This window comes from Camarhynchus parvulus, chromosome 3 (assembly GCF_901933205.1).
Source record: "Camarhynchus parvulus chromosome 3, STF_HiC, whole genome shotgun sequence".
NCBI classification, from domain to species: Eukaryota; Metazoa; Chordata; class Aves; order Passeriformes; family Thraupidae; genus Camarhynchus; species Camarhynchus parvulus.
Genome location: NC_044573.1, coordinates 56,520,839 through 56,644,615, shown reverse-complemented (window position 1 = coordinate 56,644,615; position 123,777 = coordinate 56,520,839). Strand labels below are relative to the sequence as shown.

Sequence of the window (123,777 nt, the reverse complement as noted above, 5' to 3'; positions counted from 1 at the left end):
CTCTATTGACACCAAAGTCCAGGTCAGCTTCAGTCAGTGGGAGACTCACTGCACCTTTTGTGCCAAACTGCCCTTATCCCACAATGCTGGCTTATTTATTTTTTCATCTAAGGACAATCAGGTCAGAAACCAATTGAATAAGAGAAAAATATTCTGGAGTTCTTGTAACTGTAGAACAGTCTTTTTTCCATGCTTGTCTTAAGAAAACAGAGGTGAGAATATACTTTGAAACCCTGATGCATTGTGCTTCACAGCAAATAATTGGACAGACCTGCAAGAGCCTCACACAGCTGACATCCTGAGGGTCTTTCAGCCCTAGGAAGGCTAGAGATAAAAGCAATTCCTGACAAAACAAACAAACAAATAAAAGGCATCCTGTCAGAAAAAAAAAAAACATTTTATTGAGTAGCTTGAAAATAAATTGCAGAAATATAAGTTGATGCCGGTGCTTCAAAGACATACTGATATTCATGAGAGCAGACTTGTCTCCACAATGAAAGAGCCAGTAGCCATGTGTGTGCTGACCCCCAAAGGTACCTTCCAGCCCTTTTAGCTCCTTACCCAGCACCAGTCTCCCAGCTGAAGCCACACACTGGCCATCAAACCATGCAGTGCACAGAAAAGGAGGAGCAAAAAGGCCTTTTCCACCCTCTGCACAGATCCCTGCTCGTGTGCTTTTGGTTTTCAGCGTAAGAAGGGAGCAGTGCTTGCAGTAGCCCCCTCCCAGTTGTTTTGTGTTCTCACATCCATCCCCCCTGTGCGGTTTGGGGCCAGGAGAGCCGGCCCCGAGGCTGTTTGTGAGCAGTTCCCCCAGGCAGGACCCCGGGGCCAGGCAGGGATCACGGGGAAGGGGAAGTCTGCGGGAGCCCCTGCCCGTGCCTGGGCTGCCACCTCAAACCGCTTGCGCAAGGTGCCAGAGCCCTGCGGGACCCGGCCTGCGACCTGGGAACAGGGACAGGCCTGCCTTGAGGCATGCCACACTGCTTAGGCAATGTGCTACAGCTTTTAAAGAGAAAAAAGGGAAAAAGGAAGGCCAGGCTTACAACAGGACTTCAAGGCAAAACTCCTGCCTTGTACGGCTCCGGTGGTAGCTGCACAGATCATGGCTGAGTTTAAACAGTCCATTATCCTGTGGAAGCTCAGCCTGCAGGTGCCCAGAAAAAGGGGTGGGCTTTTTTTCCCCTACATCATCACTTGCTTTAAAATCCATTTTAAACATGTATAACTATTATAATAATCGCCTTCTTGATGGACACACTTAGACCTAATACAGAGGAAAATGTTTCTTTTCCCTGTTTCTCATTTCACTGAAAATGCAGAACACTCAGTAGATTCAGGCCAGTTTGTTTCTGCATGCATGTAGTGCCCAGCACGGGTGAAGGAAGAGGCTTTCTTCGGATGCTAGACCCAGGAAGCTGATTATTTTCCCTCCACCAAGAGTGGCTGCATTTCCCTTGCAGCAAGTGCCACCTCTCACACACCTTTCTCACACAAATGTCCCCTGCTCTCCTCACTGTCTGAAACACACATTTTTCAGAGGCCCAAGAAGAATCCCATCTCTCTGGCAGTTCCATCCTGAGCCAGTCAGGCAAGAGCTGTCCCGAGACAGGTCTGTGTAAATGGTCTTGGTGACAGCCACCTGTCCTAGCAGTGGCCCTTTGCACGGGAGTGTGGCCATCCTGGGCACATTCAAACCTAGAGTAACCTACCTAAGTGAAAGGAAAGCAGGTTCAGTCAAGTTCTCATTTAATGGAGAGTAGATATTTGGCTCAAATTCCTATTAACCTTTTTATCCTCTGTAATTATAACTTAATAATGTTGTCAGTGGGAATTCTTTTGATTTCTGAAAAGAATTTAAATTATCATTTCAGCATGTGCCACTAATTAAAAATGAAGAGGCAAAGGAGCCAGGGCAAAAACAAAAGAAAAGTATCTGAGTGTGAGGTGTTTCCCAGCTAATTCCCTGTCATTCTTCATCATTCTATGCAGGGAATCCTGGGGCTTCGGCTCCCACAGGTATGACCCATGTGACAGCGGTAAGCCAAAACTGAAAAAGGGCCAGAGCTTGAATTGGTTTGGGAAAAAATATTAGAGCTTGAATGAAAGAGCAAGACTTTGTAGTTAGGAGCCAAAATAAATCTGCTGAAGGTAAAGCAGAGAGCAAGCACAGCATTGAATATTCCATAGCATAAAGTGATCCTTCATAAAAGCCAGGTTTTCTTTCTCTGTATTTGTGATCTTGATCCTTATCCGTGCCAGCTAAGTCAATGACAATCAGCCCTCCCTCAAGCCCACACAGGCAGGCACATTGGCAAAGGATGTTTCTGTGGCATTGTGATGGGAGCATCATAATCATAACCTCCTCTTACTCCTGCCACATTTAATTGTATTTCTACCTCATTCCTGATCTGAGACAGGTGTGATAGCAAAGCACAAAACAAAAGGCTTGTTCCTAGAAATCCATTAAAAATGTGTTGGGGGGTTATTTATTGTTTTGTTTTGGCAATTTTTTGTTTTGAGGTTTTTGGTGGGGTTTTTTGGGTTGTTGATTTGTGTTTAATGAGCGTGTTAAAAATATTTCCGTTCAGGAAAGAATGGTTTTGAGGCACTGGTCTGCATTTTGCCTGTGTCCTTGTTTCCTAGCATGGGTGGAGTCAGTCATGAGAGCAGACATGGCTCAGGAGCAATGGTGGAGTTCTGCCTGGGTGGCCAAGGAAAGACACTGGTCACATCCTTCAATCTCCAGTCTAATGTCTTAATTCAAAAGGAAGTCATGCTTCCTGACCAAGTGCACTTGTTCCCTTTGTTTGCCTCTTTTCTTTGAACTTGACTTTGATGTCTCAGCGGTTTTCACTGAAGACCCTGCTACCAGCACAAACTTGTTTGTGACTTTTTTTGCTCTCAGTGACTGCTGAAGGTGAGATAATGAAGATATACCAGAGAGGTCCAGATTCTGCCTTCAGCTGTATTTGCAAGTTGGCAGTGGTTAAACAGCTCATTGTTAAGGGCTGCAAAATGTATCCACTCTGCTATTATTTTTCCATAAATAATTGGTGACTGGGTTGTTGAATTTGTTTTTGTTTTTTATAATCCCTCTTGATACATGACATTTCTAGAAGGCATTTTTCCTATCCATTTGAGTATCAGAATGATTGCTGAATTTTTAATTGCTTTGTAAAACAGCCTCCACTTCTCAGACTGAGCAAATCCACATTTACAGCCTATCTCGACTCACAGCCAAGGAAATTTCATTTCATGGAGAAAACAACTTTTACCCCTTGATTCAATCCCTACCCATCACACAGCTCCAAGACACGCTCTGTGCACACATCTGTCAGAGAAGCGAAGAAGATGAAGAAGAAAGTTTCAGGAAGCTCTCCCCAGGCAGGTTTCTACACTAACCATAGCGACCACCTCTGCATCTCCCGGTTCCTGCCAGCCCAGCTGCAAGCCTGCCGTGGCCCTCCCGACACAGAGAGCCCCCAGAGAGCCTTGAAGGGGTGCCTGCAGGTGTGCTTTCCTGCCCGCTGCCTCTCTCGTGCTTCAGTAACTCTCTCATCAGTGTACATCAGCACAGGACTTATCAGAAGGTGCAGGGAGGCTATCACTTTTTCAGTGGTGGGTTTTCTATATCTGTGTTCCTACCAGCTCAAGGCAGAGACCTCTGAGGTGCTGGCTCAGCCTTCCTGTACAGATAAAGGTGCTGCTAGCCTGTGCTGCTGGCTGGGAAAGGGAAATCTGCAAGAGGTTAGAGCTCCTGCCTGCTCAGCTAAGCCTTCTTGCACCAAAGAAATATGGTTTGCTGCAGTCATAAGCCTAAAATACCTTTCAGTTAAATAATAAATAAAAGAAATTATACTTTGCTTTTCTTTTCTGCTCTGCTCATACTGGCCATCCCCTCTGCACCACTGCCCACTTCATCTCTGTTTCATCAAGGCACATGCCCCTCATGGGGTTCAGGCCCAAACACTGCTCCAAAAGGATTGATAAAAGTCTGTGATCTCCACAACAGCAGAGAACCCAGGACTTGGCCAGGAATAAAGACATGGATCATTTCCCTGCCCGTGGCTGATGTGTTCCTGCCATTCCCACTCAGCAGAGGTGCCACATACTCACAATGGTTTCCTTGGTACCCCCAGGTTCAGGATCATCTCCACTGAAAAGCGAGCTCTGATTGTATCTCAAGTAACATCCTCCAGTCAGGGAGGTACACAAAAGCCTTTCGCTGGAGGTGATATGCTCCTGGCTGGAATAGGGCCCACCAGGAATAGGGATCACCAGACCATGTTACACTCAGCTTTGTCACCCTCTCAGCAGCTTCCCACCTCCCCAGGAAGGGGATGGGTTCTCCTGCTGCCCCATGAAGGTCCCACAGTGGCAGCCCAGATGCAGAAACTCACAGGCTCCCCTTCTGAGCTATCACTGACACAGAAACACCCTTAACTTTCTTTAATCAAAGAGGTTGTAGTAATCCTTTTCTTGTCAACCTCTGATTTGTGGCCACATCCTTTAACAGAAAACCCATAACAAGTAGAAATGCAGTTTGTATGGTGATAAGCTACAGAACTAATGTGACAGTCCCTCCTCCATCGCTGCTGTGAAACCCAGAGCTCTCTACACCTACAAACCTTCACTGCAGCCAGCTGGAGTAGCTACTGTGGGATCTCAGAGCCAGACCCGGTGTGGTCAGGGGGGACTGAACCTGACACACACCTACACCATGATTTTGCCACAGAAATCACAAAGCATCAAGTATGATGATTAAAATAAGATGCTGATTATTCCAGCAGTCCCCCCTCCTTTTTGTCACTACCAAGTTTTGCTGTGCTGTCTGTCCAACATCCAAAAAATACTTATTACCATCCTCTCTGGCAGTTCATCAATTGAGCAACTTGGTTTTTATGTGACAGATTGAGCACAGTGAATATGCAAATTTATTTGATACCTTCATTTGCCTTCCTGTGAGTGATACAGGCTCTTCTTCTGTCATCTTTAACATCCATAACTAACTTTTTCAAAGGATTTCCAATTACAGAAATCCACTTTTGTCTAGAGCACAGGAACTTTTCCAGAAGGCTCCAGAATGTCCCAAAGGCAGCCCTGTACTTTCTTGAAGACCATGCTGAGGGTGCTACAGCTTCAGCCTTGCTCCACCAAAGCAGGTTTCCACATCCTAATCCAAACTTTGTAGTAAAACCAGGCACTGTGAGAGAAGAGCCCAGCTGCTACATGTGTAGGTTTAGACTGAGCAGATTTCTCTGGAGTGAATACACAGGCTGGCCAAGGACACCAAAGTTCTGGAGCAATGTTGAAGTGTTGCAGTGATGAGGATGTTTTGAGAACCAAGCAACAGAGTGTGCCACCCTTGCAGTTTCCATGCCCTTGAATCTGCTCAGGAAGTTTGTGTTCATAAGACAGCTGCTGCAAGTCAGCAAAGGACTTCCCTGGGAGTGGTGATTTCCCCTTACCTCTACTCACATTAGGTAAGTGCATGCAAATCTCTGTCATTATTGTATCCATTATATATATATTGTGTATTTTGTTAGAAATAAAGGAAGGATATTTTACTGAGCAGGCCCAAATCCCAACCAGCAGTCTGAATCTATGTATCATGTGCTTGCTTTATGTAGACTTGTTCACCAGAACAAAAACTCACAAAGGACGGAACTCAGACAAACATCAGACTCCAGACTCAGAAAAAGAGAAAACCATCCAAACAAGAGATTGCTGTGAGAACATCTTCTGTGATGAGAACTGAAACTGCAAGTCACTGGTTTTCATTGAAAGCAATGCAACCAGGAGTCTGAAATCAGTCATGTCCCCCAACTGATGAGTCGTCTAAAATCTGCCACCTTCCAGATCACACAGATCCTGAGATTTCTCAGCTTCCTCATTCGTGATCACGGCTTTCTGTAAAAGGGTATTTCATGATTAAAATGAAATTAATAATAGTAATCATGCCGACACTATGGAAAAAATCATACACAGAAGTTGTCTGACATGTTTGGGGTTTTATCCCCCCGGTTAATTTTTCAATTTATGCTGCAAGTGATTTAATACAAAACCTTTCATCTTAGAAGTAAGGTTGTCAGAAGTTGGTTCAGATACATCGTGGTTTAGAGTGGACTGGACTTGATTTCACAACTGTATTTTAACCTAATTCTTCCATGCCTGCTGCAAGAGTTTCCAGCTAAGTCAATGGGAGTAATCATGTGAATAACACACGCAGGTTTTGGCCTGAAAATCTCTACCACCCTCATTTGTGGGTCAAGGTTGTTCTGCCTGGGGAAAAGCACAATGCAGTGCCAACAGTGAATGGCCTTTACATGGTCCATTTCCAAGAGATAAAATGATACCACCAAACCACCAGGGCTGTATGCACATAATGAAAAGTGACAGTGCACTCATTTGTGAAGGATATAAGACAGCCATGGTAGTTAGGGCAACATTTGCATAATCACATTAACTTTAAGGACCTACTTTAAAATTGACCTAACAATGGTTGCCATTGTTTAAAGCCACAGCTGTCCATGCTGATCGGACAACATGCTTGGTCAACTTGTGTCGCAGCCATCTTCTTCAGGAGGACTTAAAAAGTTTGACTGAAAAAATCAGAGGCTCCAGGACATCCTGTGAATGTCTGGCCTCCCACCGTGGTTTGAGTATCAGAGAATCCACAGGTCTCAGGGCTGCACAACTGCTGCATTCTCATTGGGTTTGGTGTAATCTATGACACAGCTTTATTTTTCAGAATTGTTCATCAAGGTTGTGTGGGAAAAGACACACCGATTACTTATTGGCTGCTAAAAATATTGCAAAACATGAATAGTCTGAGCCCTGATTATTTTAGGCTTGACCAAGTTACTGCTTAAGGCTGTTAAAAAATCAGAACTTGTACTCCAGACATGACACTTCAGTCAGATGTTTCTCCTACACACACAGGAAGACTGAACCATTTGCATCTTCATACACCTTGCACAATCAGCCCCCACCACAAAATTGCTGATATTCAGTCAAAAATGTACCTGGTGAATGTTCTTCAGTAGAAAAACATTATCACCACATATCAGGGTAGTTGGTCATGTACATGGTTCTGATGAAAACCCCTACTCTTCTTAGCTAAGATTTTTTTGTACTGATTTTAGAAAGGCAGCCTTGTCCACTTTGAAAAATATGTTTATTTTAAACTATTTTCAGGATTCTCAGACAATGGAGGTGGTACTGGACTAGCTGGAGGGAACGCAGAGTTTCAGTTACAGTGTGTCTTCTTTGAATAACACTAACCACAGGTAGGAGAATGACTAGAGCCCGCACTCTAGAATGGAAAACAAATAAAGAGAAATGTCGAAGAAAAAAAAAAAGTTGTAGCAATAACAGTTCAGCCCTTTCTGAGAATGAGGTTGAGGAAAACTCGTTTTTCCTTGCCCTGGTAGGCCTAGTTAGCATAGCATGAGCCTGTGAACTTTAACTGACTTTTTGGTTTGCATTGCATATACTGTGATTAAAAACCCATTTAGGCTCCCCACTGTCATTTGGTCTCAAACCATAATAACGTTTAAATATTCTTATATTGGTTTTAATTAAGAAACTCTCCTGGCTTTACACTGTGGATCAGGGACTCAAAATTTTAGGCAGGAGTGTAATTTGTGACTCTTATTCCTATGAGGATTCCTATAAACTTGACCCAGTCTTGCCCTGTGAGCCTTTCATTCAGCACAGGAGCACCGGGGGCTCACCTCCTTTTGGCAGCTCCCCTCCTGGACAGGACACGCCACCTCTCTGAGGGTGAGGGGCTGCACTGGGCCATCCACCACCCTGCTCTGTGCTGCAGGGGTGGATGCAATGTCACACTGGGCTCAGCTGAGCTGCCTTGGTCCCTCCTGCTGCTCAGCCTGATGCAGGGCAAGGACGAGGCTGCCCAACACCAGCGCAAAGGGGAGCGGGGCAAGGTGGGTGTAAAGGCAGGCTGGGAGCAATGGGAATTACTGGCTAGGAGCCAGATGTAAATATGTGCATGAGTGTGTGCACACACATAAATGTGACTGTGTAATTAAGATTAGTATTGTAATGAATATACAGAAAAGTGGGGAGTGAGGGGAGGGTGAATTAATTGCATGTCAAACCTCAGTTCTGACTCCCCTAACTTTGAAGTACTGCACTCCCAAGCCTTAATGATCTTTTAATTTATACTTTAAATGATAATTTTTACCTTTTGATTATTCAGAAGATGGGCAACATTTGACACTAATAGTTTACATTTAAGAAAAATAATTGAAAAGATGCAAATGCCTTCACTGAACAGATATGCAGAATGCCCTTCTGTGTTAAGCACAGGTAAAGTGAACAAGCATATTAATATAGGCAAAGCTTCACTAACCACACTTATTTATATTTTAGGCAATTACTTCATCATGAAGATCAGCATTTATTCCTCATATTCATATCTGATCATATTAAGGCTACTGGAATAGTTCAATAGCATTGCAAGAGAACTGCAGCTAGAGCATAGAGAGGAATGAGATCTCTGAAACCTCTTCAGAAACACCTATGCTGTTTCAGCACTTCTATACTGTTTCAGCACTTCAGAAACTTGAGTGCTTTGGGACTGAAAGAAAATACAGCTTCATATCACTTAGACACACCTACCTTTGCCACACGAAGGAAAGCCTCAGAGGTGAGTACTGTTAAAAAAAGTAATGGTTGTGCACTACTGTCTTCTGAAAGTCAAAACAAACCTTTGGCAGGGAAAGTGATATGACACCTTCATTTGATCTTATTTTAGGATTCAAAAAGCTGTGACAGTCCCTTTATGTTAAGTCAATGTCAAGATCCATTATGTAATTTCCACTTTTGAAAATCAGCATTGTGGCATTCATAAATTCCTAAGGATTTGGTTATTACTGAACACAGTTTTGTTGCAGTACAGTAACTAGGCATTTCATTACACAAAGTCTTGTGTAAGTTTCTGCAGGGATCCAAGACTGAATGATCAGGTTTCATTTCTCAGTGTGGCAAGGATGACATTAGCAGCTCTGGGATTTCTGCCTAGAAAAAATCTTAGTATTTCATAGGAGAGACTAAAATGTGTAAAGCACAAAGGACTGAACTAGGGAATCCATTAATGTGCTCAGTAGGTGGAGTATCAAAACCCTCCTGATCATCAGACATGTCCAGGACCACCTGCCTGCCAAGAACATATCTGCATTAACACTACAAAACACATGCCTTTGGATGCCATTCCCAGCCCCTCCCCACATGCAAGCCCAGTCAACTTGGGCTAAACCCAAAACTTTGCCAAGGGAAAGGCTAACAGCAAGTGAACATAGCATCCAACTCAGGCCTTCTCCACTGACTGGGACCATCCAAAGTTTGTGCATCCAAAAAGGAAGAAAAAAGTTCTCTTCAGGAAATCACACTTACCTTTCAGGCTCATTTACATTTGAGGTAAAAACGTGCTCACTTGTTCAAGCAATGAGCATTCACTTTCCTGTTACCACTGTTTGCTGACAGATTCAGTATTTCAGGTTTCAGCTCCACCATGTCTGTATTGGAGAACAATTTGAAATAACTTGAAAATTATGTCAAATGTGAGCTCACAACAGCATAAAATTGCCTATTTACAAATAGCACTGCTGGTAAAATCGCAGACTCTAAACATAACCTTAAAGTCATCCTCTGTAAGACAAAATTAACTATTACTAATGCATCTGGATGTAAAATGAGGAATATGAATAGGATTGTAACTGCTTTATGTAACTGTCCCTATGAAAGAGAAGCAGTGAATCATTTATCTTAATGATGCCAATATTCTGCCACACATAAAACTTCACAGTGTAGATAGAAAGTTCAGAAACTCATTCAAGCACCAAGCAAATTCTCATCAGCTATCAGGAAAAGTAACTCATTTACTACAGAGTCAGACAAGGTTTACAAGGAGAGCAATATTTTTATTAGACTACCTGATACAGCTTCTTAGATCAATGGCTGAGCTAATGCAAAGATATTACAGGCTTTGATTTTCTCTGCAGCAGAAGGCATAACCTCACTTGCACCCTTGGGCAAGCACAGGTACAGGAGCATTCCCTAATTGCATGACACACGTGGGACAAAGTGCTGTCCCATGACTGCACATGGAAGTGGTGGTGCACAACCAGCGCTGGCAGGAGCTGCCACGACAAGTCGGGGGGCACTGACAAGGCACGTCAGAAAGACCAAACAGCGCAGGGGCACAGGAGCACGCTGTGCCTGTACCAAAGCAGGTAAGCTCCTCCATCCAGCCACTGTCCTCCTGTGCCTCACACACACCACAGTGGTGGTTCCTGCTGCTGTAGGACAGGCGAGAGCTACCTGCAAACCAGGTCAGTATTTTCTGCTCTGGTGGAGGAGAGGCCAAGACGTTCTTTTTGGGGTACTGCATGCCTTGACATGTGAGATTTAGTTAATCTTTCTTAATACCAAGTGTTATTTTGTAACCAGCTACCCATGTTATACACATAAATATACACTGTTTAAAGACAGATTAGCATTAGAAGGTCATAGGCAGCTCAAAATAAAATTACACAAACCCGACCCAGCTACCTCCTCCAAAGTCCCCATACACTTCATTGCAATATGCATGTGGGTTAATTTCGGCTGCTGTAACACCCTGATCTCCATTTAGCAACTTCTGGCTTTTCTCCTTTTTTTTTATGGCACTTTGAAGGCGTGGGCTTGTAGAGAAGTGATGTAAAACAACAACCCAGGAAAACAACCTAAATTACACATCTGTTCATATCACTTAAAAAAGAGGGGAAAAATGAGATGTCTTTTCCTTCTGATAGTATTTTCAAAACCCACACAAACAGTACGTAACTCTTTAACTTTTCCAATGGATATTTTGGGGGTTTCCCCCTGTACAAAGCCCTTTCATAGAACTGTTATCCTGCAAGTCTTATGTTCCACTCACATTTAAATACCTCAGATCTTACTACTGCCCTTTACCTGCTGTTTGTTTCTATCACAGCACCAATCAGAAATGTCAAGGAGAGCCTGACTGGAAGACACTGCGAGGCACAACCCCAGAAAGTTCCTATTGTGTCAAGCAAAACTTGCTGCTAGGAGAATTATTTAATAGTAAAATATTGTTGTAAGGATAGATCTCAGACCTTCCAAGAGTCCATGTGTTTTCTGTAGCTCTGCAGTGAAGGCACCTTCACAGGCAGGTGGGACTACTCATTTTCATCATACAAGGGCATATTATGGCATAAATCTACACAGTTTCTGTGAGAACTTCTTTCATAGGCACACATCAAGTTACACAGCCAGAGCTCCCAAGGAATCTTTTGCCTTTCTTTTGCTTACTGGAGGAGCTGCAATAGCTCCTCTATCGAGGAACTGCAGCAGTGATATTGCAGGGTGTGTACTATACAGTGGTGGCTCATTCCCCCAGTTATGGTCAATCAGTTTGGGATTCCTTCCATGCTTTCACTGTCTCTTCCAAATTAAAGAAAAAAAAAAAAAAAAATAAAGGGGGTGAGAAAGATAGGAGGGAGGCAAAAAGGGGAAAATTTCTCAGCCTGTTTCTTTCACATGGAGACCACGTGCAGCCTGCTTCCTGCTTTGCCATGTTCTGTGGCAATCACTTTGATCCCTGGGGAGGTGAGACGGAAGTTGGTCTTCACCATTTAATTTTTTTATAGATAGCAAAGTCCATCCTTCCACCTGCATCCAAAGCATTGAGGCAGCTGGCAGAACAAAGCAGGAGAGAAAAATAGTTGACCAGAATCTATCTGAAATTGCCAGCATACAGGTGCACTCTTGTTTTTCATCTCAGTTGCAGCGGTCCCCAGTGACTGTCAATGTTTTACTGAGGCTAATTAACCCTTTTTTGCCTAGAAAGGATCAGAGACAGAAAACAACCAATCAAAAACCCCAAAAGCTATCCGAACTAGAACAAAATTACATGAGTAGAGAAATGCAAGAATCATATCTAGTTTAGAACTATGCTACAAATAAAAAGGCTGATATGCAAGTAAAAAAACCCCAGCAAATCTGTGGGGAAAATTTGCATCTTTGGATTGCTGAGACAGCTCCAAGGTTAGCATGTTACTTCTAACACCTGAACTTGGTGGTAAACATAAACAGAGAAATCACTCAAGAAGCACCGTCAAGAGTAAAGGAGCAATTGTTAAGCAAGGAATAGTAAAACTGAACAATAAACTTGGATAAGCACTGTAGACGGGAAGTCAGCAAATCTAAACAACTGAAATAAAAGATAAGACTTCGAGGATAGATAAGAATTCCCAAAGCTGCAGTTTGGCTGAGCCGTCCACATTAAACATTCCTTCAGATCCTCAAGGAGAAGTGGCAAAGGAGCCTTGTGAGCAAATTCAAGTGCAAAAGGCAGGACTGTTCCCTGTAATGTGGTGCCTCGTGCTCCTTCTCTGGCTGGTTGTTCAAGTCCTAAACTACAGGCTTCCACTGCTACCCTGAGGTGATGATCCCATTATCTCAAAGATTTTTCCATTTACATGTAGCCCAAGTTTTGCTTCTCATTTTCATCTGATTCCTGCTATTTATACCTCCTTCCATTAAAAAGAAAATGTCCATCGTTACCATTTGAGTAGTATACATATTGGCCTCCTTTTCACTCTCTAGCTAAGCAGCTGTCATCAGCAAGAGTGTATTTACTTCTCTGACAGCCTCTGGGGAATCCACCTGTCAGTGAAGGGTCTCTCCAGCCCTCCAGGACCAGGCTCACTGCAGTGGCTGCAGAGAGGGAAAGGTCCTTTTTTCTTGCTTCCATCACTTGATGCCTTAAAATGCCCCTCTCAAAATGCACTGGGCTTTTCTTTTTCTCCCTTCTCCAATCACATGCTGAATGCATGTCTAACCTCACTAGCAGGGCAGTTTCTCACCTTGCAGAAAGTTTATTTGGTCCAGGTTATTTTTTCCCCCACCATCAGTTTCTTTTCCATAGCCACTTGAATCAGAACTAACTGTCCCTCTGATTTGTCACAAATTCTGACAGCTGCCTACCCACCACTGAAAGCTGAGTGATGGCAGGACAGAGAAGTCAAACAGGCAACATCTGGGCTTGTTTTTACCTTCAGTCTTTGGTGTCTCAGCTTTCAGGGTGGCGAGCTGGTAAGGATGCTCTGCAGCTGCTCTTCAGCTGTGACAAAACCCAGAGTTAGCTCTGCCAAAGCCTCTGTAGCTGTAAATAAGGCAGTTTTGGTAAACAGAGAATAATGCATAGGTCTGGGAGGAAAGAGGGGAAAGTGGGGGACAAATGCTCAGTTGTGCCGGTACAGCAGGAGTTCAGCGCCGGTGTCAGAGCTACCGAGCCCTTCCTGATTCACCTCAAACAGGCCAGCTCGAAACACCTCGCCAGGAGTTGGGGATTTGAGCTGCAGTCACATTCCGGGCCCTCAGCGAAGCCGCCCACTCTGCCCCAGGAGCAGCGCCAGGGAAAGCGATGCCTGCAGACCCGAGAGCTCCAGGGCTGCCCCGGGGCTGGAGCCGCTGGAAAGCCGGGCTGTGATGCAATCCTTTGGCAATCACCGGCTGCGCTGCAGCAACACTTGCCTGGCTGTGCCTTCCATAGCCCTCGCTTTGGGGAATGAATGCCATGTGCAGACTCAGTGAAAGGGAAAACATTTCCCTTGCCAGGAGACTGCCGCAGCAAGTCTTGCATATTCTGTTGGCTGTAAAAATATAAAACACTGTTTGGTGATGGAGATACCCACTTTCTTCAGACCTCTCAGTTCTTCACAAAATGTTTTCTCAAAGTCTTACCTGAATCTTCCTTGCTGCAGTTCAAGCCTACTCCTTCTTTTTCAGTCAGCAAGATCATGGAGAATAGCTTGATGTTTTGTTCTTTGCAGCAATGTTCATAGTATCAACACATAATTTCCCTCTAATGAAATGGAATGGGATTTAGAAATATCAGCCATTAGGAGCCTTCAGCTGAAAGGGAGATGAAGTGTGACAAAACCTTAAGTGTAGTATTTCAGGATTTAACTGGATTCACACTGTTAAATGGAAATTCCACAGCAAATGGAATTCTAGGCTTGCAAAGCAACTTCCTCCCATTTATAAATGGTATCACTTTGCATATATTTGAATGGTCAAACATCTATTTAGTCCCTGGAATTATTTGTTCTTTCATTAATGGAGACTAGATGAAAGCTGCAGATAACAGCTAATACTGATTGAACATAAAGTAAAACCCTTTTTATTGTACAGGATCTGCAGCCCAAGCACCATGGCAATAATCTAATGATGCCAAAACTTGGATGCCCTTCAAATGCTCCAGAACAATGGGTGCTGCCAGCACAACCCGCACGAGGCACCAGCGGCTGAGGAGCCAGGCTCTGAAGTTGCACTTTAACTCTGCAGCCGTGGCAGCGCCCGGGGGCACCCTGGCAGGGCTGCCCTGCACAGAGCTGGGCAAGGGGCCAGCGCTGCTCAGGCCCAGCTCCTGGGGCTCCTTCTGCTTTAGATCCTCTGGAGTCCAGCTGCCAGAACTCAGGAGGAGGTAAATCTGAGTCCTCATCGGGCTGTTCCAGAGCAGGGAAGCCCAGCAGCTCCCATGGACTCCAGCAAGACTTGCCCAGCAATGAAGCTGCAGTGAAACATCTCTGTTTGCAGAACTTCCACATTTTAAAGTTGACAGGGGTTCAGTCTGGGTAAGGGGTGTGAGATGAAAGTTGCTCCTCCAGCGCTTTGGAGCCTTCTCAGGGACAAGCATGCAGCCCACTGTGGACAATTAAATGCACTGATTGTGTGCACTCAGATGTGCACCAGCAACTCCTTTAGAAAAATTGTCCAGCTTCCGTCATTTGACACCAAACCCCAAATTATTTGAATGGCTGGTGGGATTATTCAATGCGTGTGCCATAAAATCCACATGTACTCTATGTAGCATGAAACTAAAACACTGATGGAGAAAATATATTTATACTAGCAAGCAATAAGTGATTTCTCAGATTTGGAGTAGACCTGGTGCTTTCAGAGAGTTTGTGGGAATGGGAAAATGTAGGGAAAATAACAGAACCAAAACATGGTAACACGGTGTAGTTAATTTCCTATTATTTCCCTCCTGTCCACCAAATGGTTGCATTCCAGACTATCTGATTTCCTGAACAGAAATCTTGTTAATTCTGCATTGTGGAGAAAGAGACCCCAGAAATAAAAATGAAAAAATGTGAGGACATTGCAGACCATTCACCAACTGAGATCACAAAAGAAGAGAAATGGACAGGGAAAAGACCAGGTTCTTCAACAGTGAGGCATTTCCAGCTGTACCACAGTATTTGTTTTAGTGTAAACATATGGCTCAGTGAATTAATAAAATGAAGGTGCAGAGGTCAGGACCCACCAGAAATACCTCTACCTGCTGTCATCATATAAGTCTGCATATTTTTCAGTAGCCTAAGTGGTCACACCTTTTATTAATCCCATTTCAAAGTAAAGATACTTCCACTCCTTAATGAGAGTGCTTACAATTGAGATAAATACTGGATTTGCAGCATGACCCTCCTATCTATGGATAGGACATAATTATCTCATGTTCTGTAAAATAAGCAGGGTCTCCTCAACTACTTTTTAATACATTTCTGTTTTGTTATCAAATCAAGACAGCATTATATGTGCTGGGCAGGCATTCCTGTTTGTAGAGGACAGAATCTTGGGTCCTTTCTTTGCCAGCTTATCCAGCATTTATCTTTTCTCTCTGTTTTGATGGTAATTATCACTTTTGAATGCAAGAAACCTGAGGGGAGAAGTAACCTCTCTTTCCTTGCCATGGAACATACTTCAAGGCTTTCAGTTTTTCTGGCCAGAGTCCCATCCCAGATTTCTGGAGCTCCAGTGGAGCTTGCTCTACCATTATAGCTGCCAGCAGAGTGTATTGTAATAAGTTATAGTGTCCAACTACGTCTGAGTAATCCACCTTTACAAACAAAGGCATTTTCCATAGCTTTTTGTTCTCATGCCTGAAGGTGCCAGCCCCAAAATGAAATAATCTAAAGTCCCTTTCAAGCCATAAGACTGAAAAAACATGATCTTACAGAAGTACTTAAAAAATCCCCAAATCCTCAAAACTTAGTCCCACCATAAATACAGACTACCTTTCAGCTACTGAGTCATAGGCATGTGACAGCTAAACTTTTTAAGGGCTCTGCTTGAGGACTGGATATTGTCAAGACAGTCTTACACAGATTAACTCTCAGGCTGTCCACAGGAGAAATATTAGTATCTTCAGCTAAAGACAGGGAAATTGAGGTGGAGGTTCAATTTACTCAAGGTCATGCCATAAATCACTGGAGAAGCACAATAAAAACTGAATAGCCATGGGCTCACGAGTTCTGGAGAAGGATTCGGGGTCGGGAGTTTTGCTCCAGCTAGAGATTTATGACAGAGGAGATAATGAATAAAAAATTTTCACTGCAATTTTCTTCTCAAAGAATGCTTGTTATGCACCAACACTGATCTAAGTGAGTCATACAGATGCTATTTTAGAGGAAGAAAAAGACAACTAATAATAGTACACATAACAAAGAGAAAGAAAGGAAATATATGATCATATAATTTAAATGGACGCAGAAATACTTTTTTTTTCTCCATCACACTGCTGTAACTTTTCCATGAGAGAGAAAAAATAATAGATGAGTTTTGTAATGAAATCACATGGGCATAGATTGTGCCGAACAGAGCTACCTCACTCGTTGCTTTCTTTAAAAACCTTAAGCACCCCTATTGTGTCTCCCAATCCCTACCTCTTCTACACTAAAAATTCCAATCCCTTGCACATTTTTTGTAGGTTTCTAAATCTCTTGTCATGCCCACTGCTGTTCCCTGAACCGTATTCAGCTTGTCTGCCAGCTCCAGCATGCAGTGCCCAAAACTAAAGCAAAGTATTCCTGCTGAAGTTTCACCAGCATAACTTGGGAAAAAGTAATAATCTGATCTTACACACTTCACCTCTGCTAATATCACTCAGGTGACCCTTTCTTCCAAACAGACATAGTGTGTTGATGATTCACTTAGCTTGTCTTTGATCCTGTCACCTTTCACATTTCTCTGCAATTAAACTGAAAAGCCACTTTGTATTTTTGTCTGTGGTTCCTTCTTCCTCTAGCACAAATCTTACTAGCTCCAATTTTACTGATTTGCACCACTACTTCCATTTTCCAACATGATTTTTAATTCATGTCCTACAAACAGCCTGCAAACTCCTGGTGTCACGCACACATTTTATAAATACATCATCCAGCTCATTAATGGAAATAGTGAATAGGAGTTACAGAGAACTGACATCAGGGACCTCACTTGCAATATTCCCTGGTATGATAACTAAACTTGGATAACTCTTTTTTGAATGCAGCTTTCCTTTTTTAATTAGTTATGCATCAAATCCTTGTGATAGTTGACCATATATTCGCCCCCACATATTTTTTTGGTAATAAAAAGCATCATATAAGACATTATCAAAAATCTTACTGAAATCAAAAGTCATGTCACTTATCATGCACTCTTATTCACTTAGACCATTTTAACTGCCCAATGAGTGAGTTGATTTGAATATACAACATCAGTATTTTTCATAAACAGATTTTTCCCCAAAATAGTCTTTAAATAAGCACAGAATTTTTTTGTGAAAAACTGTCAACATTTTCAATATTTCCTATGACAATGTAATCCTATTCTTTTCAAAATTTGTAAAATCACTGCTGGTATTTTTTAGTAAATACTGATAAAATATAGCTAATGAATTAGGTCTTTGAGTATTTAGACACAAGTTTTAGATTAAAGTTAACTAATCTAATTTCAGTTGAAACTCACAAAACCAGCTGTAAATTAAACTCAGCAAGGTGGAAACAAATAATCATTTCAACATCTTTTGATAGAGTGTTTTCTTGGTTTTCAGACAGCACTAAGATCCCAGACCACAGCTTTTAATTTAACTTTCCAAAGCATTTCCAAATGCTTTTCTTCCTAGAGCAGACACTTTAGCACCTTAGGACAGAAGAAGCAAAAACTGCTTCTACTCACACCTTTCTAGTCAAAAATGTTGTAACTTTAGTGGCAATCAGCAGCCAACCTGCCTACACAAAAAAGACAATCTTCAAAAGGGCCGAAGTAAAACAAGGCAGCTATATCAATATTTGCACAGACTTTTCCAGGAGTGAGTAAGTTCTTTGAGCCACAGGAGGCACAAGGAGTGAGTCACCCCAGGGATGGACAGCAGGCTGTCCGTCAGGGAGATAAGCGGCGCTGGGTGCCCGGGTGGCTGGCACACTGCCACCCATCCCATTTCTCCATTTCAGCTGGAGTTTTACACAGGAGGCAGGAGGCCAGCAGGGAACTGAGGGCGGCTGGGAGGGAGAATGGGAGCAGCACCACAAATTGCATGTCCTTCCAGGAGTCCTTAATCCCGTGTGACATGTGCCACTGCTCACAAATCTGCAGAGAGCCAGGCCTGTTTTCCACACTGCTGCACTGTGCAGAGAGACTGCCAGTGCCCTGCTCAAGCACTTCTCTGCTGGCATTGCACACATTCAAATGGCAGCAAATTCTCTTTTCCTCTCTCTGGCTGAGTTCTTATTCAATACAGGATTCAATCTGACCCTGTGAGATGTATTAATGACAAGAAACTCCAATTCAAACCAGAACTCTGCAAGTGAGGTTAACCAGCATTCAGCTACTGTTGCAGGCACAAACACATGCATCTTCAACTTGGAAGCTGTGCTAGCCCATTGCTAGGTCCTAAGAAAGCAAGTATCTGAACTGAGCTAATTCTAGTTCTAGGAAAGTACGGCAACGCTCTGGAAAAACATACCAACGGTTCAAATGAACTAGGAATAGATTTCTTCAATTATACAAATTTCCAATGTTTTACCACACATTCAAAAAAAAAAAAAAAAAGAAAAAAGGAACAAAACCACTTAAACAAAATATATAACCCAAAACATTCACAGATGTTACAGCACTGATCTTAGTGTGGGAAACTGGTGGAGTTCAAACAACTCAATGAAGAAACCTCAGCCTCCAAAAAGACCAAACCTTGACAGCATTTGACCAATGTCAGCCCCAATGTGCTGAACTAGTCAGTTTTTCCTCTCCTTGCAGAACGTGTCCTTAGAAAAAGCAACCTGAGCTAAATATTAGGTTTATCACCTTCGGTGGCGGCCTTGTGTGGACATTTAGGCTGGAAGATATTTGAGTCTTACAGCTTTCTTCTTCTAGTTATCATGGCTCGGGAGAAATCTTTGTTGATAGTGATGTTGGTAATGGCTGTCAGCATTACTTGTTCTGTGTCGCCTTCCGTTTCACTGGCATGAAAAAAACAATCAGTGCTAAGCATTGTTAAAAATATCAACTCTCCTGATGAAGCCAACTGAATCCAGCTGTTGCTAGAGGGTAGCACAAACCATCAGGAAATTTTATCTTAGACCATGCCTACACAAATCTTTTCCTCCAACACAGAACCTGGCCAATGAGCAGAACCTGACCAATGAGCAGAGCCTCAGAATTATCAGACAATTTTTTTCCTTGTGAATTCAGGCTACTCAGGGATCTAACTGGAGGCAGCCAAGTCTCTAACTCTTGTCCCACAAACTGATATCAAAAACGCTGCCTCAAGTAAGTCTTAGCAAGAGCCAGGTGCCCAGGTTCCCAACCATGACTTCAAAACCCATTCTACTGTGGTGACAAAGAGTACAAAGGGCAAAACGCCAGAGACACTGAACTCAAAGAGCTGCCACTGAGGGCTTTTTCTGCTTTCAGAGAAAATCTAACCCTGACTGAAAGAACAGCAAGGAAAGACAACTGCAGCTACCACTTCAACCGAGTGTGAAGCAAAAGTGCTGCCTAGAGACTCCACCCTCCTTCCCAGTGCTGGCTCAGTGATTGGCACTCTTCCCTGGGGAGCAGGCAGCCCGAGCCCTGGCCCTGCTCAGTACCAGCCCCTGAGGAGGGTGCCCTGGGTGCCCTTGCTGACCCTAAAGGCAGCTCACCTCCTTCTCATCCAAGCCTTTGGATACAGGCAACAAATTAGAACCTTTGGGGTCTAAACTGGGAGTCCTGATTTCGGGATGTTTCCCAAGGAGAACAGGGCCTGCAAGGTCCAATGAAGCTGTATCCTTGGGAACCAAGCCAGTGCAGGGTCACGTGTTCCTCCACACCTTCTGTGTGCCTGTGCACACCCAGAGTGCATCACCAAGGAAAGCCACCCTGGGATGCTCGTGGCTCTGTAGCTCTGTCTCAGTTAACAAAGAGCCACTTTCAGTCACCCTCCAATGCAACCCGGACCTGCTCAGCTCTGCTCATGCTGTTGCTTAAGGAGCAGGGATGTCAGGAGCGCTTGGCCACACTGCAGAGCACATTTACTGCCCCTTCTGCCCTTTCCCTGATGTCACTTTTTTTATTATGACATTATACTAAAAAACAGTGGGGATTAACCAACCCCGTATAAGCTTATTATAGGCTTATGCAGCCTGCTAAAGCTTGGCTTTGGATGGCATTTATCTTAATGAACCTCAGGCTGATGTCACTATTACACCCATGATTGTATATCCCCATCAAGCTCTAAAATGAATGCAGAACATAACATGAAGTTGCTTTATACAGTGTCTATACAAAGATGTCAAAATCCTGATGACATACACTGAAAAAAAAGTAAGCTGATGAAGCAATGGCAAAATAAAAACGTTGAGATGAAACTAAAGGAATAATTATAGTCCATAAAAAACCAGCCTTGCCAAGTGAGTAACACTTGGTGATGATAACTACTTGCATGTACTCTGCATGGCTCACCTGCACCAATGGATATGCAAAGGCTTAACTTGTGCTCTTTGAAACATGCTGTGCAAGCAAGGGAGCAAACCAGCCTATTCTACTTACCAAAAATTTGGGAGGAGAGAAAGAGGATTTTCTTCAAATGATACAGTTGCACAGTGCTGAATTAGCTATGTTTAGCTGTGGATTAATAGCAGGATGTTCAACATTGAAGATAACCTCCAGAAAAAGATGAAATTTAGTATTTATTTTACCTGAGAACTGAGGCAATGAACTTAGGATAAGCAGCTGAATGCAAGGACAACCTGTTCTAGTCACCTCTGTAGGAACTAGAGACATTAAAAAATTGGTTTGTGATAAATCTGTACTATTTCTCTTTGCAACTCACAGGCAATTTCATTGGAACTCTTTCACTGTTATTTAATGAAACCAAGAGTCTTAAACACAGGCAGTAAAACAAATACGGACTGATCAAGAAGAAAGTTAAACCATCACTGAGTGTCTCAGCTCCTCTTATTAACTTCATCACCAAAAGACATGGCTAGTCCTGAGCTGACTCAGAAAATGTGTGAAAAGAGGTCCCTCAGTTGAACATGTCCACAGAACTTCATTAACTCTCCTTCTGATCCCAGAACAGTAGGATCTAAGCCAATATATTCTGCAACAATTTCCTTCCCAGCTAGTGCAGGCAGAGGTACTGAGTCTGCCATGTGCACTCCAGGATGTTGGTGAATGTGAATCTGGTGAAAAATTTCTACATAACAGAAAAATAATGGTAACACTGGGCTACCTTTTTTTCTTTTTTCCTTTAATACCTGCATTTTATGTGACTACAGAGTTTTCAAACAGCTATATCATAACAGTCTGTCGCAAGCGCATTGGGTGTTTCAGTTTGCCAGACCTGTCATAATAAATTAATTACAGGATGTTGCAGAAGTGGCTGAGTTCCAGCAGCATCTTGCACAGTTTAATATAGACCTATTTCCCCATTTCGATGTATTTGTGGTTAGATAAATCCTCAGAAAATTTACAGCTGCTACACACTAGTTTATTACACTCCCTGCCTTTGCAGGAGATATAAATGCAAGAAAAATTTGAAGTCTACTCAGAGCATAGATTTTACTGATATTGCTTTACCGGTGTGGAAACATTTTTTCCGCTAAAAGTGGCATCTGCAGCTTGTGCTGATTGTTTGCATTTGAGCATTACACAGGACTTGTAAACTTGCTTGTCACAGCCAAACACAGTGAAAATTCATTTGGCTTGACAAAGTCCTCACAAACACTCAGGTGGACGAAGTTTCATATGAAATGCTGAGCTGACATCTTCATCTATGACTACAAGAGAGAAAATATTTTCCCAGCCTTTAAAGTTAGTATACACAAGTTGCAGCCATGATGTTTTGGCTCAAAGCCTGTTCCTTGCTGATTTTGCTGGAGCTTTGAGTATTGGGGTCCATCTACTCTGAGCAGCTTGCAGGACTGGCACTCTACATAAACATCCCAGTGCTGGTAAACAAACCCTTCTGAAGGGAAGGGCAGCGAGCAACCTGCACACAACAGATGAACACAAGACAAAACTCTTGTCAAAATCACTATGAGCAGAACTCATCTACATGTAAGAAAGGGATCCTATGACATTAAACGTTTGAAAGAGCAGCTTGATTCTTGAAGTTCCAATCTCTGCTGCAGCTGTCTTGCACCAGATGAAGAGGCTGGAGAGGACTGAATCAAGGCAGAGGTGCCTATCGCAATAGACAACTATAAAGGTGCCTCCTGAAAACCTGTACCAGAAATCAGGGAATGAAAGCTTCATCTCTCCTAACAGCTCTGCAAGTCATAGACTACATGGAACTCTGCAGGCTGCAGTCAGAGTTACAACACCAGAGAGCTAAGAGTTACTGGGGGGACACAGAATGTTGTTCATGGGTTCTGAGAGTTCATCCTGAAAGTTTCTGTAAATGGCACAAAACAAATGTTTTAAAAAGTGAAGTGGTTAAATATCTGAATTTCTAAAGTCTAAAAAACATGACTGAAGCAACCAAAGCTCTGCTATAACACATCTACATGCTATCTTCTGTTCCTTCTTCTGAAGTTCCAATTTCTAATTGCCACATTTTTGCAAGTCTCCCCCAAGCAGCAGCTTTCTTCTGAAGTTGCTTATTTCCCCCTCTCAGACCTCCTCTTGTTTCTATTCCCTACATGCAGCAGTTTTGTTCCTAAAGCATGTATACCAAACTCCAAGCAATAAACCCCCTTGACTGAACTAACACAGTATATTTTTACAAGAGCAGGTAGACTTAAAATAAGTCAATTTGTTTGCAATATTCTGTATGGACACTGGACAGAATTCTAAGGGAAAAACCCTGGAGTACCAATTTTTACATTAATCTTCCTGGCCTCCCTCCACTAGCCAGAAAATATTTCTATCCTCTCCCAGTTTCCACATCCATAAAATAGGTTGCACTGTATACATACTAATTTCATACATGCTGGAACAGGATCATTAAAAAACCCCATCACTCTTTGTGTTTACCAAACAAGTGTTTTTGCTCTAGTCTGTTCCCGCCTTCAACGAAGTATTTCCTATTCACCTGAGTAATTAGAGCAGAAGGATGTAGTGAATGAAGTGCCTCATTATCAAGTTTGCATCCACGGTCCCTGCAGAATGACTACCATGCCGGCTATTTTTCATAGCTGTCTGCTTTTGCTTGCAGTGGGCCATTGTTAACCCTAAATGATCCTGACATTCAATTCTCTGTCAGACAATTGCGTCCAGCCGGCAGATTTAGTTCACTAGTCAACAGAGACTTTCGGTTGTCATGTTCCTCTGTGTTCTCATTAGCCCTTGTTTGACTGTGATCCATCCCCTACTGCCTTCTGAATTAAGTGATGCTACAAATACACTTATTATGTTTTATGATGTCTGCTCCTCAAATTATTTTAAGGAAAAAACGAAATGCAATTTGATGGCTATTGAGAAACACAGGGAAAACACGGCTGCATATTTTCTTCTGCGTTGCTGATTTACACACAGTTCTCAATATCTCTGCCCTATCATAAAAACATACTAGCCACTCTACGGTGTAACCACACACACAAAACCTACGAACACCAGAACAATGAAAGACCCACAATGCTGCTATTGCCAGACAGCTAGAAATGTCTAATATTCACACTTTTTAAAGCAACATTTTATCTGGTTTGTTCCAGTAATGAACTTGTGTCACCATCTAAGGAAGTCTCACAGAGACTTTTATAACTCTTGCATTTTAATTCACACATCATGGCTCAGGAAGCAATTTTGCAGGACACTGTAATGCTTCATCTAATGAAAAAGGAAAATTTTCAGTAGGTAATCTGAATCCTTCTGGAATTCTTTTCTTCCACTGAAATTTAAGTCCTCTATGTACTTAAACAATATTCAGTAAATATACATGATATTCACTGTAAAGTGATTTTAGAAAATATGTGGATTGCATTAACATAGAAACAAGAAGCATTATATAAAGTTTTTTAATTAAAAACTTCCTTTTAAACCATTAAAGCGTTTAAAAGTTTTATCCTTTTTTTGTAAATTTAAAATCCCAAACCAGTATCTGAAGAATAAAAACTCTACTGATACCAAAAAGCAGTTCTTCTAAAAATGAATGCATCAACCATATTTTTGAACAAAAGGTAAAAACTGTCTTTGCCATTGTGCCATGCTCATAATTTGTTAAAGAGATTTTAGGGTGAAGGCTCTAATTTTAATACTGAAGGATCATAAACCTTTTTAAATTTCAGATATTTTTGTTCCTTTTCTGTGAAATGAATGCAGAAAACTAGCACCACAGTGACACTGTGTATAAAGGAAAAGAAGTCTCTAACCAACCATGTGGTAGGGAAGAAAAAAAAATTATAGAAGCAAAACAAAAGCTATTGCAATTACAAGAAAACATTATGAAAAGTTTATTTTCAACTCCTGCATTTTCATGTTTGGCTCTTGTCTGATTCCTTCTGCTTAATTGTTATTTGGAACTGTGCCTTGGAAGACACTACTGCTGCCTCTCCTCTCAATTTGGAAAGTGTGGCAAAGCAGCTCTATTCAGCTTCAGAGCAGTGAACATAATTGGAGCCCTAGTTCGCAAGCATGAAAGGAGGTGCTGTGCCTTTGATTAGAACTACCATCTCTCCGTGGTGTTTATCTGAAGTGTTATTTCTGTCTTCAGCGTCGACAATGGCAAATTAACATTTTACAATGCTTTCCAATGAGCTCCTAGATCTTGGCTACTGCTCAGCTCTTCCTGATGTGGAGCCTGATGTCACGCTCTGCCCTTGTTTTAAATGTGACCCAGGACATTTTAAGAAATGTAAGATGTCGAGATTTTCCCCCATTATAAAATCTCTAAATGCCGCATGTCACACAGGATGATGAGCTGGAACACACTGCAGGGACATAAGAGGTGGGGAGCCTGGACAGAATCAGGCAGCCCCAGGAGTGAGGTAATTTTACACCACCTCTGACTGGGGCAAGAGACATCACTAAGTTTCCAGTACACACACGCAAGCCCCATTTAGGGCAAGGCTCCATGCATACACTCCGGGCACAGCAAAGTTGGGACTGCTGGCAAATAGCAACTACCAGGGGGTGAAAAGAGAGGATTTGCTGCTGTGCTTTACTCAAAAGAAAAAAGTTTGCAGATTTTTCTGGCTTCGAAACATGTGCAAGGAAGATATTACAATATACAGCAACTAGTCCTCTGCATCTGGGTGCATTTCACACATCAGTGCCCAGCATTGTTATTTTCACTTCTTTTTTTAATGGAATCAAGTGCCCTGTCTACTAAATAAGGGCTTTCTAATTTTATGTTATTTATTGCTTCAGAGGGGGAGGAGAAAGAATTTCCTAGCAGAGTAAAAATAAACTGGACATCATCAGCCAGAAAAAATACCAACACTAACTGGTAGAAAGTGTTTTGTTTAATATAAAACATAAATTATTTAACACCGTAGTTAATTAGTGAAGTCATTAGTAAAAGTTCACAAAATAATACTCAAGTAAAAAAATAGAGTAATGATGCTTACAAGTGAATAAGGACTACAAGTAAAACAAACAGCATAGTTGGATATGAAATATTTCATTCAGACAAAAGAAAGTATATTTGGCAAGACTGCTGCCAAAGCAGCCAGGAACTCTGACAAAACTGCAATGAATCTTTACTATGTGCAGCACACCCCATCTGAAAAATACAACTGCCTGGAATTTGCAACACTAATTAAATTTTATAAGAACAAGTAGTCCTATTGAAGACAATGTAGTTGCATAGGTAGTTACTCCACAACTCCCTTCAGAGCTGCAAAATGCAGTCCAAACACGTATTTGATGTCAGGAAAATATTTTTTAAAAGCTTGTGTTTTCAAGTACACCTTAATGTCAGCACTCCTTTGGTATTTTACCATCCTGAACACTCTTCTATTTAACTTACAGCACATTCTAAAATGCTACTTTAATAACTTATGTAGTGGTTGGGCATGTTTTGCTCTAGATCACACTTTTTCACTTGATTCTTTGCTTGCCGTGGATTGATCTAGAGCCTACACAAATGCCTAAGTGACAGTTTAATCAGATATCAAATTAGGAAACATTGTATTTGACAGTTTCAGTTCTTTTCCAGTCCAGTGAGGAGCTGAACCTTCAGGTTCTGTTGAGTTCAAGGAAGCCAGGGCAAAAGTCATCCAAAACAGGTTTGCACTATTGATAAGTCACAACTGGTACCATTTTGCATACTTAAGTATTTTAATTTATTTGTTTGTTGTTAATCTTGGAAGAGAGATCATAATTGCAGCCTTCAATGCGTGTAATGAACATCGCCCCAGCATTCAGAAATAAATTATGCCTCTGCATCATGGTGCTCCAGCTCAAAGGCAATATTTGTCCTTCCACTTGTGCTTAAGTTTGAGCCTCTCGCTGCCTTTTTCTTCTTCTTCTTCAATTCCACCCCACAGGATGCAGGCTCGTTTTCAACACCATTAGTTGTAACTGATGACAGAGGAGTATCAACGCTCATTAAGTTGTGCTGATTTTCTCTCTCATTCCTTTGTATCCTTTTCTTCTTTTTCTTTGTATCTCTAGAGGAAGGTGGATATAAAAAGAGTAAAAGAAACACAAAGTTAGCCCAAATTTAGAGCTTTTTCCACCTACAGCTGATGTGTTAGAGCAATTGTCTGCTTGTCCTCTTGAGCACAATGCTGAAACAACTACAAAAACTACTGTTCCACAGCAGAACAAAGGCAGAAAAACCATGAAGACAAAATATGAGGCCACTCCACTAGTCTAGTTTTTATCATAGCATTGCTTTGAAAAGAACTGCTCATGATCTTAAAAATCAGTTCGTCTTGATCAACAGACAACAGATGTAATTAAAAAATACAAATTACCAGTCTCCTCCTCTCATAAAAGCAATTGCACTTGTTTTTTTCCACTTTCCAAAGCTCAGACACCAAAACACTTACAATTAAGGAGAGATTCCTGGTTTATTTATGCAACAAGAGTAAGACACGCAGTCAAAGTGCCTAAGATTAGTTCTTCCATTTTAATATACCTGAACAAGGACAGAGTCAGAAATGGCTTTAATGTCTATTTCTGCTTATCAGCCTTCATACAGTGCCGAAAGGACTGGTCAAGCTCCTATATTCCAGTTGATGCCTCTAACTGGTCTTGCACATGATAGCAGGGATTATGTAGATGTTACACCACTTTTACCATGAATTCCCACTCTTGGCAGAAGGTGTAAGTTTAACTATAAATACTTAACAATACTTCGTCTCTGACCTTTCAAAGGAAGGTACTGTCTTTGCTCAAAATTTGTATTGTGCCTAGCACAAAAGGGTCTTGGTTTATGACCTGAACTGTTTAATGCTGTTGAAACACATAAGCAAATGGATGAATCAAGACTGAAGAATGTAATGTGTGTCTTTTCCACAAAAAATGGTGTTACAAGTGCTGCACTGTTGATGATACTGTCCTAATGTAATCGGGTTTTATAGATGAAAATATTTACACATCAGCCTTGCTAATGAACTGATGAATATCTGCTTGTAGTTGGAACTTTTTTTAAAGCTAAACTGTATACTCATGAATATGTGGATTGCTGCAGCTCTAGTGCTGTAACATCCTAAGAAAAAGGTTTGGGAGTCTAAGAACCTCTGTGTTAGGATTCCTAGAACAATTTGAGGAGTACTGGTGCATGAGGAAACTAGGGTACAAGATCATAATTATTCAGTGTTGTAAGTGCCAATGTGCCAAAGTCAGTGTTCAGCTGGGTCTTATGTAAATTTATGGAGAGCACTACCTAGTGCAGCTCAAGGAAGCCATACAATGGGAACACACCTAAGGACATACTGGCTGTGCTGACAAGTAGCAGCCAACCATTACTATTCAAAGGGTAAGTACTATGCTATTTCCAATATAAAGCTACTCTAATTTTGAGAAGCAGTTTTCATCTTTTTATTATTTGAACATCAGATGTGATGATGTATCAAAACTTAGATTAAAATCACTTTGCATAATTTCTCTATTTCTTCTAGAGTCTGCAGAAGACACATGAACTGCTTGGCTAAGATAAAGGTCTACTACCATCTTGTATAAAATTTATTTTACTATTGCAAAACCTTATTTTCCACCCAGAAATTATCAAAAAACAGACATTTCATAAAGACTTGCCATTCATGTTCTTTTACAGCTGGTATTGTGGCTATAGTGAACAATACTGTTCTAATAAGCAAACCAGTGAACATTCATTTGGCTCAGCAAGTTGCACAGGTATTAAAGTTTCACTTCTCTATACTGAAAGTGTGTACTTGACAACCACTCAATTCTTAGAAATTATGCAGTATATAAATTTCATATCGTATATATCAATGTGACATGAATCTTAAGTGTATTTTCACAGAAAACAGGAAAAAACCAGCATGTTTTAGGTGGAGCAACTATTTAAGTACAGATTGGACTGGATCTCAAGTCACGTTGATATTGCTGTTAGATGCAGAAATATAAACCTTTTCCAGTTAAGATGGCAACACTTGCATGTATATAAATTTTTAGGGATATTTCAAGACACATTGACTGCAGTGACCAAGAAAACTAGAGTCCTGGCAGGCCATGTTTTTGGTCAAAGTAAAGTGAGAGTTTTCATGAAAAATAGGCAGCCCTCTTTCTGAGCTGTTTTATTACCTGACGTGTGCTGTATAAATACCTATAAACAGAAATACTGACAGTTTTTCACACTAGTGGCATCAGCACTGTCAGAGGATTCTTTTCTAGCTTCAAAATAAGGCAACAGATTGTAGTCTTTTCTGAAAAGACCTGGTCAATGTGGTCACTGCTGTGAAGTGCTATGACACGGAGCATGCATGATTTCAGACTGGAATCTCCATGATGCTCCTGCTCCCTATGGTTCAGAATGAGGGAGCATATTCCAGTGATTCAAGCACATAGGTGTCTTCTTTCACCTTTTTGAAATGTAACTGAAGTAATTTTTGGGCTCTATTCCTTCAGTGTGACATCTTCTCAGGAAAGCCCTAGTTTCAATTAAAATAAAAATTTGTATTTAGTATGACTCAGCATTCTTGAGTCTTCTTAAATAATTTGTGATTCCACATTTTAAATCTGTGGTCCCACATTTTTCAGTGGATGCCCTGGAAAGGTCACTCAAAATAATTGTTTCCTGAAGTCCTACCAATGGAGTTGAATTATCCCAAATTTCTGATACTGACTTTTAACAGACTGTGTCAAGTGTCACAATAACTGTGCTTTTAAGGCATTCCCTTCCTTAATGAATATAACACTAGAATAGTTGTGTCCAAAATTCAACACTGAATTCTTTCAATGTGTGGTTGCACAGCCCACTTCTCATAGTGATTGAGAGTTAAACCTTCCACTCACAATTTATTTTCAAATTGAGAGACAGCTGGAGATAGAAAATTCAGATTTTGTATCTCCTAATAATCTACATAATGCTGTAAATGCAGATACATACCTGAAAAGACAGGTTCAAATGAGGTATGTATCTGCATTTACAGCATGTCGATTATTTATATGAGGAAGGAACCAGTCTGGAAAATGATCAGTGAAATAACTTTGCTTAGGTGACAGATACAATGGCAAACATGGGAAGTATTTTCAGATATCAATTTTTGAAGCAAAAATGGTTGCAAAAGCTGAAGATATTATGGAAGCTCCTGTTCAAAATGCTGAGATCTTACCCGCTTACAGCTTTCACGCAACAGAGAGCTACAATTTTTAAGAAATGCAAGTGTCATCATCAAAGGTGCTGCTGGCATCTTTTTAGAATGTGAAAACCTTTTGGAATTTACATTAATTAACTTTTAGAAGGTGTCTGCAGCAATAAATCCTAATACACAGCTAAGGGATGCCAGTGAGCAACCACATATCCCTGAGTTTTGATTGCCATGTACATTATAGTCCGTGCTCTTCTGGGGATGTGCATATGTGTAAGAACTCTTATTTCCTTCACATTTTGGGTGTAAAGCACTCTCCCACTGATCACCCTAAAGCTAACTTCTTGTTTTGCTTGAAAAAAAAAATCAACCCTTCCAACATTTCTCACAGTTTTTAAACAGCTGTTGTTGTAGGAATAACACTGCAAATTGTTAAAAGCATTTCTTGCTTACTGTGTTGCAGGTGAGTCTCTATCTGTGTCATGTCTGGAGGTAAATTTCAGGTCCCCTGACTTACTGGTGACTGGTGACATCTGTAAAAGAGACATTAAAAGCAGGAAGGTAAAAAGACGACAGACAACAGGGCCAACACGTGTGCATAGAAAACCCACCAGCTTCCTGAATAAGGAGAGAATATACCTCGTTTGAAAAAGAATGTCTATCAGCCATGAAATGTTAACTCCTGTGTGGTTACAAACAAGGAAACAGTGCCCTGCTACAAAAAAAAAGGCTGCTTGCAAATAAAAGACAGTTTTCAGGTATATGTAGAAACAAGAGGTTACGAATCTGCTTGAAGCCAGCTTAAAACACACATTGTTTTAAAAGAATTGTTATTTGTGCTTCTACAAGTAAAAAATCAGAATGCTATAAAGCCTTCTTATTGCATAGTTTTCACAAGAAAAACCTGTATTTTTTAATCTTACAAGTTTCCTTCAAAAGCAGTTCAAATCACTCCAGGTTACTTTGTAGTTCAGGGCTAAAATTTCCCCAAATCTGGAAAAGTAGATTCTCTCACTTCCAAAGTATCTAGAGGGTCTCTGTACAACTTGCTCCCTCTACAAATAAACCTAATTCTAACAGGTCTCAAACCTAATGGAAGAATTCCCATAAGGAAATATGAATGCCCTGAGTCTTCAGGGACAGATTATTTTATTAGTTTAATATTATTTTTCTGCTGATTTAGAATAAACAGGATCAAGCTCCCACTGACTCACTGAATTCATACCTTTGCGCTGCACACAAGAACCATGTTCAAACATTAGTCATTAGAATTAGTCTGCTGTAAAAACACAGATTGCTGGATTAGTTTAGACAAAAGTCAGCCTATTAGAATACAACAATGTAGCACTGGCAGGGCTAGGAAGAAAAATCATCTACTTCACACACAAAATCCTTCTTAATACAGTAATAAACTTGAGACTAAGTCAATGGTAAAAGTAAACACAAAAGAAGGAAATATAATACTACTGATATGAAAAATACAAGGGAGTGTTGTAAAGGGAATGACTCCAAGTAATTAATACTTCCTTCAGCATTTATAACCTTGTGGTTCCTTGCCATACGTACAATCATTAGTTCATTCTGCTCACAGTGAAAACAAAATACTTTTCAGAAAATCCTGTGTGAATGATGTTGAACCATTTTACCCACATTTTTTAGCAAACAGTACAGAATCTTCTCACTATACAATTACTATAATCAAATATGAACCATTCCAAAGGACTGTAGAATTTCCTGAAGTGCTGCTACAGAAGACTGACCTCTTATAAAAAATACACTAAGATTTTGAATACTTTCAGACACCTAAACACAGAAAATTATCCTTGTTTTACAGTTAGAAGCTTAAAGTATCCACTAAATTAAGCTGCTTAACTGAAAATTCTTATGATCTGTTTTAAAAAGAACCCATCACATAGCCTTTCATATATTAAAGCACAGCTTTTTAGTATGAGTACCAAGGAAAGAAGAGCACACATTTGGAGGCATTCAGATAGCTGTTCATCTCAGATGGCAACCCATGAGAATTCCTAGGTGTATGGAGACAGATTTCCAACAATCCACAGTCCTGTTTATGACAGCTCTCTTAATTCCTACAAACTTTCAAGCATGTAACAAAGGAGGAACTAGATACTAGATCTTTATGAATCAGATCTCACTGCCACGACCTCCTTTTGTCTGTCCCACACACCTTTGTGTCCCTCTCAGTCCAATCCTTAATCCTCTTTTCCCATCCTAGTGATGTAAGAAGAAGCAGTACTGAAGAAACAAGGGGATCAGTGGCAGATGCAAGGAGCTGGTGAAACAAGGGGATGAAGCATCAAGAGGAAGAAGTGGAGGCTGGGAAAACATGCAGGTCTTTGGCAAAGGAGGTGTGGTAACATTGGGAACTCACTAAGGACATGTCAATGTCAGGAGCAAGCCAGGGAAGGCTGGAATATGGAGGAGCTGAGGAGGCTGTTGATCTCATCTTTATCCATTTCTAAACCTCTCAACCACTTGTTATGCATGGGCAGATCTCCCAGGAAGCTCCAAACAGCTCTGCACTATCGTCACTGCCTCTGTACTAAGATGCAGTGAAGCTGGTGCTGGAACAGGCATGGTGTGAGCCAGACACTCCTTCAGATCACAGAGCTTAAATATTAATATAGCATTATTAGGCCAGTGTTTGCTTTAAAGAAAAACACCCTAACGTTTCAGACACTTCTGAATATTTTTCTGCTCACAAGAACAAATGCTGAACACAGCACAAAAAATGAGCTTATTTGTACAGTGCCACTAGTGGTGTTCAATTTTGTTGCCATGTTCTAATTCTCCCCGTTTGTGAGATATAGCCCACCAGAAGAAGAGAACATGTCAGCTGTAGAAGCTTGGCTTTTCTAAAGATCACAGAAGTGAAAATTGGAATGAAGTACACATTTTCCTTTTCTAAAGGGCTTGCTTGCTTTACAGCTCTTTCATTTCATACTTAACATTCTCTCTTGCTGCCACATAAGAAGCAACCAAAGCAATATAAATAAAGGCAAAATACACAAAAGCATATCAAGTTCCTGATCCCTGCTATAGAATCCACAGCAGAAAATCAAGCACTAAACCCCTCCTCTGCAACTTGTGGGAGCAATCAGGTATTTCAGAACACACTTTCTAAAAGAACCTGAAGCAGAGGTCATCTAAAGGAAATACTAAGGACATAGTCCCATCCCAAATCTACATTTTTGGTGGTGCTTTCCTCTAGGCTGTGCAGATTTGTCCCTAAGATTTGTCTGCAGAGATTCTCTGGCAGACTAGGAGGTAGATGGACAGAATAGAGTGGTGCAGGGAATCTATTCAGATGACTCAAGCCATGACAGTAAATGAATTTGCTCTATAGCCTACAGAGGAACTCTCCCATAGAAGCTGTTTCTACAGAACTTCATCTAATTAAAAACTCATTGGATCACAGACGGCAAGAATGAACATGTCTCTGTGCCTTTCCATGCTCATCTTTAGGACGCTACACTCAGTACTAACCTTGTATCTTGTTTTCTATTATGCAGTCCATGGATAAAAGATTCACAGCCATGTATTTAACTACCCAAAACTATGCCAATGCCTGCTGTCAAAACTGTTCTAACAAGTCAAGTTCAGGAGAAATGTGACACCACACCTCACTCATCATTTTCTTCCCTGCTATTCTGCATCCATCCACACATTTCCCCATTAAATGAACAACTGGCAGAGACCTTTGCTACCAGAATTACATATATTTCTTTTGCCATGACCTTCCTATTTAAAATGCAATTAACTTACAATTGCTTCCCCCCACCCCTTTAGTGTTTTTAAAGAACAAGCCTGGGTAAATCAGACTGACCATATTCTGGCCCTTATATCTAACAGTATTAGCTTAGATGTGAGAATCTAGAAGAACCATGGCTCAGTATACAAGACAGACATTGGCATGAATTTCTCTTTTTTGCACACAAGGAAAAATCTGTTGGGTGAAATCTGTAGTCATGGCTTAACACAGCAAATACTGCATCTCAGAATCAGATCCACTACGTGAATTTTTGAGGGATAACAAAAGGAGGAGGAGGAAGAGTGGAGACAAGATACTTCAGATTGAAGCAGTATGGTTTAGAACACCTGTTTTCATTCTTAACAATTTGGCCTCTGGGAATTTTTATGGGATCACAGCTTTGCATTAACATTTGCATGAAAAAGTTCAATTTTCTTCAGAAAGAGGCTAAGAGGACCCAAGGAGAAAAATGGGTTAGGGAAAAGTCAGCTTGCTCCTGAGATACATGTCACTTAACAGCATTTTTGGTTCTGCTTGACCAACTCAGTGGTTCAGCTTGATTCTTCCTATCTTTAAACAGACTGGTCACCTACAGTAAACGTCTATGCATGAAGTTCCCCCTTCTCTTTTTTCCCCCAACAGGTATTAATTTGCTTGTAAACCAGATATCTTCTCTTTCAAGGACTCTAGTAATACTATAGACACAAGTGTAAATATTTCTTGAGACAGAACACATAGCTACTGGCTTACAAATAAAGTAGCACCACACATGTTTAAGAGAGAGTAACTCAACTTGGACGTGCAGCTGACACACTGGAGGGAAGGGATGCCATCCACAGGCACCTTGACAGCTGGCTCTATGCTAACCTCATGAAGTTCAAAAAAGTACAAAGCCCTATACCTGGGTTGTGGCAATCCCAGACACACTTACAGGCTGGGCAGAGAAGTGATTGAGTGCAGCCTTGTGGAGAAGGATTTGGGGGCAATGGCTGATGACAAACTCAGCATGAGCTAGCCATGTGTGCTCACAGCCCAGAAGGCCAAACAAATCCTGGGCTGCACGCAAAGGAATGTGGTCAGCAGGTCATAGGAGGTGATCTGGCCTCTCTACTCTGCTCTTGTAAGACCCCACCTGGAGTGCTGTGCCCAGTTCTGGACATGGAAGTGGTGGAGCAAGTCAAGAGGAGGGTCACGAAGTTGATCAGAGGACTGGAGCACCATTGCTATGAAGACAGGCTGAGAAAGTTTGGGCTGTTCAGCCTGGAGAAGAGAAGGTTGTGTGGAGAATGTGCGGGGACCTCATAACCTTTCAGTATCGGAAGAGGGCCTACAGAGAAGCTGGAGGGGGACTCCTTTTCTGTGTCCTGATTTCAGCCAGGGCAGGCTTAAATGTTGTGCAATAGCTGGGAGGGCAGAGCCAGGATCCAAATGTGATAGGACCTCACAGCATTGCCAGGGGTGGGGGAAAAAGGACTCTCTTGGAGAAGGGTGTTCCTTCCAGTCCAAAACTTGGTGGGGAGAAGCCATCTGGCACTAATTTATTGTAGCAGACTCCACAGAGATCATCTCTGGATGTGAATCACTCTCTTTTGTACACTTTTGTTATTAACATTGCTGATGCTACTGTTCATTTTCTTATCTCATTGCTGTTTACAGTAAATTCTTCTTATCGCAACCCATGATCTTCACCTTTTGTGCCTCCAATTCTCAACTTCATTCTGGTGCAGTGGAAAGGGGGAAGGAAGTGGGAGCAAGAGAGTGCTGTGTGGATTGGGAGAGCCTCAGTGGGGGCACTGAACTGGGGAGTACCATTCCCACAACAGCCTGTAATGACAGGACAAGGAATAATGGGTATACATGGAGAGAGGGGAAGTTTAGGTTACATATTAGGAGGAAATTTTTTACTGTGAGGGTGGAGAAACACTGAAACAGGTTGCCCAAGAAAGTTGTGGATGCCCCAACCCTGTGAGTGTTCAAAGCCAGGTCAGATAAAGCCTTGAGCAACTTGGTCTAGTGGGAGGTGTCCCTGCCCACGACAGAGGGGGTTGGGACTGGATAATCCTTAAGGTCCATTCCAACCCCTTCACATTCTATGATTCTATCTCAAACAGTACAAACTGCATTTTAAAGGAAAAACAGAGTACTAAGAAATAGGAAACTTAAGAACTCAAAAGCTAAAATATGTTAATACTGGGTAAAGATTAAGAAAATGGCCCATTCCTTATAGATAGTGCCATAGTAACATTTCCTTCAGATGAATGATTTCTTAAAGAATAATCAAAGTAATTACTACTTCAAAAGTAGGATTTATAAAGAAATATCTATTTTATAATGCTATTAAACAATATATGTGGAAGACTAGACAGTAGCTTTGCAGATTGATTCTAGAAAAGCAGTTTCTTTCAGCCCAGATGTCGATACCTGCAGAGAGATCTGTAATCATATTACCTAGGAATGAAGCTCAGAATTATGAACTTCACTACAATACATTCTAATTCAATTGAAAATCACTTTTTTCTGCTATCTCCCTGAACCTTGAAAATGAACAGACTTCATGATGTGTCAAAAGTCTTCAGCTCTATTCACTGCAAGAGTTTCATTGTATTAATTCCTTAGTACTCCCCTCATTAGCATAATCAGATCTTCCTATTTCCCCCTCCTCTTCCTAAAAGATAATCAGTCTTTGAAGTGTTCCCCTGTAACCTGAAGAAAGGTAACATCAATGGAGAAAAGAGAAACAGTACAAATTATAAAATAAAAGTGTTTGATGAAACTAATAGAAAAACTTATATCTATTATTTCTGAAATGTGGAACAAGCTTTCCATGCTTTTTAAATATTTAGATTCAATAAATAAATTTTAAGCCCACAAAATCACCCTCACGTAAACAGCTCAAGCCCAGGGGAAAAGCATCAATTGCTTGGCAGGTTGGTTTCAGACACACTGGGTTAAGTATTCACAAATTCTGACAAGGACCTCCTCTAGGGGAAGAAGAGTGAGACCATGAATTATTTATGTGAACAGTGATAATCCCTAAATTTGTTTAAATATACATGGAATCAAGTTTTGATGACCTTTGGGTAGATTATTCAAATTGTGCAATAATAATGTGGTTCTTGCCAGTAAGCCTTTTCTTTTTTTTTCTATTTACATCTTGACATAATTTTCCAAAGATAAACATACCAGAAAGAATACTTTCTTACACCTTTAATGGAAGTTTTAAATTTACTATTTTGTCTATTACTACTTCCTACTATTCTCATGTAACATGGCATTGCATATTTAATATTCAGAATCCAGCTACATGTATTTCATGTAGTGAGGCCATTGAATTATAAAACAGGTTCACAAGATCTTATAGCCAGCAGAAAACTTCTGGGGAAAAAAAAAGACGCTCTATTGACTTTGAAATGTTTCTGATTGGCCAAAATTTTGCAAAACCAACACTATGGCTTCTAACAGAACCCTATCTGAATTGCTGTCCTTTCCACCTTCAAGTTAAGGAACCTGAAAACAACACATTAACTGGAGCAGCCAGTTGATAAATCCATCTCTATTTCTTGGAATTCTTCATCAGTGCAGTGAGAACTTCACTCCATGAAATTTCAATTGGCAGTTTACATGCATGTTGTAATTAAAGATGATTATGACCTAATTTTGTGGCTCAGGAGTTAAGTAACTCCTACGGCAGGAAAACAAGGTTTGCATAAAATTATTGTTATGAATGCAAAACTGATGGTAGAAAGTATTTTGAAAGAAAGTTCTTTGAACTAAAGCTTTTCTAGAAACTATTTGCAAAGTTCAATATTGGATCTTAAGTATTACACCCTCTTCTAATGTTAATAATTCCACTTTATTCACTCATAAAGCCCTGACGATTAGCTAGATATGCATGTGTAATATCTGCAGTTTTAAAACTATTCTTAATTAGACTATCAGATATTCTCAGTAATTAAAACCATTGTCATAGTCAATATTTTAAGTGCCTTATTTAGTCTTGAACAGTACCAAAATCTCACAAGTAATTGCTAGGATGATTTTCACAGTAACTGTTTTGCAGTCTTAACAGTGCTAAACATTTGAGTAATCCTCAAAAAAACCCAGAAAGAACAATAGATATAGCAGACCGAGGTATAACTAAGTATTTGGGAAAACATTCTTGTGTCCAAAAAAAAAACCAACTAAAAAATTGATTTATATTTTACTGCTTGTGTCAACAACTTAAGCAACAACCTAATTACTCAGTAAGTATTTTTGGATTAAAAAAATAAAAGCTTTTCTGCCAAAGCAAGAAAAAAAAAACAAAGCAAACAAAACCCCAACAAAATGCAGGGTTTTACTATATTTTTCTATCTCCCATATAAAGGAAATTGGCATTTCCCTTCATCAGGTCTTATACTGAGAAAAAGTGAAAGGAATAGGAAGAAAAGTTGCTGTGTCACTGCTGCAAGACAGGAACTGCCATAACCGATGAGCCCCATCAGTGGTCATCTTAGCAGTTTTGTCTCAGAAGTCTCTGGTATTGCCTAAAGCCAAAGCCCTGTAAAACTTTCATTCATTCTGGCAAACAGCTGAATGACAAGTTGTTTCTTCTATGCAGAACTCTGCAGCTTTTGTAAATCTATTACATTTCAAGGCATCATAAGTATTACAGAGATTTGATTCTTCATTGGTTAAAGTCACTATCCTCTTGATGGTTTATACAGTGCTGATGTGACTTGAAATTTAAATAAATCCATCAAATCGTCTTTCCCAGTCATTCCAATGCTTTTGAAATCTGAGCCATTACCTCAGCCTAAAATGTGTTATTAAGGCAATCAATCCCTAAGCGCACACAATTAATAGTGTCTTGTAGTAGTTGAGTTCACCAGGATAACTAAGCATGGCATAAACAAAAATTTCCTTCTACCAATAGTAGATGTGTTCCATTCCAGCTTAATGCTCCCTGATCTTGTTTAACAGCAGAAGGAAAGAAAAGTGAAAGAAAGAAGAGTGCATTGACTTCACATCAGGTATTACTTTGTATGCCCTCTCCAGTGTTCATTCTTTGCTAGTTTAATCTCGTATGTACATCCCCTTATATAATTTTTTTAGGACCTGTTTCACAATTTCCCTCTAGATTCTATGATTTTGTACTACCCTTGGCTGCTGTGCAAGAAGAAAAGCAATGTATTTGCTTGGTTTTGGACTGATATTGTACATTTGATTCATTATGTCTTTCTTGTAGACTACTACAAAATTCCAACTAACAATTAAATATGTAGATAATGTAACTCAAGGTAGAAATAGAATTCAATTTAGGAATTGAATTTATTTCATTTTAATTAAATAATATTAAAACTCAGTGTTACTAAAACAAGTACTACCAGTAATAAAAATACTAGTGTTAGAAAAATATGTCAGCCATAGACACTTGAGAAATTCTAAGCAATCGAAACTAATCGAATGTTGCTTCTCACAAAGCTGAATAACAAATATGGGTTGCAAATGTTAGTAACGGCAGCTGGTGTACATAAAAGTATTGCGATACAGTAAACTGACTAAATTCCTACCGGATTAAAACAGAAAAACAGATGTGGATAACAATGACCAAGTCTAATAAAAATAGGTATTACAGCATTCTCTCTCTCTTCTAATCCAGGTATGAGTGAAACTGGGTGATTTCAAAAACATCCTCTGGGATACCCTCCTTGCCTCTAGCCATGTACACAATAAATTAAAGAAATCACTAGTAATGTGATTTTTCCTGTATTTATTCCAGTCTACCCTTATAGAAGTATCTGTAAGTAGAGCACCCTTGCATTTCCTGGACAATGGTTTGCCTAGGAATTTCTCAGCTACAGAGATGTAAAGGATACTTCAGATTAATTACTACTACTACTAGTGATTTTTCAAGTATAGTTAGGAACAAAACAACAAGTAATACAATTTGTAGCAGTTGGCTTCAAGAAGACAGCCAGCTTCAACAAGATTGCCAAGTGAGTAATCTCAGTAACTTCTTAAATGCTATCTCTATATTCACCTACTAAAAACAGAAGCTGCACAAAAAAGGTCAACAGAAATAGTCTTGAGCGTTCTAACCTTGAACACTGCAATGTCTTTTCCAGCCTAAATAATTCTATGATTGTATACACCATGGAGCAAAGATTAGATGAATCATTTGAGAAGTCCCCAAAAGTCGTAACTAAGCAACACAGAATATGCTTGGAGTCTTGCAAATCAGATACAAAATATTAGATTCAATTTTAGGAAAGTACATGGTCAAATAATTTGAAAGAAATCTGAGCAATACTTTTAAAGTAGTTGTGTTAGTACCATCTCAGTAAATGAAAATGAAAGTTGTGGAAAGTACACTTATTAAGGATACAAACATTTTGAAATAAAAATTTCTTAAATTCTAACAGTTGTTGAACTAATTTTTAATTACTTTTTTTCTTAGAAGATATCCCATGTTTTAAGACAATCATTAGTTTTATTTCACAGAAGGGAAACATAAGCATGCAAAGTTTCTAATCCTCTGAAGAAGAGAGAGTTAATTGGCCTGCTTTGCATATAGTGGAATCTCTAAAATTCAGGGGAAAAAAACCCCAGTCCATAAAAATCAAATGTCCATTTCTTTTCTGGACTAAAACCTGGGTCCTGTTTCTTTTTCTTCTGTACATATTGTATATTCTGACTAACAAAAATCACAGAAAGAGGAATGCTTATGCACACATAACCTCTGTAAACTTGGAGTCAATGGGAGGTTTGCCACCCATTAGAATGGTGGAAGTAAGCAGGATATTTAATTGCCACATGATGGAACAGCTGATTCCACACAAGATAAACTTCTACTGGAAGTATACCTACTTGCCTGGAATGAGATCTACACATAAGAATTTTTTACATAAAGGCTCAAAAATTAATACAGTCCATTTGGCACACAAAAGACAACCTACTTCTACTTACAGAATCCTTCCTTCTCAAATTATTACCTTATCTAGTGTCAGAAAACCTTCCTCTGCTTCTGTTGGTCCTTCTGGTAGGAGAGGAGCAGAATCTGGTATTAATCCTGAAGCTTGTTCTTCATATTCTTCTGAAAAGAGGAACCATAATTCACCATTATTAGAGCTATGAAAGAATTTGTGAACTACCATGATGTTACAATCTAGCCAAAACCAGTATGTGAACAAAACCAGGTGAAAAATGTTTGAAGACAAATGTATGAGAATTTATGAAAATTTATCCCATAAACCTTTATTTATACTAGCAAGTTTAGATTTAAATGTGATTTATATATTGGTTACTGTATAAAACCATTCAAACATTTACCTAAGAACAAAGTCCATACTGTTAGAAAGCAGTGGATACTTAACAAATGTATCTTACATGTTTCTTTTGATTCAATAAGACGATCATCAACTGCAATAGCAAATTATTTACCAGAGATTTTTTTTCACAATTGTACAACTGCCTCAAAAATTTTGTTTAGGCTTTGTCTTTCTTTGTTTTTCAGAACACTTTTTTAAGGCCCTCACTGAAGACTCTTCCTTCAGACTTCTCTCTGGGGTATCTTACAAGGAGGAAAGGCAGGGCAAAGTGCACAGGATGTTCAAGGAGAAGACAGTAGGAAAGGGCATAATCAACCTAACTTTTAATTGACCCCATCAAGTGAGCACAGTATTATGTGCAAGTGTTTTTTAGGAAAGAAGCTCAAATACTGGATTTCACTTTAAAGACACAGGGAGGAACTAAAAAATGGGGAAAACCATCTTGAGAAATGTTGGGTTAAAAGATTTCTAAATATCAGTATAACTGATAGTTTGATAGTTTAGGAAGGCAAATGAATTTCTTGTAGTGTGCAACCACATGCTGTGTCCACAAGCTGGATATTTACACCAGCACACTGAGCATCTTTACAGCAGTGGACTAAGTAGGATGCTTTCTATATTATTTGCTCAAATTCATCTAGGTTAGTCTGTATCAGTTTAATCAAAACTATTTTAATGAAAAGGACCTGGAAGCAACTCCAGTGCTCAAATGTGAGATTTAACCATTAAAGTTCTTTTAAAACTTCATACTGAAATCCAGATACTTGGGAACTGAACATTCTCCATTAGAGTGGGGGAAAATTAAGAGTTTGTACAAAAGCTAGATTTAATGGAAATTGCCTAAGACAAAACCCCAAGACGTTTGCGAAATGCTCTGATGTGTCCTAAAACATTGCCAAGCTGGGGCCTGAAATAGGTGGCTCTGTATTAGAAGAGACAAGGGATCAATCCAGCTGACAGATAATTAAGTCAGTAGTAAGCTGAATTATTCCATAAGCTGAAAGTGCAATGGTTAGCTAACTTAATACAATTTTTGCACCACAGTAAGTCATCATTATGCCACGTGTGTACTACATAAATTCCTATCTTCGGAACAACAAGTAGAACAGCACGGTAAAATCTTGGAGCATCAGTTAAACCCACACCGGTATACCAGGAAGACAGCAGTAAACTTACTTTCACCAGCCACATAATTAGCTGGAAAATAGCCTTGCTGTCCATTTGCTAGGCTGCCAAACCACCAGTTATCATTATCTTTGTATAACACTTGGATAATGTCACTGCGATGGATGGTTAGCTCATCTGATCGATGCGCTGTGTAGTCATAAAGAGCCACTACCTAAAAGAGAGATAAGAACACCACAGCTTTATCACAACCATGCCACAGAGAAAAAAGCGCAACATTCACTTCCTCTTGCAGAAAAGCAGCTGAAACCAAAGCTGCACTTTGGTAAAAGCTGAGGCTGCCTCAAGTTTTGCTAATGGGATCAGGGGTGGTGGGAAAGCAGCAGGAGAGGCAAGATAAAGGACTGTGGGATTGCAGAAATGGTTAAGAACATTCAATTCACTAAGATTAGCTTCAAAACAGCAGCTGTTAGTTTTATAAGCAATTTGCTTGTGAAGCAAAAGGGGAAAAAAAACTTCATACAGTCACTTTCTCAGAATTGTTACACCACCTTCAGATCCCATTCTCTGTGTGCTCATGAAGCATATGTGTTTGAATAAATACTTCAACAGTATGACGGCTTTTCCAAGGAAAAATTTAATACAAAAAGACATTGCAAAGTTTTGCTTTGATCACTCCATTTTTTCTTTTTTCTTTTCTATTTTTCATTTGTTTTGTTTTGCAATAAGCATTTGGATATGCAATTTTATAAATATCTGCAAAAAATACATTTATATTCCATTTGACATAATAAACCTATTTGACAATGAAATTCAGTGCAGCTATACTTTTATGAAAAAAAGTACTAACAGTCATCAGGATCATGGATACTACATATAATAAACTACTAGAAGCCTGCTTTCTAGCCTGAATATGAAAATATCAAGTACAATTTCTTATTTATTTCCTATGCCCTATGAACAAAAATCTGTCCTAGTGAACTCTGAGCAGAGAAGCATGAAAGGAAAACAAATGAACTGAAAGAATAACGGAATTGCTCACTTCCCTCATCATAAGTGAAGAGCAAAATTATGACCTATTTTACACGCACAGAATGCTGCTTCCCTACCTACAATCTTCACCTCATATTCCTCTAATAAATTGTAAGTAGAGGTCAGAAACAGGGATCATTAGGAGCAATAGGAGGGGTAATGGGATTGAAGGAGATAGCAAAGTTATGATGATACAGACAGGAGAAAACCCTTATTTTTTTAATACTCATGCATGCATTTAAATTTTAAGACTGCTGAATTCCACAATGCTTTTTATATTTGTATTTCTGCTTTGAGCAAGATCACCTGCGAGTTGCGTGTGTAGAAATATAGCCAATGTCACTTGTATTTCCATAATTCCATGTCACCAATTAAAGAGATTAAATCAGTTATGAATGGGAAAAGATGGAAGTGATTCTACCATTGTAAATTTTACACGGCAATTTGTGAGCTGGTCAGCACCAAAGAATTAGTATCAGTATAATTTTCAGTAGACTGGAAATTTACCTAAATATGCATTCAGTAGTCCTGAATTTACATAAAGAAGCTAAACCATGAAATGTGTTTTATCATAACTCTCCTCCCTGCATTAGGAAAGCTAACAGTAATTACAGGTGATGTTGGCAGTACAGAAATATGAACTGTAGAACAGAACCAAACTAAACCACACTAATGAGCACCATGACCATGTCCAGTAAGAGGTGCTCCAACAGTGTCCATTTAAGTGACAATCTCATGAAAACCATGAGGTCACTCAAGGTAAAAAAACCCAAAACCCAAAATGAATGTAGAAATGCAACACTAATTACTTGGCAGCATGAGAAACAATGAAAGGCAGAGCAAGAACTACTTTTTTTTGCCGGGTCTTTTGCAAGATACTTCTGGTGCAAATGCTGTATTTTTTTTTTTTAATTACAAAAATTCAGTCACATGGAAACTGCCACAAACATTTCAAACCAATCAAGTCTGTCTTTCAAAAATAAGAAATTAATATACCAATGTGTCCTGTAATACAACTGGTTTAGTAAGCCTGGCAATTCAAATAAAATGTGGAAATTGCCATTATATTCTCTGTCAAAATATGATCAGAAAAATTACCCTAACAGGATATAAGAAATACACCTCAGAACCAAAGAAGAATGTATAACACTCACAATTACACCTAAAGCAGTGGACTTTCTTCTGGTGTAAAATTTAAAGATTTGTCAAGTTCTATTTGGCTCAATATCCAAGCAAAAAAAAAAAACTATATTCAACAAAATTTTATTATATTGTTTTTCAAGATTGATAAACCCAGAAGTAATGCAGTAATACAGTTATGAACATCTTTGTAAGAATTAAAGTCTACAGTAGAAAAAAAATGCCCTTGGGATCATGCTAAAAGAAAGACATGCTTTCAAAAGCAGATACAATGTAACAGGTACAAAAGATATAGCAAAAAAATTACATAATACTTACTGTCTCTTGCCCGGGTGGACAATTGTTTCCTCCTCCCACTCCCAGTGCAGTCAAGCTGTCCTGATTTTAGAAGAATAAATTGTTTAAAATTTTAATATTAAGCATTTTGCTAAGCTATGATTGTATTTTCATTTTTCCTGTAAGACAGTAAGAATTATCTACAACAAAATGCTTTTTGCAAAAAAGAAAAAGCAGAAGTGATGTTAAGCAAAACTGAGTAATATTGGCTATTGGCTGGTAGTAGATGTTTAGAAAAAGATATTAAATTTTTCAAGTATGTACACTGCACTAAAGACACAACTGGACTGAAGACTGCAGTCCAAGCTTGTTTGCATTGCAAACACTACAGCACATATTTAAGAAGTTGTTGCAGTGGACTTTACCTCTAAACCAGTATGCAAAAATGTCACTTCCATATAATGGAGAATTTTAGGTTGGTCTTAATAACCAGTACTTTAATTCTAATTGTTCTATCCTCACCACTTGCTCTTCAGACCTTCAATGAATTCAAAAGAATAGTAGGTATATATTGCAATAATCAGGATAAGACTGTACCTTAAAACAATTTGATTTCTGTAAAATAATCAAATACTTAAGCTAAAAAAAGATTTAGAATAGAAAAATTATGAAAATTAGCATAGGAAAAGCAGACTAGGGGGAAAAAAAGGACGAGGTGGAAATCCTTTGCTGGTGTTACTTAATTTTTTTCAATGGTCTTCTTAACAAAGGGGAAACCAATTTCCCCTTCATTTTGTGTGCATCACAGTATACACACTACCATACAGTATAGAAATATTACACAGCAATTAAAATATTTTAGAAGTGGTAAATGTGTCCTTTGTGAAGTAAACATTTCCGCCTCTAAAAGATATATTGCATTATAACCATTTAAATCTGAAAATTTTAATCCAACATACTTTATCTCTTTCATATTATACAACCACTCCTATATATATCTTTTGCATGGAATTCTTTCTCTTCTTCTGCTTTTAAAAAATCTATCTATAATGTATTGTTCTTTTTATTTTCAGTGTTTGCAGTTTTTTAATTTTTTTTTTATTATGGTGCTCCAAGGAACATCATTACAAATTACAGAGAAAATCCTTGCATATTCCTCAGTAGAATAAATGCCATTCTTGAGAATGGATTCTTGCCCTCAATGTGGTTTCCATAATTTAGCTGGGCTTATCCCATATAGGAAAGAAATCACTGGCTATCCTGATCTCCATCCAGTCTCCAGATTGTTCTGGTACTGCCACACTAGTTACAGACACACACACAGCAGTTACAGATGAACTCAGTACAAAAGCAAACAGTTGCATTTAGCTCTTATAATCTACCAGAACATCTAAGCCTACCACCTAAAGAGTTCTGAATAATTATGTACATGCACAGAAAGAAAAAAAACAAACAAACAAAAAAAAAAAGAAGTGTAACTGCCTGATTTGATAAACAAATTTTGAACAAAGACTGGTGGAGCTGCAGTTCAGAGTACACTGCTTGTTCAGTGGTCTGTCTATTGGTAGTCAGCATTGTCGTACAGGTTTTAGCTAATTCTCATTTTCTGTGCAGGCAATGGGCTTAGCCTGTGGGATGGGAGTGCCTCCTGTTGCTCAAAAATGATTAATCAGCATTATTAGCAGTATTATTCAGGTATCTAGCTCGGGTACTCATATTGCCCCATTATTGTGTCTCAATCTGTCTCTCTCTCATTTTTTAATAAAGTATTTATGTGGCTCTCAAACACTGGAGAACAGCTTGAAGAGAGCCAGCTGTGTGGAAATAACAAGCTAACATCTATGAGTCACCCTGAGACTATGCTGAATGTTCTCAGACACTGCCTTAAACTTTTAAGGCAACAACAATCCAAAGAGGTGCCTCCTGAAGAGGTGCTCTGAGCACGTCACTGGCTGCACACACCTCTACCTCCAGCTGCCAAGGGCAATTGCCATGGCTGCTACCACACACACAGCAACTGCAAGGCTGCCTCTGCTGGGCCCTGCCATCCCTCCCGTAGTGCCAAGTACCAGTTACACCACAAGAAACATCCAACAAAAACTAGTGCCCTATCAGCTTAGAAATATAATTTTTTAAATGCCATGTCACAAGATTAGGGCACATTTTCAGGATTTCAAAAAAGCAACAGGCATATTGAATGGTATGAATACATCATTCTTAATATAATATTAATATCTCCTTTTTTTTTTCCTGCAGGATGGAAACTAGCTAATCCTTTTCTTGCACTGGAACAGATGTGGGGCTATAGCTTTGTCCTGTGGAGTTGGTCTTTTTGGGAGGCAGACCATCTGTGAGAAACAGAAACAAAATGCTTCCTAAAAAACTGTGCCATGTCATACTGATTGTGGTTGAACAAAGCTATTAGGAGCTTTCAGCATTAAGGAACATCCTCAGAGGAAGACAAATAGATCCATCAGTTGATGCAGAGTTCTACACCATGGAGTATCACACCGGTTATCCATGACTAACCCTCTTAGATACCCTTGACATTTCTAACTCAAAACTAAACAAAGATGTTTCAACATGCTGATACAAAAGACACTACTGCATGTGAGAGTAACCTGATACATTGTTGTACCAAGTTTTATAGATTCCTGATAATAGCCCTACTTAAAATGTTTATGACTGCTTTTTCATGGGTCAGTTTCAGTGATTGCTCAAATGGAGGTTTTGTTTTTTGATGCAGATGTATAGTGGCATGTATACAGAATTTGGGCATTAGATAGTGGTCATTCCCTTAGGAGAAGGAGCACTGAGAAAGAACAAGCGATATCTTATTGCTGCCTTTTCTGTAAAAACATCAGGATTTCATTTCTAGTATTGAACCAATATACTTCAATTATCACAATATCAAAATTTAAAGGAAAAAAATATTCATATAGTTTCATATGCTTCTTCCTTATATGTAAACATATTCTTCACTGTAACAGAATAAACATACAGACTAAATTCCACCTCTAATTAGCCATTAACTCTTAATAGCAGCACATGGAAAATAAGCTTTTCTAAGATTAATTTTAGGCAGACCTGACACATACTGGGGTGAACCCCACTATGCACACATGGCCAAAGTCATGCTTCCTCCTTTTCCCATCAGTGGCAGACTCAGGGACATGAAGAAGGACAAACATCTATTGCCTGGATGCTTCCCAGTAGCACTGCTTCCCTCCACTCCACTCCCCCCCATACCCGCTGACACAGTGTAAGAGAAACTGGGAATATTACTCATGCAAACACTCCAGAAAAGACACAAGGAATGTGTGTTACAGCTTCTCTTGTGTGTCCAGTAAATCTGAGCCTCATTCTGTGTAATAGCCAACATTCTGAGGCTGTTACCTTTAGCAGATTTCTTTTGTTGCTGTTTTTGGTTTTTGGTGGTTTCTTGATTAGTTTTTTTTTAAATGAGAAAGAATAAGAAATTAACTTCTAGAGCCTGATTGAAAACCCTTGGTTGGCTTAAAAGTTAATATGAAAAACATTTGAAAATTCTACAGAATAAATCTGAGATTTTACTGTTGCTCCATTGTCTTTTTCCTTAATATCCTAAAAGTTACAGATTTACTTAATTGTCTCCTCCCCTAAGAATGCTATGCAATCTCTTTACTAAGTGAAGTTTTAAATTAAATGCTATGTAAGATGAGATTTTGAAGAAAACAGCTGGATACTGTTAGCACTTTTGTATTTTGTTCTCACTGTCTGGTCCTAGCTCAGGACAACTAACTACAAATTTAGTCTATGGGAAATAGGAATACAAATACTAGCATTAATAGCTAAATTAAAATTATGCTAGAAGTATCAATTGGCAAGAATGATAAACTCTTCTTCAGTCATAATTAATGTGTCCATAGACACTGTAAAGTTACTTCCTTAGGCTTCAGATAACTACAATCCTGATTTGATTACAGTCCTTTAATATTTAATAAGCATGGGAATCTATAATTTGCCTAGAGGAAGAAAGGACCAAAACTGCACCAGGCTGCACTTTATTAATATCTGCAATGTACAAACAGAAATCAGAAATGCAAACACAGCTGCTGCAGAAAAACCTACAAGGATTACAAAAAAAAGACAGAAAAGAAAAAACAAAAAAAGACCAATTCAAAAACATGTTAAATACTCCAACTCCTGAAATTTTTCAAAACCTCTTCAACTATTTCACCATTTCTAAAAATGCCAGTTTTTTATTTTAATTACTCAGTTAACCTGCATTTATATATATTAATGTGTTTATAATAGAAGAAGTAAAAAATATATTCAAAACCTTAATTGAGTCCTCTCAAAAAAAACTATTTTAAATTAGCTTCTACCTAGCATTTCACAAAAGAGTTGGTCCGGCAAAAGTTTATCAAGCCTGCTGTGATGGAGAACACTACAGTACTGGTTGAACAATATATATTTTTCCCTAAAAAATTACATATGATGGCTAAATATTTGAAAACAGGAGAACAGGAATCATTTAGCAACTAACATAACACCAATGTAAAACCATGCTTTCAAAATTTCTGGGTGAATCCTATGTATCTAAGCTTTCCACAACTATCTCAGCAGATTCTCTTAAAATAGGAACGTCCAAAAAATCCTAAAGCAATCCAAACCAAACCCCAAACTGAAATTGTAAAACAGATATAAATAACCCACGGTAATTTATGTCCACTTATTACATTTTTCTCAAGAATTAAAATAAGTGCAATTACAACAGAATATTAAACCATGCCATTTTGTCCATGGGAGTAGAAGGATTAACGCCTCCAGTACAACAGGCCCAGCTTCATGGAGACACAAATGCATTCAGAATTCAGAAGTACCACTGCTTCTTTCTTCACTAGTTTCTCCATACATTTTGTGTTTAATACAGGTTCATCAAATGTATAGTTGCAATTATTGGCATTTACAGATTCTGTTGGATTTTTATTATGGTGATCAGGAAACCAGAAATAAATGAAATAACGAATACAATTAGGAGAAGCATACAATCAATATTTAAGAGATAAACAATGAAGTAAACAGAGGATAGCTGTGATTTAACTTGTTACAAAAAGATGAAGTATGAGTAAACAATGAAAACATGGTGCTGCAATGAGAATTTCATTCCAAGTTATTGTCTTTGCTTTTCTCTCAGCTACTCATCAATGCCATATTTTTTAGTAAAAAACAAAAAACACATGAATGTGATCTTATTTATTTATTTCTAAACAACAAAAATTAAGTCATGAAAAAATATAAAGCTTTTGATTTGCAGATATCTGATCTCACTACCAGCTGGTCACAGCATAAGCTAATTTGGCCATGTAGACAATTGGTTTGAAGACCTCCTTTTTGAATAAAGACAGGATAAAAAAAACACCTCTCTACAAGAGAGAGAACTTGTGAATAGTGACATTTGATAGTTAAACATCAATTTAAAAAAAATGCCAAGAGAGAATTCCTTACCTTCTGTAGTCTACCCAATAGTGTTCGACTAAGAGGATTTCCTACTGGGCTGAAGCACCCTGTGAAAAGAAAAGGCTGTGAATTTTCTGCTTGTTATCCTTTTCCATCGAATAAACCATTTTATTTTAAAATCATTATGTTAGCAGGGTGTGTTTGACAAAATTCTAATGAAAAGCAGCAGCATCTTTCAGTCACAACTATGCATCCTTCAGTCAGGAACAGTTGGAGGGTTTATTTAACTAACAGACCTGACACAAGGTTAACTAATCCAATATTTCCATTCAAATGATTTGGAGAAGTAGCTCAAGCTATGTCCACATGCCACCTCGTGCTCAAAGCTGACACTATTATCTAGGCTGTATTGCTTTTCTCTTCATTGAAATTCCAAGTAATGCATACAAAGTTTTCCAACAGAAATGATCACAAAAACTCACAAAGGAATTACTTCCTTATTTTATCTGAAAGAATAACTATTCCTATTCAGTGTTTCTCTTTGATCATCTGAGTTCCTATCACAACACATCTTGCTGTTTATTTTATTCACTCTCTACATAGCACACTTGAACAAGTACTTGTAAATTCTTTTCTTTTCAGACTATTATGTTAACTACTAAGCTCAGGAAAATCCTTTCATCATCTATGGATTTATCTTTTTGTTATTGGTCTCCTCAGCTGTATACTTAAGAAAACATCTTAAAAAGAAAAGATACAAAAAAATTGGAAAATCGTTGAACATGACAGTGAAAAATGCTACCGCTTCACTGGAGAACAGTTTCTCAAGTACAGAAATGCCAGACAACACAGAGTTAAGCTCACTGGATTTTCTCTGTGAGACACTAGCTTTGAAACAAATTTTGTTTTTAAAGAAAAATAAGTTCTGAAAACTCATTTTCATTTGCCACACCAAAAACCTGCTTTTGAGGAATCTAATATCTGAATAAAGGCGACTTGTCAGATTCAGATTCTCATGTACTGGCAGAGTTCCACTAGGAAACTTGCACAACTCCACTTACAGTATATTTTCTAAAGCCTAGTGGTTTTGACTTTCAAAGGAGATTTACTCATAAATGTTTAATCATTAAGATATTTAGATATTTCTAACTAGAATAAAAGCTGCAAGCTCAAATAATGATAGTTAAACCATGCTCCTGCAAATCTGCATGTGACTAATCTACTTGTGAGAAATCCTAAATACATGCAATAATGGATTATTCAGCTTCATATATGAATTAAAAACATCTTGATCTTAATAATTTTCGAAAATCGCGTATAAATTCTGAAATACTTTATTTTGAAAGGCTTACCTTGCTTTTATTACTTTTTCCATCTCTTTTAAGAAGAAGAATGAGATGAGAATGTAAACCATTTTCTGAATTCAACCCATACTTAAAGACAGTAGTCTTGAAGGCAATGTTTTTTCAAACAAGCTATTTGCTAAAACATTTGTTCAGCACTAACCAAAACTCAGTGGGGATATTACTCCTATTAATATTGTTACCTACACACTCACAAAGTCAGAAAACCAGATGCTACAGAGATGATACTACATATGGATATCCTATCACATACACATGTTGTATCAAGTCTTTGAACAAAAAACAAACTGAAAACAAATAAAATGTCTGCATGACAAAATTTTTTTTAGACAGACAACCTGAGCATGGGAGTGTTGTGCCAACTCACATAAACCCATATGAAGATAAAATATATATAAAATATTTGATAAAAACAATTGTTTGACTGGAAAAATATTCAAGTTTTAATTAAAAACAACATTAATCTGCATTTTTATCTGTAACATCATTGACCTTCATATTTTTCTAAGGAAAATATGCATTACTTCCAAGTGCTCCTGGGTTGTATGTTTATGCACGTCAGTACTGCTGTGCAGCCTTGATATTCAGTTGTTTATCAGGTGAAAACTGTATGTATGGTTAGACTGATATTCCCAATTCAGCCTCAATAAAGGGCAGCACAGACCTGCTATGCTGCAAGTGTAGGACAGACAGATGTGTTACTCAAAGATATAAGGAGTCCTATACGGAATTCTAGAAGCTGGCACTGGTTCAGACTCAGTGTTTTCCATTACTAGAGACAAAACAAATAGAAAATTCTTATTACTTTGCTTGAGGTCTAAACAGACCACAGCACACCTGGGCACAAATATTCTATGATCATGCCTATTGCTTACTCCAAAGTAGACTTTAGGGCTATCTGTTACTTGTTTCTAATTATCAAGCATCCATTTTTGTAGCCCCTACATTCAAAACGGTCATATTAAAAACTGCCAAGCAAACAAAACAAACCCAAATCAACAAAAAAACTGTGTTCACATCTTCCTCATTCACAAATCAAGCTCCATTCAGCCAGCAAGGGAATATCCATCTCTTCTTCCCCAAAGGAAGCAGTAGAATTTTAAAGCAACGTTCCACAGCTATGGGTTTGATATCGTTCCATGCTTGATGAAGCGTGTAAATGACATCAAGCAGGTGTGACTAACAGCCTCAGAGTGCTTGCTTTGGTTCTCTCCCATCCAGGCTGTACACGCTTTTTAACTACTATATTGACACTGAGGTCTGCATTCCAGAAGGACATTTCCTCTTGATCTAAAAATTAAGTTTACAGGACACCGTGACCTGCTGGGACTCTCGCTTAGTCTGAGCTCATAGAAAGGTCATTAAATCCTTTGTAAGGTCAAGCCCAAAACAGCCCCAACACCCAGGGTAATCTGGACTGTCCTATCTTAAGGTTGCCTCAGAATCACTAATGGAGAAGCATTGTTATTGATGCAGATGCTTTACTTGTGCTTTCCAACAATCTTCTTTCTTATCCACTGCCTTCACATTCAAAATCATATGCATCTTGAGAAGCTAATCTTCCCAATTAAAGTATCAATATTTGAATAACTGCATTTTCTATTACTCTGCATTGATTCTTCAGTGTTTTCCTTTACCTGGAATTTTACATGAGAAGATCATACTTCTAGAACATACTTTCCATGAGAAGAACATACTTCTAGAAGAACTTACTGCTAATGTCTAGCTGCTAATCAGGCATCTCAAAACAATAGATGCTAATCCTTTACTTCAAATGATCAGGATTTTCACACCGATGCAATTTAACAGCAGGACAGCTCTTCTTTAGCGTCCACGTAACCCTATTGATACAATTATGGCGTGAGCCTATCAAAGAACTGGTTTGAAAAACAGTGTATCTGCCTGCCTTGAGAGGAGTCTGAACCCATGGTAGTTTCCCATACAATTTGAACAGAGAACTGAAAGTGTACCCTCAGTTCCTCTCGGTCACTTCTGGCAATTTATTCTTTGCCAGTATAACTCCAGCCTAAGAGGAAAGAAGACAGAAGTTGTCCTGTCCAAAATGTGCCTGTAATACCAAGTCCCAGTCTTATTGCATGCTTTCACTGAAAAGCTACCCTCTGCTCTAGGATCACCTCACATCAGTGTGAGGTGATCAAATTCTAAGTAGTTGGACTGAAATGCACAAAGTAGATGAGTTCACTACCAAATAGACTTGACTTATATAGAAATTGATATGACAGCACCCCTGAATAGAACTTGTAACAATTAAGAACACTTCCTTTAAAATAACAGCATCTTTAGTGATTTAGTTTTAAACTAATAGCATGAGAAGCAGAAGAGGGAAAGAAGTCTTTCTAAGCAACCACATAAATCCACCATTATCCTACTGGACTGTCTATAATTACCCAATGTGAAATGTTTTTGTGAAAAAAAGCTGTTTCAAAAAAGGCCAGGAGAACATTTGTTACAGAAGAACTTCTGTTTTAATGAAATTTTCAAAAGAAGGCATTTTCTCACTTTCGGAAATGTTCTTGATAAATTAATTTTGTAATTACTAAAGGTATTTGAGCATAATAAACCTCTAAGGCTTCCAGTCACACAGAATCTATAGCTAATGAAATCATCCAAAAGTTCACCCTGGAAAATTCCCAGCAAATCACAGAGCAAAGGACAAATATATATCTAAGAAAACTGAAATATGTTAATATTCAGACATTTCTGTGACAAACACCTCTAAAGCATGCAGAGAGAGAAAAAAAATCTTACCTACTCTAGTCACACACTATTCTGTTTTTAACTGAGTTTATTTAGGTTTATACTAATTGCTAATGTCCCAAAATCCACAAAAAATCCTGGAAGATATGAAAATAAACAATACCTCTAGGAAATGGTATTTCTTATTGCAGACATTTTTATGAATTATATCATGGTCTCTTGCAACTCAGTGTAGTTAAAATAAACCCAATTAAATAACAAACACTCAAAAAAAAGTCGTCAGAAATGAGATGAATATGTGTAGATCAGCTCATTCCTCTTCCTACTCATCTTCTGAGACTTTAAAACTGTTTCCAATAACGAGAATCATGTTTTCAGCACAGTCACCTAGTGTAGTATGACCAAAAGTATGGCCTTCATGACCAAAGGATCTTTTAGCATGCAATATAATCTCTCCTTTAGGTTCCTAAGGTTTCAAAGGAAAGTTTTGAGGGTTTAAAGTAAAAGCTTTCAGCTATTTATGAAATTTCATTTTTCAAACTATGTACAATGTAAGGCAATGAAGATAATTTTGTAATGACCTAAATATATATTAATCTTCCCTCAAAGACTTTATCCTCAAACCAATTATACTCTAACAGATCAAACATTATATAAATATAGAATTAAATATATAGAACATTAAATAATATAGAACTCCTTATGTTAAAAAATTGTTTATATATTGGGTAAGAACCTGTTTTCCTTTATTTAAACATATGATCACAAATACATTTAAAACCCACCACAAACATCTTCAGATGCAGTTCACACAAAATGAAAGAAGTGGATGCACCTACTTAACACCAGCATACCTTTTCATTTTACCAGCAAAGCAGATGTTTCACCAATATCCATTGCTTTAGGTGAAAACCCACTTCCAACTCTGTTCTACATAACTTAGTCTAGCACCTATGATTTTGAAGATATTCCAGACTGAACAGCAGAATTGATAGGACCGAAGTGTATTGTAAACTGTTTTAGTGAAGTTTAATCTGTATCATAGTGACAGGACAAGAAGAAATGGTCTCAAACTGCATTAGGGGAGGCTCAGGCTAGACATCAGGAAGAATTTCCTCATGAAAGAGCCTGTTTAGTATTAGAATGGGCTGTCCAGGGAGGTGATGGAGTCACCATCCCTGGAAGTGTTCAAGAAACTACTGGATGTGACACTTAGTGCCATGGTCTAGTTGAAAAGGTGACCCTTGGTAAAGCTGGAACTCAGTGATCTTGTAGGCCTTTTCCAACCTAAACAATGCTGTGATTCTGTGATCTTGCAAACCACTTAAAATGCATGTGCTTAAAACAGGCAGCTCTCACGTGCTGTATGTACAAAGGTATGGTGATGGCAACATTACTGAATGCAAAGGTCTTCTATGAACACCAATAAGATCCTTGCAGAGTATTCTGCACTGACAGAAGTCTACCCAGTGTCACCCCATGCCATTATTAGCACTCTCCTTGCCTCTTCCCCACCTTCTTCTTCTATCAAAGCACCCAGAAAACGTTGAACTATCTCCTCCATGTCATTCTCGTTTTCTAAGTGGGGTTCCAATTTACTAAACTAAATCTCTTCACTTAAAACCAAACCCCAAAATCTACAGGACAAATAGAATCCCTCTCTGTTTGCTGTTGCACTTTTTGTAAGTTATATAGAGAAACATCTGTTTATTTATTTTGCCCATTGGATATGAGAGCTGTTTACATGCTATATACACTTCAGGAAAATGAGAGACAAAAAAGCTCTGGCAACTCTATTGCTGCCAGACGTGACTCCTCCAGTTAGTGGAGACTGATCTAGATGGTAGGCATAAAAAAAACCCAAATCCACCCCACCTTACCCTCTCCACGTTCAGCTGAAACAGCTGTGCTGACAGGTGGAAAAGGATGACTTATTTTTGTTTTCCTTCCCCATTCCTATTAATACAATGAAAACTTGAAAATGAACAAGATAATCTTAGGGAATTATGTCAATAGATCAGGCTTTGTTTGCCATTCAAAATCTACACTGGATAGAAAAGAATGTACAGAAGGATATGCTTTCAATGAAAAAGTAAGTAATGTTTACCTTTTCAACCAATTGTTTACTAAACACTGGTATGAAGAAGTTATCTAGAAAAAACCTCTAGAGAGTTACACAATTCAGGACCATGCAGCTCCATACATTGTGCTGCAGCTTCTTTAACACAGCATGTGATTTTCCAGTGGATGCCTTAGCTGCAGCTACTCTGAGAACTCTGGGTTCCCAAACCATGAGCAAGTCACAGTTTTCCTGAAGTGAGAGACACAACTGCTCTAGTGTGCTTTAACACAGTAACTTCCTTATCTAAGGACTGAGGCAGTTATCTCTAGCTAATGCATCTGGTTGTTTGATTCCACACCTCAAGTGACCAGGTATTTGTCCTTGCAGCAGAGTTACGTAAACACTGGAGCAGTGGAACAGAGCAAGGCTTAAATTCACACCTGTAGATCCACAGAGAGATACCTTTGCTCTAACATCAACCAATTTCAATCCTCATATAAGAGACCTCGGAATCAGACAGCACTAACATGAAAACACTGTGCTTCTGGCAGTGCCAGATCCCACAACATAATTGTATCTCCCATCAGCCAAAAGAATGCATAGAGATATTCATTCAAGGTTAGACATCATTTTTATTCCTGGTTCAAGATACACAAGGGCATATACACGTGTTTGCTCTGAGAATAATCTTCCACAAGGAGGACCAGAGAGATAATCTGTTTGTCACTGGCTTTGGGTTTCATTTGAAAACATTTATTCTATACTTAGGCACAATGAAGAGGTAGAATTTGGCCCCTATTTACAAAAAGCATAATGAAGTAAAACTATTGCATCACAAAAACAATTAAAAAATCCAACTTTTTAATTAGAGATTAAAATCAAATACATTTAGCAGCCTACACACCCACCTAATTATTTCTGAGTAATCTTATCAAACCATCATCTTACATTTTTCTTGCAAATGTTAAGTTTCTACAGTACCATATATAAACAATGCAAGTAGTAGCACGTGTCCCAAGCATTCTTTTGAAGCAAAGAACATTTATTGAATTCATGCTAATCAGGAACGTGCTAATTTACGACAACTTCTAACATTACATCACAATGGCAGTAGATATCACTGAAAATGAGCACAAGTTATAGTATCCAGTTGTTTCTTTCTACAATTTGGAGAACAGAAGGTGATTCTACAGCAAACATCAATAAGCCTGCAGAGATAACATCAGCTTTCTGAAATCAGATTGGCAGCATAATTTACAAGTTTTAGATAGCAGATAAAAAAGATGTAAGGAAAATGCAGACTATGACGCATTCTTTGTATTAATAAGAGTTATTTTTCTTCTAGTGCTGCAGATATCCTGAGAAAGTCATTATTAGTTTTGCTAAGCTCACCTGGACTATTTAAAAGTAAACAAACTATAACAAAATAGAAAATAAACTTATTTTGCATTCTATTACATGTAGTTTGTGGTGCTCCCTATAAAAACTGCAGTCCCATGGAGCTGTAGATGCCCAACACTGAAGTAGCAACCTTCACTTTTGGGCTTAATAATATTTTTGCCTCTACTTTAAATTACCCTCCCTGAATCAGAGAAAATGGAGGCAGGCTTTATTATTATTATTGTTTTCTAAAAATATGTAGAACAGTTAAACTTTTATTTATTAATACAGTTAAATAGAATTTAACTCTATCTGCAACTCTCAAAGTCAAGTATCTTATGATCTCATAACTCTACTTGTGTCTTTAAAAAAACATACTTAACTACAGATAAAAGACAAAGAATGAAAATTATGCAAGGAAGGAAAACAAAGCAATTTTTTCACATGGCTCTTCCCACAACAGAACTCAGCAAAGGCTAGTTACTGAGAGTTACTTAAATCAAATTAGTTTGCCATTCTACAAGTGGAAAGCTGCAAGAAAATATGCTTAGGATACCACAAATATCTTTCAAAATTAGCCATTAGCACATTTTTGCAATGCAAAGTCTTGTCAGCTAAGTAAAAACAACCAGTTACTGCATAAACTACTGAATTTCTATATTACCCAGTAAGCCTCACAATGTCAAATCACATCTTGACTGGAAAAAAATTTTAAAAAATTTTCAAATCTTGTAAATGCTTATGTAGCATTTTCCAAACATTTACATTCAAGGTAAAATAGCATCACCAACATCATGTCCAATATGCTGGAAAAAATAAGTCAGCTTGATATTTCAGGTCTTTATCATGAGCAGAATAGCCACGACTTTCTCTATGACATTAGCACTTTCAGCCAGTACTGAGTATTAATTCTGACAAAGTATTACCAGAAAATTCTATGAAGTGGCCAAACAATTAATACATTATCAAACCTGAAAAATGCATGACCATTGGCAGACACTATATTAGGAAACCATTATGTAAGATTTTTAATTTTGCCTCAAATCAAGAGTAAGGAAAAAAATGCACAGTAAACATACTTCTAAGTTCAGAAATAGATCATCTCTTTGAAATACACCCCCAAGTTTACTTTCTATTTTTTAGCTCAGAAATTAGACTGGTCAGATATTTCAGGGAAATACGTGTGTGGTGAAACCAAGCTACTCCATGAGAATTTTCCCACATGCACACTTTTTGAGTTTTCAGAAAATTTATTAATAAACTACTTTTAGAAGGTTTTTCTACGTATCAGTGAATAGAACATGTATGAACAAGTAAGCCCTTTCTAATTGGTATCCAACTGTATAGAAAAATAAAATAATGGCCTGTTACCACTTTAGTAACAAAAATCTGAACATACCTCCTTGTAAATAACATATAAAAAAGCACTTGAGACTAATACTGATATAATCTATTAGAGAGGAAAATATACTGAAATGTTATGTCCAACATTAAAGCAACACATTGGAGATCCAGCTGGGCAAAGATTTCAATTATATTGATTTTTCAGTTTCCTTTACCTACAAGGTTTGCAAAGTTTTTTAGAATGCAACAGCAACCTGGTACTGCTTTTACAGCAGTGGATTTTTAGAATGCTTGAGTCTTAGGTGAGGGATGTGCAAAAAAAAAAGCATGGAAAATGTTTGCATTGAATATAATTAGGAGGCAATACACCCTTTAATTTACAACAGCAGTACCTGATCTGAGGAGAGGTAAAAGAAGGCAATTCAAGACAGGCAGACTCATAAAGAGTGGCTGTGCCCAGCTTTAGGCTAAGACCACATTTCTAAAACTCTGGATTATCCTGGAGGGAACAGAATTCTCTACAAGGTTCAATCAGGAACACAAAATGCTACAGCTGGGATTAGAAGACTGTAAAACTTTTCACTATCTCAGTGGCAAGCAAGAAAGTAGATGTCCTATCCAGTGAATTAGTATCTTGTTTGCATGGGAATTTTGCAACAAGACTATTTGCACAGCAAATCTAAAGATGTAAACACAAATAATAATGAAAATTAAATTCTGAATGAAGAAGTAGCATTTGACTAAATATTTTTTACAGTATCATGAAATACAATATAAGTGCTTAATACAATACCATACTAGCTTTTTTCACATCATCACATAGGTAGTGCCAAACTGTTAAAAACTACAGTACTTTAACACGTAAGCCTAATTTTATGACCCATCCTCTCTGGTTTGACTACCAGTTGCAGCTAAAATCCCTACTGACTATGCTCATACAGTCAGTCTCCAATAAGCCAAAATCCACACAAAACCAGCAAGTGCTAAGTTTTCATAATCATCAGTAAGAGGGAGGTGATTAAGGTCTGAATATTCAAGGACAGAAAATTCTTCTCCATAGCCTTTTCTAAAAGGAACCACCCATTTCTATGCATTATGAATGATATCTGAGTTTCTTTAAAACTGACTTCACTGCCAACTGCTATGAACATTTGCTTCTTCAAAAGGACCAAACAACTAAAAAACACAGAAAATTGTCTAGTAACACTCTTAAGTCTGGAAATCTCAAAGTACATGCTTCAATAGCCTTATTCAGTAAACCTTCCTACATGGTTTTTGCACACGTTTACGTGCCAATTATTAACTCAAGAATGGTGATACAGACAACCCTGGACACACCTTGTTCTCTCTGAGTGATTACTGGAACTTACTCTGAAAATTGTTTTGGTAAGAAAAGCTGATTTGCAGGAAGAGTCTTAATTGAAACCACATTTTCAACTGCTGAAGATCCTTTACATGTGTGAGTAGTAAACAAAGATGAAGTTTCCTTTATGTTCTGTACCAGAAGGAAAACAAATTTCCAATCAAGTACTGTTATCAAGGTACACTTGATGTAGTACGTTACAGATGTGCATTAGGTGGGCACTACACCCCAAATCTTGCAAGAACAGTAGAACAACCGTATTTCCTCTCTTCTTGTTGCTGTTTTTTATGCAGAGGCAGCCAAATTAGAAGCAAATACAATTTGTCAGAACATACATTGTATTAGATTGAACTGCTGGACACAATGCGTGAAAAGTCGCCACCAATTAATCAACATATATATTCAAAACTTGTGTTTTAAATTATTTCAAAAATGAAAAATTCCAGGAATATACTTGGAATCCTTATAGGAAAGAAACACCTGGTTGGCTTTAGCTAGGGCTCAGCTCACAACAGAAGTTCTTCAATTAGTAGCATGCATAACTCTGTTACATTCTCCTGAACAAGGAGAAGAGGTGACACACCTCATGGATACCTTCTCTGTATAGAGACAGTCACAAAACCCACCTCCCACTTTAAGGATAGGCTCATCCTTTTTTACTACAGAGGTGAACTATGCTTAAATGTGATTATCCATTAATGAAAACTCAAAGATGCAAGGAGTAGGAAAATGAAACCTATTCAAGGTCTTCACCTTAAAATACAACACCTCACAAAGTGAATCTTATTATGCTCTGTAGGTGCAGAGTGACAACCAGAAGTTGGTGAATGAATTCTCATGCCATTTCAAATTGCCACTAGGCAATTTGTCATACCAAAAGATGCTCAACACATATTTTGAAAGAAGCTCCAATTTTCTATATGTTGTTATTTGTAATATTAGCTGCAGCAGTCTGCTTCCTTTGACCAGTCAAGCTCTGAAAGGATTGCAGAAAGACCTGCATTATCAACATATGCCACTGCAACATCCTTCAGCTGATCTGTAAAAAACCCCAACCAATGAGGCACCAGAAGCTAGCACAGATGGACAGCTGGAGTAGAGACTGACTGAACAGGAAAAGGGGATGCGCAATCTTGAATCAAATGGGGATGCAGTATGCTGGAGTCAATCTTTGTATGAGATACAGAGTGTCAAGTTACATGGTCGAGTAAGAGCTTTCTGCAAAGGGACTGTCCAGCAAGCCAGAACAGAGCCCTGGGTCAAGTGAACAGGGGAGACACTTAAAAGAGTTCTTTTGAATTTGCCGTTTTGTCACTTGAATCTTTTTTCTTTGCCTGAGGAAGTAAAAACTGGAGAAACTGAGCCTTAATTGTGAGAGGAAAACATGAGAAAGGAACCTCTGCAATCCTTCACTGCATGCCATAAGATTGCAAAAAAAAACCCAAATACAAGTTTTCAGAAGCAGAGTTTTAAGAGAATTTGGCCAACAAGGAACAAGTCACTGTTCCTTACAGCCTCCAGTGAGCAAGAAGGCAAGCTAACAATGAGCATGCAGGCTCCATGAAGCTCTCATTTCATCTGGATCAAGGCAGCACATTGAGGCCAGCTCTGTATGCAACAGCAAACTACTGTGTGACAAGGGCAATGTCTGTGTTACATACCTATAGAAGCCCTCACTTCTCTGCACCTGCCTTCTGCTTTCCTAATGCTTTCCCAAGCCACCATCCTCTATCATTACTTTCTACAGGATCAACATGATCCATATCAAACTACAATGACCAAACTGCATCAGTATCACAATCTACTGCAGGGCATACTACAGACCACATACACCCAAAGTTAACTTAAAAGGCGTTATGTTAATAGAATTAATCATGTCAGGGAGGTTTGCTCTCACTGAAATTAGTGCTTCAACAACGAGAGTAACAAGGTGCGTATGAATCCATGGAAGTTTAATTGCTTCACACATAAAAATCTATCAACAAATTAGCAAAGGCTTTTTAAAGCAGTTGAAAAAGTATCCATGTATACCAAAATCAGATGGATAATGTATGTTCAAAACATAGATTTTTAAATTTTTTTTTTAAATGCACTTAGGATTTGCTAATTTGTCAAAACCAGCGATGAAGTCAAAGTACTGTGGTCTCCTCTTGGGAGATGGAGCCATCTCCCTCCTGCGCACCATGGCTGCTACTGGGGTTTTTGCATTCTCCTCCCAGCTCCTCTGGAAATGACAGGAACAGAAGGATTGGAGTAATACAAGCAGGGATCAATTTCCCTACTTTAGTCACTCATGTTTACTGCTGTACAGACAGCATCCTTGCTGATGTGAGCTTTCTGCCTGGACCAGAGGACTGATATTTTACTGCACAGTCCTTGGCAGAAGGACTGTTTCCCTTCCCGTGACCAACTGAAACTTCATTCAAGCATGTTGTTGTCTCGTGGCTCAATAGACCAAAATTACAGAAAAGCTCAGAGTGAAAACAGTTAACAGGACCTCTCTACTTAGGAATTAATTAGATTCAGTTGTTTTAGGATCCACATAACTGAGAAAGTAAGGGCACACTTAGGCCAAATCTCTTTTGGCAGAGACTCACCATAGTACTACGTCACACCCTGATTTTGCAATCTATATCCATTGCTGCCAAGCAGAGAGTAATGCTTCATTTAATCCACACCCTTGTATAATTTGGCTGAGAATACTTCCTTTAGCCTGAAGGCTCAGCAGTAATTACCCTAACATACACCAATTTCAAGTAAATATAAATGGTGTTCTTTAGATAAAGTTTTTGGAATCTTCAAAGATTGCTGTTATTGTGCTCTGTATTTAGTATAATTTTTAGAGAAATATTTTAATTAACTTACCTAGAAGAAATATGAGAAAGAACATATAAAAAAGGAACATGTGTATCTTTGATCTCAGTATAAACAATTCTAGCAAGTTTAACTAGAAAATACAAACTCTTCTGACATTTATAACATCTTATCAATCAGATAGAAGAAACTGGATAAGCAACCTTTTACAATAGAAGAACTAGACTGTCATTAATGTTAATGGTTATGTCTCTGTGTCTTTACTATTCTATTGGAACATTTTTGTGGTTAGATGAATCTATTTATACAACTTATGTTTTCAAATTAAAAAATCATTTTTACTATTAATTTTTTAAATGTAAACACCCAGCTCTTCTACCATAAGACAACGTCCTGTATTTATGCCTTGAGCCAGAACTCTGACCATTGTCCAATTATGTGGGAAGCACAGAAGGGTCACAGAGCTCTGAGGAAGCTCCTTCTTCTGCAGAATGGCCTGAGCTGCCTGTAGGCCATGATGAAAGCACAGGTGTGTCCTGATACTCTTGATTTTTATTTACTGCCAAAGTCAGCTTTGTAAGCTGGAACATCATGAGCCTTTGTAATCTATTTGCACTGAAGAAACTGAGTCACAGCTACTTCAAAATGTAAATGGTATAGCCAAATAGATTATAAAAGAATGAGGTATAAAAAATAACATCTTGTGACAGATATTCCTATTGTTTTAAAAGAAAACTAACTTTAAGAAAAATATCTGTAAGCTGTATTTTTCAGCTCTTCCATAGCGTTATAAGCAAATAATAATGAAAAAAAGTTTTATTTTCGTTCTTTCTCCCTTCTCTTACACATTTCCCTTAAGTCAAAGTGAGAGGTATGAATATCTTAAAATGAATGATCATTTTCCCCAGGGGAGTTCCCATTCAAATTAACAGACCTATATAAAAAAGTACTTTAGACTTAATGCTCTTCTGCTTATGGTAAAAATACTTTAGGCAAACATCAGTGTAATTACATCAGTTGACACTTGCTGAGAGCTGATCTGTGGTGTTGAGCTGGTGATTTCTCTCTACTGAATTCTCCTACCATCGTTTAAAAAATAAAGAGAAAATCTGTTAACTGGATTTTAAACTTAATTAATTGTAATAAATACTCAGTGACTATGCAGTAATCTTTAGATAACGGCTTGTAATGACTGTAAAGGTATGTTTATCTTTGGTTAATAGGAGGAAAAAATCTCACAATAGAAGAATATACTCAAAAACTACGTGCTAGTATTCTGCATTATTGTTATCTATAATTTAGGACCAAGCGGCGGTGGGGATGTTTAAGTAATTCAGTTTCCAAATGAAAGAAAGCATACATACTGGATCCAGTCACAGAGTTAAAAATCAATTACATCCTACAAATTACAGAAAATGTGAGAATTCTTCAAAGTAGCAATAACATATTTATTGCAATAACAGAAATCAACTCGCATTTCTACATTTAAGAATGTAAAAGAAAACACTAGGCAAAATTCTTAGTCTTTTGGCATCAGTGTCCCATTAGAATAATTAAATTAAAAAGATCACATTTTTAAAAAAATCCCCATAAAAATATAAGAACAGTTCTCTTGAGAATTTTTTAAAGTTTAAATTTCTGAAAAGTGTGTCAGGCAGAATTAGTTTTTCAGATATGTGACAGAGCAGGAAGACAGCAAACTGTGTAAGACCATAGAAAAATAACTGCAAAGTGAGAGACAAGTACTAGGCACTTATTTCTTTCATCTTGATGCACATTCCCCGTTTTCAAACACATGACACAATCTACTAGCAGCAGATTGCAGCTTTCAGGAAGCTAACCACTCCACAAGCATTTATTCTCATGCATCACTTCCTATGTTGGCAGCGCCTCCATAGCACACACTGAAAGTGTTCTGCATTTCTGTCCAGTCCCAGACTCCATGGGTAGCAGACTGCTAATCAAAACGTATTTCGCCCACTGGACTGCCTGATCACCTCAAGGCCATTAGGAATATCCCTTAGTGAAGGGGGAACTTGCGTTTCTCCCTCTGTAGAAGAAGGAGGGAGTAGTAGTAGTAGCAAGAATAAACAGAAAAGATAAACAGATCAGGTAAACAATGAAAAGACTACTAAATAATTTTGCACAGACCTCGTAACATCACTTCATTATTTTCTCAATCAATAACACAAAGAAAGGTCTGCAGACTCACCAGTGCTAATGAAATTGAGAAACTTTGTGAAATTATTATACATTATTTTATTTATGAAAAAACTTACAAAAGGGAAATAGGTAAAGTAAAATTAGTTTCCTATCATTACCTATAACAGATTGTACTACACTGAAACCACTTTCAACTAATAGTGTGGATTCTGAACCACTTTTAGGTGTGTATTTAGTTCTCTTCACCATAACACATTTCTGCCCCAATTTGAAGATGATGTGGGGATAAAAAGAAAAATGTCAATAGAACTTAGACATTATGGCAAATTGCTACAGCATTTCCATAGCTCTGATCTGTGCAGCCCTGCTGGCTTAATTGCTTTCACCATCACAGCAAATCTAAATGAAGCTGCTGGGTGAGCTAATGAGGCAGCATACATTACAATTCAACAGGGAACAGATACACCCAATATTCTTTCAAAACAAAATTGAGTTCTTTTCTTATGTTTATATTCTTGGCAAGAAGTCTTTTACACACTCAAGATATTTTTCTTAAAAACAGGAGTGAAATATCTTCCTATCCAATGTTAAAATATGATTTGTTAAAATAAGAGTATTAATACTAATATGCTAGGATTAAAAAAAGTATGTATTCAGTGATCTGTGTGCCATTCAACTTGCCTGCAGGGACTGGATCCCAGTAACAGATTTCTCCAATGGGCAGTCCCTCTAAACAAAAATATTCCCCCACCCAAGGTCAAAATTACATATTTTCAGCACAGTAAAGCAGGGAAGATGGCAATGCTGCCACCTGTACCACATGGCTTCTTTTAGTCATCTTCTGTCTTTCAATCACCTCTTTCACAAGATACTACAAATACTGTAGTTTATCCTTTACTTGGACTATATAGTACACATACATGCACTCTTCTATTAATATACACTGCTGTTTTTTAGCATCCCTTTGGAATATTTTGTTGATTATTAGTCTCAATTTAGAAAAAATGAGTTATTAGAAAAATGAAATTCAATAAAATTGTTCATTTGATACATGTTCATCTACAGCTTGTGTAAGTCTTCTTTCCCCTAAGAGTTTCTCAGTAAGAGATGAAAAGAATAAGGCCACACTGAAGAAGCTTTCTGCAGACATTCTTCCTTGAGTGGCACAAAATTATGTGAAAGGCATATACCCACCAAAAAAACCAAACAAGTCCACAATTCCTTCAGGGCTGTTGCAGTACTGAAGGATAGATGGGGATAGAGTTGGGGAGAAAGTATGAAATATTGGTGGGGGGGATCAATGATTTAACATACATATGAGACTGCAACTTTTGACATGTATTTCTGCAGCATCTCTGCACAATGTCAATTTTGCTACTTGGTGTAGCAAAATTGTACCTCCTTTTTCTGATTCTAAAAAAAACCCAAGAATAAAAAAAATTTTTTAAGAACATTTAACTGACACATTAATATTTCTGATATCTCTGATGTAGAAATCTACTTCACCATTTGCTTAAGATTGAAAGCAGTTTTAAATAGTCTATCAAATGTAACAGAGGACTTAAATGTGAAGTCAGTTTTGTTAATTTTTTTAGAGAGCAATAAAGAGTGCTTTGAAGCTTTCCATTTATATAGGTGGAAAACACCTTTGACTGTCAGTTGTGTTAATAGAGAGAAAATTTCTAATTGTTCTCAACCCTGCCAAAATGTTGTGTTTTTTGTTTTTGAGATTTTCTTTAAAGATACAAGAACCATCACGTTTCTAGCACATACGTAATTAATTTTTAAGAGCAAGTTTAATTAACTGGTTTTATTGAAGTCCAAATTTCAATGAACAGGTCTGTGTAGTATTTATAGTCAAGCTTCAATCTCCTACATAATTAACAATTAGGGTCATCGTTAATTACAATGACTTGAAACCTAAAACTTATTTTAGAAAGCATGTCCTGAACATAATGGTAGTTACTGAAGAATCACTGTTGAATAAAGCCCAAAGATGCCGGATATTTCTTTCATGGCATGCCACAGACCTCCAAAACAGTGTCTCATAGGAAGGTGATTTCACTGTCCAAAGATGCTCACAGTCTTAAGGAGGAAAGGCAAACAAAATTTTCCAGAGGGGATTTTAGTGTCTGTCAGCTAGAATGAGCAATTGAAAATATGGAGGTTTTGCTACTTCCCTATTTGTTAAAAAAATAACAACTAGGAAATGGGTCATCCTGGAAGAAGTTATGAAAGAGGAGGATATGAGAAGAGACAGGAAAGTTTAAGACCAAGTTCTGGATAACTCTACCGTGCAGTGATGCAGAAGAGCACTACAGGCCAGGTATGATAAAACTGGCACTAAGCATGAGCATAGCCAGAGCTATACAGCACAGGCAAGGTAAAACCTCAATTCTGACTATCAAAGACAGATCTTAATCAAATTGAATTACCAAAGAAGGAAAAAAAAAAAAAGGAAAGCAAAGGAAGAAGAAAAGAAGTTCAGCAACCTTAAATATTACATACCTCTAGGGACAGATTCCTTACAGTACTAAACACCCATAAGACTTCATGACTCTAAACTACAAATGTAAAACCCAAAGGGGATGACTTTCTCCAAAGACAAACATCTAGCAGACTTTTCAAAATTACTGACATTGTTATGAGCACAGCTACAACCATACTGAGGCAGACACAAAAATTATCCTGATGTGGTAAAATGAGTCACAATCCTGACGAAAAATTTCAGCAAACAGGCTGTCATGACAGACAGTAAGAAAACCTAAGTTCCATGCCTTTCCCTCAAATTTAAAACAATCTTTGTGAGAGGAAGGCACAAATTTTCTTTAATTAATTCTGTTAAATCTGATGAAATGTCTTTAATGAAGTGCTTTATACGCAACACATAAAATAAGTGGATCCATGTTGTACCTGCTTTGTTGCACTTATTTGCTAACTACCATTTGACAAAATTCATTATGTTTCTCTAGTAATTCTAACCATGCTCTTGACCAAACTATCTCGTGCACAGCGCTGCACAGAATCAATGGCAAAGTAGTAGATGTTGTTAACTTTGAATATGGCAAGACTTTCAACACTGTCCCCCATAACACTCCCACAGATGAAGAGCTCAAGTGTGCACTGTGTAAAATAGACAGTGCAGCAGACTGGAAGTTGGTTGAGCTGGAGAGTTTAGAGGCTTGTGACCACTGACATGAAATCTCACTGGAGACTTTAGACCACTGGTGCACTCCACAGGTCAATACTGGTGTCCACACTTGAACTTCTCCATTAATGACCTGGATGACAGGACTGAGGGCATCCTCAATGAATTTGCAGATGATAAAAATCTGGGAGGAGGAGCTGATATAGCAGAGGAACATGCTGCCATTCAGAGGCGCCTTGACAACACACACCAATGGGCCAAAAAGAACCCCTGGAAGTTCAACAATGGGAAATGCCAAGTCCTGAACTAGGAGAGAAATAATCCCATGTACCAAAGCAGACTGAAATACACAAAATATAATTTAAAGATAATTAAAAATCCTTTCCTGTGAGAACAGTCAAATATTGTAATAGGTTGTCCAGAGATGTTTTAGAGTCTCCATCCTTAGAGATATTCAAAACCCAAATGGATACAGTCACTGAGCTCTAGGTGAATCCACTTTAAGGAGGAGGATTGGGCTCCATGGTCAGTAATATCACGATCTTTACTCATCTCACATAAAGAATATTCTGTCATTGAGAAAGACACTGAAGCTCTCTATCAGATAATTAAATGATTAATTACTTTATTTAGAGCAAACTGGTTGGAAACAAAGGCAGTCCTGCTTTGGCATCCATGAGCTAATGTTCTTGAGGGAAGTGGGGAAATATCAGAATAAATAGCAGAATAAGACTGGGGCTTTGTTAAAGCCTATAAATCTCTGAAATATGCACTTGAAGAAAAGCCAAAACACATGGTATGTCAGGGTATATAGAACCCATTTGTCAAAATGAACACACATATTTAAAAGCCATAGCAGTGAATATTACTTTTATTTGAAGTATTATATTACAAAGTCACAAACAGCTAATTCTGTAAATGTTTCTGGATATGAAAAGATTTAAATGTCAGGAAAGATCTGCTGTATTACTGCTTCTGCCCATAGAGCACATAGATGGATACACTGTTTTTCCACTGTTTCCTACCTCAGGCAAGACTGAGACAATTAAACTGTCTTTTAAAAAGAAAGGGCTGCATATATTCAGGCTGCTACACTCCCCATACTACAAGATATCAGCCACCAAACTATTAGAGCATGCACATACACCAAGTTACATGGCTAGATATACTGCTAACAGACCTTTACACATGTAAATGGGAATTCTGCATTTTGCTTTAAGAAGCACTAAATGCACAGTAAAAGGTGACAGAATTGAACTGTCAACATAACCTTCAGGAATATGTAACCATCTGCTGGATCTCTAGTACAGGCAATTGTTAACACTGCAACATCCCAGTTAAAATAAGTACAAAATGAAAATATATTTTGTATATAAAACCAACACAGAAAAAAAAATGTTCTGTCCTCACAGCACAATCAATAAATCACTAGAAACATTTAAGTACAGATTTTTTATTATTCAAAAGCAAAATTTATCTGGCAGTTAGGCATTATGAACACCAGCACTTATCTTCACAGTATATAACCAATGGGGAATGATGAAATAGATAAGTAAAACTTTTTCATGTTTCACTGAAAACAAGTCTACCACAATAGAACAACCTGGAGACCCACAAAATGACAGAGAAGTAATTCACAATTTTAAAACATTTTCTTACAGAAAAATCTATTTCAATTGTGGCCCATTAGTATTTTTATGGTTGTTTTCCCTTAAAAATCTTCCTGCTCTTTACTATACCTTCTATTTTACTATGCTTCCCTAGTATAAAGACTTTCCTGTACCTGTGGATCATCCTGGAAGCATTGGTCACCTTTGGAAACAAAAACACTGAAAGTGCTCATACACAGCTGTAACATACACCTATGTTCGCTCATGCTATTTAGGAAGTCCCCATCAACAGTTTTATCTGTGCTTCTGCATAAAGTAAAATTCAAGACAATAAAATTCCTTGGTTTGAGCAATACTAGGAATAGCCATGTAGAACAAGTTAAAAGCATATGTTAAGGTTTGTTAAAGGGTTAGTCCACTTAAGTATTCACAATATGTAAGCATATGCATTCTACTGCCTCTGTGAGATTTACACACAGTGGAAATAACATGCATCCATTGAGCAACACATGAATATTATTATGGCTCCAAGCTCTTTTGTTTAGGTAGAAAATAAAAACACTGAAGTTAATTGGTGCATGGCCATTTTCATTGTGAATTAGTGACTAAAAGTGATTCTGAGACCAGTGGTCTATCTTTCAGACCATGCTAAGGACCATTTCCCCAGCTGCTGAGAAAAAGTAATCATAACTTCATTTGCGAAAAAAATTGTCTGCCTTTAGGAGATAATTCTATATAATTATAGAGATTATTCCTATCGTTACTATCTACATTTTAAATCTCTATTACGTGTTTTTATTTCATTATATATTCCACCCTCCCTCTGGAATTCTTTTTACTCTTCTCAAGGACACAAAACAAAAACACTTTGAAATTAAGGTGCCAATTTTCTGTCTTATTTTACAGGTGCCCAGAAAAAATGGCATGAAATTATAAATTTTATTATTAAATACTGTGATTATCAATGAAACAGATATTATTAGCAAAGTAAGCATCACAAATGTACATAATTGCATTGCTTACCTTTTTCTCCAAATCTTCCAATACAAAATATATTTACGGAAAAAAAAATCTAAAAATAGATTAAAACCAACTGCAAATAGACTATCAAGCACTAAGGTTTTGTAGTAGTATATCTGCTTTTAAATTCTATTCTTTTTGAGTGCCAATGTTTAAGATACTTCAGTAAGCATTAAAATATTATCAAAATATTAAATTAAGAAAAGCTGGCAATCTCATCCTCTTCTATGAACTTACAACACTAATAAATAGGTGTACAGCATAAATAAAGAAAATTTTTACAAAGAAACGTGCATCAGCATTGGACTGTATCACACTGGGCTTAAAAAAACAGTATCACATATAACAAAACTCCATTAGTCCCTGAAAGAGCTGCACAGCAAAATGTTAAAAGACAGAAAATAAAAAAATCCTCATAGAAGTTATCACCCCTTCTGTACAAAGAGTGAAGAAATACAGAAACTCACCACTTTCAGCAGTGAAAGAATACAGAGGATTCAGTGGAAGACTCAGAGCACCCGACAGCCTTAGCTTGGAGTGTGGTGACAGAGATGATGGCGCAGGAAGCAAGAGATTTGAGCTCGCCTGTAATAGGAAGACAAATCAGAAAGTGAAGTGCAATTTCCTGGGTCATTTACTGATGCAATAGCTAGAAGAGAAATATTTGTTTACTGTAAATAAGTATTAAATTCCAGAAAAAAAAATTAAAAGCCAAGTACATGAAGACTAGCAACTTCAATATTTATTTTTTCTTAGTATTTGGAGATACAGACTTGGAGAAATTACTGGCACAGCAATAAACTGAATTGTGTGTTTATATATGGACACTAACTCTCAAGCAGTGCAAACAATGGAACAGAATTGTTTGAACCAGCATTTTGTTGCATCTTTGTGTATAAAAATAACAAGACGTACATATGCTCATAAACTTAGAAATGTAAAATAACTTCTCATTTTTGAGTACTCAAGCTACACTACGAAGAGATACTCACCACTACAGGAAAAAAAAAATCTTAAACCAATCCTAGCACAGAACTGATTTCTGTAAAGCAATAAGCACCAAAATCCCAGGCACTTCCTACATGTAAATTACACATAATCTCCATAGTAACAAAGATAATGTAGTTAAAATCCATTTTCCTATGGACTTTCTTTAAGTAAATATATATATATACACGCATATACAACTAATACAAAACAAAAGCCCTTTCCAAACTTTACTCTTGTAATATTATCCAATACATTCCATGAAAAAAAAATTAATGATCTCAAGTTTTTGGTTGATCCAATTGAGAATTTTACTGTTTGCTAAATATATTTTCACTGCCTTAATACACCAAAGCCAAGGCAGAAGAAAAACAGGCCTTGAATAAAATATTTGTAACTTTCCTCAAGCAAGATATTAATATGCTAAAATTCATGAGAGTTATGTAAATTAGATAACATAATTCTTGACCCTTTCAAAAGTCAAGCCTATTTCATCATATAGAATAAAAGTAGATCGTCACTCAATCCAACTCAAATCTCCCAATCCGTAAAGCACTACCTTTGGCCTCAGTAAACTCCAGATCAGAACATTAAACTTCAGTGGTGGGCCAGTGACATTTTGCAAATTTTCAAACTTGCAAACTTTCAAACTACTGGCTTATAAATTCTGTTTAAAGAAAGGAGACAATCACCGATTCACTTTGGTTTAGCTATCTCAAAAATGACATTTTAAATAACTATTATTTCTGTAATTCAATAAATATTATTCAATTCAATAATGCATAGTATTTGGGTATTGGCAGGGGTATTGAAATGCAGGAAATAGAGCACTAAAAATGTGTGTTCAATTGCTTGACTGGGCTAAAGGGTATCTGCCACCAACTGCTCTGCACCACTACATCTGACCTTCATCTTAACGTGTCTGGTTTTTGTGCAGGAATATGGATTTAATTCTAACGTGGAAAGTTTATAGCAAAAATTATCTTTGACTAACAAGGAATCTTGCAGCAAAAGTACACAATTGTGAAGACTACACTCCAAAGTTGACAAAGAAAAGTAAGACAGGAAATTAGATTGATTATTGAACATGATTTTTAAAAAAGCATTAAACCTGCTAGATTTTACTACAGTGTACAAATTTAAATGAATTCTAGTAAACAGTAGTTGGGAAATGTTATCAGAACGGAGGCCTGTTTTTCTGAACAACTGCAACAATAAAATCAATCTGATTTTCTTACATTTACATATGCAAGCAAGTCAGCTTCATTAATATAACGTTTTCTCTGATACAAAAGAATGGTAGAAAGCCATTAGCTTACATATTTACTCAATACAGAAAAAATAATCTGTTCTGAAAATGTTTTGATCTCAGCTTCCCAGTGTTTCATCTTCTTTAATCCGCTGTAAACTCTAGGGAGAGCCTTTTTCCCTAGATAAATGAGAAGACCTCCCCTTTGCATAAATTTCTTGCTAAGTGCACACTACACCACAAGACAAACAGAGGCTTTCCAGTCAAATACTCTGATGGAAGTCTCTTTCAAATTTGCTATCAAAAATTAGATTTCAGATAACACCAGGAAATGAAGACAGGTTGAATATACTGGCCTTTGGAAATCAAGCTAAACAGGACAGAGCAAACTACTGAAAACTAACACTTAATAGATGCCTCCCCAGTTCATCCTGGAAGGAAGAAATATGAAGCTAAGCTTGTCTTGATTCTGGTCATTGAATAAATTATATAAGAGATTTGGAAGTCTATGTAAATTATTCCTGTATAACACTTAATTCATTTCTCTTTATTTTCCCGCTGTATTATGCAAACACTCTTACTATACATGCCAGAAGAGAGGGCTGAATGTGCAGTCCTGAGGATTTAAGAAAATCACCTGTTCTAAAATGCTGCCTAAGTTCCATTAGAATACTTCCTTTCTGTCCAAGGCCTTAAAAACAAGAGGAAAACATTTTTAATAAAAGAGATATTAAAAATTAAGTTTTAAGTAGTAGTTTTAAGTTAAGTTAAGTTTTAAGTAGTACAGAAAGTGATTTATACCCCCCCTTGATGGCAGTGAAGCTGAATTCAGGTGAGCAATAAAAGACTGCCCATCCAAAGCAGAGACAAAACCAGAATTTTAATGACCTTTCTGCCACTAACTCTTAAGTATTATTTAAATCTCTAAGAGGCCCTAGGAGGAAAAAAGGTACAACATTGTAACAGAAATGGGAAGCACTCAGCTAATAAGTGAGGAATTGTGATTCAAGCCCAACTGCTTCCAGGTGAAGTACACTATTCTATGAAAAACAATTAATTCTCCTACAACAGGCAGACATAAGACTATTCACAGAACAAAATTACTTTTTTTTTAAATGCAGGCTGTGGGAAATCATTGCTAAATACCTTTACAACAATGAGCAAAGCTGGCTAAGATAGCCAACCATGAATTTACTTATTTTTCACAACAGGTTCTGCTTTCTTCATGCATGAACCACACACAGCTTTATCAGAGACAGAGTTTACTACTACAGTAAATTGAGTAAAACCAAGAGTTAAAATATTCTTATTGTTTCCATCACAATAAAGATACCTATGTAATTTTTGCCAGGCTTAAATAAAGATGATTTGCATTTTCTTTTCTGTGTTAGGGCAGCTCTATGCAAATTATGCAAATACACACTTTCAGTGAAACTAGTTTTCACATTAAAAGTGAATTGCACGAGACAAAAAATAGAATGTTCTAAGACTTGACAATGTGGCAAAAGCATATACTGAGAGATACAGCAGCCAACCTGTAACTGATTCCAAGTCTAGTACTACAGAGTATTTACAGATGCTATTTTTAAGTGCTACAAAGGTGCCAGACATCTAAAAGGCGAATTTCAGAGCTACAATACTACATCTTCAAAGAAAGCTCTTCCCTCCATACCTACACAACATATATCATCCCCTTGTTATGGACAGTTACAAACTGGGTTTTTTTACTGCTAGATGGAAGGGAAACTAAAAAAATATAAATAATAACATTGAATGAAAAACTCTTATGAGCACTTCCAAGAGCCAGAGATGAGTTAAATGTTTTCCTATGAAAAACCTCCATTAACAAAATCATGCATTAGTATTAGTTCCTTGAGGTAGAGACAAATAACTGCTGCAAAGATTCGCTACTCTGTAATTTCTCTATGTGGTAATGAAGCTAATTCTGCATTGTGGTTTCATACAGAAATTAATTTTTACCTTTTCTATCAAAAGGTCTTAGCTTTTGTGAATTGCTAAAGCTTTAGCACAATAATCAACTCTTGGTTCTAATTTCTGGGCTAAGAATGGCAATGCTGCAGAAGAGAAGAAACTTAATCTATCATTTGTTAAGGTTCACGTTTAGGTAAAAAGAAGAAAAACAGAAAAATAAAAAAACTATTGGTTCTAACAGGACCTGGAAAGGGGGCATGGGTCATAAGACAAAGAATCCAAGCTTACCAGGATCAGAGTATTCTCTATCTAGCTTAACCCAAACTTAATGTATTGACAGTACATTTTCCAATCTGTATCTATCTATGTCACAGAACTCTAGAACGCTAAACTCTACACTTTAAAGTTAGAATTAAATCCAGTAGCTGTTAAATTTTAAAGTTCTAAAGTTTTAAATTTTTAAGTTTTAAATCCAGTAGGCTGTTAAATTGACACACGTGAAAACCAGAGACGTCCACGTTGGCAGATTAGCTGTTTGTCTGTTCCAGCACCTTTGTCTCATAAAACATGACTCCAGGTGTGACCTTAGGCCAGGTCTACTGGTGTGCTGCCACCATGCTTGTCCCAACATGGTATTTCCCATATGTCTGTGACAAGGGCATGCAAACATGTCCCAAAGACCAGAATTAATCTGCACTTGAATGCCTTGTGAAGTTTCGGGTGCCGCAACGTTAAGAAAGACATTAAACTATTAGAGAGTGTCCAAAGGACAGGAACAAATATGGTGAAGGGCCAGGAGGGGAAGCTGTACCAGGAGTGGCTGAGGTCACTTGGTCTGTTCAGTCTGAGAAGGGGAGACTGAGGAGAGACCTCACTGCAGTTACAGCCTCCTCACGAGGGGAAGAGAAAGTGCACACGTTAATCTCTTCTCTGTGGTGACCAGTGACAGGGCCCAAGGCAACGGCCTCAAGTTGTATCAGGGAAAGTTTAGGTTGAATATCAGGAAAAGTTTTTTTCACTCAGAGGGTGACCCTGCTCCCCAGGGCAGTGGTCACAGCACCAGCCTGACAGAGTTCAAGAAGCGTTTGGACACTGCTCTCAGGCACAGGGTGTGACTCTTGGGGTTGGTACTGTGCAATGCCAGGAGCTGGACTTGATCTCTGGGGGTTCCTTCCAATTCAACATATTCTATGATTCTGTGAAATACATACATGGTAACACCTGTGTTCTCATCTGGATTTCTAATGTTCCAACTCGACCACAGTGCAGCAAGCCACCCTATGTGTGGTTTCGTCTTTCTCCATTTTCACCTGTCTGTTCCCAGAAATATTAGCACATTCTCACACATGTGGCTGAGTGGCAACTTTTAAGAGTTCTACTTTGACAAACACCTTAGCAAACTATTCATGTGAGCGTGCATTCGAATAAGCCTTCCAGCAAAGCCAGTACTTACATATATGCATCATTTTTCATATGAGAAAGGGAATTGCATACACATTAAAAACTAATTCCCAATTACAAATTAATAGAAATTTAAAGTTTTATGTGTTATATTTTACTCTGGGGTTGTCCAAAATGTGATAAATCAGGCAGGCAATACTGCAGCCACGTGCAAAAACTTATCCCATCCCTGCTTGAAAAGCATCTACTGCTGTCACCGGAGTCTCATGTTGGATCACTGAAAAGATTAGCATCAAGACTCCTTTCAAAGAAATCTCCTCCCCCATATCTCAGTGGTTCATAAAGTCCTGCAAGGAAGGATTCTGTGTTTATAATCACTACTGCTATGCGACAGATATCAAACTGGATGCGCATTCTTTCAACCAGCATCCTGTACTGTTTGGAAACTCACACAGGGAGAAAACTCAGATGAACTTTTTGACATCTCCCACATGGGTAGAGGGGTCAGAGGATGCTGTCAAAAACACTGATCATTACTCTGCTTACAGTGGAGTTACTCATCCCAAGCCAGTCAATGGAAATCTAGGGTTACAAAACTCCACTGGCTGAAAGTTATTCTTTCAAACACAGTTGTAGGCTTATCTATTTCATCTAGTCACACAGTAACATGGAACTTGTAGATGCTTCTGCTAAACCAGATTTGTCTTCCACAGTCCAGAAGCACTGGTTAATCTGGGACTAAACAGTTGCAATGATAAAGGCTCTCATAAATTCTCTAGCTCCATCATTTTCTTCATATGGCCAGACATCCAAAACAGTAAAAATTTATCCTGGAGTATCTTCCTGGAGTACTTGTCCCAGACACAAGGCTACATACTCCATTCTCTCCATGTTGTGCCTTTCTCTGATAAAGAACTTGACGGCACCAGCGCTCACTTTGTAGGTGAGCAGAACAGAATGAGCAGAAAGTAGAAATAAGGTTTGCTTCCTTGTGTCAGGCCACATGTAATTGAAAGGTAGAACCAGCATACTACTGTTATCCATGAGAGCTACCATGTGGTCTTTCATGAAGGGGTTCACTGGGAGTTCACAGTTCAGAAATCTGTGGTCTGTGTGAAGGTCTGTGGGATAGCTTTCTTCCAGACAGTTTCAAAGTTCAGGCCTAATGTGGATGCCAAAGCCAAGAAATCAGAATAAACCTAATCCAAAGTAAAACCCCTTAAGCATGATGACAGTAGTTACAGCAACCCCAGCAACAACAACTTTCATCTACTCATCTGCTTCTTTTGTGATTCACTACTTATTAATGCAGACAAAACCTAAAACTACATTAAAAAAATCTACACGCACTCAAAAGTACTTCAAAATGAAAAACACTAAATGCAAACTCAAATGCAGTTCATGTAATTGTGAAAAGTAATTATAACTTCACAGTGCTATTCAGGAACATTTTGCATCCTTGTTGCATGCAAAATTGTCTCAAGTTGGGGATTTTAACTTAATTAAATTTATTGCCAATTATAAAAGCTTTAATTACCAATTTGAGTATTGAGAAACAAGACAAATAGTAAAACACTCAGCCAAAGAAAACACTTTTCACCCCTTTTTGTCTGTCTCCACTTCAGGCACCTCTTTTTTCTCCTTTCTAATCCCCAGTCTCCTTAATTTTGACATTACATTACACTCAGTCCCCTTGGAAAGGCAGTGGAAGGGTGGGGCAGTGGAGTGAGACTAGTGCATAGTGACTTGCTCTTTTTGACTCTTCTTTTTTCTTGCTCTTTTCAACTGCTTTAGCATGGATCCTCCACCAGCCAACACCCTTGGGGATTGCACCTGTCCAGCATGGATTCTTCCATTGTTTGCAACACGGTCAGAGATGTACCATCATCTGTGTTTTGTTTTGCACATCCTCGTGTATCTCCTGTCTTTCCCTTCAAGCCTGCTCTGTTATTTCCCTAGTATTTCCATTTCTGCATTGTTTTGTGTCTCTTGCATCACCTTCCTGCCTCCTTCTGTGTCTTCTTTCACATCTCCTCATTTCACATGACTTCTTGCATCCCTCCTACTCTATCTTCACTTGTGTCCCCTGACAAGTTTTCTTTTGCATTTCTCCTCTGCTGTGGTATTTCCTGTCTCTAGTAGGTTCTGACCTTTCTTAAGTCTGTTTTCTCAGAGGTGCCACATTCTGTCTGTTCCAGCTTCAGTTGTGCAGTGGGTCCATACTGCCCTTCAATGAGCTCGCTTGAAACAGCTGTGCCCAGCACAGGGCATGCTCTCCCCCCTGCCCTGCAGCTCCCTAAAACCCCTAGCATTTATGCCACATACAGTTTTCAAGGTGGACAGGAATCTCAACCATAATGATCTGTGGATCCCTGATTTCATATAAATGGACAAACAGCAATGGGCACTAGCAAAAAAAGAAATCCCTCATCATCAGTACTTGAAAAACAAAATAAAGTCTTTTACAATTGCTCTTAAGGGCTACTTACACCTGCATTAGTATAAGGGACAGATGCATTTATTTCTAAAGACCAGATGCCATGACAAGACATATGTGTTTTTTAAATACACCAGTTCCAGAATATGGGAAGCTATATACTTCTGAAATTAATTAAATTTGACTTACCATAACAGAGTCAAGTTTTTGTTTCACCTTCTGCATTCTCATTGATGCTCTTGCAACATTGACAAACTGATCTGCTGGAGACATCACTGAGTTTTTTTGTACAGGAATTTCAGAAAAACTGCCAATGAAGTGTGGCCCTCTTGGTGCAGCTGTGGTAAGTGATGAACTAAGATCTCTTACAAGTTCAGCTTCCTGTTGAGCAACTGTAGAAATAACCAATATTAATGTCTCAGGAGAAGCCTTACATTGCCATGGGAAAAAAACTGAAGGATCACAGTCATTTTGCCAGCCATGTCTTCAGTCAAATGCCATCAAAAACTGTACCAACAGTGCTATAGGGAAAACCTGAAAGTGACATGAAAATTTCATGCCACCTGAAAGTAACAGGAAATTTTCCCCTTACTACCTCATTTTCCCCCTAACTCTTCTGATCACAATATCACACTTTCAGTTATTTGGTTTAGTAATCTCTTATACAGAACTGGTATTTTTGTATTGCTTATAAACAATAGTGTTCCTCATAGAGAAATATGGCATTGGGTGGGGGGAAAGAGTGGGAGGAGAAAGGAATTTTTCAAAGGCAATAAAGTTGTAAAGCCTGCACTGAGTTCAAGCTGGTGACATTTCACATTTTTTCCAACCTAGTTCAAATGAGTTTATGATGCCTGAGCAGTATTTCATAAGTTGACAGACATATTATACAGGCACAGGACACACTGACTGACAAGTTGACTTTTGCAATTTTTTGTACTATGGTCTCAAGCTAACAAAGGTTAAAAGAATTCTTTATGGAAGTTCTGCCCAGGACATTAATAAAACTGTTCGTGTATCTAAAACACATGCTGCCAGAGTCTTCAAAACTGTCTGAGTGACTAAAACTAGTATTACTATATCTTTAACTCTTTCAACACTGTGGCAGTATGACTATTTTCTGAAAGCAAAAAGGGTGCTTTTAACCAAAAAAGGAACATAAAGATAGTAACCAACAATACAAAAAAAAGACCACAACCTATGCAAAGCCTTATTGTCAGCAGTTAAGCAGTCAGAAGACACAAATAACTATGACTGTGCTGCGTGGTCTCTAAATGTGTATGCACATATATAGATTTCAAACTATGTTAAGTACTTTAGGACTCACTGCCTGCTCATCAAAAAATTCTGAAGAAACCCTTCACCCCAAAAAATTTCATTGTTTTTTAAAATATCAATATCCTACTTAATTGATTATTAAGCACTGAATATTGATTGCAAAGTCATTCCACTTAATGTTCCTGTAAAAGTCAACCAATTCAACAAATAACCTACACTGAGATTTTATATGAGTAATCCTATTACTACATGTTACTTAAAAAGCCAGTACATAAAGACAGGATCAATTTTACAGATCTATGTCCCCTGCAAACATAATTAATACCAAAAATTACTGCATAATTCATATTAACACAAAAACTCCCTAGATGAAAATGTCCTTAATTCAACACAACTATCAAAAAAGCCTGTGAAGGACAATCTCAATTTTATTTTGTATACCAAAAATTCTAAGTTAGCATTTAGTACTATCTTCTCTTCAATGTAACATGGGGAATAAACATATCTCTGACATAATGACATTGCAGCTGTAACAGCTATTTATCAGAAGTCTATACACTCTCATTCATTTCTGTACAGTTCCTCAACATCATTTTGTAACATAGCTAGCACAAACTACTCAGACTCCAATTAAGCTAGTAATTGGTTTTCCAAATAACTGTATTTTGTGGATTCATAATGTACCTTGATATTGCAAAAAGGGCTTTTGTATAATGCTGCCTATATATGATAAAGTGCTGCAAAAATCACATAGTATGAAACACAAAAAAATTGAGGGACCTCTGGTGATTTTGACTAGGCCAAAACCCTTGCTTAAAGCAGCATCACATAGAACAGGTAGTGCAGGATCATGTTCAATTCAGTTTTGGTATCTCCCAGAAAAAAAGATATGCATTATCATCAAATGACTGTTTTCTTTTCCTCTCAAAAGAAGCACAAATACTAACAAATCGCTTCTAAAAATAAAATACTTACAGGTGAGTATCAAGAAAATTTGTACTGTACCTTTATAATCATAAATGTATACAAGTATTGGATGGTTTTGACCAAAGGCACAGAAAGACACCATGTGTTCGTGTGGATGAAAGGCAACATCACGAAGTGGAGATGTGAAGGAGAGATCAGAATATATGGCCACCTGATCTCCTGCAGAAGTGAAGTAAGTTTATCAATGCCATGGAAAAATATTTGAAACATTCAATACAGCAGAATAACAGCTGGTTAAATCTTGTATTACTGCAATATTACTGCCACTGTAAATAAACGTTCTTCAGTCAATCTCCTGATTGAAAAGCTGTATTTTGGCATAAGACAAAGGAAATATTGCATGCTTTTAAGTTATTCAGTAAGTCAGAAAAGTTAGTGCTGTTGCAATAGCCGCAGGAAATGCCAGAGGAGGATGCACCAGGTTAGATGAGTTCTCTCGTTCTGATAAGCATGTTCTGGAAAGGTGGCGTTCCACAGTATTTGTTTGTGCTTGCATTGTACAAAGATACCCATCTTACTTGTGGATCTCAGCTATATAACACTGATAACAGGAGTGAAAGTTGAGGAGAGAATTATTAAAAAATATAAATAAAATTAGCTCTTCAGCTGATGGCACTATAGATGCAAATACAGTGTGTAAACAAAAGTCAAAATCCAATAAAAACATACTAACAACAAAGTTCTCCCTTCCTTTTACTTTTATAATTTTTAAAAAGTTTTCAGGCAAATTATGTAGCAACAGAGATGGAAGCTAACATAGTTAGAAACATGGAAAGAAATTCAAAACAGAACTGTTAGTTATCTGCCAGTTTCAAAATATTTACCTTTTTTATTTTAAATACTATATTAACTACAATTACAGACAGACTATAATGTCATCAAACCCCAAATGGTATTCTGCTACTTTCTGCTCTTATTTTCACCTCTTTTACCTCCTACACAAGAAACTCTATCCTACATTTTTGTAACATTTTTTCAGAAAGGTTTTGGTAGCTATTTTGAAACTCCTTGGCTTGGGGACTAATTCACAGTGAAATCTTATATACCATACACCAAAAATATTCAGTCTCTGACCATCCTCCACAGAGATGAAGTTCTTCTGCACAGGAGCCTGATTCTCAAATCTAAACAACACAACAGAAAAACTTACCTGACCTAAAACATTTTTTGTGCATACCATCTTGAGAGCCTCACCACATGTAAAGAGCTGCAATATACAAAAAGCTGAGCCTCAGGTGCTCCAGTCATGCTGGATATTACAAATGTTACCTCTATTAATTTCCTCTAGAGAATTAAATCTCAGAGATTAATAACAGTTATTTAGAAGGTGGAGCTAAAGTTTCAGGATTTAAGAACGTCGTATCGAAGTTTTATTCCATATCAAAAGTGTTTCAATAAACCTTAAATCCTTCCCCCTCAGCTTTGATGATGTGGCTTAAACCCATAAAATAATTAGTTACCTGTTTCTGGATTCCAAACATAAGCCTTTCCATCTTCACTTCCTGAAAACAGGAACGTACCACATGGTGTTAAGGTGCTGTGAATCTTTTCTCTGTAATTTGTGGCACCTACATATTTCTTTGTCGCCAAGCTAAAGAGAGTTTGCAAATATAGAAGATATATTCAGAATAGACAATGTAACTTTTTAATTCTCAGTTCCCCCTCTATTTCTCAGAAAAATCAGTACACTTTGCATCCCAAATAGATATGTAAGCATACACTTTTTGCAGAGTGAAGTATTTATTTACCCTTTATTTTCCCTAACCTTCATAATGCACCTGACAGTATAGACAAAAATGTACATCCTTGTCTTTCAGCAGAAAAAGGAAACCCTCAGATCTAGAAAACAGATATAGATACAGTAATTTGCACTATCTTGATTCTGGGCTTTGCAAAAAACCAGGGAAATTACCACTATTACACCAAGCTCTGTTAGAAAAGTTTTCATTATGCTACTCGAGCTTGACTGATTAAACCTAAGCAGGAGCTCTCTTCAACACTTCAGACTAATGTCTCCATGGTCAGAAACCAGCAGTAGAATCAACAAATTTCAGACATAAATGCTGATTTACTATTAATAAGTTCAATGTTATTTTTCAACTTAGGTATCCTAATCTTTTTTCAGTGAAACACTATCGGTCAGCACAGTAATAATGACCTACTGTCAAAGTCTGTCAGCATGAAGTAAGAGAGAATCCACAAAAGGATGGAAACAGGCATAGCCTGGAAAAAGATATCAAAGTTCAACATGGAGACTAACCCAGCAGCAGTACTACAATGCAGAATTTAAGGCAAGAAGAACAGCAATAGGCCACCATAGCCCTCAAGGACAGAAGACAACATTATTTCACTTTTGTTACTGCAAAAACAATGAAAGTATGCTGGGAGAAGTACAGTGCATTTAATATTACAGGAAAATTATTTAAATAATATTCCAAATAAATATACCCTAGATGATCCCACAGCAATATTAGCTCAAATAAAGCTCCATATTAGCCCAAATAAGAGTTTTATGAATAAGAAAGATATGTATTTGTATGAAAAAGAAAGATAGTATCTCTGAGATGTCATGAGAAGAGCCCTGCAAGATGTAAAACTAACCTTCATATGAAACCCTAAGGAGAGGGCTGAACTAAAACCAAATCCCTGATCACATACCTAAGTGACAGGACAGCAGTATTATCCAAATAGATCAAAAAAGCAAGTTGAAAGAGGAAAGTTAAGAGCAACCAGCTGTCAATCAAAGTGAATTGTGTTCATCTGTGACCTCCACCCCCTCTTTTCTCATGCAGGGAATGAACAGTTAATGCTGACGTGTAAAATTATCACTGCTGGGTATCTGACCCTGTGGTTTATTGATAGACTTAAAAGTCAATGTAACTGTGGGCTGTGGTCAAAGTAGCAGTCCTGGTGGTGTCCTCTCCACCCTTATTTTCCCAGGCTCTCCCTCATTTCTTCTCTTGGGCAGCTATCAGATAAATTTGATCAGAGAGTTGATTAAAATGAAAATTAATCATTTGTATTTGTAGGCTAATTTTTAGTTGGATCAGCTCACTGATCTGACTTACCCTGCATTAAAAGATCTCTAGAAAGGATAAAAAAGAAATGTTAGGAATACACAGCCAAAGGTGTGGGAGATTGCAGGAGATGATACATCCTATGGACGAATTTGCTTAAAATAATTGTGAAATTGCACTCCATATTAAACCCTTTCTTAAAGATTAATATGCATGCCCATGTTTCCCTCTCAAACTAAAACTCTCTGCATCTTTTAGAAAGCAGAGCAACAGAAGAACACTGCCTAAAAAACTACAGGTTCCCTCTCTTAATCCGGCAATTTCATGCTTTGACTGAGTGGACAGTTCAGCTTCTTGCATAGTCATTATATTTCATCAGTTACAGAAAAAGAGAAACGTGCACAATAATACAGTAGAGTCCTCAGCTAGCTCAAACATTTGATCCAGTACAATAACAGAATTGTTTAGTTTCAAAATGACCTTCAAGATCACTAAGTCCAACTGTTAACACAGCACCGTCCCATCCACTACTAAACCATACACTTAAGGGCCACATCTACATATCTTTTATACCTCCAGGGATTTTCTGTGTGCTGAGGGGCAGAAAGAAACCTAGGAAATTAAGGATGAAACATTTTAGAAAAGTTGTTCGTATCTTTAATGTGACTTTCCAGAACAGAATGTTCAAGTGCATCTTATCAACATATATGATTGGTGAGAGACTCTGCTCACTTCCACCAAATGAAAGGAGTGGAATGGACATCAATTGAAATATAGCTAATTCTGTTTAAAAACAAGAAAAAAGTATTTTATTTTGAGAGTGAATGAACACTAGAACAAGTTGCTCACAGAAGTTGTAAAATTTTCATCCTTCAAGATATTAAAAATGCAATTGTACAAAGCTCTGACTAGCATGCTGTTGTGATTTGATTGTTAGGTTGAACTGGTCATTCTCCAAAATCAACCTCAAGTGAGTCTATAATCCTCTTGCTTGTTATTTTCGTTTGTCATTAAAAAATCAGGTTTATAACAACTAAAAATGAGAAAATCATCATAAACTGCAAAACTATCTCACAGCCTGCTTAAGCAACCATAATAGGTACATCATTGCATTTTTAGCATTTATGATAATCATTTCCATTTCATCATCAAAATACCCTTCCCAGAGTCTTAAAAATGCAAAACTACCACACAAATATTACCACTTCCAAGTTCTTTTCATGCCCAGATTGCATTTTAAAAGGCGTTTCAATCTTTAGAAGACATTGTATTCTTCATACCACTTTAGGCTCCCAAGTAATCTAGGAAATTTTAGATATTCTATTCTAAAAGACTTACTCAATATCGCCCAAAGACTTACTCAATTATCACCCAAAATGTAACACAGCAGTGTTTTGAAACAATTTCCTAACCCTAACATTTCTATCCTTGATTATTAGGACATCTTTTTTCTCCCCAGCTACACAACCAATACCTTTGTGGTATTTTATTTCCCCATGTAAATTTTAAAACATAAAGGAAATACACATTAGTCACCAAAAATACCAACATTCTGAGATCCATAATTCTCAGGGTACTGTCTTTGGCATGGATTAATAAACGCCTTCCATTCGGATGCACTTCCAAATGATTTACTGGTGTTCCTTTAATATCATTTTCTTTTATTTCCTACAGAAGGATGGAAAACACAGAAAATTATATAACTTTGTGGTTTAAAACTCATATTTTTACACATTATTGCCCATTTTTCTCTTGCATTACTATTTTTCTGCTCAATTCATTTTATTTGGTTAAGGAAAAAGTTTGTTCCTATATTAAAGCATTGCATCCTAGACATCAACTTTTTACAACCATGAGGCAGATTCTGTTGTGACTGAATTTCCAAATTTCTGAATTTCTAAAAAAATTAAGCCGATGACAGAAATGCTGACTGAACATCAGGGCTCTAATGTATGAACAAATGTGTTTTTTAAAGCCTGTGGTCTATTTTATTTTTGTGTCTAAAGAACAAAGTATTTACCTGTTAAAAAAGTTTTATCAAACCTCAAGTATTTTCATGTTTTACATATAATAAAAAAGACACAGAATCACAGAATCCTACAATATCCTTAGTTGCAAGGCCCCCACTGTGAACATCAAACTCCTGGCCCTACACAAGACAGCCCCAAGAATCACACCAAGTACCTTGAGAGTCCAACTTGGTGGTGTGATCACTTGCCTGGGGAGCCTGTTCCAGTGCCCAGCCCAATTAAGTTGCAAAACAATTTTAAAAAATTAAGTCAGCGAATCACTGAACATTGTATCAGTTCTTCTATACCAATTTTTAAAGAAAAATACACCTCTGCAGTTAAACAAAAGATAATGTATCAAAAAAATTTAATTCAAATCAGATTATTAGATTTGGAACAGTTCACATAAAAATTACAATGCTAGTTAAGGAACTTGTTTACCTTATTGACCTTCCAGTGTTGAAAAAGGTGTGGAGAACTTCCTTTGACAGGTGTATCCCAAACTATTATTAGTCCTGAACTATCTCCTGAGAACATGTGATGTCCTGAGAAATAATGTCTTATGAGTAAAATACCACCCACAAAACAATAATACAAAAAATAAACAATCTCAATAATACAGAAAATAAACAATCTTTTGTTCTCTCCTCTTCGTGAATAGGTAAATACCAATTCTTCCATCTCTTTTGCTATAATATACTCATTACAAATGCATTTTGCTCATATTGCATGACATAACCTGACACTATAAATCTGGATGTAGCATATACATTAAATAACTGAGTGGCAGAACAGATTTTTAATTTTTTTTTTCATTTTTATTCATATTATAAAACCGTCAAAAAGTGAGCATTTACAGCTCAACAAGCTCCACATGACAGCTCAATGCTTACTTATACATTCATTGAGAGAACCTTGAACTAGAACAAATAGTGTTTCCCAACACTTGTTCTTTAAAAACAAATATTTATTCTTTACAAAAATACAGCTTTCCTCTTTATAGTACCTACTCCAGTGACTAAAATGAACCACCTAACTATTAATGATGTCACTAATACTAGAAAAAGTCAAGCTTTAACTTTCACCCATCTTCAGCTCTTGCTCCACTAGCAGATCTCAGTACAACCTGCACTTTCAGCTGTCAACCGACCAGTTAACATGACTCACAATGGTCAAACCTCTGTTCCTTTCTCTCCGTGTTTCCTATTCTCTGTCAATATTGAAAAGTTCATGACCTTCCCACTTCAGTTTAGAGCTAAAATTCTCACAATTTAATTACTACCACCTCATTTTCTTTACCAACTGATTTGGGTTGAAAGGGACCTTAAAAATTATCTAGTACTGACCTCCCTGAAATAGGGAGGGACACCTTCCACTAGAACAAAGCCCAGAACAACATGGCCTTAAACACCTTCAAAGACAGGGCATCCACAATTTCTCTGGGCAACCTGCCCCAGTGTCTCAGCATTCTCCCAGTAAATAATTTCTTCCTAAGAAGAATTCACTGCCTCCATGAAGTAAAGAAAACTAGTAACACTCAAGATGGTCTTCAATTGGAAAGACAACTATTTGTAAAAGCAGTATTAACTACATACCTTCTGCATCAAAACAAAGTGTGTTGATGAAACTTTTATGGCCATCAAGCTCCTGTAGCAGTTGCCCATGGATTTCTTTCACATTTGCATTCCAGATTCTAATCACTGAATCGTAACATCCTGTCACAACCAACGAGTCAGCAACTGGGTGGTACTTGGCAGTGTAGACAAATGAAGGATGAGGGAAAACTCTCACTGCAGACGCTGCCTTGATTTCTAGTTTCCACATTCTAAAAGGAAACAAAGTTAGAATTTCTACTGTACAAAGCAGTCACACACACAGATATAACTGATGCCCATATTTTGGGCTACTGGTTCTAAAAGCAAATGCCTGGAAACACTTAAAAATACCTGTTTATCCCGCCAATTTGTTCCACCTCTTTTTAATCCTTTACTATGGTACTTTCTAACAAGAATTAAGAAAAATTTACTACTTTACACAGTATTTGGTCTTCAAAGCAAATTAATTACTACTTACTCACTTAATGGATATATTTCTCATTTTAAAATACTCATAAAGAATTCCATGAAATGAATTGGTTTACTTCTTTCAGGAGTCACAACCAAATTAAGCTCTTCTGAGGTATAATTCATTTAAAACAATATTATAACAAGAAAAGCCCTAAAAGAACATATAGGGCCACTAAATATACATACAATCCCAGAAAATTTTAGAATAATAATTACCAGCCACACAGTGATCATGATCTCAAGGACGTTTACATCACATAAATTCACTTCTTACTAGTCATCTACTTCCTATCCTTTGCCAATCATAGATGTAAAATCAATTTTTGTTAGAGTTTTCTATTTGATGGTATGCATTTTCTTAGTGAGCCTCCCCCAAAGATGAGTCCACAAAGAATAAAACAGTACCCAGATCACTAAATACAGGTGAGCAGCACATTACACACAGTATTCAGTTACAAAATGTTATTGAATAGTTTTAGTGGCACCCACTTGTGGTGAGGCAACCACATCTGGTGGCTGTTGAAGAATTCTAAGCTTACTCAGAGGTGACTTAATTACAAAATCCCAACCCTTTAGTGTACAGCAATTAATCTGCGATTTGATGCAGAAAGGTCACAAGGAGTTTACCTATCTTTTAGAATGACTTTAATTTAACAAAATAAAAATGTATTGCTCACAAATAATGCGGAACTAAACCCTGGGAAGGCTTGAGGATAACACAGAACACTATATAAAGAAGAATTCACAGAAGTTCATGAATTTACCTTCACATTACCTTAGAACTCAGTATGAGATAATCCTAATAATAAACTGATAATGACTTTAAAGTAGTGGTGTGCTGAGACTTTTTAAAGAGCTAAAGGCAACTCACAACAAATACAGGAACTAATAACTCATACAGTGCCTGCACATAGTACACAGAAAAGGAGACAGACCACTGCAGTTTCAACTTGCTGCCAGAAATTCAAGAATTGAGGAACAGCTCAGACTTCTTATAGGCAACATAAATGACTGAAATTGATATTTATCTCAATATAAAAAAATTCTTACATAATACACTCCCGAATGAAAAAAAAAAGTACTGAACTCTCAACACGCTCTTTTTATGCCCACATAACAACCAGAAAAAAACCCTAAAACAGTTCCATACATACAACATACCATTTAACAATTCTTCTGGTATTTCAATTACGCAACTGCTTGTACCATTACTGAGCTGCATAACAGAAATACTAGATAGGATCTGAAGGGCTTAAAAAACCTAAAAAGCTCTATGAAAACCAATGAAGTTGTTCACAATAAAATTGTACAGTGTCCCAGTGATATTTCCACATGTATCTACAGCTTTGAGGGTTTTGGTTTTTAAATCTGAGCAGATCAATATTTTAACAGTAACATTGTAGGGAAGTACACTGTAATTGTAGAGGATTTGATTTAAGAAACAACAGTATCAAAAATAATTTACAGCAATTTAAGCTGAATTACTTTACTGAGTGTAAAAAACCAAAAGAACACCACCAACATACATATACGCAGTGTGGTAAATTTACACACATAACTTGAATCGTAAACTTTCAATTTCCTGCCTAGTGCTCAAATTTGCAAACTTAATATTGCATTCATAGTATGGCAATTTCTCCAGGAACAGAATATTACAACTGTCTCAGTGTCTTCTCAAAATAAAAGTTCTTTTGGTTTTTTACTGCACTGTAAATTTAGACACTAGGGTTTTTGGAAAAGCTTTGGTTTCAAATACAAATACATTAGAAATAGTAAGTACAGTATAAGTGATTAACCCAACCACAATTTTGATATTATTTTAGTCACACAGTAACCAAATCTTTAATTAAAACATTATAGCACAGTTCGTAGTAAAACACTCAATTGGACCACTTTCTTTTCAACTTCTGATGGGATCTGCCAGAACATCCCATCATACTGACCTGACAGTGCCATCAGAGGAAGCAGTAAGAAGGTATTGATTGTCTTTTGACCAACAAAGATCATACACTATGTTAAGGTGACCATAAAATTCTCTCAGGAATTGTCCAGAAGGAATTTCATACACTAGGGAAGTTGAAATAAAAAAAAAAAAAGTTTTGTTAAGTATTTGCAGTCAAACAGATGTACCTACTAGAGCCAGAGTTTAGACTAATCTTAGGCTGATTTTCTGCTAGCATAAAGGAACTCAATTTCTTTATCTTCTCATTTTGAGGCAACGGGACGAAATAATTGCTAGATATGAACAGACAGCAAGCATCTACTTCCATCTAGTGGTTCAAGGGTGTCACAAATGTCTTACCCCTTAAGAAACACCTTATTTGCATTAAATTATTAGAACCAGATTAAGATTATGTTTGGTTTATTTAAATTTTGACAACTAATTGACCAATCTTAGAAATATTTTAACACCGAGACAATTTTATGGGGCTGTGTAATAAAGGAATCTAGATTTACTGTTCCTTGTGTTTAAACATTTGTTTGTGTACACTTAAAATACTGCTCTCTGTAAATCTCAAAACTTTTATGCAAGGTTTAAGACCTATGCAGTTGAAGCTACCGTGATGAAGCAGTCAAAAATTTGAGTTACAAGGAATGTTTGTACTTCAACTGAACTGGACCATGGAAGAGAGCAGCTTCCAGTAGTCTATCTGGAGATGGTAACATTTCAGTATCTAATGTTCCAGCCAGGTTGGAAGTAAAACTTACATTAAAAGTGTGTGAGGTGGAGGCTTAAAATGTTATTTCCCTTAAAACATTATCATCAGAAACTATGTTCTTTCTGCAAACTGATTTACTATTTCCATTAGGCCTCTAGGCAGAAATGGTGTCATTTCATACCATTAAACTGCGTATACGTAACCATGTAGGAAAAGCCAATTCCAGCCCTATCAACACAGAAAGAGCATTATCCTCAATGCTCTTTAATGCACAGAACAATCGTCTAATCACAACTACAAACCAGAAACTCTTAAAGCACAATTTAAAAATTAACTTCCCTTAATCTTTAATTTCCAAATAAATGGATTATAAGCAAAAAGCCAAAATGTGTTTAAACTTACAAGCAATGGGATAGCCATTCCTTCCTGCACATGCTGCTGCCAGCGTTCTCCCGTCATGAGAGAAGCGGATACAGAAGCAGCCCAGATCTCCACCTCGCAGGGAAAACAGGGGCTTGTTGGGTATGCGGCAAGCCTGGCTTTTCAGGGAACAATTGGTAGGAATATTAACCATCCAATGCAGAAAACACACTCTGAGCTCCTGACATGCACAAGCTCTAAAAGGCTAGTAACATCTTAGTGGCATTCCAAAGTAAAATTCAATGTATTATAAACAGAGACAGTTTTGCAGCTCAACCTAGGCCCCATGAATGTGCATCTCTTTCTGCCCCATTATTGCAAACAACTAGCATGTTCAGAAAACCTAAAAAAAAAAAAATTGAAATAAATTCTTTAGTCTTAAGAAATGCTTAATAATGTCTACCATCAATGATGTAAGTTGTGGAGTTAGACTGTAAGTCAAGGTTGCTTAAGGAGCCTAAGCTCATCTTTTAGTAACCTAATGACTGCAGTCATTAGGTATGAACTCAGAAACCCAACCACAGGCACTCAAACCTTTGGTCTTCTATCAAATAATTTTAACATTCCTCATCTGTATTTAAATATCTGACTTTTAAAGACAGAACCAGAGATGAAGAATCTCAAAAAACTGAACTGGTATTTTAGACCTCTTTCCTTTCTCCCAGCATATTACCTCTTTTTGACCCAATGGTTTTTTCTCCAAAACCAAATTCAAAGTTTAAGGTGAAGGGCAATATCCACAGTAGCTATGTGGTTCTTCAATGTAAGCTCTTTTTTCACAGTTTAAAAATGTCTTCAACAAACAAAAAGAAAAGTCAAGAAAAGATATTTCTAATCAAGCTGAAGTCTGAGAACTGGATTCCTGACTTACCTCTTACTCTTTCAAATTCTTAGCGAATTCTGCAGACAAAAATACCCGACTGTTCTGGTATAAAAATACTTAAATCAACCACATTTGCTAAGGTTAAGCCTCCTCTACTATCTATGAGAGTTTTTAATGTTTTAATATCTTTGTTAATTATTTTAATTACTTGCTTCATAATACTTGTAAAAATATTTAAATTATTTTCCTTTAAAATTCGAAGAAAATTGCTTCACCTGTCCAGGTAATCTTGACCATTTAAATGGCTCCTTTTTCTCCTCTAAAGAAGGTTCACATCCTTCTCTCTGGAGCTCAGACAGTGTTGTATTACTTTGTTCCTGCTGAACAGCTGCCATAGAGTGAAAAGAAGGACCAACCTTAAGGCAAACAAAACTAAGTATCAGGGAAAAAATATTTTTGAAGTGAACAATGTAATTTCTAAAAAGGTTAAAAGGTACTTTTAATTTAAATCTCTTGCATTTTTATATCTGGAATACAGAGATTGGAAAAGGTCAATACATGAAAACTGCATTGCAAAATGTCATTTAAAGTAACCAGAAGTCAGAAAGCAATCCAAGCTTCCAAAGTTGTATCAATCCAATGGTATCACAATTTTTTCAAATACTCGATTATCTCTTATTTTTAGTAACTATCAAGGTCAGTGAAAATTAGAATTACTCCACTACTGTATTGTATTGTACTACTGAGAAGGTGCACATCTCACCAGGCTTCCACAGACCACCCTTCATAGTACAAAAGTGAGCAGAAGAAGGTATTATTACAGCTCTAAATACAAATGGGAAATTACGTAACAGAACAATATTGTACTTGCATCAGAGAAAAGAAAACACCATATCTATCTTGAATGCTCATCTCAGCACATACCACTGAAAGTCTATTTTTAAAGTAGATTTCATTTGTGAAAAGAAATACAGCTCATTACAGATAGAGGGTGCAGGGAAGCAAAGATAAGTAACTTGCATCTTTTCTCTTAAAAATTAAAGAATTTTTACACCTGCTTGAGTTCAGTGACTTAAAATGGCATTTCTGCTAATAAAAGAAACGTTAATCTCCAAGAAAGTACTCTGAAAGTTTTCAGACTGCCAGTGGCAAAATATTCAAAGTTGTAGGTAGAAAAGTATGCCTATTTTTCAAAGATACCTATGAAGGCCTGAGTTTGAAACACCTATCTTGAGATGTAACATTTTTATTATATATTTTCTATACTGCATGTAAGCACAGCTTTTATATACGTGCATACAAACACAGACTCACATGTTCTACCTAGGTACTAGCTCCTACAGTGAAGTCTACATATTTGCAAATACATTTATATATTATATATTTAACTTACATGATCTGGCAATTTCAGGCCTTTTACAGTTACGTATAAAGTTGACGGGTAACGATTTCTAGGACATTTTGCCCACCAGTCATAAACCTCAACAACATTTGAACGTGACTTGGTCCTTGAAGGTGGGTAATATAATTGCAGACGAAGTTTTCCACCAACGTTTAGAACTCCATTTGCACCTACAAGCTGGAAGGGTGATTAAAAAGAGGAAGAAAGTAATTGATAATTTCTAATATCTAACCTAACAGTATAAACTCTTGAAATCACTTCCCATTGCAGAAATATACTAAGTCTAAAAGTGATAATGAACTAAACATGTATTTAATCCTGCCAGGATCAAATAATGAGGATTAAATTTTAGATGGCAGCCTAGTTTCAAAAGATGCTTCACAGCAGTATTATCTTGAAAGTGGGAAGACCTCTGCAGTACTTATTTTCTTTTTTTTTAAACTACTACTTGCTAAAATCAACAAAAACTCAAAGGACTGCCAATCCACAAACAGCTTCTTCCAAATCTGTCCTCTTTGAATGCTGCAATGAAGGGCATTGGGTAAGGCTTTGGTTCAGAGCAGAAGATACAGCAGTGTAGTAACCTCTCCAACTTCAGAGGAGACAGAGTCATCTCCACTGAACTGAAGAATAACAGAACACTGCCATTAACACTGGTCAGCCTTGAATTGAGACATTTCTACTCTGGTTGATACAGATAAAAGGATAATGCAGGCAGATACAGTAAGAATGAAGAACAGGCAACAATTTTATTCATAATTACGAGCTGAAAATTTGTTCTTCCCTCTGTTCAGGAGTAGGCTGTACTGAATGCCTGGATGCACAGTTCCTACCAGCTCTGCTAACAGACTCCTGACTCTAGTAGGTTTGTTTTGGGCAGAGCTCAGAGGAATCTCTGTGTTGAATTGCTATGGAGGCCCCCATCCCTTCACCTATACTTGCAGTCCATTGTCTTCTCCTGTATTTCTCACATTTCCTCTATGTTGTAGACTGCTAAATGATTGTCAATGGCTATCACATACAGGGGTAGGTGTAAATAAACACATTCAATTTTCTCTCAAAAGGGTAGAAAGGTACACATGTGCTGGCTAAGTTACCCATATCTCACATTTGGCACATTTGTATCTCAATTGCCACAGCATTTCAAACCCTGCAATTGAAAACGAAAAGCACTCTATAATTAAATTGATCTTTTCAAAGACTGGACAACTGAAAATGCCACTAGAAAACAGAACAGCTGAGGTACAGAAATTAGTGGATTTGTCATTTTCTTCACATTCACATAAATGCAAAGAAAACCCTAAAAGAAAACAACCTTCTGTACTTCATGAACAAACAAAAAAACCTTACACATTCTACACTTTCTTGAAAAAGACATATACTTTAATGTCAAGCCTGTTACTGTGTTGATTTCATGGAGTGGAAGAAGAGGAAAAGGGGAGAACAGCCAAGCAAAGATTTTTTTCCTTCCATCTCTGTTGCTGAAAATATTTTAAAATGCTTTCCTCCGTAGTATGGTTAGAGATTTTCAGATAAAAGGATTTATGAACTTTTTTCTTCATTTAAATATTTACAGTACCTTTAGAAATGCCCAACAAATTTTTCGGTAATGACCTTCCTGATTTTTTACATCAGAGCTGGCTCTCACTTGATGCATACTTGGAGAATCAAGGACCTAGAAGCAGGAATATAAATGTACTTCTAATGAATGTATACTTCATGGTAAATAATAATAAACTACTGAAAATATGCTTGGTCAATTCATTAAATTAAACAGATTCAAATTTTAAGAAATTACAAAACCAGTGTTTCTTCCACAGCAGCATGAAACTAGAAATAACAGGTCCTTATGCATTTACCTGATGACTATTTATAACCTCCACTAAAAAAGAAGTCTAGTCTTAAAAAAACTTATTCTTGCTCCCCTTACATCTCAATAAAAGAGAAGAAACAATAATGTGTAATTTTCTTAATAATTCACAAATCATTTAGATCACAAATCTGACAGCTAAAACCAGCTGCATATTAATCTAGATAGGCAATGGCAGTCAAAAAGTTAAGTTTTTCTTTCTTAGCTTTATCAGTTTTGTCATCAAATCAGTCACAGAACAATTTGGGTTGGAAGGAGCCTTCAAAGATCACAGAGTTCTGAGCCATAGGCTTGGACATCTTTCACCAGATGAGGCTGCTCAAAGCCACATTCGACCTGGCCTTGAACACTTAGAGGAATGCCTATGAGTCTTCATTTTTCTGTCAGGGACCTGAATTTTCCCATATTTCACTACTCCAGGAAGTTTATGTGGTATACAAAAAACCCTTAGAATAATACTTTTTTCAAACTTGTGTTTCATAAACGACACTGAACTCAAACAGCCTTTTATCAGTGGAATCGTACTTTTGGTTCCAACATTATTTCCATGAAGAGTCTTTACATAAAAATGCAATTAGTTTTGTGTTAAGCAATTAAGGATTCTTAATTCTATAAATATGTTCATTTACAAGCATCAAAACATTAATAAACATATGGCAATAAATCATATTCCATCTATTTGAAATAGGAAAAAAACGAGGAACAAAAAATATTTATTGTATTAGGTTTCCATTTTTACGTTAATTCTACAGAATCTCTCTGTACAAATATTGAAATGCCTAAGCTAAAAATTATGCTGAATATACGGCCTAAAATTTTTCCTTCAAACATAATCGTATTGGAGGACAAATTAATAATTACTGTATGAAGACTGGGACAGGAGAGGTGGATGTATAAAATGTTAATAGAAACAATGCCAAGAGTTTGTTCATTGGTACAATGAGGTGCTGCTACACACAGACAAATTCTACCTTTGAGTTTCTTGAAGTTAAACCTCTTTTCAGATTTCAAGAATGTGAAAAGAGTTATATCCACCACATCTTACCAGCCTTCTCCAGAAGTTAGAGAGTCGATCTGGTAAGAAAGCTTTGTACTCCTTGTTACTATTAAAACAGGCTCCTTTCCTATAAAACACCTCACTTTTGGTATCTCCACTTGACTTTGTACCTTAGAGCTATGCTATTAACCCAATAAAACACCCTGAAATAAAACACCCGATTGCATCAAATAGATACTGTTGAAAAACAAACCAAAACACAGAATGTGCATAAATCGGATGCAAAATATTTCATCTTACCTCAAAAAATAGGATAACCTGAGGGTTTTCGTCAGTGTTTTGAATAAAATAAGTAAAACGCTCATTAAATATTACTTGCTCTTCCCACTCTGGAACTGTTGATTTAAACTTCCTAAAGTCACACGGTTGTGTCATTATAGGAAGAATGTGCTCTATTTCTCCTTGTTCATAAGATGAATCTTCCTTCTTGCTGTTTGAAGATTTCCAAAGAATTACAATTGTTAGAGCATTTAAAAAACAGCCTTGAACAAAACAGTATTTTCAATTATGAAAGCTAACAAACACATAAGATACTATTTGTCTGATTCCAGAAAAAATTTTCTAAACCCACAGAAAATTTAAGACCATTTGCAATGCATATAGAAAAACTACAGGCTGAAGTTGAAAATCCTAACAATTAAGTTACTGTTAGCAAATTAATGCATGATGATCATGGTGGAGTCTACTGCTTAACCCCCATTAAAACTTTGTTTCAGGAAAATTATGGATAATGACAGTGGAAACAAGCAACTGAAGTAATTAAGAAAATAAAGAACTAGACTTTATTTAAGGATTTTAAAAGTTCTTAATATAAAAGGCAGACATACTACATTAATTTTGTTTACATGTTCTTGGCTTTTACATATTTCTGGCACTTGAGAAATTTTATCTCTGGGAAGAACACAGAATGAACTATGTTGGAAATATCACAGATTCACAGAATATGCTGAGTTGGAAGGGACCTACAAGGATCATCAAGTCCAACTCCTTGCCCTGCACAGTAGCATCCCCAAAAGTCACACCACGTGCCTGAGAGCATTGTCCAAACACTTCTTGAACTCTGTCAGGCTTGGTGCTGTGACCACTGCTCTGGGGAGCCTCAAGAGCAATACAGCAGTGCAGAGCATTTAGAAGTGCCAACAGGAAAAGAAAAATATCACTCCCATTTATGGTATGTATGTGTATATTTATATATATATATATGTATACACATTATCATAGATGTAGAAACTAATGAACAACTACACAAGCTTAAAATACCCCCTTGTTTTCATTTTCATATTTAATTTTGTAGGGAAGAGTATATCTATTTATTGTAATCAGTGATAAAATAGAAACAGTTTATTAAATGTCACCTATAATCCTTCTTCACATATAAGCCACTTCTCTGATCAACAATATGGATTTTGACCACAGGATGAGATACCAAATGATCAATTCTAAGTTGATCCAATCGATGGATATAAACTCCCAAAACAAGATCATCGCCAAAACCAAATTTAGACTGAGTTGAAATTTCTGAATTCTTCATTTCCTCATCATTTTCTGCAGCAACTTCTGTGGTCTCTTCTAGAAATTGGGAGCAAAGTAAACAAACTGTCACTAGTGGAACATAGTAACTTCTGTCTCAACTCAAAACTACTTACAGTAAATGAATTTTCAATATTTTAGACTGATTTATCAAATAAACATGCTCACAAATGAGCCTCAGAATTAGAAGAACAGAGATACAATTAGAGTACCATAAGAAATACAAGTAACTCAAACAGCTCAATCACTTCTGTGCTACTACAATGGACAAGTATTTCTGTAGCAGCACAAAGAAAAGCACAGCTAAGTAGGTACAGTATTATAACATTTTGTTGGTAGACCTTTTCTGCTTTTCTTCTTAAACTTCTTGGCTTTAGGTTTCTGCTTTTCCGTGCTTCCCTCCAGTTTCTGTTCTTCTGATGTAAACAATCTTTCAGGTGACTGACTTTCATTGCCACCTGCTTCTGTATGATGATGCTGCAGCTCAGAAAGGGACATTGCACTGCAAGGTAATGGATCACTGTCAGCAACTGCAGTCCACTGCATATATTGATACAATTACTCATTTCCATTATTAATCCATTTGAAATTCTCCAATTCATCATCTCTGTATCTTTAAAACGTAACAGCCTCCAGCACCATTAGTGTCTTGCCTTTTTCAGTGCTCTCCCCTCTTCCTTTCCTCCTAATTTCCAGACAATTGCAGAACCATTTATGTGAAGAGTTAAACAAATACCTTTTTGCTGGATCACAGCCATCACTTATCACTAAAAAAAAAAAATCATGCACAAAACTATCTTACATTAGTTAAGAGTGAATTCCACAGTAAACAAACATCAAATAGCAATGAAGAATATTTTAAAAAGAAGTTAAAAAGAATCCATGAGCTAAATATTAATCATGACAGCCTTCTGAGAAAGGATTTAGTACTATTTTTTCATAACAGAATCATCCAGTTAATCACTTAGAAAACATGACCAATTTCTCAGAAAGCTGCTGCCTATCTTAAAATGAAACATTTTGTGTAAGATTCACAGTTTGTCATGTTACCTTGTTTCAGCTTCACTTAAAACTGCTCGCTCTTTCTTCTTTTTCTTCTTTTTGCCCACTTCATTATTCAGTGCAACTTCATGCCTTTGAACAGTGGAGGTAGATTCAGACATCTGTTCTTTAAGTTTCTTTCTCATTTTCATTTTAATTGCATTTGCCTCTTCCTCAGCCACATGCAGCTGATAGGCTTGAATTAGCTGCTCTTCCTCTTCTAATTCAGTTACATTTCTCACTTCAGTCAAGGAATTTTTGATCTTTCTATCACCTTCTTGATCAGGTACATCTGTTTGTGATTTACTTTTTGTTTTCTTCTTTGGAAAATCATTAGTCTTTTCTTCAAAACTCCCCAATTTAGCTTCATATAGATCTTCCTCCTCATTAAATTGTTCTTGTAACAGTGATTTCTTTTTCTTTCTATTCGACTTTGGCTGCTTATTCTCTTCTCCACTAACAACATCATTGTTTATTTTCTTTGCAATTGACGCCTTCTCTCTTAATTTATTTTTTGTAAATCTTGGGCTCTCTTCTTCAGGCTTATATGTGTTGTTTATAATTGCTTCATCATTCACACTTTCCTTAGACAGATCAATATTATTTCTAAAGGTATCAAGCTATAAATGAAAAGAACATAAAACACATTTTTACTAAAAATCATGTTCCAAGGATAAACACTGCACTTCATGTCATTCCTTCAGCAACATTACTCAAAGTAAAATTAAATCAAAGATCTAGTTATTTTGTTGTTTCAATTTGACAAGCAACAGACTGAAAGTCAACAGAAAATTCACACTAAAAAAAAAATATTTGGTATTTGGGCACCTTAGCCTCAATGTTACACTGTGTTTTCATATGACTTTTACACATATCCAGTACAAAAAGGAAATCAAAAAGTCTACTCCATAAACAGATACCAGCATTTTACAGCGTGGAGGATGAGAAGACCTTGATGCACCACAAAAACAAATACTTTAAGCCGCTGAAAAGCCAAGTTAGAGACAGATTTCAGGCTTGGTTGTTTGCAGTCTCTTATACCAAAAGCCACTTGTCTGAACTAAATTTCAGCTAATGCATTTGTTCAAGCACTTCTTGATCGTTTTACAAAAAACATTGTAAACTTTCCTCTCTTCTTCAAGTTGCTATTTCTGGCTACTAAAGGTTATAGTGACACTTCCCTACTTCCTTGGATATGTTCAAGGTCGGGCTGGAAGAGGCTCTGAGCATCCTGATCTAATTCAAGATATACCTGATCATGGCAGGGCACTTGGGTTAGATAACCTTTAAAGTTCCTTTCAATCCAAACTATGATTCTATGATAATCCCAAAGAACACAGCAGGTAACTGAGGTCTAATTCTGTCAGGCCAACACAGAGATCTCTGCTCTTTGATATAACTTCTATAAAGTCACTGAGGTTCATTTATGCTGTTGTCTTGCAGAAATCTCTCTTAGAGCTTCAACAAGAAACATTAGAAAGGGCTTTAAAACACAACAAAAGCAAATTTAAATGTTTGGAGAAAATATACATATCTGCCTACAAAGTTTTAGTTGCCAACACCTTCCTCAATAAACACAGACATTGTTCCCTTCTAGTCAGGATACAACTCCCAGTCATAGAATCATGTTTGTCTCAAACATTTGTAAAAAGGGACAATATGTGTAATAAGTATAAAAAAATTATCCTTTGATTTTCATCTTATACATGCTTAAAGAAACCACTAACATCATATCTATTTGTAAGTCAGTGATTCAAGAGGATGGGGAAAATTTCATAGAAATAACTTGAAATACAGAAGAGTAAGGAAAATGAAAGTATTAAAGAGCAAGCTTTGTATAAACTAAGAAAAACCCCAAAATGGAATAATGTTCCTAATAGATTGTTCACTTCCTTATCTTTATTGCTGTGAATAACTTTAACTGTAGAGTATGAGAAATAAAGATTAAATCACACTGACAATTAAAACCCAACAGTGGCCAATAACTAAGGTCTTGCTGATTTTGTATTCGATAAAACGTCAATCCACTAAGTGCAAGTAGTAGAATTATTTGAGAAATCCTAAACAAAAAGCCCTCATCTATGACCTGGTCAAGAGTTTCTAAAAAAACTCTGATACTCAAGAATAATCTCCCTAAAGGAATCTACCTGATGCAAAAGCTGGCTTGAAATACTTACTAGAACTTGTATTTATTATTGCTGACAAACAAAAAATCATAGATTCATAGACTCAGGCTGGTTGGAAAATACTTCTAAAATCATCAAGTCCAACCATTAACCCAGCACCCCTAAACCACATCCCCACGTTCACATGCCTTTTGAACAACTCTAGGGATGGTACCCCCACTATTTCCTTGGGCAGCCAATGTCGGAATGTCCTTTCAATGGAATAAAAATTTCCCAATATCTAAACCTCTTCTGGTACAACTTGAGGCCATTTCCCTATAAAGAAAACACACCACAATCTCAAACTACAGCAAATTTCAGTAACATTAACAGATACTGCAGGCAGCACAAAGCTGCTTCAGCAGTTCAAACATAAATTCCTCAGATAAAAAGCCTGTACAATCTCAATTCAGGCCACATTTCCCACATGCCGTAATTACATGACATAATCAAACAGAGAGGAAAGATGCAAAGAAGTTACAAAGCAATGAAGTAAAAGCCAAGAAGTTCATTAAAACCTTCAGATTAGGATTCTGGCAGAGGTGGGAATGCTGGTATAGATTCTCTGAAACACAGGACTGAGAGATATCAACTAAGAGAAATCATCAATACATACACACTGAACTGAATTAGAGAAAGGAGTTAGGCTGGAAAAGCAGCTCAGTAAGACAGGCCTGTCTCTGAAATAACTCCAGAGGGCTGGTGACCCAAACCTAGCTTTCTCAGCTTAAAATGTGGAACAAATAAGAAGGCTTTGTTTCACAACAGCTCTGTGGCTACATTACACCAGGGCAGAGGAAGTACTCCCCCCCGGAAACAGCCTTGCTTGCACTACTGGCTTGAGGAGCAGGGGATGGATGCCAGCCAAGGGGCACACACATGGGCTGACACTCAATGCTCACACCACAATTAGTCAATGACAGGTCACATCACTGCCATTCATGCCCCAAAAGTGTCAGCAGGGACAACGCCTTTTCAAAGGACTTACACCTTTTCACAGGGACTTCTCAAACACACATGAGTGGAAGCTGGCATCCTAGAGTGAGTTTGTCATGGCGGTTTGAAACTTGTGTAACCTGATTTACAGAGGTACCTGAATTCCTGCCCATAATAACACAGGCACACTTTGAAAAACTGGGGATGGACACCGCCAGCCCACTGAAGTGCTGATACGTTACCATTATATTGCAGGGGTTCCATACTGTTGTCCCCTTATCATAAAAGTTTCATACCTTCTTGGTGCTTCTCATGGGCAGCTCCTCTGAGCACTGACTCTTTCCTTTCCACAAAGTAGCTGACTCCAGTTCCCTTTTCAACTAGCCACCCCACTCTTTTATAGCACTCTTCTTCTTATTGGTTACAGCTGTGGCCTGTTCAAGTCAAGCCTGTTCCTAATCTTTGATAATTGGCACAGCTGCAACTCCTTAGGGGTAAGATTACTTTCTACACTATCTTTATTTTCTTATATTCTATCCCCCCACACTGATATGTACTGTTTGTAAAAGACCATTAACCTACAGCTGAATTGTTACTGAATGTACTTGTGATGATGGCTTGTTGGGTGGGATGTTTAAGAAAATCTTAATGTACTAGGAAAAAAATTTTACTGCCATTGCTTGTAAAAGGCTATAAAATAGAGACACTCAAATCTAGAAGAACTTTAATTTACAGATAAGATGATGGGCTTGGAATTTTTCCACCAAATTCCAACAGAAAACATTGAAAAAATGTGTAGATCAATTATACAGTCAACTCTTATCAGTTCTCCTATTTTATGCACAAGAAACAAAGGTGTAAAATCAAGTGGAAATCTCAACAATTATTCAGTGCCTTCAGCCTACAAACCAGATAAATCTGCTGCAGCCCTGCCTTGAACACAAAACCCAAATTACTAATGCCTGTCCATCCCAATATTGTAATCTGATCAGATTACAGTCTAAGAAAGAAATTTTTGCTTCCATACAGTGATCTAACCTTTTCATCTGGTAGAAAGTTTTTAGACATCCTCTCTTCAACCACAGAATTTAAATTGAATGAAATAAATTCATTCATTTTCATGATGACTTTAGACAGATTAATGTACCTGGACACTGCCTGATCTGCGGCTTGCCTCATTCTAACAAGTTGTAACAGGAGCTACAATTGGTAAAAAATAAATATGGTCGCTGCCCTAAAAGGGACATTAGCAAATTCACTTTCTGACTGTGTCTCAATTCCTTGTTTTTTCCACAATGCCTTTAGGTTTCACACACACTGCCCCAGTAGCTATTTACTGAACAGCAAAGCAGAGCTTTCACTGGCCACACCTGATGTGTATTTCCATCTCCATTAGAAGCTCTTCATTCCTATCAGTTGTGGCTTCAAATTCATCCTGCCCTACAGACATCAACCTTTCCTCTTCCAAGCAGACTGCTTCCCGGCTGTCCAGACAGGCTCTCCAGGCAACAGGTACACAAAGCAAAGTAGGTAAGCAAGCAGGTACTCTCCTTATCCTCACTTCTGTCGCCTAAAACCAGAGCAACCCCCTGCAGCTCCAGAACTCAGGTTTCAAAGAAACAGTGGACTATAAGGGAAAAAGTCTTATTAATCTTTAAAAAAGGCTAGAGTGAAGACAAGGGAAACAGGCTGGAACACTTCAAGTGGAAATAGGCTCTGAACCATGACCTGTTTTTGATCAAAGCTGGGAGACCATTTATGGCAAGTATATAACATGAAGCCAAACATCACTGACCAATTTCACATTATTTCAAGATACGTGAAACTCTGTGCTGTGAAATCATATGAACTTGAGAAAACGAGAACAAAACCAGCCAACCTCCTCCATCTACCTACTCTTCCACTCCCACACACATTTATTTTTACAGAGACATGACTGTTTATTTGCTGAAGCTTTTACAGAAATTTCTACTTGAATGCAACCAGCATGGAAAATACCAACCTGAGCTCCTGCAACTTTGTCACACTTTAAGGAAATACTCCAAATGGTCAGTAATAAGTCTCAATACAAGCTCTCCTCAAGTCCTTAATTTTTAAGTGGTTTAATTTGTAATATTTATAGCTTCAACAAAGCAGAAATTTGACCTCCCACACTGATCCTAAAAATGTTTCTTAATTTGTTTGCATACCACTGAGTTTTGATTCTGGTCACTGTGATTTTAAGTGTTTCTACATAACTCCAAAACACTAGTGTTTCACATCAGAGACTTCTGGAATAGAAGCCAATTCTAAAACCAAAGCAAGCTTAAAATATTTACAAGTAATATGTGGTAGCATATGAATATCCAATTATGTGTTCAAAAATATTTATATATTACAGAATTAAAAATTCACATTTCATAAAAAAGTAAACTTAACTGAGAAAGAACTTCGTCTTTTATCTACATATACGCCAGTAAATAAGGAAAAAAACCCACTCTCTAACTCTCTGTACGATTTTTTTGACATCAAGTCGATTCTTTGTATAGACTATTGACTAAATAGCATATACATCAAGGAATATAAATTTTTTAGAAGTCCATACAAAATCCAACTTCAAATTGTCAACCTAAGACCAAATATTTAGCAATACTAAGTTTAATGTATCTATTCTGAATATACTTAATATATATAACTACATCTAACATTTATGATATTATGTGAAATAACACCCATTTGTCTTAAATGAGTATTAATGAAGGAACATTCATTTCCAGAATCTGATATGGACACAATTTTAAGAAAAAAGACTAAAAATATAAAACCTATCAGGAGGAAAATTTAAAAAAACAGAACATTTGTCTTCTAAATAATTTACATTCTTTCCAAATTCCAAATCTTCTAAGTCAATAATCAGGTATATATAGAAGAAGTTCATATTGAACTTTTATTCTGCTCTTCAGGAAAAAGACTACAATATGAACCATAACTCAGAGGGATTTCTGAGGCTCCTTTAGTGACAGATACACCACAAACAAAAATGTCACCTAACTATAAAGTCAGGGTGATAGAACCTTCCTAAGCTGCAAGTCACAAGCTGAGGTCAAAATCTACAGAAGAAAGTTGACATGCGAACAAGGAATGACTCAACACAAAGCTCAGCACATGCAGAAATTCACTGATTACTGAGATTAAAAATAGTAGAAAATGGAATAATTAATTATTATCTCTAATATTATTGTATTTTCTCATCAGTTCTCAATTCACAGCTGTATTAGACAGATATCCCTGTATTACACCAATGAAGTACTCTCAAAATTAAATACTTTCACAGATGTAATTCTACTAGCCCTCAAACATCTAATAAACCGCCAGTAAAGTCAGTACTGAATTTGAAAAATTTTATGAAAAAGGGGTATGGAAAAGCAAGTACTGATGGACATTAAACAAGTGCATGCCTGCATGTGACACTTTCTTTTCACCACTATTATAGTCTACATCATTTTGCCATACCTCTAAGTTACAAGGATGCTATTCTGATACACAAAGAAGAAAACAAAATCCACACCAAAAGCAAGGGGTATATGTAGAAACATACTTTAGACTTCATTTTTTTTTAAATGCTTACATCTCCTTTCTGCAATACATTTTCCTGATCTTTTTTCTATTAAGGAAGGCAACCAAAGCCTGCATGTGTTGTAACTCACCACAATACTCTCTTGAGAGTCAAACTTCTTTTTCTTTGGCTTCTTTGTGTCTGCTAGACCAGCATGGCGTCTGAAGATCTCCTCAAAGCGGACTTTGGTTTTTGCCTTCGCCTCACTTTCAACTGCAAAAAGAAATCAAGAGTATGATTTGCTATCTCATTAATCACCATTGCTAAAAAAAAAGTGAATAATCATGCTCTAAAATTGCCAAGGATGAGAATTATTTATCAGGGAAAGTTTACCAAGAAATTGCCTTTGTTAAGAATTTCCACTGCCAACACAACTCATGCAAGGATAACTCAGCAGCTTTGCACAGACACACACCCACCAGTCTCTCACTTGTTGCTGAAGTCAGCACCATCTACCCTGTCTCCTGAAGAGAGCACATTTTGAAGAGCACACACAGGATCAGTACAAAACTTGGGCTAGCCAAAGCAGAGGATAGATTACTGCCCTCCCCGTTTATGAGCAGAAGTGACACACTGTCTTCAGGTGAAGCAGCAGCTCTGGGTTCTTACTGGGTCTGGAAGCCAGAGCAGCACCATCCTGAGACAGACCTGTAAGGGCCAGAAGCTGGCACTCTTGCCTTTCTGTGAATCATGATACTTCCATCAGCAGCATTTCAACCCTTGAAGCACTAGGTGTTCTAGCTCTCCTCAGGTAATGCTTAATTTGTAACTAAAAATTGAAAATGCAACCTGGAACACCACTGAAAAAGGCTGTTGAATCTTCAGCTACAGCATATTTACCACAGTCATTAGGACTTGTAAAAGCCCCTGAACATAAAATAGGAAACTAACAACACTTTGAAAACCAGCTATAATCATGAACTCTAAAAGGTGACAATGGAGCATTAAGGATTTATATAAGACAGAAATAACTTCTATCATGTGCACCTAGTTCTAACTATAAAATATATACAGGAAATCAAACACAAAGTACCTTACCTGCTCGCATTTTCAGTCCTCAGTTAGAAGTGGCTCAACACAACAGCTGCTTCTTCCTCAGAATTCACCATTCTATTTAAAGTATTTAACAACTGTCATTAGCAAAAGTGGTCCACAGACTTCAAGTTAGTAATTAAATCTGTGCTAATTAGTATTAGGGATGACTATGTTTTATTTAGAAATAAGTATTTCTCTATTTGTCTAAATTATTAGAAATTTTCTGCTATCAAATCCCAGCTCTGATACTTATTATTTGAGGGCAAATAAAAAACAACATTACAGTAATTTAATTAGCTATTTGGCTATTTCTGGGTGGTAACCAAATAATTCAGAACTGTTGTCCTTCAGCCTTCTAAAAAATCCAAGAGTTTATTTAAATAATAATGACCCAGGAAACCATTTATATTGAAGCCATTATAATCAGATTCCTCTCCTGACAGTATCATTGAGGAAGCTGGCTGACAGTTTTCAATACAAAGGTTAGTATCTGCCAGCAAATCTAACTTTATTACAAATCTCTAAATATTTATGTTTATATAAAGCATTTGTATTTTTATAAAGCAGACAAGCAACTACATGAAACTCGTTTCTCTAAAGAAAAAAAATTGTTAGGCCCTCCTGCTTGTGGAAAAATGTCAGTAAATGCAATCCAAACAAAGCTTGAAGGCAAATAAAAATATCACACAGATTTATCTTTTCATCAAGAAAATTCAGACTGCTCTACAAAAAAGTTGAATACAAAGAGCTGTTTTGTAAACAGCAGAACTAAGGAAATGTAGGTTCCTAGGAAGGTGGGATGTTCCCCTCAGCCTTCCATGCAAGAACTCTGGTACCTGTGCCCCCACAGCCCGCCAGGTAACAGCTCTGAGTTTTCCCTAGGAAACACCTCCTGTTAGACATCAGTAACTCAACATTCCCTGACACCCAGACTGCACTGATCCTAACAAATTAAGGCACAGCATTACGCTGCCAGGATGTGTGGCTGCATTATTCTCACATCATTTTGGTCCAGGCTACCTAACACTCATCCAAACTATGCCTGAAATGACACTGATGAGGTTGCAATACTTTCACTATCTAAAACATCTTCTGACTCCTACAGCAAAGCTTTACTGTCACTACTAAACCAGTAATCCTTTAAAATAACACTTCTTACAATAAATTAAAAGAGAAAACACCATTAAAAAATAAAACTGCTTTTGCAATTTATACTTGGTTAAACCTAATGGGCATTTTAAAAGTACTACAGTTACTAAGTGCTGCTTTCCAAGTAGTCAATTCACAACTGGCTAGAAAATTTAGAAGAGTAGAAAACTAAATAAATTCAAAAAATACAGCAGATTCTATCACTTTAATTACTGACTGAGAACCACAGAAACATGGAAAAGTATCTTATAATTAGCTGAATGATTTCAACAAACCCTCAAAAACTAATTAGAAACAAGAAATTAAAGCAAAAAACTATGAGAGACAATATAGTACACAAAAGCAAAATTAAATAAGTTCATACCTATTCTAAGTACAGAAGCAAGCTTCTGGTCAAAGGTTAAATAAATCAGTCCACCAAAAAAACCAACCAACCTATAGGTTGGTTAAAATATTAGTTTTACAGCTAGTTTTTAATTATAATGGAACAAACACCTTACCAAATGCTACGGTCGCCCTGCATCTACAAGCACTCTCTGTAAAACGAAGAATTAGCAAAATTCACCAACGACTGCATTGCTGCTTGTTTATTTATTCAGTGTCTAGCCTGTTGTGGCAATAAAACTAAGAGATAAAGTCTTCTAATGACAGGGCTACTATTGTTTAATAAGCATTTCCAATTTAGAGCTTCATGGTCTTTGACAGGCTGCATTAAAGCAACTATCAGGCTTGTGTAAATATAGATCATTAATCAACAAGGATAAGGACAAGGCTGTTTACTTAGCGTAATCTCACCTTAGAATAGGAGAGATTTAATTGTGTGTCAAAGTTCAGCAACCACCATGCCCCAGTCTGAGTAAGCTCAGCTACCATTAATTTTGTTAAAATGTATTTCTGCCTGATCAGATTGGATCTCACCCATGTTAGTAAATATAAAACAATCCAAGACTGACAAAAACACATACCTGGAAAGTGACATAGTCCAGCCACCAGGAATAAACAGCAATACAAATTTATAAAGCCTAAACTTCCAATTACTATACTTTCCTGAAAATAACCTAGTTTGCTCTTCTCCAATATTCTATTTGTATTTATAAAGTGATTCTACATTAAACTCTTCCTCTTTTCACAGTATTCTACAATATTCATTGAGTTGCTATATTCTGTATCTGTAATACAGGGATTTTCTGCTAAACCTGCCACATGGGTCACCACACACAAAACCCACTTTTACTGACCACTAATAAAAGATATAAATCAAACCCACACTACAATGAGCAGAATATACAGAATTTGCACTATGCAATGGGAAGTGACAAATTTCCTACCTAATTATAACCATTTAGGAAACTGAGCTGAAAAAACTATAGTTACACACTTATAATTTTCCTGAACTACACTCCTCATTTTTCTTTCCTTGCAATAAGTGAGCACAAACTTCAGTGGCTGAAAACCAGTAGAACATCAGGCCTTGTTTATTTCTTTTGAATCACAGAGGGAAATCTTGGGTTTTACTAGTAGGCTTTTAATTCAGCTACATGAAGGGATCATTACTCTGAGATGTAAAAGAGCTTCAGCTCAGAATTATGCAGCAAAATTACATGGAGATGAATCTCTTCCTCTTCACTACTGACAAATCTGACATAAAAAAAATCTAGTTTTATTAATGAAAATTCAGTATTTCAGTCCAGAAAACTGACAGATGAGGTAAACACGTATGTAAAAACTAATAAAAGTGCAGCAGTTTTCTACCAGTTTAGATGTGCCTGTAAAAACTTTACACTCATACTAATAAAAGTCTTAAAAAGCTGGTGCTACCCTTGGTTTTCTAGAAGTAATGTGTCAGAAAGTTTTTGCTTCATAGGAACTGTCAGGTTGGGGTTTTTACTCCAGAAATTTGGCACCTATAGTCAAGAGAAAGTTGAGAACAGACTCTGATGGCAAAATTACTGACTTCAGTTCTATGTAAGGAAATACAGAAGACTTTTATTGTTTATTAAGCTTCAAGTTTCTGCTTTATCTTAGATGCTCATTATGAAAAAGTGTTCTCAGCAAGAGACCACCCTCAGTATTTTAACTTCCAATGTGACATTCTGCTGTGCCCAGAACAATAGTGGTAGATTTAAAAGATACAAAGGGACATCCCCAGCACACACCACAACTGGACGAACCGAGGCAATTATTTAGCGAGGATGTGATGCGCATCCAGCTGGGCATTCCGCATGCAGGGAGGCATCCCCGCTGTGGAGCCAAGGTGCCAGGCATGGAGAAGCACACGGAGGCACGGAGAAGTGCGTTCACTGCAATGCCCACGCATGTCACCCCGGTGAACTACACAGCTCGTGAAAAGCGGAGGGGAGGGGGGGGGGGCGGAACAACGCCGATCTGGGGATTAGGGCGCGGCACTGCCCCGTGCCGCCGCGCCGGTACCAGCCAGCCACAGCGCGCAGGCCGTCCTAGGCCGCCGCTCCCGCCTGCCCGGCACAGACCCTGCGGGGCTACTCCGGCCACGCTCGCCGGGTGCTCCACCCGCTCCCGCTCTCCGCCGGAGCGTGCCGAGCCCGCCCGCGCTCCCCCGGCCCGCGCTGGCCGCCGCCCAGCCCGACCGCGCTCCCGCCCCTGCTCCCGCTTCCCAGCCCAGCCCCGCTCCCGCTCCCCGCCCGCGCGCGCAACGGCGGCCGTCCCGGCGCGGCCCCCGGGCGGCTGCGACCCTGCCCAGCCCCAGGCTGAGCCCCCCGCCCCGGGGCGGGAAGGGGAGCCGGGGGAGGGAACAGCGGCGGGGAGGCGTTACCCAGCCCTACCCGCCCCCGGGGCCGCGCACTGCGAACAGTGGTGCCACACGCCCGGCGGGGCCCGGGCCGGAGCGCGGCCCCGCTCCCCGCCGAGGGCATCGCTCACCCCGGCCATCGCTCACCCGGGGCGGCCGCGACGTGGCCCGGCTGCGGCCGCCCCGCCTCCCCCCCTTCCCTCCGCCAGTGGGCTCTTCCTTGGCCCCGCCCCCCTCCGCAGCCCCGCGCCGGTGGTTCCGCCCAAAACAATCCCGGCTCCCAAGGAAACGGCGGGCGCGGTGAGCGCCGGGGAAGGAAATAAACACAAAACAAACAAACAAACAGCATTAGAAACGGGAGCCCTCCCACGGGTCCGCTGGAAAAGAAAAGTGTCGAAAGTACATATTAGCTCTCAGAGCTCAGACTAACAAAAGTTGCTTGCGGAAGAATTGCAATCCCTGGGTAATGGGCTCTGTTGGGCTCGGGAGGGCGAGTGACAAGGGCTTGGAATGCAAGTGACAAGCTTTCTGCACATAGCAGCACAAACAGCGAGCTATGCAGATACTGGAGAAACTTTTATTTGTTGTCTGATTTAGTACTTGATTTAAGCAGTGTTTTGGGGGATTTTTTTTCCCCTCTTAGCGATAATTTCCTAATAAACTTAAGCATATTTGTCATATTTGAAAACTTTGTAAATTCATTTCTTCTGCGTAAAATTTGATTAAAATTGTAGATGTCAAAGGTCTCATACGCTAGGAGGTTAGAAATCAGTGCAAGGTTTTCGATGAATGTGGTTAGTTTGTTTCAGAGTAAAGTTGGGTAAAATTAGCCTTCAGTTGGCAGCAATTCGCAGACACTAGAGGTGAGCAAATGCTTGTGATCCTGATCTTGTGACATAGTTCCCAAGCATTGCACCCCTCAAATTCTGTCAATGAATTACACTGGCTTCCAAAAGAATGTACCTTCTGAAACCTGGCTTCCCTGTTCCTCATGTGCTGCTAGTGACAGACACTACTATCTCTTTTTGCACTCACCTGTCCTCTGCTTTCTCAAATGCTGGCATGCACTCAGCTGATAGGTGGGCATATTTCTGGTTTCCTTGGGCAGGTGTCCTGGGTTGCCATAACACAAACAAAAACCAACTGCTCAGCATTCGTGTGCTTCCCTTTATCCTTAGTGTATCTCCATTCTTTTATCTCTCTGTTCTTCGTAGTACCCCAGACTCCATGAAATAACGGCCTTGAGCAACCTGGTCTCACTTTCAGGTTGGCCTTGCATTGAACAAGACATTGGACCAGAAACCCAGATATTCCTTCCTAACTAACTTCCTGCCAGCTGAGAGGCTCAGTTATAGCAAACTCAAAACCAGTCATTTTTAATCACTGATATGGAAAGCAGATTTGATATTGTCTAATTTGACCAGCAGTGATGGGCTATAAACCCTTCTAAATAAGCCTGGCACAAGACATCAACAGGTTTTCTATTACTACCAAAAGCTTGTGCCAAGTTTCCAGGAACACTTGTTTCAAAAGAAAACTTTAAGATTTCTGTGACCATTACACCTTTGACAAACATGAGGTATTTGTGCCATCTGAGATCTATAAGAAAGTAGTGGTCAGGGCCATTTTCCGTGTCAGGGGAGAATAGATATGACCTCTTTAACTGACTTGTTTAGTTGGGTTTTTGGGGGGTAGAGACAGATGACAATACTGCAGTTCTTACTCATAAATAATAGATAAAGCAAATCTATGTTAAATTTGTTACTTTCATCCTGGACTAGTTAAAAATCACTGTTCTGGAGTTAAGAATGCTCCTGATAGAAAGCTGCTGTAAGCCAAGGATTGACATGCTGATGTAAAGAAGACTTTTTCACCTCATGTTACTTCTTACGAGGTCCTGTGTCTTACAGTTCTTCTGATGTACTTTGCACAGTGCAAAACATGACCTGCTGATATTAAGCAGTTCCTGAGGCTGCTAATCACACTTCCATTACAGCTGAAGATGTTGCAATGTGTATTCCTGTGTCAGTGTCACGAATAATTTTTTTTTCCATTTCCTGACAGTGAAATGTAAAAAAAAAATATTTGGACTTTGTTCATTATTGCAAAAGCAATGCAAGTCAGGAGCAGCACCTGAAGAATGCAGGGGAACCTGTACAGCCCCCAAAATAGCAGGATGAGTTTGGTCTGTACTTTGATGGCATGTGGAACAAACCAAAGAAAAGAAAGCACGCTCCAAACACAGCACATTCTGTTTGTAAGCAGAGACAAGTGTGCAATTCCTATTCCTCTAGAAGGAGAAAAGCAAGGCTTTTGAAAAATATGGACACTTATGTATGGGTTTTTTCAATGGCTTCAAAAGCATGTGCTCCCTATGTTCATCTGATATTTCAGTTGCAGGGGCTTGTACAGAGAAAGGTTTCCATTATCTTACATTTGGGATGTGTGGGAAGTAGAGAGGGACATGAGCTAAGGTGGCATATTGTGGGTTACAGGTGATCAGTTTATAGATACCAGATGCATTCTGTAAATCTCACAGGAATTCCGGGATGATGAAGAATGGATCAAGGTTCTTGTCAGAGCCTAACTTTTAACAGAAGGTAAAATCTGTCACATGCAGGGACAGCCTCGAGGTGTCACTCGAGTGCACAAAATAGAAACAAGATCTGGGGTTGGGTAACTTGAGAGTTCTAAAGATGCAGTGATATTTTGGCAGAAGTTAATTGTATAACTGATCAGTGGGTTATTTTCTCTTGATAGCAGTATATAATCGGGTTTCTGGTATTTCGTATTCTGAGCAAATGATCTGATTGTTTGATATAAGTTGGAGCTTGAGTTGGGACAGCTGAAAGAAGAAATTTACATGTAGTGATAAGAGAAAAAAGGGTCAAAAAGATAAAGTCAGTAATAAATTTCTTTGGTAATTAGAGGTTCTGCATCCTGAGTTGATTGCATCTTGCATGCTAAATTTCTAGTGCTTTGTCATAAGGACTAAGTACGCTGGAAAGCCCCAAGTATGTGGATATTGGCAGTAGAAATGCCTGTAGGTGTTTATTTGACAACCTAAATTTCTGTGGCTGCTTCTCAGAGATCTGAAAGTCTTTGAACTGAAAAGATTTCACCGTTACTTCTGTTCTCTACTTGTCTCCTACTCCTGAAGTGGGTGCCCTTAGTTCATGGGGGCAAGTAAGCAGTCCTTTCTCAGAAGAGAGTTTAAGAATGTTCTTTATCCTCATTGACTTTGTTGAGCCACATTTACCTTCTCAAAGTTCTCTCCAGAGTAGGTATAAGACCAGTTATGGCCACAAATTTTATTTTTGTTGTGTATTATCAACTTCTTGTGGGTGGCAGTTCTCCCAAAGCTAAAATTCTGTAATACAGAAAAGTTTTTTCACAGTCTACTACATTTTTTACTTGTAGGCCAAAAGCAAAAAAAATCTTACATTAAAATTCAGCAAAACATTTAAAGAAGCCTAGTTACTTCTTTCTTTCTTGAACATGTTTTCAGTTTAGGACTTTAAAATGTTTTAAGGAAATCAAATCTTATCATATTAATGCAGAGACTTGAAGCAAGGCTGGAATTATGAAGTGGCACAATCTTATGGATCTGGTATTAACAGGGAATGCAAGACTCCTAAATTTTTAATGAGTAATTTTAAGTATTTTTAATAAATATTTTTTATTTCAAATTGGCTAAAGTTATTAGGAGAGTCACATGAACAGTCCCTCGTATTTCAATGTGTTTAACGTACTAGAATGTCTATTTGCTTTGCCACTCGAGGAAAAGGAGGTAAACACATTTTATTTCACTGCCAGAAAACTAGGTTTCAGAAGCCACAGATTCAAATTGTGTGTCTAGACAATGATGTCATGAACCCTCTGAAGACAAATTTTATTCTGTTTTCAGTATTAGTGTTCCTTGAGCAACATCTCCAGAGGTGTAGCTAAATCTCTACTGATGTTTTCCTGTGCTCAGAACAAGAATGCTAAGTGTTTTTGAAAGCAGGTTATCATTTGGAAAACCCTTGTGTTCTCAGGAAACTTCAGGTACTTTGCCACAGGATGGCAGTGTAACAGCACGTCATTAATATTTGTGAGATGTTCTGGAAGTGTTGGATATTGGAGCTAGAATTTGCCTGTAACTCAGTGCAGCATTGTTGCTTTTTAACTTTTCAAAATACAGTTGTTCCTCTTGTACTGTTAGTGCATCTTTGCATATGTTTTTATTAAATTATTTTCCTTTTGTGCTGTTTATTAGCTAAACAATAAGTTTTAATAAAGAGCAACAGATCTCCTCAATATCCCTATCATATCCTGTGGTTAACAATACTTTATTTGTAGACTAAGTCCCACAATCTTTTTTCCCAGAAAAATATTTATTCTTTGAAATGTACTTGTTTTGCTTCAGAATGTAATTGTTGATGCGGTTCATCAGGTATCCTTTCTTTCTTCTAAAGGCTTGGTTTTTTAATCAAGTCCATTTGGAGACTTTAGTTTGTACTCCTTCTACATGTTTTTATAACTCTTTTTTCCAAAGTCTTCAAGCCTATCTTTTTAAACATTATTGTTTATCTCTCTGGGATATTTTACTCTTCAGTATTGTATTACGGTTCATTTTTTGCCCTGTTTTCACTGATGTATTGAGTGAGAATCAATATTGTCAGCAAACAAGTGGCCATTTTTTAACTTGGGAAATACTTTAATAGTTCTGCTGCAAATATGGTGTTGACAAATCTTGTCCACAGTCTAGCATTAAAAACCAACCCAGTGGTGTCCTGGTGCCCAGCTCTCACTGCATCTGTGCTCAGGGTTGAGAATGCCCAGTTGCCTTTGACTGGCCTTTGCTGCAGCAGGAGGCAATTCCTCATCCCTGCAGCTCCCAGCAGTGATGCTGCCGTCTGTCCTCAATCAGTCCCAACTCCCCCCAGCACACTTGCTCTTCCCACCCCGTTTGCCAGACCCCCCTTTTTAGTATTCCACCTGTGAAACAAAGCCAAGGATTCTTCTTTCTATGTGCATCCATAGAATACAGAAAAAAAGAACAAAACCTGTTCCTGTCACTGAGTTTCACCATAAAGCTTCCAGAGGTTGCTGTACTTTCTTCCCCTTCTCGAGTCATTTAGCAACAAAATTGATGTTATGAAAATAAATATAAGAATAGTCACTCTAATGTTAGTGTAAATCATCAGCATTATTAAGAAGTGCTTTTCTCTAACATAGACACTAATTATTGGCTTTCCTCTCACCTTTTTCTTCACTCTTACCTTGCAATTTTTCCTTTTTTTTTTTTGTTTAGCTTGCCACATGGTGACAGCTACTTCCTATCTTCTGGTGATCACAGCCAAAAAAAAATATGCTACAGGCTAGATTTCTTCTGAAGTATATTAGGATGGGAAAAATCAATACACCATTTTTGCATTTAAGCAGTGGGAAAGAGAGTCCTGCTATGTCATGCAGCTTGGTTACAAAATCAGCATGGGAGGGGGAGCAGAGATAGAATCCCACATCTAAATAAACTATATTTTGGGAAAATTCAACCTTGGTTTCACAAGATCTTGCTTGTCTGCAAAACGCCTTAAGTTTGAAAGGGTTCAAATCGATGAATATCTAGTCTAACTCTCCTGCAGGGAAATGGAGAAAGAGCACCCACAGGCTAGTCAAGCCTCCCAGAGCCATGGAATCAGGCCTGGATGCTCCCCAGAGCAATGGAAAAGGATTGCCACTGGAAGTGTCAGGAAAGTCTCGGCTAGTCCTTCAAGCAGTACTGCAGTGACCAAAGGAAATTGACTGGGGCATGTTCCAGCAGCAACAAAAATCAACAGAAACACACCTGACCCCTAGATTCCCAGTCAGTAACCAAAGCTAATTCCAGAATTTTTAGCTGTTGTTCTAGTTTTCTGTGTATCATTGAAAAACATACCACCTCCAAAGAGAATATGTGTTGATCTACCTGTGAAAAAATGTACACCTGCCCAATAGAAATGGACCTTTAAATCTGAACAAGGACATATAGATTTTTATGTCTTCCTGTTGAACATCTTATAAAAGTGTCTATATCTAGTATTTAGGTATTTTATTCTTGCTATAAAGAACCCTATGGAGATCAGGCTCTACAAAAAATAATTTTGGGATTTTTAAAAAGGCTACAGCTAAAAACCAGTAAAATATTTGCAGATTCTCTGCTTACTCCTTAATAATCTTCATCAATGATTATGGCTTCCATTCTGACCCATTCATCATTTTCTTTTGTTTGAATAGCTCTTCAGTAAGAGTCTTCCTTGACAGCACCTTTTCCTTGGATTCCTTCCAAGTCCTGAATATTGTTCCTGTCTCCAAGCTCCTGCTCTCCCCTTCAGTCTGCCCTTAGTTCTGTGTCCCCACCAGGGCCATAAGAGCGGGCTGCCTTTTCCAAGCACGTGGCCCTTAGTGTGGAGTTTCTCAGAGTACCCCAGACCCCTGTACTATAACCAAGGAATGCTGGAAATGGTGGTGGCTCTGCTCCACTTTTTCCTGTGTGATCGCCTGAACAGGCTGGTACAGGGGACCACACTTCAGCCTACAGCCACTTCTGCAGCCTGCTGTTGTCATTTCCCTCACTAATCAACCAGTGGGACAAGGTCAGAGAACAACCCAAAATGTGAACTCAAACCAGCTCCCCTTGCTCAGGTATAGTCCTCAGTGTGTCTCTGCCTCGTTTTCCTGTTGTACTACAGCCCCAAGGGCTTTTCTTGAGCTTCATGCTCAGTAAATTTGGATGCTTTCAGAGCCTGTTGAGCACACCATTTCCCAGAGCACACACAAGGCTTGCTGCCATCTGGCACTTCCTTTCAGTCCCCCATGCACTGTTGGCTTTCAAAGTTCTGCCAGAAGTGCTGTTCTTTAAAAAAACATTGGCACCAATTCTCTGTAATAACTGGCCTGGCCCAAAAATTGTTCCTGTTTCTTTTGGTTCCTGTGAGACATTCTGCAGGTCCTGTGGGCACTGTCTAATGGAAATTTCTGGTATTTGATTCTGTCTTTTGCTAGCAGATGCTGAGCTGTACCTGCTGGGGATCTGCCCCCCTGGGTGATGCTGTTGCCTGCAGAGGCTTTGCACAGTCTGCCTGTAAGGCACAGATCACAGCAGGACAGACATGGAACCCACCAGCCCTGTGTCACTGAAATGCTGCTGCTGATTCATGTAAACCAAAGGCTCTTGATTTTAAAGTTTAAAAAAGGCTGCTCTTCTCAGACACTTTTGCCACTGTACCTCTCAGTGCTCTTTGGTTATACTTGGGGTGACTGTCAAAATAGCAATGTTGATGTTATTAAGCATCACATTTGGAAATCAGGTTTCTTGCCCAGAAATCTGTGTGATTCATTAACAGCCCATCCTCTTGCTATAGGATGTTCTCAGGAGCTAAAGACTGTCAGGCCTTCACTTTGCAATATTCTGTGAATCTTCTTTGACTTGATTTCACAGTTGAGTCTTTTCTCTGTGTTGTTCTGTGACTTGGGGTATTTTTTTGGCTTTTCTGAGAATACATCTGGATATCTTGCATTATTTTCTCCAGCTTAGAAAACGGTTGCAGCTTTATCTGTTCTCTAGCAGCCTGGGAATTCTTGATTTACTGTGCTAATTCAGGCACCTTTTCAGGTGATACTTCTGGCAAGATTTCCTGCATTTTCCAGTCTTTGATGGGCCTCAATAATAAATATTTTTTCATATTTACAGTTGAATACTGGGACTGTGTCAATATATTTTCATAGAATGTAAAAACTTGGACCTTACAGCACTTTATCATGGCATGAGACTCTGCATCCTTGGCACACAAGTACTATCCTTCTCATTTCATCTGTCTGGGTCTGCTTTGGTGATCTGTATGTCCTTATTCTGTCACATTTTCAAATGTAGTTCCTCTGGATCTTTTTATTTTCCTGTATTTTAACCCTGTAGACAACTGCAACACTTCAAAACTTTCAGAGTGCTAGAAAAGCATTTTTTTTTCCAAGAAGGTATCTTACACAAGATGTCAGGAGACTAATGGGTAGTTTGCAACTAGAAAAGGTCTTGCAGAGTTTGAAAAACAAGTTTGGAAAAAGTTGTTAAGATAATTCCAGTTGCTGACAGCATCATCTGTTTAATTTTTGACCCCACTTTCATCCACCTTCCACCCCACTGTTTGTGATGACTCACATTTCTACACTTTCCACGCCAAAAATAGAACATGGTATGCTACAGTCTTTGGGACACGCAGCACATGTAAATGGCACATCTTTCAGAAATTTACTTTGAATCAAAATATAATAGGAGCAAGTGATAAAGCTGATCAGCAAATTTTCCATGATTTCTAATGCGAAATTTCCTGATCTCAACTTGGGAGTTTACACAAGAGTCAGGAAAAGGAACCAATCAATTTTTCCAATGTTGTCTTCAGCAAATGCAGGCTGTGGAATATAATGACAAGGTCTTTTTGCATAGGGACATAAAAATGATTATAGAATAGAGGAGTTTATACAAAATCTATTAAACTGGAACTGCCATTTACACTTTTATTAACTACTTGTAAACAAAGATGTTATAGTAGGTTATATTCACACACATAAACACACTCGCACATATGCATGGCCACACACACAAATGCAATTTGTCAAAATATTAAATTAACCTGGAGGTAGTATTCTCACCTTGCTGACATACTGTTGAAAATCTCTGTGACTCAAGTGTCTTGAGCTGATCCCATTCCAAACAGCCCTGAATGGAACATTAACATCATTTGCTGCCTTACCCTTTTAACACTTACTTTCAATAAGATTAAACTGGTTAGAACATCCCTCCTTTATGCAAGTTAATGACCCAAGAATAAGCATGGAAATAAACCTATATGTAAGTGACAAGCAGAAAATGCGCTTGGAAATTTCAATGTACACTTTGTGTGGAAAATGGAGGTGGCTTGTCCCTCTTTTCTGAAACTGTCAGAGAAGTAAAGAACTATAAACATTCATCTTGTTTCAATGACGTTTCTAGACAGTTGATTTCATCACTGACTGGAACCATCAGTTAGCAAAACACTGCAGCACTGATCATGGTATAAAACTGCCTAAGTGTGTAGAAAAAGACCAGAATAGCACCTTGAAAATAGCAGGCATTTGCAGGGGTCTTTGGAAGCACTTGAACAACTGTTGGGTAAAATGCAAAATTTCCCCCTGCAGTCTGTCCTTTGTTTTTCTAACCAGAAGTGGAATAATTATTATGCTTCTTTTCTTCATTTTCTCTTTCACATTCTGCTGCCAAATTGCCCTTACCCTCATCCAAGGACTCCCCAGTAACTCTGAACATTTTGAACAGAATGGTGAAAGGGTTAAGTTGCACCATTAGGTGTCAGAGGAAGGACTGATAAGAGTTCAACAACCCTCCCCCTGCATGGGCTCCAGAGCACAGCTCACAGCTGTCCTGTGACTTGGAACAGCAGAGACAGGAACTGCTAAACACAAAGAGCTGCAGCAATGTCCTGGTGTGCACCAGTCTTTGAGGAGCCTGAATACACAAAGATTCTCACTTTCTTACAGACTCTTCCAAGAAGAACAGAAAAGGAAAATCAAGACATATGGGTTCTATTTCAGGCCCTATTATGTGCTGCTTCTCTGTTTGTGTTTTGCAGCCCCACATGTAAAGAGTGGGTAGCGTTCTTTAGGCAGGGTGGTGACAGCAGTACAGCAGGAGAATAACAAAATCAAGGAAGGACAAGTTTGGGTGCAGGACATGTCCTCCCCCTGACAGAAACGTGGAGCAGGTTACAGCAGATCACCACAGCAGTTTTGCTGAACCACTTTCCAAAGCACTGCTAGTGCTGGATGTTACAGGCTGGGGTACTCAAGCAGGACTCAAAGCTAGACAGTTCCTCTGCTGTGGTTTCTCTGACGTTCTCTATGTAGGAAATGAAGAATGATTTTACCCTCTTGTCTAGCAGAAACATGATGCAGTTGTCCCTCATGTGCAAAGACTTGCAGCACACTGTGTGCTCAGTGCTGGCTGTCAGATTCCTTATGGCTTTAATGTTCTCCACACCTCTGTTAAAGGCAATTGCACAATCCCTGTATTTCCAGATACTTTTTCAGCAATCCAGAAACCTCACTAATTAATTCTTTAGATCTTTCTGCTATAAAGGTGACAGTTAGTTTTCTCACTTCTAGCTTCTCATTTGTCTGACTTTATTCTGCTGGTTTCTTACATTTGGCAGCAGCCAGAACAAATGAACACTTTAGAGACAGAAACTTTCACTACTGGAAAAACATCCTCTCTGTATCTTCTTATTGTCATTTTCCTTACCTGGGATCCATTAACATCTGTGGCCAGAAATCACAGAGATGAGTTTATCTACCAGATCTTCTGCTCTCTGTGTTCTTTCATGTGCAGAGTAAGGACAGAATTTATTTTTAACTTGGCTACCTTTCCTCCTCCCGAACTCCTCCCTGCCTTATGGTCAGCAGCATCTGCTGTTAGAAGCCTTCCACATTATCCATCTGGGGTTGTTGCCCAAAGTTCCCTCTGGCTCTGTGCATCAGGGCTATGTAGGTCTCACTTTTGTTACTTTTTCTGTTAGTGTTTGAAAAGAAAGTAAAAATACCTTCCTTATTTCCCAGCTGCTCATGGCTCTATGTCATGGCATTACTCTTTCCAGCAATACCATGAACTCCTTTACTTCATGCTCATCCCAGTCTTGTGGATGTGCAATACCTTAGACATGCCTTTTGAAATTTTCCCTTTCTTTGAAGACATTTAAAGATAACAAAATCTTTCCTTTGATTCTTTCCTCTTAACAAGTAAGTGATATCAGTGATATCAGATCAGTGTCTGTTTTCTGATGTTTCCTGATTCTGAAATTTAGAGAATTTATGTTTAAGGGAGTTTATTCCAAAAATTGTCCTCTGTGTTCTGACATTGTTTGCAATTACTTTTGTGGGGGTATTTTTCTGAACTTACAGTAAACCCAATTTCAAGGGTCAACTTCTATTTAAAAAGCCTCCTACTGTTGTTTATATTTTAACCACTGTGCTAACCAATGTACCCTGACTCTGAAATAAGATCTGATAAACTTCCACCTATGGGTGATCCTCACAGTGATCAAATAAATGAGAACAAACACCACAAGATTAGAACTGGAGAGAGATTTAGATACTGTGTGCATCAGTGAGGGGAAAGAGGAAAGAAGGAAAGGCACAAAAGGATAAATCAACAGTTTACAAGGATCCTGTCAAACATAATGCCTTGACAAGTCACATCCTTGTCACAAGACAAGAGTGAGGAGTGCCAGTGTGGCAGATGAAAGACACCTCTGTTTTGTCATTTTTTGTGGAAAACTTACAGAATTACTGGGTTTGTACCAGGAACAATTGCTAACAATATTCTCAAGCCCAGTTTTCCAAGATCAGATCCATTTAGATAGAGATTAATAAGATTTCTTCAAATCTGCATTGTCATCTTTGAATGAAATGGCAATATGAGTGTTCTTTGCTTACTTCAGAGCATTCACACCAATGTAGGTGCATTTTAATCAGATTTGAGACCATGATATTGAGAGAAGAACCAGAGCCAAGCCTTAAATTGGCAACAGCTCTAAGGAAGGAGTATAGATTTTGAAGGAGTATATATAAACCTTTAACATGAGGAAAGATTGCAAAAGATTCTGCTGATCTGATACATGCAAGTTTTCCCAAACTATCCTGGATGTGTGTTAACAAACCTTTGGCTAACACAATTAGCTTCTTTGGTTTTGAAAACCAGTAGGAAAAGCTGATCTGATTAAAATGTCTAACACATAGTGTTTATTGATGAGTTTTACAAACTCAGTTAAGACTCACAGCCTTTCAAACCTCCCCATGCAGCAGAAACAGCTGCACTCATCGACTTTGGCAGTTTTTTTTGTTAGACTTTTACCACCAGATGTGCACCATAACACAGTGACCCAGTGACTACCTCAGTGGAAATGGGAGATACAGAAAACTGGGGAAGGTGCCAGAGATGCTGGAGAGGGCAGGGCTGAGCAGAAAACCAATTTTGCATTGGAGTAAAGAAAAGACCCACTATGTGATAATATCTGATGGGAAGGAGGCACAGGGATTGGTGAGCAGATGCTGTTTGTAGCCAGGGAGTCAGGGGATATAGAGCAGGAGAGATGAAAACTAGGATCTAGAGCTAGAATTGAAAATGAGGTTAAGATTGTTAAAAATGTGGAACTAAACCAGGCTTGAATAGCTCTCAAAAGCCTGCTTGCTAGTAAAGCCTACTTGGTTTTCTGGTCCTTTGTTTTACCATTCTTTCCCAATGAGTAACTGGTCCTAAAACCTGATAAGCCTGAATCCCACGTGTAATTGCATTATATCCCACCCATTCTCTCTGTCACCCTTCAAATGTTTCCCTGAGGTGAGTCCAGCTCCCATCAGCTCCTCTCCTTGGCCCATCTCCTTTGTTTCCCTGCACTAACATCAGCAGTATCCCAAGCCTCTGCAGATATCCCATGCTTTGCTCTTGTTCACAAGTTGCATTAAAACAGATTGAAGCACAGAAAACAACCAAATAGTATGATATTATACTACCTGACAGGAGAAAAACAGGATGGGACAAGCAGGGTCAGCTTTAAATTTTTCACATAATCAGTAAAATATAAGCTAATGTGGTTCTCATGCTCATGCCTCTCTCACATATTTACTCCTGCACTCCTAGCTTTATCCCAAACCCTCAGTACAGTGTAACTTCTACTTAAAGCAGGCAGGATGATGCAGAAGTGGACAGCCTCATTAGTTTTTAGAAGCAACTCATGATTCTGTAAACTTTTGGCCTCCAATTGCAGAAGATTGATCCAGCAGTGTGCATTCAAGTCTGTTCTCCCCATCCAATAT

General features: G+C 38.0%; 1 protein-coding gene across 1 annotated transcript; it reads right to left on the bottom strand.

Moving 5' to 3' along the window:
* Positions 1 to 25,724: 25,724 nt before the first annotated feature.
* On the bottom strand, positions 25,725 to 107,123 carry AHI1 (Abelson helper integration site 1). Its single transcript, XM_030945663.1, has 24 exons — positions 106,986 to 107,123; positions 106,039 to 106,160; positions 99,261 to 99,871; positions 98,552 to 98,712; positions 98,036 to 98,249; positions 96,921 to 97,110; positions 95,333 to 95,428; positions 93,745 to 93,930; positions 92,627 to 92,767; positions 91,511 to 91,643; positions 90,392 to 90,515; positions 87,978 to 88,207; positions 86,824 to 86,927; positions 85,923 to 86,041; positions 82,817 to 82,947; positions 81,375 to 81,515; positions 79,281 to 79,483; positions 71,553 to 71,670; positions 50,148 to 50,206; positions 44,700 to 44,759; positions 42,261 to 42,423; positions 40,749 to 40,849; positions 30,456 to 30,535; positions 25,725 to 26,891 (listed from the first exon to the last, which is right to left on the bottom strand). The coding sequence occupies exons 1-24, from the start codon at positions 106,993 to 106,995 to the stop codon at positions 26,654 to 26,656; spliced, it is 3,735 nt and encodes a 1,244-aa protein (XP_030801523.1). The 5' UTR covers positions 106,996 to 107,123; the 3' UTR covers positions 25,725 to 26,653.
* Between the last annotated feature and the right edge of the window lie 16,654 nt (positions 107,124 to 123,777).

Bases quoted from the DNA above. Each gene is read 5' to 3' on its own strand.
- AHI1 (XM_030945663.1), bottom strand. The intron at 90,516-91,510 runs GTAAGTTTAAAC...CAACTTCCCTAG, and splicing joins GAATGGCTATCCCATTGCTT to TGTATGAAATTCCTTCTGGA. The intron at 50,207-71,552 runs GTGAGTTTCTGT...TTCTTTTCACAG, and splicing joins TTCTTTCACTGCTGAAAGTG to GGTGCTTCAGCCCAGTAGGA.